The sequence below is a fragment of the Odontesthes bonariensis genome, chromosome 22, assembly GCF_027942865.1.
Source record: "Odontesthes bonariensis isolate fOdoBon6 chromosome 22, fOdoBon6.hap1, whole genome shotgun sequence".
Classification (NCBI taxonomy): Eukaryota; Metazoa; Chordata; class Actinopteri; order Atheriniformes; family Atherinopsidae; genus Odontesthes; species Odontesthes bonariensis.
In genome coordinates, this window is record NC_134527.1 from 19,036,456 (window position 1) to 19,180,409 (window position 143,954).

The window sequence follows — 143,954 nt, forward strand, 5'->3', positions numbered from 1 at the left end:
TAAAACCTCAGTGTAAATATACAAGAGACTCTATTTAAGTAAGAAATACCCTTTAAAAACTAAAGGTAAATTAAATAGAGGGAAATAGTGCCGTGATTAGAACTTAATTACTGTTCATTAATGTTTGAGAGGACATTATATTGTCAAGTTGGACTTAATTGTTATTGATTGGTATATTTTAACCTATTTAGTTGAAAATGGCATTTAGATCTGTAATTTTATATGATAACAACTTTAGTGGACATTGAGGAAGATGTGAGAGTTTATCCGTCCTGCAGCATGAGGAGAGGGAGGCGGCTCTGATTTGGCCCGGAGGAGGAGGAGGAGAAGGAGGAGGAAGAGTGGGAGGAACTTATAGAGTTGCAGCAGATTTCATTGAGAACTCGGAAGGCAGCAGGTTAACATCTATGAACTGAACCCTGTCGAAGACTCTCACTCTCCCCTCACTCTGTTGGATTTGCCCTTTTCATCAAAACTAAGGATTTTTATTTCGAGACAACATCTGGAGTATCAAACTGCGGATCTATGCGAACCCGACGCGGGAGTCAACCACATTTGTGAAGTTGAAGAGGAGGAATGTATCGTTTCTTAGTGAAACTAACATTTCTGATTCCAGCAATCGTCCTCTCACAAGGTAAACTTTCTTGAAAAAAACTGATTTGTTGCGGTCTGTGACCATTGAAATTAAGCCTTATAGGGAAGTTTGTGAGTAATAATTACTAGAATGAGGAAGGGATTAGAAAAAAATAATTACATATTTAAACGTAAAGAAAAACTTGACTAAGAGTTCGATCGTGGCAACGACCTCTTTAGAGAGCCACAAGCTGCTGTGCTGCACTGGCTGCAGACTTCCTATTATGTGATGATGTTGGTAAAGCCAAGTAACTTTTTTTTCACTTGCAGAAATTGGGTCATTATTTTGGCGCAACAGTTACTTGTCCATATCATACACTTACAAAAACTCTTAAGTGCTTCTAATTGGACCCCCCCTTTTTTTAAGCGTTTTTTTTTTTTTTTGCATTTATTCTTTTCAGTAAAAATTTAACCAAGCGGTCTGTTTTAAGTTGTTCTACGAGGTGGTTTTAAATAACATTGGAGATAATGGAAGTTGGTGCGTGTGTTGATGCAGGGGTACGCGAAGGGGGTGCAAAAGGGGAGGGAGGGCACCTTTTGTCTGCAAGTGTGGGAGAGTGTTGTGAGTGCCGGGTGGGGGGCGGAGGAGTCTCTGTTGCTCCCGTCTGCCGGTAAACAATGCCGGAGGAGAGTGTTTTATGGCTCGTGCTGGACTCTGATTTCTTTTGTTCCGCATCTGAGCCCCGCAGCTGCCGCGCTCTCCCTACGCAAAAGCGTGCGCTCCCAAAGCCACGCACCACGCGCTCTGGCCTCACCGGCGTCCACAACTGGTTCCACAGTATCCCCCGCGGACACTCGTGTAACAAATCAATTAAAAGATCAGAATGTGCAAGCATTAAGATGTATGGAAAATATCAACAGATGTATAATTTGAATTTCCCTCGGGGTTAATAAATTATCTATCAATAATTCCTCATAGATAATTTAAACACAGCCTTTTTGATAACCACGACACTTGGTTTAACTTAACTGATTTTACAAACACTTTGTGAACTGAGAGTCTATAATTAAATAAATGTTTTGATGTTTTCCCTGCACTCCACAGGTCTAAAATGTTCTCTACCCACTGAGTCATGCCTAAATGGAGGAAGATGTGAAGCCACCTCAAATGGAAATGGAGAATGCAAGTATGTAACAAAGCAAAAAGACTTCAATAGCAGCAACATGTGATGCACACGATGTTGCACTACACACCATATTAATGTGTTTGACAATATTTCCACATACTCAGGACAGTTTGAGCAGGTAGCTGGACCCAGCCAGATGTGTAAAAAGACTAGATTGGAAGATTCTCACTTTTTAATTCCAGATCTATGTGCGTAATATCAAATCAGTTGTAGGCAACTTTGGTCCCAGAAAGTGCTTTTTGGTTGGAAAGAAAAGGGGCCACATATTCCCCCTTTCATTCCTGCCTTTGAGCAGGCCCTGTGCCCAGCAACCGGGGGCCCTTAAGTTTCCTCTGGGCTGGTGTGCTCCTGTACCCCTCCAGGAGCCACATTGCTTTACTTTTCCATTCCCCAAAAAGAGAAAGACTTTTGAGAAGTGTGGAAATAAAAAGTGAGTGTAGATCCAGAATGTTGGAGAGGTGATGGAGGGGTAGCTGGACAAAAGCCCCCCCCCCCCCAACAGCAGCCCGTTAATGAATGCAGGACCCCCTCTCCAGCAAAGTGAGAGGACGCGTCCAGTCCTAAATCTTGTTGTTCTGCTCTTTCATGGGCGACAGCTGGGGCTCGCCTGCCGCCCGTCACCCATTGTCCCGCAGTCAGAATAATGCTGTGTGACTAATCTGAGTGGGGCTTCCCATCATGCCACAGCCACCGCAACACACACCAAAACCTTGCAATAACCCCCCCTCAAAAGGCTTGTCTCCTTCATTTTGAATGGATACCCCCACACCCACCCCCCAACTTTACTGCTTGTGATCTCCATTTGAAAGCCAGATGGCTGTGAAATGTAATTGGATTGGATGTCGAGAGTGTGAGATTAATTGGAATAAAGTGCAGAAATTTGAAGGCAAACAAGTGGGAGCAGACACATGGAGGCAGATTGTTTAAACTGTAGATTGATGTTAGCAGTTTGTGGATGAGGCTCCTTATATATCCACATACTCCTTTGAGCTGACCTTTATGTCAGCTTGCTGATCCAGCCTCGAATGTTCTTCTGTAAGAAGATGAAAAAGAAAGAAGGCCCCAGTTTTAGGGTTGTTGTCAGCTCTGAGGCCAAAACAGATGTGTTCTGAAGGCGGTGTACGTATGTTGTGTTTTCCAGTTTTGTCCAACTTCCAGTCATCTTTTTTGTGTCTCCATCTGTAACGAAACTCAGAGGTGGCCTGGTTTACCCTCAGGGCATGTGGTCACGGCAGGCGCTTCTCTGGTCTGTGTGGACATGGGGAGCTATTGAAGAGCCTGTGCTACTAGCCCAGGGCCACCTATTCTCAATCTGCACACTCCACACACACACACACACACACACACACACGCACACACACACACACAGACACACACACACACACACACACACACACAGACACACACACACACACACACACACATACACACACACACACACACACACACACACACACACACACACATATAGACATCCGCACGTGTGGACACACTGGCACTCAGAAACTCTCCTTCCACCCCCACAAAGCTTTTATTGTGGTCCCAATCTCTGCTCAGTCCAATTAAAAACAGACAGGATGAGGGCATCATTTCACCCACCCATAGTCTCTCTTCCTCCTTGCTTTCCTCTCATTAATCATTCATCCCCTCCAAGCCAAGCAGCTATCAGTCCTGGGGTGCACTGGGAAATTCAGGGGTCAGAGTGCAGCGTCTGTGGCAGGGAGGGGTTTTCAGCATTGGCCCAAATTGTCTTGTTGATGTCACAAATTATAATTTTTTTTTTGTGCCCACATTGTCACTGTGCTGATGACATGGTTGGAAAGTCCACCTGTTGGTAAAAAAAAGATTCTGTCACTGTGGTGACTGAGTGACAGCAGTGCTTCAGATCTCATACCCATCAACTTGAAAGTTGATGGGTATGAGACATCAAACAAAAACATTTAAAAAATGTTTAAACTCCACACAACTGTGGAAGCTACATGTGAGTCATGTTATGCATTGTGGTTTATACTGCTGCGTGTAGGCATACAGCAACACATTTGAGTGGTTAGATCCTCTTCTTGCACAGTTCCCACGGACACATGAGAAATGTCACATGTGGCATAGAGAATAAGGTTATGATTGGTGTAAACTGTGGTAATCAGATATCTTATGCATGGATTTACATAGATTTTGTTGATACACACTTAGTATCCTCGCAGTGGGGGTGTTTTCCTCACTTCCTTGTTGAAAATAACCTCCTTTACTTTACATAATTTGGACACTCATCATTCTTTAGAAAGGGTTAGGCTTGGTACTTTTTGAGCATTTATCTCTCCGATTTTGATTGGGCTCAGCTTTTGTTTACAGCTGCTCTTGACACATACGAAGCAACAAAATAGTTTTAAGTTTTAAAGATATTTTACAAAGTTGATGACAAAAAGACAGCTCTTGATGTCTCCATACTAAGTAAGACAACAAAAAGAAAGGTATTAGAAAGTCATAGTTTGATGCAAATAAGTGTGTGATTCAACAACAAATCAAGACTGTCAAAGGGGGCTGAGATAGACAATCTGTCAGGAGTAGTTGAACTCTTATCTTCCATGGCTGTATTTAGACACTGTCATATTTATGTATGTATTAAATAAATTCAATTTCCAGACATTTAATGTTGGAAACTGTTTTATTACAATTACAAGAAACAGTTTGGCTGAGTTATGTTAACTTTGTCCAAAAGTAGCAATGACTAGCTCAGCAAGAATTTCAAAAGTGTATTTGGTTTGTTTCATTAAAAAATTTATTCATATCACAACATCAACATTATATACCACTGTGTAGGACAGTATTCTGAGAATTTTGCAGTGACTTTTGAAATACTTAAAAGGATCAAAGGACAAATATTGAAAAAGTTTCAATCCTTCTTTCTTTGATGGAAAATAACATTTTTGTTTACTGGGTGAAAGACCCTTCTCTTTACTGTTGCAACTTGCGTCAGAGAAGTTTCGTTTTATAGGGGACATCGGATAATGTTCATCTGTACAAAAACAGTTTGCTGTAGTAGGTTACCAGACACACGGAAACAACAACGAGCATCTGTAATGGGGAAGCACTCGATCAGGACTCTGTGAAGTAAGAGGTTATCTGAAGGTCTAGAGCTTCCTGTTTCCCATGGAGCTGTAGCTGGTTTCTGATGTGGGCAGCATGAGAGCATGCGAGGAAGGGCACAGCTTCGTGTGAGTCAAACTTGGTTCCATTTGTGGAACAGTAATGAGGGCAACACGAGGTTGAAAGGTTGATGACCTCAAAAACGCCTTTGCGTGACTGATGCTGCTCTGCTGTAATAGACACTGTTTTGGTAAGTGCTAAATGTTAATTTTAAACCCAGGAAACATCTCAACTCTCTCTGTACATGTCTCAAGACGTGTAACAGAAATAGACTAGAAAGAGAAAATTGACCTATAGTCCGTGGTGGTTGGTGTGATGAAACCTCCGTGACCTTACACAGAGTGGTCTGGTATTATAAAATGTATTACTCAAAAAGTGATGGAACAGTCTCCTTCAAGGAATGTTGATCTTCATTTGTCCTCCTATAGGATTACCAGGCAGGTGTCTTTGGAAGTTCAGCTCCATGTGGGCTTAAGCAAATCAGGAACATGCAAGTGCATGACAGGGTTAAGTGTGTCTGCTGATATTGGGCTTAAAGCTACTCCCCTGGTTGGGTCCATTCTCGAGATGCCAGGGCTCCTCTGATCCAGGATCCTCCAACAAGGTTTCTGGGACACTGTGGAGAAATGTCCACTCCTCCTTACCCCACATTGAAGCAAATCAATGAGGCAGCTCTTGAAAAGGAATTGTAAAGAAAGTATTCAACACAGTCACATATTTCCTTCATTTACAGTTGGGGTGACCTCTGAGTGGAGTGATCTGGAGATCCTCAGAGTGGGGCAATCAAAGCTGTGCTGTCAGAGCGGAGCGATAAGAGGCTATTTTTCTCTAGTGGGTGCTGAAAGTTCACATTCAGGCAGTCAAAAGAGAATAAATGACATACTATATGTATAGGCGTATGGGCATGTGTCTTTATCTGTCTTTTGACTGCATTAATGGAAATGACTGTCATCAATTAGGATGGTTAGTTACCCCTTATTATTCCTTATTACAATTTACTAATGGGTATTTCAGCTAAAAAATACGAGAAAGACTTGGAACTAAATTCTATTTTGGCTACAGACTGAGGATGCAGGGGTGACTTGTTATGTGCCCACTTGACTGATTGTAATCAGAGTAATGAACTCTAGGTTGCGGGTATCTGATAACTGTCATAAGAGGTGCAGTGGCATGCAGGTGCTTTTATTTGTTTGACCGGGAGGCAGGATGTCTTCACAGAGTGAGTGAAAGAGTACAGTCACTTCATTGAGTCTGTCACCAGTATGTATATCACACTCGCATACGCTGTTGAATTTATGATCTGGGTGTTTGTTAACTGGTATTTTGTGGATGAAGTTGATCTTGCAGTTATAAGTCAGTCAGCTCCACAGTTCTTCTTACTCTGGCTGAACCCAGTTAATCAAACAGCTCTGCTTATTATAAACAATGAGACAGGAAATGGTTTAATAACTAAGAAATATCACCTATTTGAGATCCCTTCTTTCTTTCCTTTTTGAGGGTATGCTACTTGCAGAGGATTTCATTTTTATTTGTGTTAGGCAGTTTTAAAGTGCAGTCTGATGCAGGATTACCTTTAGAATATGCAGTCTACTGAAGTCAAAACAGTATTTTCCAACAGGCTTTGAAGAAATTGCTTGATTCTGTGCTTCTCAAATTCAAAAGCTTGTGAGAGATAACACACTTAAAACACATCACTTAATAATGCGTCCATGCACTTGTTATTTTAATTGTACATCCATTGACTCCCAATATTTTGCCGTGAATTCCCTGTATTTGAAGTACAGTGTCTTCCAAATCTGGTTAATTTCTCATTTTCTCGGGCTAAGCTACATTGTTCTATTCTTGCAAACAGATGTGGGCCCCGGGGGTCAGATGTTGGCTGATGATTAGACAGATCAAGGGAACATAAGCTAACCTAACAAAATGAGGAGGGCAGAAACAAATATAAAAAGAAAGAAAAAAAATTAGGAGAGAGAGCAGAGAAGAGAAGAGAAGAGAAAAGAGGATGCTGATACTTTATAAGCAGAATGAATGGAAATACTAAAGTATAAAACCTGTGCACATATGCATGGTTACTGTATGTCCCTCTCGATCTTTTCATGTAACTTTTTCCACAGCGGTGGCATTTCTAACGCACAGTTGGGCTGGTTTCGTGTTGGAGGATAAAGTCACCCCCAGAGTGACAGATGGTAGATCTGGCCCAGCAGGGAGAGAGAGAGGGGAGAGAAGGCAAAGAGGCCGTCCCACAGTCACAAAAGTGTTTAGGGTCAGAGGTCGGGGAAGCATCTGCTCCGGCCTAAGGGGACATTGCAGCGCCGGGAGAGACCTGTTGCCGTGGTGTGGGCTTTTCAGCGTGTGGGTGGATCTTTATCTCAGAGTGAACTGACTGCAGCACAAAAAGGATCTGTTACAATTAGTTAGTGTGGGGTGACACACAGCAGCGCGCACACACAGCATTAAAAACCATCTGTTTCATCATACTGATTTTGATGTCATAACAACAACTTGCTTTTGTGATTATTCAGCATGTTTTCATGGTGAAGCGAAATAGGAAGCAGGAAACTTCAAAGCCCTACAAATGCCTTTACAATCTTATGCCAATTGCAACTGTCTGGGATCCCTGTGGGGGCACACAGGATTGTTAAAACCCCCCGACTGGTCTCACCTAACTAAGTCAACAACAGAGTTTTCAGCAGTCTTATGTGACATAAGGGGAATGCTGTAAAAAGCAAACTGCTGGGAGCTGGAAAAAAAAAATCCTCACTGGAAAAAAACAAGCAGACAGAGCAGTGAAAACCTGAATGTGAGCTGAAGCAGAGATACTTAGAAAACCCGTTAGAAAGAGGATGTGTAAAATCAAAACAGGAACAGGTAGGGAAGAGGGGAATTAAGAATGAATGGTGTGGTTTGGGGGGGGGTTGGAGAGACAGAAGTTGCAACAGCTGACTTCCCATGGGTTCTTTATGTCCCTGGAGGAGAAGTTGGCTTTTCAGCACCCCCATCTGAGAAGGGGACAGAGAGGAGGGAGACGAGGGGGGCAGATGAGGGATGAGGGGAGAGGAGGAGGAGAAAGGAGGATGGGGGAGGAGGAGGAGCCCTGTCCAACAGCTGCCTTCATTAACATGCGCACCTGCTCCCTGTGGAGATACTAGGAGGCCAACAGATGCCCTTTCTTACACATAAACACTCACAGGCTCATGTGCACAACTGCACACTGTCACACGAGCCCTTATTCAAACATAAACACTTTTTTGCTGACTTTAAATGCTCCTTTACATGACAGATGGGACCTCATTATTATGTACAAGCTGCATATCAAATGATGTCTAAGAATTTTGTGAGAAATCAAAATCTCTTAGTTCCCCTAAACTAAGAGAAGAATTTTTAGCAAAACACTGTAAAAGCGTTGCCAGTTACTCATCTGTGTTCTGACCTGAACTTTATTTTTTTACCAGCTAGCTTGAGCTATGCGACTGTAGCAGTAACTTTCCTTTTCTGGATGGGAGGGAAACACTGGAGAGCTTAAGGCCTGAATGCACAGCTTCATATGGGACATCTATTGGCGGCACGGGCCCTTGATCTCCACAGCCATTTAGGATGAATGTAGACAGCATGGGGGTAAAAGGTAGATGGGAACAGGCTGTTACAACTAGGCTACTTTGTGGTGTCTGTTATACCCGCAGAATGTGTTTTCAAGGTTCTGAGAGAGTCTAATCCAGAGAGACACACTAGAACAACACACTGTCCCTGTCCCACTGCAGTGGGACTTTGCTGGGCGGGAAACTTTCAGTCCCCTTCCACTACCCCCATTCCCTCCCTCCTATTATTCCCCTTTTGTTTAGATAATTGTTCCCATGATTTAGACAAAAACAGGTCCCGGCTTTCTAATCATCATTGCTCCACCTCCTCACTGTCTTTTCCCAGGTGTCCCAGTGACTTTGTAGGCAACCGCTGCCAGTATCCCAACCCCTGCAGCTCTTCACCGTGCCGCAATGGTGGCGATTGCCGTCCCATTTCACATGGCAACACATTCGATTTCCGCTGCGTGTGCCGCCTTGGTTTCACTGACAGGCTGTGCCTGACCCCCACCAACCATGCGTGCATGAGCTCCCCCTGTCGCAACGGAGGAACGTGTGATCTCATTACTCTTGCAATCTTCCGCTGCCACTGCCCTCCAGGATGGTCAGGTATGTAAGAGCCTCAAGCTTTTTTGTCACGAGTAAACTTTTTCTCTGTTTTACCGATTTCACCATGGACCATCACGATTAACTCTTTTTATATGCGTGTTATTTTACAGGAAAAACGTGCCAGACTCCCAACCCATGTGCTTCCAATCCATGTGCAAACGGTGGCCAGTGTTCAGGGTTAGATTCCACCTACAAGTGCACCTGCCCACCCACCTTCAGCGGCCAAACCTGCAAGCAAGATGTAAATGAGTGTGCCCAGACTCCCTCTCCTTGTCGCAATGGTGGTGTATGCGTGAACGAGGTTGGCTTGTACCATTGTCGTTGTCCTCAAGAATTTACTGGCCAGCACTGTGAGACCCCTTACATGCCATGCAGCCCCTCACCGTGCCATAATGGAGGTACTTGTGTCCAGAAGGGAGATACCATCTACGACTGCAGCTGCCTTCCAGGTAACATATATAAAAGTGTATTTAGACATGATTTAGCAGAATGAGGATTGTTAACTTTTTTTAGAAGACTTGAAGTTGCATATGTTTTTTCTTTTTCTTTTTCTTTTTCTTTTCCTGTTTCATCAGTTGACCTCAAAAACAGTGTGTTATTGTAGTAAAATCTGATTGGGAGGAGTAATCTCTGGTTACCCCACTCCCCTCTCTGCCAGCATCCACTGGCAGGATGCAGTCACACAGACGTTTCCTCTTGATAATCACCAGTGAGCCCACAAAGCGCCAGAGATAGGCACGTACACATAGACGTATAGATACACACCCCATTCATTAGGTCACAGACCCTCAAAAATATCTTGTTTTTCACCTAAATACTACCAGTCTGTCTGCCATCTTTATTGTGTTGGTACGCAAAGCTGTTGCAGTGCTGCGGTTACTGTTGTTACAATCAAGACACCAGCTCTGGAGAAACTTTTCCCATTTAAACCGCACTGTACTTTTCTGTTTCTCAGTTTCTAAAAGGTTAAAAGAGTTTTAATTAATTGCTATTGAAGCATTCAGTTGCATGTGTTTTTGTCCGATTGTCTGCTTATGTTCAGTACAAACAATGTTATTTAGATATGCAGCTGAATGAGGGATATTGAGGGGCTGTGTGTTAAAGTTTAATCCATGCTGTGTGTCTCTTGTGGGTGTCTGCTGTGGAATGCCTTCAGATAACGAAGCTGCACGAGCACCTGCAGAGCCGCGGGTTGATTGTTAATCAGACTATCATGCCTGTAAAACACCCACTCAAGCCTTTGATGTCTGAGGAGGAGACAGGCTACACTGTCATCTACAGGGCATTAAAACAGTTTGCCACGAGGATAGAGAGAGGTTATCTTTTTATGTGAGGAGTGATAACATAAGGAAGGAAAGGACTGATTATTAACCGAATCCAAATATTGCCAAATCTCTGTCTTTATCTTTCTTACTCCACTCTTGTTCAAATCTTTTGTTCTGTCTCTGTTCATCAGGCTTCACAGGCCAGCATTGTGAGCATAACATCAATGACTGTCCAGGTCACAACTGTCAGAATGGTGGAGTGTGTGTGGATGGAGTGAACACCTACAATTGCCAGTGCCCACCTCATTATACCGGTGATTTTTTTACTTACATTTTTTTTCATACCTATCTTGACAGTTAAAATGGAAGAAGAAAAAAAAAAAAAAAGACACCAAACATGAACTAACTGCCCAAACAAAAATAGTGCTCTCACGCTCTTCCATACACACTTTTTCAGGTCAATACTGCACAGAAAATGTGGATGAATGTGAGCTGATGCCCAACGCATGTCAGAATGGAGGGACGTGCCACGACACACATGGCAGCTACCACTGCGTCTGTGTAAACGGGTGGACGGGTGACGACTGCAGCGAGAACATAGACGACTGCGCCAGTGCAGCTTGCTATCATGGCGCCACCTGCCATGATCGTGTGGCCTCATTTTTCTGCGAGTGTCCTCATGGACGCACAGGTATGACTGTCTGCAGCCCTGTCAGGCAACAGTACAGACAGGTCACAGTTTTAAAAGAAAGAGATTAAATGTGGTATGTTTGCACCTACAGGTTTGCTGTGCCACCTTGATGATGCCTGCATCAGCAACCCATGTCAAAAAGGCTCTAACTGTGACACCAACCCAGTCAATGGCAAGGCAATATGCACCTGTCCTCCAGGTTACACTGGAACAGCCTGCAACTTGGACATTGACGAGTGCTCGCTTGGTAAGTCACAAAGTCAGCTGTTTCCTCATGTCGGGCCTACCAATTAAATCTTTTACAGCTGTTCCACACAGATATTACCACAGATATCTAACAAATTATACCTTGTAACGTTTTAGGTGCCAACCCATGTGAACACGGTGGTCGCTGCCTCAACACAAAAGGCTCCTTCCAGTGCAAGTGCCTTCAGGGATATGAGGGTCCTCGTTGTGAGATGGATGTCAATGAATGCATGTCCAATCCCTGCCATAATGATGCCACCTGTCTAGACCAGATTGGAGGGTTCCATTGCATCTGTATGCCAGGTAACACTATTTGTTTATATTGCAGAAAAATATAAACAGGTTTAAGGGTTAAATGCATACATCTGTTTACATTTTCTTTTGTTTTTCACTGGTTGAGGTATAATTTATTATAAAATGCTCATGTACAAGTTCAAAATTCTATTTTAAAGTGAACTACATAAAATAAACAGCTTGCCCTAAATGAGCGACTCACTCTTTGTTTGAGCTCTACCAAACTAGCCACTTGGTAATATGCAAATACGAGACATGGTGAGGTCATCAAGTCCAGGAAGTACAGTTTGGACTACAAATGAAGCATTTTACATAGTTCTAGAGTAGCATTTTCTTCGGAGAGAATAACACCCTTTGTTATTGACTTTGCAATTTTGGAGACATTATGGGTAGATAGAAATGTTAATAGCAAAACAATTTAAGAGAGAGACCCAAAACGCACTGTTTTTCCTCTTAAAGTTCTGGGCGAGGTGGCAAGTAAGCAAATATGGCTGTTGTGTCTTTCATTTCAGGATATGAGGGTGTGTTCTGTCACATCAACACAGATGAGTGTGCCAGCCAACCTTGTCTTAACAATGGCAAGTGCATAGACAAGATCAACTCCTTCCACTGCGAGTGCCCCAAAGGTGAGAGAATATCTGGAAAACTGTAAAATAACTGTAAAAAAAAATCAGTTTGAGGATCATTTAACCTAATATAAACCCTTTTGGTTAGACAATTGGAGCAAAGAAGGCCCCATAAAAAAGTGGATCATTAACTAATCTGTCAATGAGTATAGCACACATGGTTCACAGATTGAATGTTAATGATTTACTTCGTCTTGAACATTTTATGGGTGAATGAAACAAAGTGAACCAGCCTGCAGTAACATTAGCATATTTGGCGGGCAAGATAGTTTGTGATGAAGCTTAGCGCCAAAATTGGGGGCTGGGATTGGTTTATAGCCGATAAGCTGGAGGCCATTGTGTTGAGATTTGAAAGGAAGATTTCACTGCACGGTAAAAGCTGAGAAGGAGGGGGGGGGTTGGAGGTAATGCTGTGGAATGGTTTTGTAAGGACTTTCAGCATCCAGCAGAACCACTTCAGATGCAAATTAGTTTGTCTGTTCTCAAGTTTCATATTATGCATAATGTAGATATGAATATTATCTTGAGCTGAATTATTTATGAAATTTTCACAAATGTAATCTGCATTTACAAAGATTTTTAATTCTCTGTTTTATAAAATGCATCTGCAGGATTTTCAGGAAGCCTTTGTCAGGTGGACATTGATGAGTGTGCTAGCACCCCCTGCAAGAATGGAGCTAAATGTACTGATGGACCCAACAAGTACACTTGTGAATGTGCTGAAGGTACACTCTATCGCAGTTTCTATAAACATCATATCTAATCTTTTCTGTTCCTCTCCTTATAAATGTGGCAGTTGTTAAATCTTTTCTCTGCCCTTCCAGGTTACACAGGGCAACACTGTGAGATTGACATCAATGAGTGCTACTCTGATCCCTGCCACTATGGCACATGTAAGGACGGGCTGGCCTCCTTCACGTGCTACTGCCGCCCTGGTTACACTGGCCGCTTGTGTGAGACTAACATCAATGAGTGTCTTAGCCAGCCCTGTAAGAACGGTGGCACTTGCCAGGACAGGGAAAACTCCTACATCTGCTCCTGCCCTAAAGGCACTGCAGGTGAGACTTCAGTTATCCCTAAACAGCTCGGATAATTCTTCCAGGGAAAATGTCTATATCTTTCTCATCTTTTCTCTCTTACATTGTAACCAACAGGCTTTAATTGTGAGGTGAACCTGGATGACTGTAAGAGTAAGCCCTGTGACTATGGAAGGTGCATCGACAAAATCAATGGCTACGAGTGTGCATGTGAACCGGGTTACACAGGTGAGCACTGGGTGGAGTTTACAGGTGCAGGGGGATGGTCCCCTGAGCTTAGGGAGGGGCAGGTAGGACAGGTGGCTAGCGGGTCCGCTTCTGTGAAACAATGGTGTCAGATTGCCTGTGTGGGATGTGGGGTGGGCGTGGGTGGGGCGGGCAGAGAGAGATAGGGACACAGCCCCCAAACCTGATACATGTACAAACACACACAAAGCACTAACTTTGTTTGCCTTTTGAAAGGGTTGTGACGTCAAGCTTGGGAAGACTCTGTAGGGTGATCCTTTAAAAGAAAAGAAGATTGACCTTTAAACACATATCCGATGTTTATAGGAGTGTGAATATGTTAGACCCCACTGATAATTTAAATGTTTCCACTCCATAACTTTGCAGGCACTCATCTACTTGTAATGTACTTGAACATAGAAAGGTTGACAAATTCCTATTTCTGTAAGGGGGCTCCTTTCATGGCCCAACAGATTCGGTTCTGACTAGTTGCTGCTCTCTGATTATTTTATAAAGGAGGCAGGGATGAAAGAACAAGCGTATTTGCAGGCTGCTGTGCATCCCTCCTCCTCTTCCTCCCACCACTTTTTGTGCTCTTGGGTTGAATGTGGAGGGAACAGCAGGACTGAAACACAGAGGGACAGAGGACTATTGTGACTGAAGATCAGGCAGTTGGACCCTCCTCTCCTGACTGATGAAGAGCATAGGGAGGGAGCTGGATAGGAGATCAGAGGGGGGTTTAATTGTTACTCGGCCGTGTGTGAAATGGGTCTAGCCTTCTGTCCCTGTAAACGGCCTTGGGTGAGGTCGTTTCTCTGCGGAAGGGGGGGTGTTGTGTGTGAATAGGGAGAGTAGCCACAGCCCTCCTCCTCCTTCTCTCCTGGTAGCACCTCCCTTCTCTCAGATCCAGCTGAAACCCTTCTTCTGCCTATTCAACAAGGCCCCATTGAATCAATGGTGGAGAGGTAAAAGGGCCTCTAGGGGCCATGAGGCCAAGCACACATTGGAGCTGCTACAGCTTCTGCTCATTGAAAGCTGCACAGAGCACCTCAGCTAGCAGATTATAAAGGCTTAAAGAATACCTCACCAGAGAGCAGCTGTTTGGCTTCTTTAATGGCCAGTGTAGATATTTATAAAGCAACAACTTTCAAAATGAATGTTTGCTACCCTCCTAAAATCCTCTTTTATTGTCTTGCAGGCGCAATGTGTAACATCAACATCGATGACTGTGCCATCAACCCGTGTCACAATGGGGGCACATGTATCGATGGCATCAATAGCTTCACTTGCCTCTGCCCAGAGGGCTACAATGACGCCACCTGTTTGTCACAAGTGGATGAGTGTAGCAGCAACCCCTGCATCCATGGCCGATGCCAAGACCTCATTAATGGGTGAGCACAGATCCAATTTTAAGATATGAGACAAGCAAAATCTACATCAAGGCTCACGAGCCTGTCTTTCAAATTTTTTCGTCTGAAGCTACAAATGTACCTGTGAGTCCGGCTGGAGCGGCCAAAACTGCGACATCAATAACAACGAATGCGAGTCCAACCCCTGCATGAATGGGGGAACCTGCAAAGACATGACCAGCGGATACCACTGCACATGCAGAGTTGGTTTTACTGGTCAGTTACAACCTCTCTTGTCACTTTCCTTTCATCGACACAAAAAGATTGCTCTTTTGGCTTGGATCTAACCCAAGTGTGTTTTCTAATTTTGTTGCTGTAGGACCTAACTGCCAAACTAACATCAATGAGTGTGCCTCCAACCCCTGCCTCAACCAGGGAACCTGCATCGATGATGTGGCTGGATACAAGTGCAACTGTTTGCTGCCTTACACTGGTATGACATGGAGTGGCTTAACTTTTACTCAGAGAATCAGACTACTTGTTGATGTAGTTTGGTGCTCCCTCAGCTGTGTGCACAATCTTAAAATGTAAATATAGTCTTTCAGTTTCCACACAGAAAGTTTCTCCTATCATATCCAATGTTGTCTGAGAAAACATCACCCAGAGGCTACTAACAGGGATGCCTGTTTTTTGCATCTGTGTGTGGAAAGATCTGCTCGTCTGTTTTGCATGGATAAAATACTATGTGTGTTTTGGAATAACATGCCACAGCAGCTAATAGAAGCTGCAGAGGTGGATACTACTCCAAGCCCTATTCACACTTCCGCCATGTCCTGTTTCCTGTCTATGATCGCACAATAGCAGGAAACAGGAAAGCCCTTCCTGTTTGGTTAAGTCGTCATGGAAATGGATAAGGAAGTGGAATGGAATTAGAAGTTTGTTACTTTAAAAATGAAGTATTTAGCAAAACAAATGCAGTGAAATATGAATGAAATACTATTAAAATTGATTTTGTGACTTGATATTGAAGTCTAAGGCTGAGGCAGCTACTGTATTTAGCTAAATAAGTGCTAACACTGATGTATGTTCTGTTACCAGGTGAAAACTGTGAGACCCTGCTGGCCCCCTGCAGCCCCCGACCCTGTAAGAATGGTGGAATATGTAAGGAGGCTGAAGACTACCAGAGTTTCTCCTGCATATGCCCTGAAGGATGGCAAGGTATGCATCAATGCATGGTTTCAATGCAAAGTGTGTTTCTATCCATTTTTTCTCTTCATTCTCTGGACTTTGTAAAAATATTTCTTCGATTGTCTTTCTTTCTTTATCAAAAGGCCAAACATGTGAGATTGATATCAATGAATGCGTGAAAAACCCATGCGGTAATGACGGCCTTTGCTTCAACACTATGGGGGGCTACCAGTGCAAGTGCAAGCCAGGTTACACTGGCCAGAAGTGTGAGACAGACATCGATGACTGCAAACCAAGTAAGCCACAGACCTAAAGCATCGTAGGTTCCCATCTATGGTTTAAAACATCACTGGTAAATAGTTATCTTACATCCTCTTTTTTGTGTTTCAGATCCATGCAGTAATGGAGGTCTTTGCCGCGATGGCATCGATAGTTTCACATGTACCTGTCTGCCTGGGTTTCGTGGTGTCAGGTGTGAGCAGGACATAAATGAGTGTGAGAGTAACCCTTGTAAGAATGGGGCCAACTGCACCGACTGTGTCAACAGCTACACCTGCACCTGCCCACCAGGCTTCAGTGGTATTAACTGTGAGATCAACACCAATGACTGCACTGACAGGTAGTGTACCCTGTCATTTAACTCAGTTACTATACAATCAACTCAAAAGTGAGCATAGTGATCTAAGGATTTGTTTTCCCTTGTATTTTTACAGCTCTTGCTTCAATGGTGGCACCTGTATGGACGGAATCAATGCCTTCACCTGCTTGTGTCTAACTGGATTCACTGGTAGCTATTGCCAGTATGATATAAATGAGTGTGACTCCAAGCCGTGCCTCAATGGGGGCACCTGTCTGGATGGTTACGGGACATACAAGTGTACCTGTCCTCATGGCTACACAGGAGTGAACTGTCAGGTAGGAGGTTTGTCTAATCATATAGCACACTGTGTTTAATGTCACATGAAGCCTCCATTTTAGCAATTCGTTAAGTATATTCTGTGTCTTTTTTTCACTTTAGAACCTTGTACGCTGGTGTGACTCCTCCCCCTGTAAAAACGGAGGTTCCTGCTGGCAGCAGGGGGCCTCTTATACCTGCCAGTGTCAGACTGGGTGGACAGGCCTGTACTGTGACATCCCAAGCGTGTCTTGTGAGGTCGCAGCCAAACAGCAAGGTACAATGTTTTACATCATGTGCAATAACTTTCATTTTAAGATATGTTCAATCTAAATCTGGTGTGTGATTGGCACATTGTAAAAGTCCATCGTTTGCTGTTGATTGCAGGTGTTGAAGTGACCCAGTTGTGCAGGAATTCAGGCCAGTGTCTGGATGCTGGAAACACACATTACTGCCGGTGTCAGGCCGGATACACAGGGAGTTACTGCCAGGAACAGGTGGACGAGTGCTCACCCAATCCTTGTCAGAATGGAGCAACCTGCACTGATTATCTAGGAGGTTACAGTTGTGAGGTAAGGTGAATTTGGTTCCAGAGGTTTCAATGATTATTTTTAATCATGCAAACACCCAAATACATATAGTATAGTTGTCTATCATGAGGGTGTTTATTTTTTCATTTGCCTTTTTTATTGGTTTTAGGCAACACTCATTCAGATAATCAAAATGTTATCATTTTAACAACAAAATGTGCTCATGCTTTTTTTCTTTATCAGTGTGTTCCTGGTTACCATGGTGTGAACTGCTCAAAAGAGATCAACGAATGTCAGTCTCAGCCCTGCCAGAATGGAGGCACCTGCATCGACCTCATCAACACTTACAAGTGCTCCTGTCCCAGAGGAACACAAGGTACGAATCTGCGTTTCAAATAAATGGCAAACAAATATAATATAATATAACAGAATACCAAAACAAATTAAATATACATGTCTAACTCAAAGTATATGTTTCCTATAGGCGTGCACTGTGAGATTAATTTGGATGACTGCAACCCCTCAAGCGACCCACTGACAAACGAGCCCAAGTGTTTCAACAATGGCAAGTGTGTGGACCGCATTGGAGGCTACCAATGTGTGTGCCCAGCAGGTTACGTGGGTGAACGCTGTGAAGGTGATGTCAACGAGTGTCTGTCAGACCCATGTGATCCCAGAGGGTCCTACAACTGCATCCAGCTCACCAACAGCTACCGCTGCGAATGCCGTACTGGATATACAGGTACAGATGTGCATCCAGCAGCACATAATAAACGTACAAACGACAGAAAGAGCACCTGCTTAATGCTTCTGATCTACAGGTCAGCGCTGTGATAAGGTGTTTGACGGCTGCAAAGGAAGACCCTGCAGAAATGGAGGAACATGTGCTGTTGCCAGTAACACACCTCATGGTTTCATCTGTAAATGTCCACCTGTGAGTGCAGCGACAACATCTCTTACCTCTTAAAAAGTTCATCTCATTGCCTTTTTACAATCGGTTACATTGATGATCATTAAATCTCTCATTTATATGTTTCTAGGGCTTCACTGGTTCTTCTTGCGAGTACGATTCCCGCTCCTGTGGAAGTCTGAATTGCAGGAATGGTGGCACATGTGTCTCAGGCCACCTAGGCCCACGCTGCCTGTGTCCTCCAGCCTTCACTGGACCTGAGTGTCAAACCCCAACTGACAGCCTCTGCATCTCCAACCCCTGCTACAATGGGGGTACTTGCCAGATCACTCCTGATGCTCCATTCTTCCAGTGCAGTTGCCCCAGCAACTTCAACGGCCTGCTTTGCCACATACTAGACTACTCCTTCGTTGGGGGTTTTGGCCGAGACATCACTCCACCTCCAGAAGTGGAGGTGAGCTGCGAGCTTCCTCAGTGTGATGAGTGGGCGGGGAACCACATCTGTGACTCGCTGTGCAACAACCATGCCTGCGGCTGGGATGGAGGAGACTGCTCACTTAATTTTGATGATCCCTGGCAAAACTGCTCAGCTGCTCTACAGTGCTGGCGTTACTTCAATGATGGGAAGTGTGATGGCCAATGTAACAGCCCAGGGTGTCTCTATGATGGCTTTGATTGCCAAGGACAGGAAGGACAGTGCAAGTAAGTCTGGGAAATGGAGACCTACACTTTTTTGGCATTTGTGTTTTTGTTTCAGAATAATAATAGTCTTCTCTTTTTTTTCAGTCCTCTATATGATCAGTATTGCAAAGACCACTATGCCGACGGTCACTGCGACCAAGGTTGCAACAATGCAGAGTGTGAATGGGATGGCCTGGATTGTGCCAACAACATGCCAGAGAAGCTTGCTGATGGACATTTGGTACTGGTGGTCCATATTCCCCCTGAGCTGCTTAAAAACCATTCTTCATCGTTCCTCAGGGATCTCAGCAGCGTTCTTCACACCAATGTGGTGTTCCGTCGTGATGCCAAAGGAGAGCCCATGATCTTTCCTTACTATGGCAACGAGCAAGATCTGGTTAAACATAATGTGCTGAAACGCTCTGCAGATGGCTGGCCCGAGTGGGCCTCCATGCCTGCCAATGTTTTCGGTCAGGTGAAGGAGAGTGTGTCCTCCGTGGTCAGCTCTCGGAAACGCAGAGAGCTGGATTCTGTGCAAGTTAAAGGGTAGGACATCAGCACGACAGTAACACTTTAAATCAACAAAATTATTTGTATTTTAGATTATAGAAAAGTGTACAATATTAATCTTTCTACCCATTTTTGCTCACAGGTCCATTGTGTACCTGGAGATTGACAACCGTCAGTGTTACCAGCAGTCAACTGAATGCTTCCAGAGTGCTACAGATGTGGCTGCATTCCTCGGAGCACTTGCCAGCAGTGGAAATCTCAATGTCCCCTATATTGAAGCTGTCACAAGTATGCCATCATATCCAGTGTTTTTGCTCCTTTGCGTATGTTATATACATCAAAAACTGTCCAGCTAAATGATATCCTAATTAAACATTTTCATTTTTTCTCCAGGCGTTAGACCTACTGATCCCCCTCAAGAGCTCTACCCTATGTATGTGGTCTTCCTTGGTTTGGCTGCATTGGGTTTCATCTGCCTAGGCGTTCTGGTGTCTCGTAAGCGGCGACGAGAGCATGGTCAGCTTTGGTTTCCTGAAGGATTCAAAGTATCAGAGCCCAGCAAAAAGAAACGCAGAGAGCCGTTGGGAGAGGATTCTGTTGGACTGAAGTAAGTAGACTTTAAAGGAAAATTTCAAGGCAGCTATACTTTTTAGAAATCGAATCCCTAACAGTGCTTATGTTCTCACTGTAGTAAAGGTGGTCTAATCTATATCCTCATCTTTTCAACAGACCTATGAAAAACTCTGACATCAATCTTATGGATGATAATCAAAATGAATGGGGTGATGATGATCCAGACTGTAGGCGTTTCAGGGTAAGATGAAGGTTTACTCTTTTCTTGCTGTAATAAATGAAAAATAAATCAGACTGTGTCAATCATGTGTGCCACAGATAGTGTAATTGATGATTTTTGTGTATTTCAGTTTGAGGAGCAGGCTATGTTGGATTTGAGCGATCATACTGACCAGAGGAAATGGACCCAGCAGCACCTAGATGCAGCTGACCTGCGGATTGCATCCATTGCTCCTACGCCTCCCCAGGGCGAGATAGAAAACGACTGCATGGATGTCAATGTCAGAGGACCAGGTGCGAACACAGACAGAGATGAGATCACTAAATAACTGACTTTCTTTCCAAAGTGATGTTATCATTCTGCATTCTGAAAACACAGATTGTGTGGGAATTCACCATCCTTCTCGGTTTTCCTTTTCAGATGGTTTCACCCCCCTGATGATCGCCTCCTGCAGCGGTGGGGGTCTGGAGACTGGTAACAGTGAAGAGGAAGAGGATCCATCAGCAGAAATAATCTCCGACTTCATTTACCAGGGCGCCAACCTCCATAACCAGACTGACCGCACGGGTGAGACTGCCCTCCACCTAGCTGCCCGCTATGCCCGCTCAGATGCCGCCAAGCGTCTCCTGGAGTCCAGCGCCGATGCCAACGTTCAAGACAACATGGGTCGCACTCCACTTCACGCTGCGGTGGCTGCAGATGCGCAGGGAGTGTTTCAGGTGCCTGCTCACTCTGAAGTCTCAAATCCGTTCAGGCTTTCATTTTCATTTCATTTTCAAAATCAGTTTACTAAAGTCTGTCTTTTCACAGATTTTGATCCGAAATCGTGCCACTGATCTTGACGCCCGAATGCATGATGGAACAACACCGCTGATCCTGGCTGCCCGATTAGCGGTTGAGGGCATGGTCGAAGAGCTTATCAACTGTCATGCTGATGCTAATGCCACTGATGATTCTGGTAGCTAACACTTTATCACTCAGCTATCTTCACACGTCCTAACAAATGCTTCATTTTGCTGGGAGTTATGATGATAAACCTTTTGAATCTGCCATCTCTCTGCAGGTAAATCTGCTCTCCACTGGGCTGCAGCTGTAAACAATGTGGAGGCTGCCATGGTGCTGCTGAAAAATGGCGCCAACAAAGACATGCAAGACAACAAGGTATGTAAAAGAATGACTGTGATGGAGCTATGTGAGAACTTTCATTGTATTTTTATTTAATCAACTTCTGATTGGTTTATTTTGTTGTTTGTTTTTAGGAGGAGACACCACTGTTCCTTGCAGCTCGTGAGGGCAGTTTCGAGACAGCAAAAGTTCTTTTGGAACACTTTGCCAACCGTGAGATCACTGACCATCTTGACCAGCTGCCCAGGGATATTGCCCAGGAACGTATGCACCATGATATTGTCCGTCTTCTGGATGAGTACAACATAGTTAGAAGTCCTGGTCTTCACAACACCCCCCTAAGCACCTCCACGCTCTCCCCTCCTCTTTGCTCTCCCAATGACTATCTTAGCAACCTCAAGCCAACGCACTCTGTCAAGAAAGTTCGAAAACTTAGCTCTGGTGGAAAAGGAGGGAAGGATGGGGGTAAAGATAATAGGATGAAGAAGAAAAAGTCCTTGGATGGGAAGAATAACTTGCTAGACACATCGGCTGTTCTCTCCCCAGTGGAATCCCTCGAGTCTCCCCACGGTTACCTGTCTGATGTGGCCTCTCCTCCCATGCCGTCACCCTTCCAGCAGTCCCCACCTATGTCTCTAAATCACCTGCAAGGCAATGGGGACTCCCATTCAGGCCAGATGAACATGGGTAAGGATATGAGCTGCATGGCTTTTGACCCTCACCCACCTCGTCTCTCCCACCTGCCTGTATCCAGCCCGAGCACTCAGGGCACAACATCCATAGGTGGCAGCAGAGGAGGTCAGTGTGACTGGGTCTCCAGGATGCATCCAGGTGTTAGCCAGCAAGGAAGCTTCCCCCAAGTGCCACCCATTACACACAACATGATGGGTGCCCTGCATGGCGTCAGTACTGCCACTTTGTCTCAGATAATGGGCTACCAGAATCTGCAGGCCAGCCACCTTGGCTCTTCTGCACACATGATGCAGCAGGCTCACTCAAGGCAGCTCCAGCACCAGAACTCCAACTCAACCACAGCCAGTCAAAGCCTCAACCAGAGCTTCCCTAACATTGAGCTGAACGGCTCCGACATGCAGCAAAATGGCGGATCAGGCCGTTCGTTGACCATCCACACTGTGATGCCACAGGAGACGCAGATGCTCGGCACTCAGTTTCTCACCCCGCCCTCTCAGCATAGCTATTCAGGCCCCATGGACAACACACCTAACCACCAGCTACAGGTGCCTGACCACCCCTTTCTAACCCCCTCCCCCGGCTCCCCTGACCAGTGGTCCAGCTCGTCCCCACATTCCAACGTGTCTGATTGGTCGGAGGGCATCTCCAGCCCGCCTACAAGTATCCACTCACAGATTAATCTAATCCCAGACCAGTTTAAGTAAAGACTGGATGGAAAATGGACCTTACCCTCAGCTGGAACAGATACTAAGTGCATACAAAGCTCTATCAGAAAGACAGTGACAAACTTCACCCAAGACTGAAGATGCTTCTTTTTTATCATCAGTTTTTATACTAATAAAAAGCAGTTGTAGCTATTTTGTATTTATTTATGTGCTTTTTTTTGACCTGAAAGATAAAGATGATTTTTATATTTATGCTTTTTTGGATTATTTTTCTTTTTTTTGGGGGGGGGGTTATGTATGAAAACATTAGAAACTGTTGATAAGGAGCGTATATCAGAAAGAAAGGCTCCTTGATGTGTACACTGGTTATTTATTTGTCTTGTGTTGACATATTCACTGGATTTATTTGAGTCTTTTTGGCGCATCAGTTTTCACCAATCTTATTTTGGGCTGATGCGTTGCTTTACGTTTGTACAGATCTTTTTTTAAAAAGACTTTTATAGGATATTTTAAATTTTCAGTATTAAGTAATTATATTTTAACCTCCTTTTTCTTTTTAAGTGACAGGTTTTGTTACTGAACTACATTTCACTAAGTCTTATCACTGAGTCTGCTTTAGACGTTGATTTAATATATTCATATCAAGTGTCACCTTTCTTAGTGTTGCTTGTTACACTGTCCTCTCTGACAAAATTATTAAACCGTAGCTGAGAGAGGGTAACAGAGATATCGGACTTTGGAAATTTTGGACCTTTAAGCACAGAACAAATTTCCCTTATTGGCTGAGAGATGCTATTTAGAGTGAGTAGAAAATCATCTAAATAAATCTGAGTCTATTTCTTTCTTGAATTGTGGTCTGGTGTGGTGCTGAGTGATTGATTTGTGACCATTTATGATGCAAGGATCGTCTCTTTGTTTCGTATTGTTTTACAAATCACTGATTATGGTTACTGTGTTTAACCTGTTGAGTGTTAAATTGCAGACCTGTTGTAGAATGTTGAAATGTTACATTTGCCACAGCTTTTAACAAGTGCCAGTGTAATCTTCGCTTTTCTTACGAAAAGCAATGTATTTGTGAGATTTCTTGTAAAAAACAAACAAAAAAAAAACAAGTGTCTGCAAGGAGGGAAAACATTATTGGTAAAAGAAATTAGGGCCTTCATGTGTTTGGTGACATCATCTGCGCTTTGAAAAGGAGTGGTTTAAGGTGTCAAAATGTCATGTTTTATAAACTAATACAGAAGTAAAGATGTTTTTAAGAAAAAAGTCATTTGATTTTCATGCACAGTTGTAGTTTGCAAAGAAATATTTCCTGATTAAAATGTTTTGTAAAGTTGTCATGATTCAATAAAAAACTATTGATAAGCTGAGTTTCTTTCTTGATTAGATTTTTTTCTCCTGAGCTGAAGGTGGTTGAACCTTCCTGCAAATATAATGCTCTTGTTGTGATGGCAAGTAGGGAAACATTACAGAGAGACAATAATTCATTTCAGCTGATATTTTCCCCAAGAGCAAAACGTGTTGATGCCATCGTCACTGTTTATGCTGTGGGACTGCCAGTGCTTCTGTCACAGGAAATTATGATGTGAGAATATTCAATTTCTACAGAGAACTTCAGCACACTAAATGGCTTTTTAACTCTCCCAGAATGTTTCATTCCATGTGGCTTCAGGTCAGCAAATCATCAAATGGTCTTGAATCTATTCAGAACCACTCTATTACAGTGAAATATTTTCTTTGCCCCTATTTCTGACAGACTTATATCTGTATAAACCTCATGCAGTGCATGGATTCTACACAATGTACTGCTTTACAGGAGGAAATAACAAGAGCTGCACTGAACTGAGTCAATCAATTAATCGCTTAGACATGCTATCGCTTAAGCTTTTATTTTTTATTTGATTTTGTATACAGTGAGAGATTACAATCACAATGACTGCCTAGTGAAAGGAGGCTTCTGGTGAAAGGTGCAGGGAGATTGTTATTGGCGTGCACAGTGCCTTTAGGGTCCTCAGCATGCCAACACAAGTATTATGTTGAAGATGTTGACCAACCTCCAGTAAGGAGTCTACCTCTTTACCTGAGGCAACATCATCATTCATATCTGTTGTCAGATTGTCAACATTAAAACTACAGGTGACAATGGACTGCAGGGAGTTCCTAACAAGACGGAACATTACAGCAACACCTCAACATCGATATCAAGCAAAACTCACACAAGCATAGTATTTGAGTACTTGAACAAACAGACGCTAGGGGGAAGTGCTGCTTGTGGTGGATCAGGAGAGCGTCCTGGCTTTATCATTGAATTGGACTTGATAGTTTAAAACTATTTGAAACACCCATCCTGTGTCCTCTAAATCTATCATGACCTATTAAAGTCAATCCAAAGTTTTTTGCGGGTCAGTGCAACTGCAGATAATGATTGATGATGCAGCAAGAAAAACACACGCGAAGGGTTGTGAGTAATCCGCAAATAGAACAATGTCGCCCCCTCTTGTTTAACTTTGTCAATTACAAGCCTTTGACTTTCAGAGGGCAGATGCCCATTTAATTTCTGTGTTTAGAGTAAATTGAATTGTTTTTCATTGGCTTTTGTGTTTCATTTTCCCCTTGTATATTGTGTATAAAGAAATTAAGTCAGAACACTGGAAATGATCTTCCAAAAAGCAGGGTCCACCTCAAACATCTATGCTATCACTATCATCAATAATTGTCACAAATATTGATAAGCCAGACATGTCAGAGGTGATATTTTTTCTGCAGAATGAACACTTGCTGCTTTTTATGATTTCAACACCTGTCGGTGATAAATTTTTTTAATGTAAAGATGTAATGGAGAATTTTCAGACAGATCCCAGACAGATAACATAGTCTATTGTAGCATTTTGCTGCCACTTGGGGGCAGTCTCAGAAATAAGCAGAATAATATGATGTAGTGGTGTTGTTGGTCCTAAGGTTTTGTTCTGCTACGGAAAGTAGCAGTAGTAGTCAAAGTAGACAAGGATCTGCCTTGTGTTGAAGTGAAACTAGTTGTTAAATTACTGACGGATGTCCAGTGCAGCTGCTGTCTGTACTTTTCACCCCTCCTTCTTAATTCTTTTTTTTTTTAATACTTCATCCTCTTTGTGATGAAATTGGTTGTTGTTTGTTCCAGACATAAAATACACAGACACTGCACTAGCGCAGGCAGCATTCACATGGACACAATATTTTAGTATTCCTGGATATCAGTACTGCAGTTGATAGAGTCTACCACAACATATTACCCCACACACTGGAAAACTGGGTGAGACTTTCTGCCACAGCGTTAAACTGATTTGAATCTTACTTAAAAGACAGAGACTACTTTGTGTCTATAGGTAATCACACATCTGATCGGACAAAAACTGCTTGTGGAGTTCCTCTGGGTTAAATTCTTGGCACTCTTTTATTCAAGATTCTCATGCTCCCACTGGCTCAGATTATGCAAATAAATAAGATAAGCTTCCACAATTTTGCGGACAACACACAAATCTACATTAGCAAATTGCACAGGGATTATAATCCTTTACAAACGCTTTGAACAAATAAACACCTGGATGATCCAGAATCTCTTTCAGATAGAAAAAGACAACAGGTCTTTAGCTAAGGACAAACAGTTAGAAATCTGTGTTTAAATTTAGTCTGTAATTTTGAAAACCACAATATAAGTAAGCCATTGTGTACTCAGACCTGAACTTTAACAGCAATATCAAGTCAACTATGAAGTCAGCCTATTTTCACCTGAAGAATATTTCAATGATTGAAGGACTGATATGTCCTATATGAGTGATTTAGAAAAAGCTGTTCCATGCATTGTTTTTAGTAGACTGGAGTACTGTAACAGTGTATTTACTGGTCTGTCAAACGATCAATAAGACAGCTGCAGCTGACTCTAAATGTTGCTGCACTGCAAAAGGCCAGCTATCAAAAACAAGAAAAAAAAGTACAAAAATTAGGTGTATTTTGCTTAAAAATAGCAAAATTATCTGCCAATGGAACAAGAAAATGTTGCTTGTCTAATCTAATCTCAATTAACCCACAAATACCTTAGAATTAGTGATTTTAACTAATAACAAGTACATTTTTTTTTTATTCTAATAAAATACACGTGGCCTATTTTGTCAAAATATTGTAAAATATTCTTGAGTTAAGTAAATGCTAGAGCCATTATCTTGACATAGTGGTATGCACTGGGCCTTATATTTCTTGAAACCAGCTTTGAAACTGTTGATATTCTAGCTTCAAGCATGTACTTACTCAAAACAGGTCATAACATCTCAGTAACAAGCTGTAATATCTTATTTAGATGATTAAGGACAGAAACACTTCAAACAAGTGAAACAGTCTAACATGAAAACTGCTTACTGAGAAGAACTATCTTATTGGACAAAAAAATAAGCATATATCCCTTTGATCTAAGATATTTCTTTTTTACTTAGATTTCACTTTTTGCAGTGTGCTGCTCGAGTCCTTAGTAAGTCCAGAAAGGTCACTCCAGTCCTCAGGTTTCTACAGTGGCTGTTTGTATATGCATCTTTTGATGGTTTTGAGCAGACTACATCTCAGATCTTCTGGTATGTTTCCAACCTTCAAGTCATCTTATTGGCCCGATGGGTCCATCTTATTGTAAGAACCCATACGCTATACCACATTGGGACCTTTGTTGTGTTTATCACAGCCTTGTTGCCAGTTGGACTAGTTTTACTACGGTGATATGGCAACAATGCATCTTTGTTCCCTAAGGGGACCAGAAACGGAGCTGGTTGTTGCAAAAGCAGTTCAACATCACGGAAAATCTCAAAATTACACATGATGCACAAATAATCACGTGTTAATTTTACATCACACATCAGGTGTTGACAGGGTGTGTCATTGTTCCCACACAGTTGTCTGCTTTGTGATGAGCTGTTAGGAGAAGCAACATTGATGAAGAAATAATTAGAATATCCAGATATGCCTGATGATACAACCTCTGAGAGAATTAGGTCTAATTTTGACTAGTTTTGTATAGAATTAAACTATGAGACATAATTCAACAGGTAGCCATAGTCTTTTATCCGCTGCCATAATGAAAACATTCCCCAGACATTCTCAGCTCGTAAGAAAATCACAATATGGAGCTGCAGACAATGGCAGTAGCTCGTGCTACTTACCTTGTTCTGTCAACTCCAAAGCTGCTGGCTCAAGGCTGCGGCATGATGGTCCATACAGACGGATGGCGTGTACAGATTCTGTATGCTAATTGTGGTCTACTTCCATGACAAGTTCAAGTGCACTAAACAAAGATGAAGTTTCAGCTGAAATTGCAAAATACAAAAGCATTACAAAATGTTTGACTCACTATATAGTGGACATTATACTGAACAAGTGGACAGTTTGAAATAAAGCACAGGTTTGAACAAGACTGCTTAATAATAACCTTTTCCTCTCACTTCTTCTGCTTTCTGTGCACCCTCAGTTTGTTGGAATTCATTTTTTTCACCAGAAATATACTGTCGTACTGTGTACATTAATATATGTGAGGGCCTTTTCTCTTCTTTCAGTAGACCTATCACATGGACGAACAGTTGATAGACAATTTCGAGTTGGAATTGAACAGCTTCATTGTTTTGTACAAAAAGATGCACATCATTCCTTATGATTACTCTCTGTTTTTCCCAGCTTGTTCTACTTTTGTGTACCATGTATTCTGTTTTTTCCACGTCATTGCCTGGGACAGGAACCTTAGAGTATGTGCAGTAGGAGCTTGGACCCATTTTAGTAAAGTTCAGCGTATACATGCAGTAATGACCCCAACCGCTTATGTAGGTGTATACGTCTGATTTAGAGAGCTTTGATTGTGTATCATTTCAGCCAGACTAACATGTTTACATGTATTTCAAAAATCTGGTTTTGGTCAGACTAGCAAAACTTTTTTTTTTCATGTAATGCAAACAGGCTCAGTGGAAGTGTTATCTAGTCTTTCATCTGAATTTATGAAGGGTGTGCATCTTGTAAAGAAACCTCTGTATTTGCTGTTTTCAAATGTTCTCTTTATAAAAGTCTAGGGTGATGATATGACTACCTCCTTGAAAGTGTTCTTCACTTGGCTTGATGTTGTGATGGAAAGGAACTTTATTGCATCTTAAGGATGTCTTGTTTCACTTGTCCAGAGATGTACTTTAATTGTATATAACGGGTGTAAAACAACTTCAAAATGCCAAATTATCTCCAGAACTTTTAACCACTTATTGGAAGAAGATATATGTAAATGTGAAAAAGGAATAGCTGATATGTTTTCATGAAACATCCTATGCATTAATTCAATTAGCTCTTGAAAAAGATTTCGAATGGGGTTTTAAATATCAAAGAGCTTCATGAGTAATCTCTGAGAGTCTTGACTTCAAGCTCAGATTCATTATATAACAGTAGTTTGACTTATTTTTATCTCTGTTAACAGCTAAATAATTAAAAATTGTGCAAGTATACATCTGTGTTGTCCATGGCCACATGTGTCTGAGTAAAAACACACAACAGCAGTTATCCGTAGATATCATTATACAAGATACTAGTGATAGTACCATTTCTTGTCATATCATATACCCAGTCATAAACATGGGTATAAAAGTTTGAAAACTCAGTCATTTGATTTAGCAATTAATTTGTCTACATAAGTTATGAAGACTTGCATGTTTGTTCTTAAGGTAAAACGGTCTGTACTAAACATAACTCCTGAGCCTGCGCTGTCACTCCTACAGACCAACAGCGCCCTCAGTAGGTGGACAGGTGTGTTGCAGCCGAGCTGAAGGTAACACCCGTCCCCATAGAGACAGGCTCCTACAACAGGGCTCCTCGGGCACCGTTACACCAGCTACACCTATGTCAGAGGAGATGACAGCTCCACTATGAGACACCCGGCTTTTGGACTTTTATAATTTCCTCGAAAACCGACTTCCGAATGGTTGGCAGTCAGGTTTTTTATTATTGGATTAACGACCATCAGCCGCCAGTCGCAGCGTTATCCTGACAGGCCAGAGATTTGTGTCGCTGGACAGGGAGGAGTCTCTGTTATTCCACCGTTAGCAGAAGCCAGGCCAGCATGTCGGCGTTTTAACAACACACACGTCCAAAAGCTGAAGCTGCCAGAGGACCCCAATGTGCTCTTAGAAGTGAGTCTTTGTTATATTTGCTGTCCTAAATTTTGAGATCTGTATGCGCGCAGTTTAGCTAGCTGACCCACCGTCAATACAGTGAACTGGTCGGTGCTAGGTTAACGTTAGGTCAGACATGACAAGCCTGGACTAGTTAGAAAAGAACAAATAACGACTGTCAGATTTGCTCATTTGTCCAGTCATAGCGGGTTAGTTATAAAGCTATATCGCTTTTGTTTAAGTCCTAAAGTGCAGCTACAAGCCAGCACACATCATCAGCTGATGATAATGAAAGTAAATGGTGTTTGTGTGGGATTTAAACGTGTATATATGGAGGTGACGTGTGAGTCATAATGACTGACAGCAGGGACACGCACGGTTCTAGCAGGTCAAACGAGGTGAATCCATGTGTTGTGTTTCTAATCATCACCAAAGCAAGGGAGCCAGGGCCTGCTTGTTTTGTTCTTAATATCGATGATGTAATGCTGTTTGCTTCCACTAGTAGTTATATCTTTGTGTATCTCTGTGCAGGATGGATGTGAGTGCTGGCAGGAACAGCACCTGGAGGGGAGCAGCAGCAGCAGCAGATGATGATGATGGAGGAGGAGGAGGAGGAGGAGGAGGAGGAGGAGGAGGAGGAAGCATGGAGGCTCAGGTTGTACCGCTCGAGCTCTATGATTCTGCACGAGCCAAAATAGACGCAAATCTCTGCTGGTTATTTGCCAAAGCCTATGGTATAGGTAAGGCTTTCTCAGGAGCTCTCCTTGCATGACTGAGACAGTTTTAGATACCTCTATAACATATAACAATCATTAGATGAACCAAAACTGATTTGTGCACATACATTTATGTTGCTTTTGAATTGGAAAAAAATGCCACACATTGCATCATACTCAGATGGACCAGATCAACTTGTAAGAGAAGAATTAGTTTGAGCAGACTACTGACAACAGCTGTTCAAGTAAAGGCCCGGATACAATTCTGTGTCTGCTCCACAGTGGTGATTGGACAGACCCCTAAAACACACGTCTACTTGTAACTTTTATGGGCCGCATCGTTTAAAATATGTGAAACGTTTGTTTGTGTTCTTTGTTGGTTCTTGGTCTCAGGTGTGATGGAGGCTATTGTGGCAAGGAAGAGTGTATCAAACCAAGAGTTTAAAAGGATGGATTAGTACCAGATAATGTTGTTGGAGGTCTAGCTTTTAGTTTCAAAGATCTGAAATGGAGCTGATCAAAGCAACACTTAATTATCATGCATCTCGGTTCTTTGCTGTTTTTGGCGGTGAGCTTTTGACGCCTGGTTTACATAATCTTTCATCTAATTAGCTTCAGTGTCATAGTGTCATCCACAGGGTTCTGTTTTGTTAGCTTTTTTTATAGGACTTTACGTACGTCTGTCTGCATTGGTTTAATACCCACATTCCTTAACTTTGCAGGGCAGCTGACATTGATGCAGACGGATACCGTAAACCACTCGCATCCTTATGCATCTTGCCTGAGGATCAGTTTAGTTAGTAGATGACTAACTTAGTCAACGACAGTTAATATTCGCTCATTAACGTTGTTTGTTGTTTTATTGCTGTGTGGAGTTCTGCTCCTCTCTCAAAAGATTGATGTTTTAAATCTTAAAAGTATATTACTTCAGCCACCTTGCGGCTATCTAGGTTTCAACTTTCTGGTTGGCTGGAGCCTTAATTTGTGGAGTCTCCATTCTTTGCTGGGTGCTCTAGATTCCACCCGCAGTCCAAATACATTCATGCTAGATTTGTTGGTGACTCTCGGTTGGCCCTAAGTGTGGGCGTACATGTATGTCTCTGTGTTATCTCAACGCTGACTTATCCACAGTGTACCCTGACACAATCACCAGTGTCACCACCTGGGACCCTTTAAAGGATGAGAAGAGTATAGCTGATGGATTAGATTGTCTTAAAAACAGAAAAGACCATGTTTAGCCTTTGTCTAAAAATACAAAAAGGGTGTATTGAAACTGAAATGAAAGTATCCTAACCCTCGCCATTAAATGCAAACTTACTTTTGGAGGAAAAGGATTTTCACACCATGACAACAGCACAGAACTCGAGGCCTTCAGACTTGTGAGAAAAAAATTTAGAGTGACATTGTGATTTACACATAGGTCAGTAGCCTTGCCAGCTTTGATGAGGTCTGTTTGCGGACATTTACAGTGATTGCTCCACATCGCCAGGCTGTAAGTAAATGTCTGGAAATGACTCCTTGAATGTGGGTTTTTGTGTCACTCAGTGGCTGCTCTCTAAGGGTTGTTAGCACGAGGTCATCAGTGCTGTTCATGCAGCTCTGCAAGTCTGTGTGTCTTTGTTATCAGCGTGACAATGAGGCATTTGGAAGGACATACTGAGGCAGACCTTTGGTTATGGAAGACTCATTGTTACCACATCCGTTTTATGAGTCAGATATACTGTGGCGGAAATGGTCCTCTCTGCTCCCTGCAGTGCTGTCTTCCACGTTGCATTGGATGACTAAGGAAATTGACATTAAGATGGGTGCAAAACCCTGAAATTCAAGGCTTGTGAATGAAGAATGCTGTGTGCTTTTTCCAACTATGTTAAATCACATTCACAGACGCGTCTTATTTTTCAAATCAAAGATCCAACTTTAGCAACCATAACAGCATAACATAGCATAAGCATTTTTTGTTTGTTTGAGGAATCTTGGTCTCTGTTTTGCAGGTTAAATCTTTGCCTCGCTGTTACTCAACGCTGTGTTGTTCAAGGCCAGAGATCAGCCGCCCATAATAAATACCAAACCATCACCTTGCCAAACGTCCTGCCTTTCTTAATCTGATCCACTCCTGCTTACCTTAGAGGGCCAGGGACACCAAAGAGCATTTTAATCAACAAACGCATTTCTAGCTCTCACTATACAACAATAGATGGTACCAGTGTCACAGTTGGTTCTTTGCGATTGTTATAAGCATCACTAGCTCTTACAACATCTATTAAGTACGCTTGATTAACTTAGTTTTTAAATACTAATACTAATACTCATGTAACACAATTCACTCCAGTTCTTGGATACTTACAGCATATTTGTCTTTTATGTACAAAACGGAGCTTGTTGCGAGGAGCTAACGTGCAGGCTCTGCATGCATAATACCCAACAAAAGGGGAAGAAGATTAACAACAAATTAAAAAAAAAAAGAAGGAAATATGCTGCTAGTTGTATGAAAATACTATCATGACATTTTGAAGAAAGAATAGTATCAAACCAACTAATATTTAACCCCCAAATCACCTATCTGTTATTAACCGCGATCATGTCTGCACATTCCTTTTCACCTGTATGAAAGCAGCCGGATGAAACTACGAGACGTATGTTTCCAAATTGTTTTCCACTGCTTGAAACAGTCGATTGATTGATTGACAGACTTTTATGTCTTTTAATGACGTGATTTTGCTGTGGACATGCGTATTTGCCATGTGCAGTGCAAAGACTAAGACGAAGATTTGTTCCTCTAATTCCAACAAGTGGATATTATTTTTTTTATACAGTTTATGTGAATTGATAGATAGATACTTATTGGGCTAATGCTATAAACTGAATTGTCATTTTTTCGGAATCATCTCTTATGAGGGAAATGGTATTACCGTGGCTCTCTAGCATTATAAGGAAACCTGCCATTACTGAATGTACCTGTTTGCAGCAGAAACACAGGATTTAGCCATGTCACTGTGGATTGGTCACATCGTGTCTGATACACATTCTGTTTATACCAGTCTTTTCTTATCAGAAGTGGTGCATCGTTAGTCAAGCCTGGTTATCTTTATGATGCCCCTAAAGTCATGTTGTGCTCTCAAATCTTATCAAACACTGACTCTGAGTTATCTTCATGAAATCGCATAGTATCAAAGTGCTAAAGCAGATTGAAAATTCAGGTTTAGCCATTAAATGCTTTGGTCAACAGAATGTGATATTGTAAGACAGATAACTGACTGGAGCTACTTCTGTATATCAGAAGTTATCCGCTCCGAGCAATGTGATAATGAATTGAGTCTCCGTCTTGAAAATCTAGCAAACGGCGGTAGCAATTTAAATACAAGGAACCGTGCTTAATTTGATTGAAATATGCACGCACACATACACACACACACACACACACACACACACACACACACCGTCACTGTGTATGACAGAAGAACCAAAACACTGTTAATAGATTAGACTTTAAACACACAAACACAGCAGTGCAGCAAAGTCTGTGTTCTCCTTGTCAGCAAAGTCTGTCACATGTTTAAGTGTTTAATGGGATTGGACCTGAGGGCTCGCTTCTTGTTCAACGCAGCCTGTTTGTTTAGACTCATGACATGTTTATGAATGGCCACTGGCGAGACACTGAAAGCTGTTCTCAGGGTTTTGCAGGAAACGAGAGAAAAAGCTTTATTTTTTAGGTACAAAATTTCTTTCCTTTTGTTTTCTCAACATTTTTTTTACGCAGTAATCGTATCATTTAATGCAAGAATGCAGCTGTGCCCTTTAAATCTAGCATAAGCACACTTTAGTTTGTGTTAGTGCATATTATCTATATGTGAAATTTCTGCAGAGCCATATTGAAAGCTTAAGATGGGTTAAACGTGAGCAACTGACACATTGGCCTCGGATTTTTCATTATTTATGCAGGGTGAGACGCTGAGGTGTTCCTATCAGCGTAAAGGCCGTGTGTTCTCAATACACAGTCTCAGGGAGGCTTTCTATTGTGCTGTCTTATTGGACGGAAGAGTTGCAGAGTCTGACAGCCAGATCTCTGCTGGTCAATGTGTCCTAGTGTCAAAAAGAATCAGAACAAAGACCACACACACACACACACACACACACACACACACACACACACACACATACCCCTTGTTAATTCCCCTCTCACACTCTCACACATTCTCACCAGGGGAAGCTTTAATGCTCGCTTCAGGTGGATAATAGATATCTAAGGAGTATTAGCAACTAGGATTAGAGAACAGTCCCTGCCTCCCCCCACGACTCCTGATGTCAAGAACCATAAACTGATCCAGTGAGCAGGAGATGGGACAGCATCCCAGCCCCCACCTCCAGCCACGCTGGCACTCCCCTTCACCATCTCCACAGCAACCAGAAAGGAGGAGGGAGTCTTCTCGGACAGCTAAGGCTATGGAAGCGTCAGGGCACAGAGAGTGATGAAAGAGGCAAGAGCCAAAAAAGATAGATGAAAACGGATCTGATGCCGTGCACCACGAGTATTTTCATACACGATCTGTATTCTTGCGAGCTCCACTGGCAGAGAGTGAGCCTGTAACTGTATGTAGACTGTGCCAAGCACACAGTCTGTTGTGAAAGGCACAGCTGAGGTCTTCACAGTGAGCTGCAGTTTCTACCAAAGAATGCTGTGTGTGTGTTTTCCTCCAATTGGTGCCTCATTGTCTGTTGATCTCTGTCAGCACAGCCTGTAATGTGAAGCAAAATGAGAAAATTGCTTGTGTTAACAGCGCTTTAAAGCTTTCAAAGCAGTTAGATATTGATTAGATAACACAGTAGTATACTGTAGTTATTTACATTCTCTTCTTAATCGTTTGATTTTAGTCTCCATTTCACTTTCTTGCCTCGTTGATTTTATTTATGATTTTTTGATGTTGTTGTTGTTGAGATGTGAAAAAGTGTGACTTGATAGACATGCAGTCAGTTCGGGTGTAACCTGTGTTATGAAATGAAATCTTTAAGACCTTCTGTTGCATTATGAAACTGTGTGTGATGAGCTGCAGTTTTAAGGCAAAACTGAACAAGAAAGCAGCCCATTACAACTTAACGGGTGTCTGTTTGTGCGACTGCCTTTAAGGCTTGCTTTGTTAAATTGGTCCTTTGACACGTTTCGCGTGATACTTTCTGCTGAGAGATAGATGAAAAGATTGATAACTTCCTCTTAATTTGAAGTTAGAGCCTGAGGTCAAAAGCTTAGCTTCGCATAAAGACAAAAAAAAAACAAGCTTTAACAATGTACCTGTGATATATCCTGTGACAAGAAAAGAAAAAATATCAAAGCAACTCTACATTATACAATGTAATGTACTGGAGGGCTTTCTTTGTCCTGATAGAGATCATAAAAGCCAATGAAAGTTACTATACCTTGCAAATACTCCAGTAATGATTAATTAGATAAGATCTATGTGTCATTAGACAACTTGAGAGATTCATGTTGACAGATTTTTCAAGCTTTGGATGGAGGCATTATAACTTTTTCCTTCTCCTTTTAGTCCCATTGCCAATCTAAGCCAACCACCTTCTGTCTCATGTTTCATATTTAATGGACAGATATGAGAGTCATATCGACCCCCTCATCTTACTCTCTGTAAGGAATAATATCTTAATGTTAAAATCTAATCAATCCTCACTGGTATGATTTACTTTGGGCCACTAGATTTATGCCGAGCTAAAATGATCTTCCTTTTAGTGCTAATTCTGTGGCATTACATCTACCTTACCAGCTGCAAACTCCGTCAGATAGTTTCCTGGTATCTTGTTTGTTTCTTCCACCTCCTGCTTAAATTTATACAGAACATGCTGGAAGCTCAATGTAGAGAGAGCTGCTGGCCTTAACTCTGGATTAACATGTCTGAGGCATTTAAAAATAGCTTGTTCATGTCTGTGTCCACGAGCAGGAAAACACCAACCTCGCAGGGACAACTCCATCAGCTTAAGTATAACTACTAAGTCGTGTTAGCTCATTGACTTAAAGCCGCCGTTCTACCTCTGACTTTGTCTCACTGCTGTGCTGCTACACTGGTGTACCCTTATAGCCTGCACAGTGGGAGCTCCTCTGTTATGTAACATGATGAGACGTTAGTGGTCACGTGCTTGCATAAGAATAGTCTGAGAGTGGATGCATGGCGTGATTTGTGAGTTTATACAAATGCAATGAGTAAAAAAAAGTCACCTGCTGATGCTCTATCTCTGATTCAGCAGACCGTAAACTGTTCATTAATGTGTGCGTGTCATCGTTAATTTTTCCAGATCAAATCCCTGCAGATCTGCGAGACCCATTCTACACGGACCAGTATGACCAGGAGCACATCAAGCCCCCCATCATTCGCCTGCTGTTGTCCGGAGAGCTCTACTGCCGTGTGTGCGGGCTCATCCTTCCCACCGAGCAGGCTGCTACACTCCAAAGCCACCAGTCTGTCATCCAAGCCCTCTCCAGGAAAGGCATCTATGTCCTGGAGACCAACGGCACACCTGTTTCTGATCTGGATCTCAGCTCGTTTCCCATCAAAATGGTCAGCAGTTCCTTATGTCTGGTTGGATACTAGCAATAACACAATTTTAAGACCAAGCAACTGTAGTATATATTGACAAATATGTTAGCCAGAGTGGTTAAGGTAGAGTGCCAGGTGGTACTGTTGTTTTTTTTTTTTTTTTACCTGCAGTTGTCAAGTGAGTATCAATCGATGTTTAGGAAGGAGTAGTTTACTCCCAACAAACTACACACATTCATACCTGAAAGATGCGGCTCAGTGTAATTTCAGAGCTCGCCATAAACAAAAGGCAATGACGGCAGTCTTGTTTTCCACACCCTTATTTATCTTTCATGGCTCAGACTCCGTGTGGCATAACTCTTTGCACTTCCAAGAAGCATAGCATATTAATCTTGCCTACACAGTCATAGCTTTCGCTCACAGTCCTTTGCTACCTTTAGAGTTCCCCGAGTGCTCGCAGAGTATTTTTTCTCTTATTCTGCCCCTTTGACTTGGAACACGCTCCAACGTGATCTAAAGCTGTCCAGTTTGATCCCATTAAGGAATTGTAAAAGTATTCCATGGAAAACAGAAAAGGAAACAGGTCTCTCTTTGAGATTTAAACTCAATGAGATTAGTCGTATAAATGCTTAGAATTTACATCCGATATTTTTAGATTCTGTGATAGCTGTAACAGCTGTAACTATTCGAAAACACTGTTGCTTTTTGTTTCCTGTACAGTGACTCTACCCACAAATAGGCATGTACTTTCAGCAAGGCTGTTTGGAGGGCCATTTGGAGTCTAATTGGCCAAAAGGCAAAAGTATAGATGTCTAAATTTATTTGAATTTTTGAGCAAGAAGAATATAGTGGAGTATTCAGCATCTAAAGAGCCTGGTAGTTCCCCCTGCAGTATAGGAAACCAAGTACAGAACAAAAAAGAATGAATATTGGATAGTCATTCAGAACAGGCATTTCAGCATGTCAACTTTATTTAAAATAACTGATTACATTGTCCCAAGAAGCCAAAATATTGAAATACTGCTTTAATGATTATTTATTAGTCGGGAAATGTTCATGTTGCCAAGGTGTAAAGGATATGCTTTCTGTAGAAGTGTAACCTACTGAACTGGCAACACACGCTTACCATCTGGTGATGAGCTCATTTGTTTTTTGCTTTCCAGAGCCAAATGTGAGCCTAGAGTGTCGGAATAAATAATGCACCAGTGGATGGGATGTTTTAGCAGGTTTTGGAGAGTGTAACTAAAATATTTATGAGGCAAAATGTGCAGCAGTTTTTATTTGATACGAACCCACTCTGCAGAGATGTTGATTGCATCGCGCGGGTGTGAAAGCACGGGATACCAGCTGGAAGAGTGTCGGTAAATGAGTGGGTTAATGCTCAAGTAGAGACTAAAGAGCTTTGTGACGATCATAACATGTACAGGTGTAATAGATATATACAAATATTAATGTTCTCATATTCAGCCGATTCGGCAAATGTAAAAAAAAAAGTTTAATTCAGGGCTGAAGTGTGTGTGTATCAAACTAGACACACACTAAACTTATATAGCTCACTTGTATAGGTAGAAAAAAGACACATACTGTAACTCTACAGATGACAAACATGAATGTCTCAAAAATTATGTCTCATCATAATATGGAGTGAGTCATTTTAACTTAATGCCTGTAAGATCCTTAAAGTGTTCACTGACACTCAAAATCTCTATCCTTCCAGAGTTCCCACATCCACCTCATTGATGCTCTGATGATGGGCTACGCAGTGGAGATGATGAGCATAGAGAAGGTGGTGTCCAGTGTAAAGCGCTTTTCAAACTTCAGTGCCTCTAAGGAGCTTCCTTATGACCTGGAAGATGCGATGATCTTCTGGATTAACAAGGTAATAGACACGCATTGGTGTCAGTTTTTTGGATTTGTGCACTCTTTGATCTGCACTGCTTTTCACTCCTTTTGTTGTTTTAGGTGAACATAAAGATGAGGGAGCTAACAGAAAAGGAGTGTAAAATGAAACAACACCTGTTAGAGTCACCCAGCCACCAGAAGGTAAAACATAAAGTCTTCCTGGCTCACACTCTTTTTGTATTTTGCTTGTCTCGTTATCTCGCTGTTTTAAAAAAGCTTGCTGTGTTGAATAGTGTCTTTGTCTGTTTCCCCTTTGGCTGTGATGTTAAAAGCATGTACAGTCATGTGAAAAAGAGAACACATTGTCTTTCAGCTCTAAGATTTTAGCAGCTTAGCCAGCAGCTAAAATCTCATCCTCAGTTGGTGCACTAACTGTCAGGTTGCTGGCTGTTGCTTGCATTGTAGTCCTTACATCGCCTTGTGATCAGAGATTTGTGGACCCCATATGTCCACGTCCAGCAGCTTCTTTAACTTTTGCCGAAGTTCATGCTCTGAAACTATAGTTCCCATAATTCAAATTCTTTGGTAAGTGTGTGATTGACTTACGGTAATTGAAAATACCTTACTGTCCTCATGGATAATTTTTCCTCGGCCATAGTGCTACGCTAGCTGTAGGACATTGTCTAAAGAAACAAAAAGAGTACACCAGGACATATAAGATGCAAAGAGAATATAAAAATAAGGTTCTAAAGCACACAAAAAAGTATAAAACACACTAAAAGTTAAAGGAAGGTTCTGGGGCTGTTTTCCCTTTTGTACTGCAGCCCTGAGATGTTCTAGGTATTAACTGGAAAAGCTGCATCTGACTGCACAAATGTTCAGGTCAATAAGACCAAAGCCTGTGCAGACCTTACCGTGCCATCCTGTAAATTTTTGTTAATAGTCCAGATACAGTACATCCTAATACATGTAGAATTGATATCAATGGTACACGGTCTCTATGTATATAGTGCTCTTTCAGTCTTGTCGACCAGTCAAAACTCTTTACACTACAGGATGCGTTCATGCATTCACACACACGTCCATGCAGCTCTTCTTCTTCTTCTCCAGTTGTAGCATTTTTCTCTATGACACATAATTGTTCTGCGATCAGATTCATGCATGAAAACTGCTTAGGTTGTGTTAAATTTAAAGTTCTTTGTAACACGTCTGTGTATTTGGATTTGATGGCATTCTGGCTCTTAGTATGAGCACAATTTTTGATATTTACAGACATCTCAGGCTTTTAATGTTCTGTTTGGCAACTTAAAACCGTCAGGACATTGTTGACTCACTTTTAGATGACAAGCTGTTTTAGTAAAAGTAAAAAAAAATTAGTTTTATTTATTAGGATATTTCTAAAATTGTCTTTGAAACTACCGTAAATGTATGACTAAATGTGTTTAGTCCAACCATTGTCCAGATCAGATCTCTCTCCTCTCTTGCAGGAGATAATCTGATTTCCTGTAGCTGTATACAACCCTTGACCTGTCTATTGCTCTTCCTTTGTTTGTATTCCCTATCCAAATCCTCCCCTTCGTGCTTCTTGGACAATAGTCTCCCTCCAAATGGTACTGGAAGCTTGTACCTGTAAGTCCAAATGCTTGCAATCTCCTGTGTATGTATGTGTGTGTGTCTGTGTGTTTCCGTTCTGTGTCAATGTGTGTGCCAGTTTCATTTTGGCCAGCACACTTACAGTAAGAGCTATAGCAAAAATAAAACTTTAAAAAGATTAAGAAGGAGAGCCCGACGTAAATTCAAACTATTTTTTTTATCAAGAATATTTTGACATATAAATGCAGCTGTCGGTATAGTGAAGCTGACACAGTGCCTTTTAGTGGCAAAAGAAGAAACATTTAGTGTATTAGGCTTGTTTCCATGCTTATTTCCTCTCATTTTGAAACCTTTAGCGATTTCTTTAACTGTCTCCTGCCTCTTCAAATCATCCACACAGAGGTGAAATGAACTACAAGGCACTTCAAACTCACATGTCAAATTCCGCATGTCCACTCATAGCTTGTCTCATTTCTTTATTAACTTTTTTCCCTCACCAGCCTGATTTATTGCATGCTCTGGCCCATTGCTTATTGGAGCCTGTGGAGTTCTCCCGTGTGGTAAAGTACTCATCATTGACCCTTTTCTTTATTTCATTCTCCCCTTTATTGTTTTTTTTTTTTTTTTTTGCTTTCATATCCACCAACCTCTTAACCCACTTTATTCTTAGATATACCTGAACACCACTGACATCCTCCCTAGTTTTTATGAATGAGGACACACACTGACGCGCCACAAGAAAAGCCAGATGCACAGGCACCACCTTTAAAACAAAAAGCTCCACCTGACCAGATCCGATACCAGACAGATAAAGGCCATGAAGCTGTAGAAAGCAGTTGCATGTATGTGCTCTGCAGTACGTCTGTTAAAGAGAGGCAGGGGATGATTTACAAAGTGAGAAATGTTGTTTGTGACTTGTGAGCATGTGGCTTGTTGCATTTGATCAGAGGATTTCGTGTACCCTGTTTAAACTTGAGACCTCTCTTGCTGTGCAGGTGCGTTACCGCAGAGATCACCTGTCTGGTCGAACGCTTCAGTACTTCCCAATGTTGGAAGACCTGTTGAAGGATGTGTGTGACGGTGCAGCTCTGCTTGCTGTGATCCACTTCTATTGCCCAGAAGTCATTAAACTGGAAGGTATGCTAACACAGGGCTTTTAGGGTTCTTACAGGAAATTGTTCAGGTCAGGTGAGGTCGTAGTGTACCGTTTAACCATTATTTCAATGAGCTTTAGCCTGACAATATTGAACAATGTTCACCTGCTTTTGGCAGATATCTGCCTGAAGGAGGTTCCTTCCATAACAGACAGCGTGTACAACGTCCAGATACTGAAAGAGTTTTCTAACGAGTACCTGGACAAATGCTTCCACCTGAAGCCTGAGGACCTGCTGTACGCTCCACCAGTATTAAAGGTGAGCCCAAAAACTAAAAGAACTTCCAATAACTTAGCTTGTCAAAATTATTTTAAAATGATTTCAAACTATCTTGAGTGTGAATAAAATAAAATAAATCTTGATTAGGAAGCTGATATTAGTTGATATCCAGCATATTACAGTTTATTTGAAACAACCGAGCTACTTTGCATTGCACATTCAAAGCACCACTATCCCGTAATTCTTCTGTAAAAGTTTCTCACTTAAATAAATGTTTTGTCATGGCTTTGTTTTTTTTGGCCCTGACTTTTTGTGTCTGCCTTGCAGAATAATGTCATGGTCTTCATTGCTGAACTTTTCTGGTGGTTTGAGAATGTGAAGCCAGACTTTGTGCAGCCAAGAGACCTTCAAGACGTCAAAGATGGTACAGCACATTTTCGGCTTTGATATATTTTAAAAAAACTTAAACTTTCAGTTTAGATTCAACAATTTCAAATTAAAACATGCAAAAAGTTTTGATGTCTTTTTAAGCCAGCGTTACTCCACATGTTTTCTTCCTTTTCTATGTTTGATATGCCCTTCTATAATTTTTGTAGTGAGACTGCTGCTGCAGGCTAAAAGTTCTCGGTCCTATGTACCCATCTCCAACGTCACCAAACGAAGTTTCATGTCCTCATCAAACTCAGCTGACATCTTGACCACATCTCCGAGCCCTGACCTGAGGTATCAAACTATAATTTAATTTTGAGAATTAGTTACAAGTGCTTATTTATTCACTTTTCTTTTTTCATTTAATTTGCTATTTGTCCTTTTGCGAGCTTAAAAGTTGTTTGTTATTTTTATTACCAGAGCCTTACTGCTAATCAAAACAGTTAATGCGGATCATCATATATGTGTCTGCACAAGCGCACATCTTTAGATTTTAAATTGACATTAGATTAGTGTAACTATAGATAAACAATGTTTTTTTAGGTTATTTTAGACGATCAATTAATATAGTTTAACTTAGCCTCTCTGTCTTTGTCTTCCAGCACCAAGCCAACTTCATCGAGCTCGTCTCACTCTTTACTCCCCCTGAGACAGAGACAACAGAAGGTGGCTGAGGAGGGCACTTTAGGTGACAAAATAGATATTTACTCAAATTCTGGTGCTGAGTTTGCTGCCCGAAGTAACAAATAATTCTAATATTTTTTACTTGCAAGGACGACAGCATCAGATTAGCTGCATTTATTCATTTTAAAGACGAAAGAGGCTGAGGAAAAGGGAAAGGAACTTATTTCTGAACACATATCAGGAGGAGTGTTTGAGAGGTGGCTCTGCTCCTGTGATCAAGTTAAATATTAAAAAGAAACAACAGAGGAAAGACTAAAAGCTTTGGGAACATTTTCATCTTCTATCTTAGTCTAACCGGACCTGACCTGTGTCCTTGTAGATTTCCTTTTTTGAATGTCCACCTCCAGCAAAAAAATCCTACACTAAAACTGGAATCCTTTAAATGGTACATTTATCCGTTTATTAATCGGTCAAATTAGTTCCTTTGTAAAATTATGGTTCTTGAAATCCGTCAGTACAAATTTTGCATATTTATGCTGAATATTTTCTTTGCACAGATTTGAGAAATAGGTCAAACTCTGTGACACCAACAGATGGGCAGCATCAGAGCTCCATATTGGCGAGGCCAGAGAGGAGGGCAAGGTGAGCCCAGGATTACAACCTTCCTGTACTGTCAGAAAAGTACTCAGTTTGACGTAGTTGCTTTGTAGTTCCTCACAGCTTGCTCATGTAACTCATATTCGTCTTCCTGTCCCATTACTTCATTTAGGCCTTTATCCCAGCCAGCGCCTTATGCCCTGCATTTTGCCACCGAAGAGGATTTAGACAGCATCAGCCTCGCTCGCTCCATTAGCAAAGACAGCTTAGCTTCTAACATCATGAGCATTACCCCTAAACACATGCTGGGTTCAGGTCTGCCTCAGCACAGACTCAGCGGTCAAAGCTTGCTTAGTCACATGCGCATCGAAGATGAAGAAGAAGAGATAGAGGAAGAAGAACTGGTCGCTGTTATTCACCCTTCTGCATTTTCTCGACATCGAATTAATAGTGACATGGAGCAGGACGACCTGGAAGTACAGAGTGCAACTTCATCCTCTAGGGTTTCAAGCACATGCTGTACTCCCCTTCATGACAATGGTCCCTTCAGTCTGGACCGGCAGGCAGACAGCTACTATCTGGAGCCTTTGATGCCTGCCGTTTCTAAGCCAGCCAAAGAGAAGAGCATCAGTCTGAACAAGCAGGAGGAAAGTGGCGAGAGTCGCTGCAGAGCAACAGCAGCTGCTAAGAAAGCAACTGCTGATATCCCAAGTACCTCCCAGAGGAAATCCTTTATGGTTGAGTCAAAGAGAAGTAGCAGTACACCCACACCTGCGGTAGAATCAGCATCTAGCTCTCTCAGGCCACTCACAGAGGGGTCAACAGGCATCTCTCAATCTGGGAAAAAAGAGTCCCAAGGTTTTTTCCTTCATTTGGCAGGGGATTTAGACCCCAGCAGTCCATCCCCCACTATGCTGGAGGCAGGACATGACTCAGACTCTGACATTGCAGACCTTGAAGAAGAGGAGGATGAGGAGGAGGATCAGTTGGAACTGACTAAAGAAGTGAGGACAGGGAGGGGAAAGTTTTTGCTGGAGGAGGACATGACTGAACCTGGAGAAGGAGAAGGTGAATCCGCCAAACTTAGAGAGGACTTGAAGGTGAGTGAGCGGGAGGATAAGGAAGATGTCAGCGGACGCTCCAGCCCTAGCCCTAGTACCGTATCATGGGCGAGCAGCTGTAGTGCTTCAGGCAGCGCAAGTGTCAAGATGACCAGCTTCGCAGAGAGAAAGCTTCTTAAACTTAGCCTCCGCGATGGATACTCGAGTACCAGCAGCTCCCAAAAGACCACACCAGATGGCTCTGAGATTGCCCCCCCCTGGCTAGGGAAAGAGCCATGCACTGTTTCGGGGAAGAACGTGATGGTTAGTCCTTCAATTGTGCCTTCAGAGCTGCTTCAACTTCACATGCGGCTGGAAGAGCAAAGGCGTGCGATCGAGTATCAAAAAAAGAAGATGGAGACCTTATCAGCCAGGCAGAGACTAAAGCTAGGGAAAGCTGCATTCTTGAACATTGTTAAGAAGGGTGGAGGGAAGAGTGACACTCTTCCTTTACCCCTGAAACACTCCCAGGAATCCTCCGGACTGGCTGCTGACAGGAGAAAAGCAAAGAACAAGTCCTGCCAGGATGATTCCTGTCTGGATGCTCTGAAAGGGCCTCGAGTGGAAGGGCTGATGAACAGAGACAACAAATGGAACACTCTGTCCCAGGACAATAACTCTGAACCTGATGTAAATGACTGCTCCCGCTCTATAGATCTACTCAACGAAGCTATTAGTTCTATTCAGCAGCAGATGATGCAGCTCTCCTTACAGCAAAACCTGCTAATGAAACAGAATGTGGTCTCACCTCCAGAACCTGTTCAAACCGGACCAAGCACAACCCCCAACACAACACAAACAGTGAAGAAATCCTCCATGGTGGAGTCAAAGAGAAGTACCAGTTCGCCCACGCCTGCGGTAGAGTCAGCATCGAGCTCTCTCAGGCCACTCACAGAAGGGTCAACAGGCCTCTCGCATCTCTCAATGTCCAGTAGTCCAGACTCCAAATCTTTTGCAGTTCACTTTGTAGATATCAGTGGCAGCAGTTCTGTTCCTGCTCGCCGCCCTCCGAAGCTTAGCTCCAGCCAACGCAGCAAAGCTTCAGAACGGAAACAGAAAATGGAAAACAGCATGGCAGCTTCTGTCAAGTCAAGCATCCCATCGGAAGATCGCACTTCTTCTCCAAGGGAAGGTGCTGACGAAGAACAGGGGACAGGAAGTGCTGTTGAGTGCTCCAAAATTGAGAGAAGCATTCAGAGAAATGCCCCCTTCAGAGTCCATGAAGGCATGGGAGAAGGTGGGGAATTCAAATCACAGGAGCCACTGGTTATTTCTGAGACATCTGCATCAGAATCTGCAGCACAAGATGCCGAACAACAGGAGAAAAAAGCTGGTGGGGATGAGAGTACCAGGGCCAGGGGTCAGCTGATTGAGGTTGACTTGTCAGAGTTTAATAATCCACTGGAGGAGGGTAGTGCAGACATTGCAGACTGCGCAGCAGAGGGCGAGCAGAAGAACGCGTTGGGCTTCTTCTTTAAGGTAAAGTTATTATGTTTGCATTTTTTTAATCTTTTTGTGTAAATTGCGACGTGACACATCACGGTTATCTTTTATCTTCCAGGATGATGAGAAGGCAGAAGATGAGATGGCGAAACGTCGTGCAGCCTTCCTCCAGAAACGGCTGCGCAAAGCTGAAGAAGCTAGATTACGTAAGCTGCAGCAAGAAGCAGAGAGCGAGCTCAAACGTGACGAAGCTCGGTATGTTTCCACACCAACTTGCACACAAATAACAGTAAAGAAGGGGTATAAAAGGGAAAGTATTAACTCATTCTGTTTGTTCAAGACGTAAGGCGGAGGAGGAGCGTGTTCGTAAAGAGGAAGAGAAGGCGCGCCGAGAGCTAATTAAACAGGAATACCTGCGGAGGAAGCAGGAAGCCCTGATGGAAGAGCAGGGTATGGCGAAGCCTCGAACAAGGACTAAACCCCGCAAGAATAGGCCTAAATCACTGCACCGTGAAGAGTACAACAGCCTCTCTAAAGGATCCACCACACGTAAAAACATCAGTTTTCTTTCTAACCGTCGGTTTAGAATCATGCGTTTGTCTTCATTCCTCGTGTTCAATGTGTTGTGCATCTGTTGTCATCCTCTAAGTGTGTTCAATGTGTTGTGCATCTGTTGTCATCCTCTAAGTGTGTGCACATGTGTTGTGCAGGTAATTCTCTGAAGGTGTCCATGTTAATCAAAGCCCAGAGCTCAGCAGCAGGCTGCAGGGGAGGTGAACTTTCTAGCTTGCTTTGCATGATGTAGTATCAAGCATGCACAGCCATTGAAAATAATCTAAATAACAGACAACCATGGATTAATTACAGCAGTAGGAGGATCAGTCAGGTTTTTTTTAGCAGCTGTTTCCTTTTGTCCATTTATCATTTTGTTTGTGCTTTATATGCAAAGTCAAACAAGTAGTAACTGGAAATTTAGTGTAACTTGATGTCATCAATTAAGATCATTGCTTTTAATGACAATACAATAGATTGTGTGTTACTAAGTAACTGGTACCAAATCAAACTGTCTTGTTTTTTTAGCTGATCTGAGCTACAGTTATCGAGGATCTACTCTCTCCTTGGCGACTGAGGCAGACAGTGTCATCTCTGAGGGGGCAGAGTCAATCAGGTGAGAATTTCGGATTGGACATGCATAGATGAGAAGATACAGCTTGTGCATTCTCTTATCCTCGTTATCGGATTGACTTATTATCGTTTCCTCTAGGGCTGCCTCTGTGTGCTCTATTGAGTCATATCCTATGCTGAGCAGAGCATCCAGCAGGAACATGGAGCGAGACTGGGAGAACGGCTCCATAGCCTCTTCCATCACTTCAACTGAGTACAATGGTGAGTGGATGGGGGCTTTTATAGAAGAGACCATTATATCAGGATAGAAGTAGTGAGGGGATTATCACAGGGTAAAGGTGATCTCCCAGATGAACTTTGTAAGCATAAATCTGTCAACAAATAAATGCACTACTACCACGTAGAAATGACCTAATTGCTATCTTGCTCTATGATCTGCTGGATCCATAAAAATGTATAAGAAACAATTTGTGGTTTTGCAAGGGAGCTCGTTTTAAACCTGTTATTTGGTTGAGTCAAAAACGTCCTGGACTTCACCACTAACTTGCAGGGATAAGTCATAATGCGCCAGGCCGTGCTTTCAGGCCTAATTTTTTCTTACTTTAGACATGTGACAGCGGTATCGGTCCTCTCACCTAAATTGGCAGAAAAATAAATACGTTTACATATCCTACTCTAATCTTTTAAAAATGACACGCTCAGATTTCTCTTTTGTTCACCCTTTGTTAAAAAGGTCCTAAACTCTTCAAGGAGCCAAGTTCCAAATCCAACAAACCAATCATCATCAATGCCATCGCCCACTGCTGCCTGGCTGGGAAGGTTAATGAAATCCAAAAGAATGTTGTTCTTGAGGTAAGTTGTGATTTTTCGTTTAGTATATTTGTAGATATTTTACTTATAGAGCTGTGAGGGAACATTGTGTCTACCAAGGTGAACCAGGGTTTGTTTTTATGTATTTCTCTCAAGCTTAAAGAGACTGTTGTTTCTGTTTCCCAGGAGTTGGAAAAATGTGAGTCCAACCACCTGATCATCCTCTTCCGGGATGGTGGGTGCCAGTTCCGCGCCATTTACTCTTTTTCTCCGGACACTGAGGAGATCATCAAGTTCAGTGGCACGGGGCCACGAATCATCGGCCACAAGATGATCGACAAGCTCTACAAATACAGCTCGGACCGCAAGCAGTTCAACGTCATCCCCGCTAAGAGCGTGTCTGTGAGCGTGGACGCGCTGACCATCCACAATCACCTCTGGCAGGTCAAGAGACCAGGGAGTGCACGGAGGAAGTGAACAAGAGGGACATTGTAAGAGTTTCTGTTCTGTTAGCTACTGTTGGGCAGGACCCAAAAATCTTAGAGAAGGCTGACATGTTAGATGGTCTGTGGCAGTGCGAGTATACAGTATGGAACGCATACCAACTCGTTGTACTCTGTCCTTTTTATTTTGTTAGCTTTTTATTCTGCATGTCACACTTTAGTATTTGAATTTGTTTGTGTCTTACATCAGTCAAACACTACCGAGTCTTATGTAGCAGTGAAGAGGTTCAAATACGGCTGAACATACTACTGATACCGAGTGCACCTACAGGCAGGCAGTGACCAACAAGATGAAGTTGTTTAATGTTTGCTCAGTCAGCTTGGCACAAAAAGAGAAAAAAGAAAAAACCTTCCCTCTGTGATTATACCAGGCTGCACATACAAAGACTACTTCTGCTGCTGGTGCGTGCTTTTATGAAGACGGAGCTTCGAAGAGACATTTTTTTAATGTGCGTGTGGAACGGATGTTAATATGTGGTAATGTCCAATCTTGTTTTCTATTCAGTATGTTTGGGGATACGTTTGGTTCTTTGTTTTAGGGGAGAGCTGAAAGCACTGCTGGTGCATATGGGCCTGATTGAGTTTTCTTTCTCTATCATACTTTGAAACTTCTGTCATTCAACTGTGCTGTTTTTTAATTTATTATTATTGCGTCTAGTTCTTTGCTGCTGTTACGGTGGAAAACAAATAATGTTTTTACGGTAAAAGAAATTGTACTTGTATTTCTTGGACTACATTATACCATAGCAGTCATACCTGTTGTATTAACTACACACTTGTCTGAGATCCCTGACTGGCTCATACTGCTGAACTGAAACAACTGAGCAATGCCACTGAGCTGTACCGCTGCTCTCAAACTGCTCACCGGATTCTGGTGAGCTGTAAACTTTTATTGTAGCCCCTGTGGCTCAGCACTAGTATCTGCTGGTGCAGACTGATTTTCAGTGGCTTGTTTAATGTTTCGGGAAACTGCACAATACTTGATATTTGTTTGCTGCATTTTGTACATTTTTGAGTAGTATTTTTTTGTACGTGAACGTACAAGTTATGTTTACTAAAAAAAAGCTGGCACTATTTTGAGGTTTATTCTGTTACAGAGATATTATGTCTTATTTCACTGTTATATTTTATGTTTATTTATTTTAAAGAGATAATAAAATGCAACTAGGTACCTTTTCTTGCTAAAGTTGCTGACGCTTGCGTGTGTTCACTATCAGTTTCCTGCTGCTTAGTCTGCTGAGTAACTCTGGCTTATGCCTGGTGCTTTACACATTGAAAAAAAATACAAATAAAAAAAAAACAATATAAAGAACTAATGTAAAACATTTGAAATAGAGTAAAAATAACTATTCAGTCACAAAGATCATAGAATAGAAATATTTCCATTCACATGAAATTCTAAATTAGTATCAATCTCAGGTTTTAGAAAATGACAATAATGCTCCAGTGTGTGGATTTAATTCTTGAAAAGGCAGAATCTAGTTGCAGAATAAATGAGCGGGCTGCATTCGAGTAGTCACCGTAACTACCGAAAATAAACTGATATTTGTGCTCGGTGGTGAAGAAGTTGGCCAACAAACTTTAGGGTTTCAGAATTGCTCTGCAATAAAGGCAGAAAGACAGAAGTGCTACGATCAGTCATCAAGAATATTTAGATTCATTCACATCCAGATCACTAAATGCCAAATATTGCAAATTGCATAAAAAATTGTTTGCAACATTATGTTATGAGACTTCCAGCAGCACAAAGACAGTCGGGGGTTCATAGATATACTGAGTAGCTGACAGTACATCACTTTCGACTGGTTCTATAGAGTCACTTTTAATTTGCTTGGAGAGCACCATTAATTCACCAAAATCTTGAACTGTAATTCTCTAACTCTAATTGTAAATAATAATTGTAATAAACTATATATATATATTTATTTATTTATATATAAACTATTATACCCCAGAGAGACATTTTCGTTGAAATATTGTTGTGGGCGTCAGAACTAACACTTACAGAACATAAGTAAAAACTTGATAAATTTAATTTTCAGATTAAATCATTAACGATAAGAGGCTACTGCAGTGCTTTCGTGGGGATTAAAACAAGAGTTTTAGGAGCTGAAAATAAACAGTCAGGTAACACCATAACTTCTCATTTTCACACTTTATTGTAAATAATGTGTGACGTATTAACCCCTTAGCTGTAGAGGTGTTTTCAGATTTATTTTTGACTAAGCCAATTTTTTCGGCCTAGGTACAAATTTTATGCTAAGCAAAGAACACCTAAACTGGAGCTATAGTGTACAAATAACAAAGGTGCTAATAGTACCAATATGATCTAAATCTCTGCAAATTACAAAAATGTTGGGTGAATCCTTTAATGAATTTCTCGGGTTAAAGACGTAGCTGTGCAAGCAAAACGATTCCACAACTCGAAACAGTTTTAGAGTATTTTATTGCACTTTATGTGCACTAACTAAAGTACAAATATATAGTCAACGTTTAAATATATACAGACCACCCAAAACAACCACTATTGACAAATAAGCAAAATTTTCACTGAGCAGGGCTGAAAGTGAACTAACACTCTCTTTGTGATACAATAGTGAATATTTAGCACAGCTTGTCCAGTGGAACAAATAACGCTTGTGGTGCTAAAACCTAAAACTAGACAAGTGAAATACAGCAAACATATAAATAACCACCAATGTTTACATATAACTTACTAACTTAACCTCAACAACACCGGAAACTACTTCTATGCTATAGCTACAAAAAAAAGATTCTTTAAGAGTTTAATGCATGTGTTTCATTTAAGTCACTTAGTGTTCAAAGTTATGTTTGGTAAACAGGCAAGTGTGTGAACCTTGGAATTTTAGATGTGCACTTGGTTTTTAATTGAATCTCAGCAGGTTTTAAAGAAAAACCTTCAGAAACTTGATTTCAGAGATGTTTGGCAAATCAGATGAAGTCTAACCAAGGGCAGCCCTGCCGGGGTAACGCCCCCCCGACTGAAACCCCTTCAGTAAGCAATTTCATTTATCAACAAGCTTGTCCCCGACAGCTCATCTGAAAGAACTACAAATAAATCAAACCACTATTCTATATACAGTGTTAATGTCAAGAGGATGAAAATGTCACAGATGACATCAGTTGCCATCAGACAAGCAGTAGGCACTCTCATAATACATTTGCAGACTGCCACACTGGAACTCTGTAGCCCAAATCGTCCTTTTCCTGACTGAAACCTGAATGGATGCAATCAGACCCCGCATTAAGACGGGTTGATTAAGGAGAAGTGCATTTGTGAAGGCCAGTATGGTATCAGAGCTGGGTGTCCTCTCTGGTATCTATGCTGGACTCCCGTCCTTCTTTCAGGCTGCTGCTGTGGACAGGAGGCTCCTCAGGGACGTGAGCCAGAGGGTCAGAACGAATCAAGTATCTGAAAGAGAACAAATATGTGTCGAAAATCAGACCATTCCTTTAATGGTTTAATGCTCCTTCTTCGGATTGTTTTTATCAGCCCAAAACACTGCTTATCATTTTAAAACCTAATAAAAACCTGCAGTTATACTTACACTATGTCATTGAGTTCCAGCCGGGTATCAGGAGAAGGGTTAATGAGGACATAGGACAGAGTGTTCTGGTGATCATTCTGCTCATCTGAAACCGAAACATCAATGCAATCATCATAAGTGCGGTCTTACGATTAAACTGTAACTAAAATGAGATGAAAACATTACCTTGTAGGTAGCCCAGATTGACTCTGTTCATGACGTCACTGGCTGTCAGGTTTGTCAGGTCATCTGCAATCAGACAAGAAACAGACACTTTCAAGTGCAAATAAACATTAAAGTTATGGAAAAGGAAACCAGCGAGCATGGCTTTTATTCATAGAAATGTCCATTCTTACCATATCCTGAGGTGGGAAGGCCCAGATGCCTCATGCGGTTGCGAACCAGCTCGGACAGTTCTTCCCTCTCAGAGCGCCTGTAAAGGCTGAGGCGCTGCTGAGCGATGCGCTGGGCGTGGTCTTTGCTGGAGTCCCGGTTTACCCCCTGCCACTTCACGCTTTTTCTACTCAGACGGCGTGCCCACTGCATGCTCTTCTTCCTCAGCTGTGGGTGATCTGACTGTTCATTGTTGCGAGACTCATCTCCCTTGTCCTTTGTGTCCTCGCAGTCATCAACACTTACTGACACCTGTGACTAAATGGGAGGCGTGAACTTGTCGTTTGATGAGTTGGATGTAATTGCATGTGTTTATCTCTGTCTTATCAGGATGGAATTTCAGAAAAAAAACCACAATCTTACACTACTTTGCACATTTCTTTTCTTGATCTTACCTCAGACGTTGGAAAAATGTGGGACTCTGTGCGATAAATCCCAATAGGAATTTCAGCACTAGATGAGCAGAGCTTCTGGAACAATCGCCCATAGGTACCGATCCACAGATCTTCCTCTGTAACTTTCATCTGCGATGAGGGGTTAAGGGGTGCATTGTTACAGTTGCTTGGTATATTCAAACATGGAGCTGATACAGTTAATGTTTTCAAGAAATCATTCTCTTCCATCCGACTCACAGCACAGAGATATCCTGATCCCGGAGTGGTGTCCAGTCCCAGCAGCAGCCTTGCAATAAGAATCATGTAGTCCTTTACGAAAGACTGAGACAGAACCACATAAAAATAACTTCCTAAGCTTGACTCTAACAGCTACTCATATGGTAAACGGTAAAACACTCGAACAGGGTTTCAGTAATTGAACACAAGAGGGCACTCGTGCTTTATTATAGCAATGCTGCTCTGTTTCTTCAGAGGCATCTCTTTCTCTGCTGTTGTGAAGCACATTCTTTCACCTGATACTGAGGAGAGTTTTCTGAGGTTATGTGTTTTGCTGTAGGTGTGTACTAACCTGGTAGAGGAGGGTGTCCAGCATGCTGATACTGAACACTCTGCCTGCAGCAAAGGGTAGGCGGAACATGAAGGCCAAGTTGGAGCCTTTGTCACGCTCTTTCTGTGGGGTACGGCACAGCAACAGTGAAGAGTCTGTCACTTACTGACTAACTGTTTAAAAATTCAAATTAGAATAACTTTTCTTGAAATTACAAATCACTAGTAGCCTGAAGGTTTTGTCTAACCTTCTCCAGCTTGGAGAGAGCCAGTGAATAGCAGTCCTTTGCTCTGAATTGCATGAACCTCATGTTGGATGGATGAGTAAGCTCTGTGATAATGCTAAGGCTGGGAAACAACCTGTATATCATAAAAACAAAAAGCCAGCATTTGAGAAGCAACACTGCAACTTAAAACCTTCAATAATCTCTGAAATAACTCTGCTGTCCAAACACAGCATTTGATAAAAAAAAAGAGATTAATTACCTGAACATTGTTTGTACATTGACAATAGTTTTGGCATCGGCCATGTAGTCCTCCTCTGCACTCATTGTGCTCTCTTTGTCCACAACAACTAAATTATCAGCATAGATAATTCCACACTGGAGCAGATTGTCCAAACTGAAAAACACACATCAACAGACCAACAATCAGCATAACAACAGCAGTCACCAATTTGCCAGGGACTCACTGAACATCTTATCAAATAAGATAAAGTACAAACTCATTATCAATATATTTCAATGAGATAATAGATGCAACACATGCAAGCTGAAGTTTATCCGACAGTCTTACTTGTCTATGGTCCCCACCATGTAGTACACCATTGGGAAACAGCAAATGGCCTCCAGGAAGTGATTATCAGGCCTGCAGTAACATATGTGATATCGTGTTAGCACTATTTTGTTTCCTATTGTTATTTTAACAAAAAGATACAAGACCAGAGGCGCACCTTGTCAAGAGGCAAGGCAGGCAACTGCTTGGAGCCCCGAGCCACTAGGGGGCCCCCGAGAGCTGAGGTGCATTCAATCAAAGATTGTCTAGTTACTTTATAAACTGTCTCAAACAGTGGCGAATGTTCGTGGTGAACATGTTTTCTTTGAACAGTTAAATTTAAATGATTTAGCCAAAGATTGTCTAGTTAACATGCCATTCTATAATTCCATAATTGCATTGTTGACTTCGTCAAACTCACGTCAAGTTCCACTGTAGGCTATGTTCGCGGAGAACTAGCCCCTCAGAGTGTTTGCGATTGTTGGCAACGTTCGCCGGAAATTCAAGGCTAGTGGAAAATAAAAACCATACTTATGAAATCGATATCATCAACAGCTTTACTTGTGACAAAGAATCTTTAAATGAACACAATTATTATTGGATGGCCAGCTACACCCGGTAGATAAATAGCAACAGGCGAATATCAAGTGCCAACGTAGACAACGTAGTCTTTTTTAGTTATTTATTTATTCTTTACATGTATCTTTTAAAAATAAAAATGTTTTTCATGTTTGGAACATGTTTGGAATAAAAAGAGGTTTTATTTCATACATTTTTCGTTGGTGTCAGATGTTTTGGTGACGAACACTGGTCGTCCCTAGGATTTTTTTGCTTGGGGCCCCCACAGACTCTAGAATCGCCACTGCATAAGACACAATATCAACAACTGTTTCCCCCTGTAGACGTCCAGACATTTTTTTTTAGGTGTGTTCCTTTTTCCTTGGAAGGAACTACCAGACTGCTGATTAGACCACTGCTAATGCCTCTGCCTTCTCCCTGGATTTGTTCAACGTTGCAGTCTAAGTATGGCCTGTTTTACTTGTATTGAGAGCTCCTTTGACCACACATTGTGGGTTGACATCAACAGATTCAAAGTACAAGTGTCATACACCTACCCAAGAAAACAGCTTTTGAGAATATTACATTTGAGCAGCTCAAAAAAATGCAAGATTTTAAAGTAATGTGAAATAGAAAGTACAGCTTCCTTCAATCATAAGGCTTTATGTGAGTACATGTTAAAAATATCATCTTGTCCTAACAGTTCTTAAAATGACCTTAATGCAACCACAGATGAACATTTCATGACATTTTACAATGAATCATTATTTATCCAACAAAAATGAAGCAGCATGTGGATAAACTCAGTCTACCCTTACTGCCTTCATAGGAATTAGGAGGTTAACTAGAAGCCAGGCGCTGCTAATCAAATGCACTGGATTAATGATCATCAGCAACTGTGGCCACATCTTTAAAAGCAGAAGTTTTATCAGTTTAAAGGTCTGGGGCATTTAAGTGTGTCTTAACACAATGCCAAGGTGGAAAGACATTAGCATTGATCTTAGATAAACAATTGTTGCTGCCTATCAATCTGGGAAGGGTTATAAGGCCATTTCAATTTGAAGTCCACCAGTCCAAGTAGAAAAAAAAGAGAAAGCTGCTGATCTTCCCAGGAGTGGAGGTCCCAGCAGTTCCACCCGACCCCATTTCTTACACAACGGAACTCAGTTAGCCTGTTAAATGTTAAAGTTCACGACAATTCAATTAGAAAAAGACTGAACAAGAATCTTCTGAAGGGTTACTAGAAGAAAACCTCTTCTCTCTAAAAAGAAAATGGTGGCACAGATTAGTTGAGCAAAGAAAAAAACAATACTTCTGGAATGATGTCCCTTCGAGAGAACAGACCAAAGTGGTGACGTTTGATCATGACGCACAGAGCCAAGTTTGTCAAAAACAAAAAAAACAATGCATCAGCAAAAACATCTGATACCAACTATTAAGCACAGCGGTGGAAGGGTGATGATTTGGGCACCTGGGCACCTTCGTCTGTATACTAGAGTGCTCTAGAGTGAAATGCGAGATTTATGTGTTGAAGGCTAAGGTTTGGCCGAAATTGGCCCTCGAAGCAGGACAATGTTCCAAAGTACTGGATAAAATCTACAACAGACTGACTGAAAAAGAAAAGAATCAAGGTGTTGATGTCCAGAGCTCAAGCTGATTGAAATGTTGTGGCAGAACCTTAAGAGAAATGTGTGTAAACAAATGCTGGCAAACCCCAATGAATTGAAGCAAAACTGTAAAGAAGAGTGGGCCAAAATTTCTCCACAATGATAAGATCATACAGAAAACAATTGCTTCAAGTTGTTGCTGCTAAAGGTGGTTCAAGCTACTGAATCATGGGGTGGACCTATTTTTTCCACACACTGCTTCTGCGATTTGGCTTAGTATTTGTTTATAAAAAAAAATAACATGGTATAATTTGTTATGTAGTTCTACCAATTTTTTTAGGAACCGTAACTGGTATAGACCGATTCGTTTTGAGAAATTCTTTTTTTTCTTATGTACTTCCTTTTTCATAATGGCTGTACAAATCAAAAAGATCATCATCTATCTGTAAGTTGAATATGTGGAAGTGTGCAAGTATGACATGTCGCAGGCTCACCCACCCATCAGCTGCATACAACAAATCACATTCTAAAACCTATTCCAGTCAAACCAATATAAGCATTTAACCTAACTCAGACTAAATACACTAACCATTTTATGGCTGCTTAAGGGATCGGTGTAGTTCTGATGTGATGTTGTGCCTCAGAGAGCCCTGGGGAGTCTCTGTCATAGTTTTATCTCACTGGTTAAAATGCCTTTAGTATGAGGGATGAGTCCATCTGGTGCTGAACACACTCAGATATTTAGTGGCTTTATTACTGCCTGTTCCTCAGCAGCATCCTTGACAGAATGGTACTTTCTGCATCTGCCCAGTCCTGCTGACTAGAGACCCAAGGCTGTTGTAAGTGCTTGAATTGCGTATCCGCATGCGTGGGTGTTTGTATTTGTGTGTGCGACAGCGATAGGAAGGAAAGACAGAGAGCAGCATGTTGGGAGAGTTTAATATTATGTGTGTTTCTATGACGGTCCTAACAGCTAACATGTGGGGGCTGAAAAGGGACACATCAGGGCTGGTGATGAAAGCTTGCAAAGAAATAATTTTCTCCCCTTGTAGCAATATATATCATTCAAGTTCAAGGCAAAGGAAGTTACCATGGTGACCGTCAGGAGGTACAGAGAGCAAAGTTTTTATTTTCTTTGTCACTAAAACAGAGTAACTGTGAGCAACTGTGACAATCTAACATCAGGACTAACAATGGAGTCCCGCCTCCACAGCCTTGCCCTAAGGGCTTGACTGACGTAAGCTTTTAACATACATGTTGTTTCCCAGCGGCACACGGTGAAAGACGAACTGAAAGGAAAACAGTGGAACAATTATGTCCATATGTTTGTGTGTTAAGATGAACTCACGGGTTATCCAGCAGCAAGACAATGGGGTTGAGCTCTTTCCTGGGTCTGTAATAAGCTCTGAGAGGCACAATGAAATTATAAAGACCATTCCCTGCGGTCTCAGCTGACACAATAATGAGCTTGTTTTTAAAACCATAAGCCTTAGCATCTTCAAAACTGTTATGCCTGCATCCCTGCAAAAGAAGCAAAGAACAGAGAAGTATTTTAAGTGGGCTTTTATGAATTGAAGGACAGACACAGTAGAGAGGGAATGATTGAGGCAGTACATGTAATTGAGTGACTAAGTTGAAGGAAAAGCGACTGCCCACCTGGTCCAGTCGTAGGCAGCAAAATGGAGCTTTTTCAGCCAACAGATGGCACAAGGTGGGCGAGCTCCCAATGTACGGAGAGTTAGGAGGATAACCTTTCACATACCTGAAAACAAATCCAGAAAGCCTGAATGATAGATTTCATAAAATCATACAGTATGTTCATTTTTCTTTTTTCTTTTTTTGTTGTTGTATTTTCTCCTGGTTGGAGGGTAAGAGAAACATTAATTGATAATGCTCATAGTATGACAGAAAATAACGAGATTACCAGATGATGAAGAGACAGTCATGGCTGGATACACTTTGGGTTTTGCATGATAACAGATGTTATGGGTTCAGTTAGGCTACAAATATTTCTCAACCATAAAAAAAAAAACAATAGCCTAAAACACAATGAAATAAAACAAACAAATAAATGCTAAGATACTATACATATTAAAATGTGGCCAGTGCAAGATAGGGTGGAAGAACCTCATTAACAGTACATTCCAATTCCTAAAAAGTTGCTATAAAATGTAGCATACATTAAAAATGTACATTTTGCATAGATAATTAAAATTCTCTCTGAACATCTTTACCTCTGATCTGTTATTGACCTGTTGCCTAATAGACTAATCAGTTGCAAAATGTTCCTCCAGCTATTTCTTTTCAGTATCACTTACTTTCCGGCCTTTTGTTGCCCCATGACCATTTTTCTTTGAGACGTAGCTACCATCAAATTCAAGATGGGCTAATAATTTTCATCAAACAGTGAAATGTCTAACTTTCAGCATTTGATATGTTTTCTATGTTTTATAGTGAATAAAATGTTGGTTTATGAGATTTGCTAATTATTGTAAGATATATTTGTTTATATTTTATACAACAGCCCAAGTTTTTTGCAACTAGGATTGTAAATTCCTATCCTCAAGATATTGCCTGCATAAAAAAGCAAAAATAAAAGTTGAAAAATATCAAAATATCATTTCAAACTATCTCTTGATTGTACTGGTCTCTTTCTGATAAGGATTAAGATTTGGGTATCAAAGAAAAATTGAATCCTTACTCAGTAGACGATGTCCCCTTTTCATCTGTGAAGACAGAGTCGTCCTCTGATTGGTCACTTAGGAGGTCACATGGCAGGATTGAGGTGGAGTCAGCTATTTCTTGAACTGGAGCAATGCTTGGTCGCCGAATGCCTGTTCCATTTACTGTAGGAGGGACCAATTTACCACCCGAGATGTCTGGTGGACTTGTATTCTGAAGATCTATGGCTACCGTACCTGTAAACACATTCTGTCAGACTCAAACCACAGATACGGAACCTGGATCCAACCAGCTTGGTCAAAACATGCTGGACCTGTTTCGTTCAGCATGATAAATTCAGTCTTTCTCACCCATGCTCGCAATGATGCTGTGCACAGGAAGCTGTGATGGTCCATTGTAGATCCCCCCTGCAGGACGGCCCTTCCTCTCTTCCTGGTTGAAGATGAAGGCTGAGTTTTCCTCCTTGGTGATATTGATATAGTAGCAGGTGTCTGTGGCAGCCATGATGTGGCGTGGACCAGGGTTTAGCAGGATGCTCTTGTTGTCCTCCCTCTTTATGCCAATGAGACACACGCCATACCTGGAGATGACATACCTGTTGTAATTATGAAGCCATCTATAAAAAGGATGGGATATATAGGGCAGCAAATGAACAGTTAGTTCTTGAAGCTAATGTTTTAGAAGAAGGTAACATGACAAACCACAAAGATCTAAATGGAGTGCAATCAGCAGAGGTAGTGTGATTCCCTGGGATATATTTGAAACCTTGGTTTCTGGGATCAATGTGGATATTAGTTTCTATAAAAAAATTTTTATATCTGGATCACAAAGAACCAAGAAAAATTACCCTTTTTATGCTTCACTTGTGGAAGTGGGATTAATCTCCTTGTTTAACTCTTGACAATTCAGTAAAAAAGGGAAATGACAAAACTTCTAACTGTCCTTTAACAAGTGAGCGGAGTTGTTTCGACATGCAAAAATGTAGAGATATTTTCAGATGTTTTGGTTTTGCCATTATTCAAGCGAACGAGACCAAATACCTCTTCTGGACTTGTTCAAGATTATACCAGCTCAAACAGATCAATAAACCATTGCAAAATCTGCAAAGACCTCTGCAAATGATTGAGTACATTTTCAACTTGTCAGCATCTGAGGAAGATGCTTCAGCTTACATGTCAACTCACTTCTTGTGAGCATGAAAGGAGGCGTACGTAAAGCTTTTGCCATTATACTCTCCAAAGAACTTGCTGTCACACAATCGGATGTGGTAGACCTCGTTGCCAGAGCAACATCCATACATCCTCTGCCACTGCTCCGGAGACTGCAGTCCTTCTCTGCATTCATTCAGAGAAAATACAAATAGATCAGTAAACCAAATACCTTTTAAATCTAATTTATATGCTGATGTACATTCCAGCTGTCGTGACACTAAACAGTGAAACTCATCTTTCAACACCAGTAAAATCTATTCATGATCATCACTTGCAAGTAGAAATCTCTCCATCTCAAATTCTACATCCCTCCAGACCTTCAGGGTCACATTGGGTCTCTTGGTGAAAGCAGACAGATTGATCCGTCTGTGTCAATCAGTCAGCTTGGCTCTAATATGCTCTCATGTGCACTCAAAGACACCCACACGCTCAAAGACTACAAGGACTTTTCATACAGTATATTAAGACAGACATATGGGCTGTGTAACATATTCATATACAGTACACCTTCGTGACAAATGTGAGCAATTTTTTTTTTAAAAAAGGGTGAAAAAAGGAGCAAAGTTTCCTTTCCTGAAAAGCCGTCAAGAATACAGTAAGTGGTGAAGTCTATTGATTCTTTCATTCAGTCACTCGCATCAATTAAAATTAAAAAGATCTGTTTACATGCTGTGAAAAATCATTTCCCACCAGAGAGTCATTAAAAATAAACTCTTTTGCTTGCCGCCTGTTCTCCCATTTGGTGTACTCTTTTTACATCCTTCTGAGATCCTCAGTACTTTTGTCTGTACTTTCTATTTATACATCAGCAGACATGAACATGTGGACAAATTTGAACTGTATACACAGTCACACTGAGGAGAAATCAAATAGCAGAACATTACAGAACATGACAGACCGTCCACGGGAGGTGTGCACAAGGAGCGTGACCAAGGTGGAAGTGGCAGGGCACACACAATTGAGAGCCAACATGGCGTACTTGAACTCCTCCTCACACACAACATGATCTGAAAATGAACAAGATGTAATAGTTACAGAATGTAACAGAAGTGGTATGACCCAGTGCAGTAACCCCTAAATGTCAACTTATTCTAAACTATGTCACCTCTACACAATTGTGATATTTCTAAGCCGGCAATAAGACCATTTCCTCTTGAGAATACTTTAGGAAGGTTGTGTTGAAGATCCTGGCCCCACAAAAACTAAATGCAACATAACAGAATACATCTGTGATCGCCAACCAACACACAAGTGTGAAAACCTGGGTAGTCCTGTAATTTCCACTCAGCGTAGGGTCATTAACATGGTTATAAAATTACCTGTGAACAAAAGAACATTCCACTTCCATGTTTGAGAATTTTCAGATAGTTTTACAAGTTTTGTACGTTGTATCAGCATATTTGAATGTGTGTAATTGAAAATACATGTACAGAAGATTAATTCTTCTACAAGCAGAAAACTGTCCTGTCTCTTACATGCTTGATTGAATACCCTATAGAAATGCCCAGTTTGACTCACCAACCATCTAAATGGTTTATAGACATCTTGGCTAAATTTGGGGTAAATTTGGTTCAAAAGCTAATTTCTTAATAGATGTCTTTATCTAACTGAAGTTGTTGATTAAGGGACAAACATTCCCATTTAGTCCAGATTTCACAAAGATTGGCAGTAAACAAAATCCTATCTGCTTGGAAACTGAAGACCTTCCCCTTACATACACTTCTCAAAACTAATTAAGCTAAACAGCCCCATTATACCCATTATACAGCCCCACTGCAGTCATACCACTGATTCTTCTGTACTCGTAGCCTACCTGTTTTCACACATGCAAATATGGTGACAGAAATTACGAAATATATGTCCATGCTACAAAACTTAGATCCCTATCTCAGCCCCACAAGGATTGAATACATATGGATTGAGTCTTTTATGAGTAAAATATATAAGGAAAATGTATTTTCTGGCTGAGAGGTCCGTGAGTATTGATCCTGTTTTGTATGCAGCATAGTGTGAAGCAGTATGTTAGTGTGAAGCTAGCTAGAACTACAAGGTTAATGCAGGGTTAGTGAAGTCTATCATCTCTTTTTCATATCTAACAAAGTTCAAATATCCACTTAACACCTGTTGATCTTCCTTAATAACAGATTCTGTCTCATATCTTCAGTCCTTACAAAGGTTACGATGAGTTACGTGTGGGAACCATCTCTACATAACCGGTGGCCTTTTGCAGCACTTAAATACAGTTGCTGTTGGTTGCTTGGCAAAGACATCAAATAAAACACTTAACTTCCTGTTTGAGTGACCGAATTCTCAGTCACGTAAAAAAAAAAATTTTTTAAAGACAAAAAAGATTTAACCTGAAAACCTTAGTGCCAGTGGAACATAGGTTTATATGTAAAATATAAGGCTTTCGTTTCATAAATGTTTCTGGCAGCCAGAAGAATGTAAGTCCAGCATTTGGTTTGTTTTTGTTCTCTTTCCATTTAACACTGGGCTCTTTAGCAAATAAACATTAAAATATCTGGACTAGTATGTGGAATATCTGGACTAGTCTCAATTTTTTGTCTCTTTCTTATCATAACAAAACAAAACAAGAAACTACACCATGCAAACAGTAGGAGTGAAACAGAAGTAATGTTACAGTTTGGAAAGCTAAGACTCTTGGGCCCAGAGTCAATAGACGCTTTAAGTGCTGCAAAACTTGTTTTTTTGGTCATTTGCTACAGTCTGTATTTATTAATGTGTAGTGGCCAGGGAGGCCGTGGCTCAGTGGTTAGAGTCGTTTGTCCAATAATCAGAAGGTTGGTGGTTTGGTGGTTCAATTCCCACTCTCACCACTCAAAAGATTGGTGAAACTGACAACTGGAGGGGTATCAGTCACAACCGAGGTGCCCTTTAGGCCGAGGTACCCAGGCGCTGTGAATGGCTGCCCACCGCTCCAGGTTGGCATCTGTCTCCTTTTTTTTTTTTTTTTTTTTAATATACAATATGTTACAGTTACACTTTATACACCACCCATTTTACAGTGTAGACAATAAATGCTATTTCCTTGTTTCAATCTTGCATGACATGTGCACGCCGTGAATTAGAAAGCGCCGATATCATTACATCCACATTGCTTCGTTATCTCAAGCCCCGCAAAAAACTCCCCAAGCTTTAATGTATATCTACTTCTTGGTCTGACCACTCCCGAAATAAGCCCAATTTAAAAAAAAACAACAACAAAAAAAACCCCCAAAAAACCCCAAAGAACCCCAAATAAAACGTTCAATACCAAAACATGACAAAATGAAGGCGTGAGAATACATTTCACCCCCCAAACCACCACCTGTTATTACCAAAATGCTGCAGTTTAAAGTAGGCGCTGTTCACAGATGATAACACACTTCATACCAAATTTTGCACAACTACTTTCTGTTTCTGAGCTTAGTTATAAATACCAAGTGTGTATTTTTTTTAATTTATTTATTTTTAATTTTTTTCCCTCTTTCCTTCCTTCCCTTCTCTTTCTCTTCTCTTCTTCTTCCCCTCCTTCTTCCCTATCTCTCTTTCTTTTCCTTTCTCCCTTTCCTTATAGTGACATACATTCAAGTGCATCAGAAAACAGACATTTTGCTGTTCAATCACTAAAAGATGCCAAAAGTCTGTCCAAACTTGACTTGTGTTGGATGTTGAACAATACACGTCAAACATGTAGACTCAGCATTGGACTGATTTTCCGAAGCATGTATGCAAATCTGATGGACACAATCGTCCCTCAACGTTTCCCAGAGAGAAAAGGCCAAAACTGGAAAACAAACAAAAAAAAAAAAAGAGAAAACAACATCTGGTCGGGGGTCAACGGTTCACCTGCACCTCAAACAAACAAAAAAACAAGACATCTGCCTCAAAATACATTCAGAAGTAGCATTTACCTAAATCAGAGAAGTATGAGGATTTAGTGTATACCAACTACAAAAATGTCTTATACCGTATACAGATAGTATTCTGCACAGAGTTGGGTCCCTGCACATGCTTTTAGTTTTCCTCTGCAGCTCTCAAAGAGTGCAAACATTTGAGGCCAAATTTAGTAGAATAAGTCTGGCGACATTCTAGAAAACTCAATCGATCCAGAAGGAGCAGTAAGCTCACATCTTATCTGGTGTCGCCTGTGTGTGCTCGGAGTCCAGCTGCTTGTCCTGGTTCAGAACTATTTGTTTTAAAAATACAATATTCAATTTTAAAAATACAAACATACTTTTACAAGTGGAATGAATATGTTTGAAGCTGCGTGAAAAAGTCAAGGAACAGCAGTGTTTGGGTTAATTATGAGATTATGCTGTCGTCAAATGAGGTACAAAATATCACCAGACTTATCATTTAACTCATTTCTGTTGTGGTAAATTACTCTAAATGACTTTTTGCTGTCAATGTCCATGGATTCATTTCCGCTGATCCCTCATAGATACACATCCATCGTGTTGAGGATCATGTGACGACAGAGAGGGCAGATCTGTTGGTATATAGGCTGCCTCATAAGGATGTCTATACAGTCTCTACACAGTCAGAGGTGGCATCTGTCTCTATGATTGTGTGACCCCGTGCATGAGTGTGTCAACAGGTGCCAACCTGGATGGGTTAAAAGTGGAGGACCAATTTCGTGTGTATGCATGACAATAAATCTGATCTCTTAATCTCTAGTGGTAGGTAGCAATGGTGCTTGTTTATGTATAGGAATTTCTCTTTAAAAACGCAACACTCTATTCCCTTTGTGAAGAGAGTATTTGAGAGTATTATAAATATATTTCCATAATTTACCTGAGCTGATGCCTATCTTTTCCAGGACACTCTTGAAAAAGAGATTTTAGATCTCACAGGATTTATTTCCTGGTGAAATAAAGATGACATAAATCAAATAAATGACTCATGCATGCCTGTTTACCAAGCTCTGCACTCTCGATTCACTGCTGATTATCTACGACTGGGAAAAAAAAAAGCCTCTTTTCATCAAATTTTGCACTTGACTTGGTTGCTGTGGTTGTTAATGTGCCGAGGAGGCAGGAGATGTTGTGCAACACCAGCAGGAAGACAGCATCTGAAGGAAGAGATTCTCCATTTATGTAAGTTTATTTGTAATTCCAGAAGAAGATATCAGAACAATTGGAAAGCCTAATTATTCTGAAAGGACATCTAGGAGGATATCTAAGGCGACTGTGTTCTCAGACTAGAAGGAGTCATGAAACACCTACCGCACCAAAACTCTTTGCAGCAACTCTTTATGTTTTGTTCTTCATTTTCAGTTTGTCTGTTTTAATGGAAGTGCTATAATGTCTGTGGATAGGAATGTTATCCAGATTTTTTTTTTAAATTATCCTCAAATTGTGAGGAATAATGTTACCAAATGGTCACTAGGCTGTGAGGCACTAGAAGATTTATATGAATAAGCTTTCATCATCTGGAATAACAGTGGTTTACAGATATACAGATAGTTTACAGGGGTGGAGAGTAGGTTGTGGTGACAGCTAGCTTTTAATGAGTTCAAAAGGTTTTCTTTACTAAAGCTATTTGGCTGCATGTTAGGCTGTTGTTCTGACTGGTCCTAAAGTGTTAAGAAAGCATGACACATTTGAATGCAGTTAAACTGAAGACTCTAGAGTATAAAAGTCTTGACATTCATGGAAGAGTTAATTTATCAAAGTAGACCTGACAAGACATGTTGTTCATATAAAGAAAAATGTCTCAAATATTTAAACTGAACAGGTAACCAGGTTTATGCTTGGATGCTTGCTGTAACAACAAGAAACAAGCTGCACCTGAGTCACTGGCAAAGTACTGGCTCCTGATTATCAACAGGTCTGCTTCTTTGTGATTATACGCTGATTTGCATTGCTCCTTAATCACCATAGACACGAGAAATGGCAGACACTGAGAATAATTCTGAGATCATTTATTAGCACGAGCGTCCCCTTCCACATAGAGAAAGTCATGTGTCAATGATTAAATGAGAATATTATTATCTTAAGGGAAACATGTAAGAATGGGATATGGTAATCATTTTCCTCATTTAACAGCCAGTAAGAAAACAAGCATTTCACTGACAGTTAAACAAATCTCACCTGCAAATTTAACATGGAACTTGTTCTCAGGCTTCAGTATCTGGACATAAAGAGGGCAATTTGGAGCAAAGTCCTTTACTGCCCAAGCTCTCAAGATGGTCTGGTGGTCCTGAGAAAAAGCAGTAGAACATCAACAGCAAATGTTAAATGTCAAATGTTAGCACTCTGAGGTCATTAAATTGATGTAAAGTGCTTTATAAATAAAATATATTATTATTATTATTATTATTATTATTATTATTATTATTATTATTATTATTATTATTATTATTAAATATCCATCCTACAGACAGTATTAATGGGGAACTCATAAAGGCTGAAATCATTCATAAATGAAAAATGTTCATAAATAGTTGCCATACTGCAGCCATTCGATCCACCTCGTTACGACTGCTCAGAATAAAACAAGCCTCTGCATCATCCATTCTGTGGGACAAACAACAAGACATAGCCACAATAGACAGAAATCAAAACATCTGGAAAAACACCCTGACACAGAAGAATCTTGAAAGAACATTTGAACAGAAAGAAGAAAATAATTATGTCCTTTGATTTAATACTGATATTAATGTTGCCTACATGTAAACAGACACACAGATAACCTGAATTGTGCTATAAATCAAATGTGCTGGGAATGTGGAACTGTTTTTGTATATGATTAACACAGCCAGAGGAGAGTAGCGTGGGAGGATTTGAAATGCTGCCAGATGCAGCATGTAATCGAGCCACACACCCAGTTCTTTAATTCTAATTGCTCTATCAGAACTCTGAAAATGTAAACAATGAAGTTACATAACCTATTTTCATCAAAGTATCTATTTTGAGGTAAGATATGCAATACATGGTGCAACTGTTGCAATCTCTTTTAAACCACATTGTTTGAAATTAGTTGTCCTCAAAAAATGAACTCACTCCTGAGAAGCTCCTACAAAGCTACATAACATATTATTCAGCTTTTTTTTACAAGGGCTGAAGTACCACCATAGAGAGCGGGTGATCTAAAAAAGCAGTGGCTTCATTGCTTAAGCTTGGCTGTAACTCTTGCAAAGTACATCCAAGTCTTTCAAAGCATTGTCACAATCCTGCGTGTTTGTCAAACTGCATTCAACGTTAATAAAAGCTGCTTTTTAAATGAACTGCAATGGATTCACTGATGTCATTTAGGCTTCCGAAAGGAAGCTGGCTTGACGTGAAGATTGAAAGCAGGTTTGATTCCCTTAATCAGTGTTAATACTTACTTATAGTCTCATTCATAAAACTTTCATGAGTCAGAATCACCAGACAAATGTAAGACAGATCACACTGGCCTTCCTCAGAGGAGCAGTCAACTTATCAGTTAAGTCTCAAAAGAAACCGGTATAGCTTGAATGAATAATTACAATACTGAGTATGCGACTACACAATAGCTCCTACAAGCACATTTACTAAAAATGGACAATAGCGCAATAGGAATGAAAGAATATCTGGGTGATGACAAGGGGATATATGAAAAAAATATATCTATTTTTTGGTGCTTGAGCACATACATTTGGGTATCTTTAATGACAACCATATGAGAACCTCTGATATAATATAACGTTGTTACTTTGCTTGGTGGCACAGGTCTGAAAATATATAATTAAGTGATCTGTTGATTATTTTAAATGTCACCAGATGTCACCTTTTAAGCATCGAACAAGTTTGGCACACAAACAGCTCAGTCGTAAGCTGCGCAATGCAGTCTAATTAGACCATCCCATACTGCACTATGAAGCCGTAAGCTACCAGAGTGTGGTACCGCTAACTGGCCCTCAAGTTCACAGCTGGGGAATTGGATTTTCTGACAAATAAAGACTGCATGGTTAGCAAATAATACTTCTCAGATGTCTCAATCATAAATTGTAAGTGATAATAACTATACAGAAATAATTTAAAACTTAAATTGTTCATTATATCTATATAATAACAAAAACAATATGTCATTGCAGCTTGTCTCAGGTCGATACAGTGCTATTAAAAGATTACAAGTGCAGTTTCATGGCGTCATACAGTTATATGTCAGAACGATGTCAATTACAACATGTTCTCAACCAAAAACAGCACATCGTGCCGTCCGTTACTTTAGATTCAGCGCGTACGTACCATGCCAGCATTTGTTAATGCGACACATAACAGTGAATAAATGGTTCAGATTTATGAAGTGCTGCTGCATTCAAGTAGTGTCCAAAATGCATCAGCATCAGCATCTCTCTAGCCCTACCCACTTTGAGTCATCTATACAGTGAACACTATATAGGAAGTGAGTGGGTGAGTAAACAACTGGATGATGAGCACACAAGAGAATGAGCAGCTGGGTCTCACTCAGCTATCTTCTGATCACTCAGATGAACAAAGAGTTCTGACTGCTTTTTGGAGGGGGTTCTTAAAGATTCAGGATAATGTGTGTTTTGAACATTAATCATGTAAACCTTTCTCAGTAGAAACCCAATATTAAAAATGTTGAATCTGTACACAGATAAATAAACACACCATACCCATCCTTTCTAATAACGCCACAGACAGTAATCCAGCCAAATACAAACATCTCCTATCCCTTCTGTCGACAAAATTGTAACAAAGATATCAGGATTGGACGATGATTTGTTTCACATTTAATGACACCAATTACAACAGTTACTTTAATGAGTGCAATTTACCAAAAATCACAATTGTCAATCTATCTGTGGCTCTTGGGAATCACTTGGAATCACCTATTCATTAAGCTACATTGCTTAGATCTACCTAGTGGATATATGATATGCATTTAATTGGATATATCTTTACAGAGAGGATTGCCCCCTTTGGTTAATCAGTGTATGAATTAAAAACGAGAGCATCATCATACTGTAACTGTGAAAAGCTGACCCCCTCAAAGCCCAGTGCTTTACGGATCTGTAACTTACTTGGCTCTCAGCAGATCCTGGTCTTTGAGGACAGACCCTTGCAGATAGATGACTCTTTGAGACCACAGAGGAATCTGCAGCACCCGTCGCACCTGGAGGTCCATTTCACTCGGGCACAGGATCACCACATAATAATCCTTGACGTTTATTTAAGAATCGGATTAGTGTGTAGTGTACAGGGCATGAAGAAAATGTACATGGGTATTTTTTGGTACCTGCAGCCTGGGATGTGCATAGAATTCATTGAGAAAATCCATGAGCAGATCTATTTTGAGTGAGCTGACACACAGCACGACGTGTTTCTCTGTCTGAGCTCTGTGGCGGCTGTAGTTCCCTCCAGACTTTTGTCTTTCCATCCACAAGTAGATCAGCTCCTCAAACTGACACACAAGCTGAGTTAAACTACTCACAAAGGAAAATATTGAAGGTAAATAAAGACTGTTTCAACATTTTCCTACCTGAAGAGGAAGCACTACTAGAGCCACACAGATCATGATTACCACCAACAGCTGAGACGGCCATATGCGGGGAGTCACATCTCCAAAGCCCACAGTGGAAAAGGTGACGATGCAGAAATAGAAGGAATTGAAGAGGGAGAGGTTTTTGCCTGCTCGCTCTAGATGCTGAATTCCACATGTGCTGCGTTGAACAAATGAGATGATAAAAACATTCACACCACATGATATTTGTTATTACACTGAACTTACAGGCTGCATGCAAAACAAGACATTATCAGGATAAAGTAAATAAATCCACAATTAATACAATTTAAAAAAAAAAACTGAGTTTAAAGACCCAATCTTTTTTAGTTTTGGGCCATGCTAAAATAATTTATTTGACTCTCTTTAATGACATCTATTAACTTTACTGCTCTTTTGATATTATCTAATTCTCCACCCCAAAGTTTAGTGTTCATTTCCGTTTACACAGCATACACCTTAAAAGTAACACAAGTCTGTTATTTACTAACAACTTCCTAGAAGTTGCTTGAAAATTTCCTATCATAGAAATGCAAACCCAGTGATTTAATTGACAAAGCAGAGTCATCACATTTTATTCATGTCCAAGTGCCCTGCAGTGAACTGACTAACAATCCAAAATGTATGATAGTTTCCCAACTGAAGTGCACCAACTGATCAGTCTATTTTCCCTCAAATTACTTCTTATTAGATACACACATTCTCTGCATCCAGTCTTTTCATTTAAATATACTCACAGATAAGTAAATAGCCCTACGTCCCATACTGTAAAATCATTGAAAAAGCAGCCTCACCCAGTGAAAACGAGGCAGAGCAGAGTGCAGATGAGAATGAGGACCTGGTTGAACATGGCCGAGTTGGTTCTCTGAATCGCTCTGTGGACATCATTCTATACCGTAATCAACAACATACTTCAATATCTGAGGCTGAGAAATCAAGAAAATTCCCTCTCCAATAATCAAACTTGCGCCTACTTCTTTTACAAATGAGTCTCTGAAGCCCGCTTATGCAAATTACAACATGTAGTAATGAACATCAAGATACAGTGCTAGCAGAACTGCAAATAATTTCCCAGTGCGAGCCTTCTTAGGTGCAAACATATGAGCAGAACCGAAGCAGGAGAAAGCTGTGTATTGACAAATTAATGCCTGTGAGCATAAAGGCCTATACAAACTGTGATAGTGATGGTGATTATCTTACCTAAGTAGAGTTATTAAACCGATGATTGAAAACTTTAACAGACACAATTAAGTTTATGACTTCCACTCACAATCATGTTCTCCAAAGCACATTTAGCCAGCCAGCAGTTGAGAAACACAGGAATGAAGATGTTTCTTATTGAGGGCCAGAAGATCTGAGGAGAAAGCAAGAGGGAAATATGCATTGTAGTTTAAATATTCCTTTTTTTGGAAAGTAATTACTTATTTCAGTATCTTATATTTCAACACAGAGAATGAGAGGAACAATGTGCAGTTTCGAGCCATTTCAAATTTGAGTATGGCAATTTTCTGTGTCCTTGAAGCTCAGTCTGACTTTTATTTATTTGTATGGCTGCTGTCCTTAAAGTGTAGCATTGCACACATACAGTATGAGAATTATTACAACTATAGAGCAAAAGTAGCAGCACAGCATTCTATTAGTTTGTGAGCTCATGCTCACATCAAATACTAATCAGTAACAGCTATAAAAACCACTTGCCTAGAGCCAAAACAGCTCCACAAGCCCTATCAAGGTGTGTTATATTAGATAGATAGATAGATAGATAGATAGATAGATAGATAGATAGATAGATAGATAGATAGATAGATAGATAGATAGATAGATAGATAGATAGATAGATAGATAGATAGATAGATAGATAGATAAACGACTTTATTAATCTCTTTGGGAGGTTCCCTCAGGGAAATTGGAATCTCCATCTCAGTCACGTTCAGCACTTTTATATATTGAAATTTACAGAAGAGACAAAAGTGGAAAACACCCAACACCAGCACCCGTATAAAGATAATAATGATAATAATATAACAAAATAGTAGTTTACTAGTAGAAGCAATGAAAATAGTAATAATAATAATAATAATGATAATAATGATGGTAATAAATAATAATACGTATATAAATTTAAGTATAAAGTAAAATTATGAAAATAAGATTATTGCACACCACAGCGATTATTGCACGTTTTGCACTGTTGGCATGAGGGACAAAGGAGTTTCTCAGCCTGTTGGTCCTGCACAGAAACAGCTTCTCGCTGAACAGGCTTCTCTGGGCTGCTGATGACAGTGTGCAGAGGGTGGCTGGGATTGTCCAGTATAGCCAGGAGTTTGTGCATTGTTCTCCTCTCTGCCACTGTCGCCAGAGGGTCCAGCTTCGTGCCAACCTGATCAGCTTCTCCAGCCTGGAGAAGTCTCCCTTTGAGGGGCTCCCTCCCCAGCACACCACAGCGTAGGACAGGACGCTGGCGACCACAGACTGGTAAAAAATCCCAGAGAGCTTCTTGCAGATGCTGAAAGATCTCAACCTGCTCAGGAAGTACATCCTGCTCTAGGCCTTCTTGTACAGCTGCCTCGTGTTGCTCGTCCAGTCCAGCCTGTTGTCTAACCACAGCCCAAGATATTTACAGGTTTTTCCATGTTGTTTTCCTCCAGCTTCTGCTCCACTTTCTGCCTGTAGCAGTCCTTTGCCTCCTTCAGGCAGCGTTTCACCTCCCTCTGTCCTGCTTTCATCTCCTCCTTGTCCTTGGTCCTGAAGGCCTTCTTCTTCCGGTTGAGGACAGCCTTGACTCTCTGTGTTACCCATGTTTTTTTATTTGGGTAGCACCGAACAGTCTTGGTGGGGGCGAACACATCTGCACAGAAGTTGAGATGGTCTGTGAAACCGAGTCATCCTCTATGTCCTCACCATGTGTGCCCAGCAGTTCATCCCAGTCTGTGGTGTCGTAGCAGTCTCTCAGGGCCTCTTCTGCTTGTGGTGTCCATCTTCTGATGGAGCGTGTGGAGAAAGCCTGCCTTTGGACCAGTGGGGTGTATTGGGGCTGTATGTACACCAGGTTCTGGTCTGACTTGTCCAGTGGGGACAGGGCAGTGACTCTGTATGCCTCCTTCAAGTTGGCAGGAGTCATACGGAGTCACTGCCCTGCCCTCACTCAGGAACTAGATGTAAGATGTAAGTCCAATAAGTGGGTGAACTTGGGGCAGCTGTGGATCAGAATTGTTTTTTCCAGCAGACCCCACAGGTAACTGACCAGATTAAGATCTAGGGAATTTGGAGCTCAAGTCAACACTTTGAGGTTTTCTGATGCTCCTCAAAACATTCAAACAGTTTGTTGTGTTGCATTATCCTGCTGAAGGAGGCCTCTATCATCAGGGAATAGATTTGCCGTGATGGGGTGTGCAATGCTTCCTGCTACACACCTTTCTTAAAAACTCATCAGACCTTCACTGCGCCATGGCCCAAGTCTGACAGTCATGTTTGTGGTCTATGCAGCTCTATAGACAGCAAGTGTAATGCACTGTGTGTTCTGACACCTTTCAATCATCAGCTTAGGCTACAGTAGATCTGCATTTAGATCAAACCAAATGCTCAAGCCATAGCTCTCTGTGTATATCCTACGATTTTGGAGATGCACTGTCTTGGTCATCTACTGTAGCAAAAACAATATGGTCTTTGGCTGACCTCAAGGACTTACTTTTCACTTGCTACCTGACATATCACAAACCTTCATAGGTGCCACTGAATCAAAATGACCAAAAATATTCACTTTGGCTTTAGGTCAAAGACTCATGTACTTTTGCTTAGCATTTCTCTGTAAATGCTGCTGTATAAAAACCAACTTGATGATTTTCAGGATGTAAAATGTTGATCGGGTTTAACATTCCAGTTTAAAGTGTTTTAGATATTATCTGAAGTTAAAAAGAGGTACAGCTGAAACTGATGTGCTGTCATATGTTTGTAGTATTCCATGTTTTTAGTCATAAACTGAACAAATGCTTTCATTGAAATATGTACGGGTTAACAAATAATCCTTAACAGGGCAAAACTGTGTGCAACACCTCTCCTTCCAAACCTCAAACTGTTGAGAAACTATTACCGCATTTCAAACCTTTGTGTGCACTTTGCTCTCTTTGTCTTTAGTCTGACTTTCAACGACTTCTAATATAAAGTACCTTCCTTGAACACTGACATTGGATACATACAGTACTTACAAAGCAATTATAGTTTATTTGTATGTGGGGCATATGTTTATGTGGCTTTACCATCCATGTGTTGGAATAAAGACTCCACAAAGTGACAGTCAGACATGTCAGACAAGTAGTCAACATATTACTGTAGTAACAGCAGCAGCTCTCACAAACCAACTATATTCCAGACAGCAAAGAGAATTAATATCAAAAAGTGAAAGTTTTACCGTAATGATAAAGGGAACAGTGTTGATCATCTCCAGAAGAAAAGACACTTGAAATATCTGCTCCCAAATGTTCCCCTAAAAGTAAAAACATGGCCAGGATTTTTTCAGACATATCTGTAAGCTGACAATAGTTAGTGAGTCACTTCATACATTCATTTATTTAATTGTAATCTGTCATCTTCCCCAACCACTTACTCCTTCACCTCAACCAGATCCTGTAATTACCATCCATCTTTAATGTAACTGTGACAAATGACTGGTGCTAATTACACCACTTAGGAGCTGTCAGTCTCACACACTGTAAGCGATTAGTTGTACATAATACATTTATAATGCTGGAAGGTGGAGTCTACCCCCCACCCTGTTCCTTTTGTATGTGTGTCTTACCTTATAGCTTAGATACATCAATAGCATAGTCTCCAGGAAACTGATGATGGCCACAATTACCTACAGGAAACAACAAACACAACTCATAAACAAATTAGTTATAACAGCTTTGGTATGTTAGAAACAATCTTCTGAGCATGAAACCAGCTGTTTCCATATCTGTCAGAGGCTCAAACAGCTATGCTTCACATTGATTAATCAAATAGTTGATGAACACTGTCATGTAAAACATACATTAAAGTTTATGTTTTTAAATGATTATGACTTATCTACTCTTCTTAATTATGGTGTAACTCACTTGAATGGCCCAGACTGGAACCTTCCTATCCACCCAGAAGATCAACTCCCTGACAGAAAGAGAGCACACAACAAAAACATCTGCATACATTTAACAATAAATACCATTTGTGTATCTATAAAATCAGTGAATGAGTCAAGATAAGCACATGATCAAGCTTCTGGGTACTTCTTTACATTAATAACGACAACAAGCTGCATCTGATAAAGAAAATGCTGACGCCAGATGAACTAATAAGGTGGGTGACAGAAATACCAGACGAAGCGAAGAGCTGAAAGAGCCCCCGTTAACAGATATTGCACCTTCTGCTGCTTACCAGTTAATTTCTCTGTCCTGCACTGATCCACTCCACTGGCAGTCGACACTGCAGAGAAATGAACGTTTATGAGTACATCCAACAAAGGTTGCAAGAAACCTTAATGTCATAACATAACTGATGCCCAGATGTCATCTGCTGGCTATGTTGTCTGTCTTTCTGTCATGTCACTTTGAATTCTACATTATTTGAAAAATCAAGATTTAATCAAAATAATTATACCCCCCAGCTCTTGGTACAAGCCAATATTATCTCACTTCAACTATGCAGTGTTCTTCCAGCAGGTCTGCCAGTATGCACAGTGAAAGCCCTACAGATGGTCCAGGAGGCGGTTGCACATCTGGTGTTTGATGTTTGGCTACCCATGGATGCCAGAATCCAATTCAAGTCGCTAATGCTTGCCTACAGAGTGACTGTTGCGTCTGCAATCAGTTGTCTGAACTCAGTCATACAGGCTTATGCTCCTTCTCGACCACTCTGTTAATTTCTGGGACGTTTTCTGGTACTGCCATCCCTACACACAAGGCAAACTAAAATCTGCACTGTTCTCATTTGTGGTTCAATGATGGTAGACTAAGTTATCAATTGCTATTAGAGCAGGGGCATCCCTCTCTAACCTCAAGAATCACTTGAAGACTTGCCTCTTCAGACACATCACACACAACCTGTCACTTGGACACATTTGAATTGGAATATAGCACTTAATCTACAGACCAGCTTTTTTTTTCTTTTAATTACAATGAGGCTTGAATGTCGTTTCCTCACTTGTAAACCGAACAGAAGCATATGAAAGAATCAAACCAAAACAATAACATCACAAAAGATCAGAATCTGCTGAACTAATCTCTTCGGGCATCTCATCCCACAACTTTGGTTCCCTCAGAGCAAAAGTTCTTTCGCCGCCGGTTTTCAGCCTTGTTTCAGGAATAACTAAGAGTCCTCTGCTAGAGGATCTCAGAGTGCGTATGGACTTGCATAGGTCTGGGAGGTCATTTATGTAACTGAGCGAAAGGCTTTCAAGAACTTTCACAGTCAACAATAAAATCTTTCAATCAATGTCAGTGCAGAAAGGCTAGACCAGAACGGTCATATTATCGGCTTCTTGTTAGGAGCATGGCAGCTGAGTTCTGTACAATTTGAAGTCAATTTATTGATTTATTATTGAGACTGGTAAAAAGGCTGTTGCAGTGTGGGCGAGGGAAAATGAGGCTTGCTTCATGGTATTTGGATCATTGAAAGATTGATTTGATTGTAATGTCAAAATATTTTTAAGCTGAAAAAGGCACGAGTGATCAGGTTTATAGACATGGTACACAAAACTGCGATCAAACCACACAACTTCCCCTTTGTGTTGAGTATATTTTCAACCTGTATGATTCTATTTTAACTTTTCTATTCCCTATATTGTACTGCTGTATATTGTCTATTGTTTTCATGCATGTCTTGATTTCTGTTTTATTCCCCTTGTGTTTTATAAGACTATCTTTTGATTTGTAAAGCATTTTGGGTCACACTTGTGCAAAGTGCTATGTAAATTAAATAAAGTTCAAATCTAAAGTTATAGTTTATTGTACAGGATTTGAATAGTTTTTAAAATCTTTGTATTGTCTTTTCATTTACATTTTATAGTGTCACAACTTTCCAGTAACGGAGTTGTACTAAGTGACTCCACACTACCTCATATGCAGACCGAAACTAAAAGCGAGTGAAAAACTAGGCTGTTAACCACTCTAAAGAGTTAATTAGCTTCTGAAATGCTCACATAGAGCTACATGCTACTGACATAAAGGGCACTGAAGGAGACTGCTGTTTCTATATGTGGCCAGCGAGCTCTGATAACACATTATTCTGGTATGCATCTATGGAAGAGTCCTTCCACCATTAAAAGACCAGAACTGTCCTGCAGTAGAATGTACTTTTGTCAGTTCAGTTTTATTGTCTCTTACAACTTCATAAGTATTCTATAGCCACACTTCTTCTGTTGTCATCTGTTTGTTCTACAATGTGTTAGTAGATGTTTGTGTGACAATATCCACGTTTCTCTGTGTAAACAGACCATTTGTTGTTGCCATTTTGAGTGTTTTGTGGCATGGCGGTGTGGCTGCTGCTGGTGCCCTGGCCAGGGTTGTCTGTCATTACTCTGATGATGTACAGCAGGCAGGTGAGCAGCTTCAGGCAGAAGTTGAACACGCGAATCCTGAGGCCTGATGACAAGAGAAAGGAAAGGAAAGATGACAAAAAATGGCAAGGAAAGCAGCTTTATTGTATAATTTATGTGCTTGGATGGATGTCTAGTTTCAATAGAATGATCCTGTTTTTTCAATTTTTTTTCCGAGCTTCATTAGGAACAACTTTCTGACTTTGCTTTTGTGGTGATTCACTCACTTGATCTTTGGTTTTTGATGAAGAAAAGCTTCAGACGTTCCTTGAAGGTGTTTTCATTCACATAAAACTCTACCTGCACCCTAACGGGAAAAGAGAGGAGAGCAACAGTCACAGATAAATCAGCAGCATCAGCAGATCAAGCCACGGAGCTGTTTTTCAAGATGGAGATGTTAATAAAGCAGGAATATTCATGTTGCTGTTTTTCTAATCATCTGCCTGGGGGAGAGTGAGGTAATTATCTGTCTCTTATTTTGTTCCCATTTACAAGGCAGGGTTACTGTAGGCCACGCAGCTTTAACCAAAGTCATAAAAGATTATTTATAACAGTATGAGAGACAATTTTACCTGAGAGAGGATGGTGGGTTGTTTTTTGTTTTTTTAGCAAGAAATGGTAATAAGTCTGTTATCAAATGTTAACCTGACTAACTGATATTCTTATATACTGAAATTTAGTTTTTGCACTCCAGAGACACCTTCTTTACATAAACTTGAAAACACCAACTGAACAAGTTTAATGCCAAGCATGAGGGGAGGAAAATCAAAACCACATTAGAAGTTAATCCTACTTCTTTAAAAGAGCGCACTGAATGACTGTCGTTATGGTAAGCCTTCGTATTTACGCCTCCTAATTTCACTTCCTTTAAAATGTTCCCTATTGTTATTGACACGCTTATCCATGTAACATTATCCCACATTTTTGAAAAGTGCAGAGACTTGTCAAGCCAGGCTTTGGCTGCTGCTTTTTTTTTTCTTTTTTCTTAAAAGATCATCATGGAAGATCAAGAGCAGTGTGGGCTGTTGGGTGGATAGAATATGGCTGTAGACTGCAACAGCTTTCCCAGGACTACATGATGGTGAAATTACACCCAAGAGGTAGCCTGATAAACCAGCCTAAATGGATTGGATGTCTAATTTAGTCTGGCACCGATCAATGGATACAACGGAACATTGTTGATGAGCACAACCCGTTGTCTTTCAAACCGCGTCTGTGCCTATAGGCCAACGCTCTGACCAATCAGCGCAACTGACTGTGACGTAGTAAGCGCGACAGAAAGCTTTGGTGGGAGGGGACTCTTCCAAAACTGATGCCAAGCACAGATTCTATAATAGGACAGATACGCCACTCACGGTGCATTTCCGGTTTCCAACGAGGCGATTTTGGTTGCAGTTCCACCCTCTTTCCACGTGGGGCGCCCAATTTTGGAGACCAGAATGAATGGAGTCCTATGGAGCTATACGCCCTTTCGTGCCCTTATCTCAAGATATAATTTTTTCTCTAGTAATTCGAATGTTGTTTTCGAAAGAGGGTGTTTAGAAAATACCCATGGCTGAGTTTTAGATTTTTAGAGCCACTCATTTGCTTAAAAAAAGGATTTGAAGTGTATATGACGTCATACATAGCTGGTCGACCAGCTGTCATTAGCACAATGCTAGCGCGTTGTGGACAACAAGAAGCCAACCAGTAAGAAATCAAAGGGATATATGTACTCGTTCAGTAGATTTTTTACTTGAAACCCATGTTGAGCTCTCAGAAACTACATTCAAATCTGAGCGCTCTTGAGGAGACTTAGGTGACACTGACCATTTGTAGCATCTAGCTCCATTGGGCCCCATTCATTCTGGTCTCCACCGACGCTCCCAGTGGAATTCTGGTGGAACTGCAGCCAAAAAGCCGGTACAATGGGGCTTAATACAGAGTGGCAAGGCTGTTCGTTATAATGGCTGTGTGCCAAGGCTGAATCAAACGAGCACTGTTCCATTGCCGCCGCCATCTTTCTTGTTGTGCTTTCGCTTGTCTATGTTCGCTTCCACTGCCCAACGTCGCACTGCTCTGTCGTCACTCCCTCAAAACCCCGCACCAGAACCCTCTGGCCCGCCCGCGTTGATTCAAAACACATCTCTGCGTTGTGATTGGTTTAGTTGCCATCTGCCAGATTCAGGGCAGTATTTTCAAAATGACAAGTGGATCGAGGCCAGACCCAACCGCAGGCAAAACATTTTGCCGTCCAGCAGTTGGCGCTGGTTTTCCAGGCTACCCAAGAGGATGAAATTGAGTAAAACTGGGTAAACTGACAGAGAACGTCTCTGCAATGAGATCTGAAAACAACTGTAACATCTGGCCAGCTGCGGGGCAGAGATGAGTTCTTGATGTAGAAACACTTAAACTGAGAGATGGCTGTCAAATAATGAGAGTCTTATACAGACTGCTCTCTGTCTGTCTGTCTCTCGGGGTGTGTCACCCCTCTACCCACTCAAGTACCCGTGCTCATAATGGTGCATTTAATGACCCTTAATCAGCTCCCGTTGAGTACACAATTACAAGTTGAAGAGATCTGACATTAGTCACACTTCAGTGACTTATTGAAGTTCCAGGGAATCAGATGCACAGCAAATGAGATCTTTTTTAACGACTAACTGCAGCTGAGCAGGTTTTGTAAATACAATCATGTTACAGCCCTGAAACAGATCCGTTTACCTGAAGGGGGTTCATCAGAAACACAAAAAAGTTAAAACCAGGGCATAATCTATTAGATTAGAGGATTAAATCCTTGCTTTTTAGCAATTTAAAGATATCCAAAAATATCTAATTTCAAGGTATGATCAGATGTAAACCAACTACAACCCAGATGAAGAACTTAAAAATAGATTAACTGCAGATCAGGCACATTTTGAAACATTTTTAGCTGTAGCAAATTTCCTATACTTTCTATTTGGAATTTTTTTCTCACCAACCTTAATCATATCAAGAGCTGAAAAAAAAAACATGATTTGACAAAGACAATATAATGAATCCATGATACCAATTCTCAGCTGAACTGGTTCTTTACGTCAGAGTAGGTGTGTTCAGGAATGAGATGAATAAATCATAGTTTCTATTAATAAATATACAGGAAGGGAGCTCTGTGCATCTCAGCCGTTTTTTGGACACGCTTGTTTAACTGGTCAGACAGAGAGCACATTGCTTTCTTATTTCTTTGCTCACCCGCAAAGCAATAATTACAATTAACAACATTATCGCCTCACTGTGTGGTGCCCCCACATCCAAATCAACGCTCCCAGTTCACCTCCACTGAAATTAGGACATCGTGCAGACCACAGAGCAAAAAAACTGCTTCACTTGGCCCTACCTCTGCCCGGCGTCACTGCCAAGAAGGTCCGACCTCCAAGTGCCCACAGATGGACTGACCCAGGTGTGGATGATGCTCTCCGGATCCATTGTGCAGGACACTTGTAGCCGTGTTGTGTACCGAGTCTTAATTTCCTACAGTATAGGATTTGTTGGCCAACGCTACTCCTTGCAGCGCTACGATAACACAGCATTAACTGTGCTTGTCAAAGGATGATTGTTTTTGAGCTTTACTGGAAAAAAAGCCACACTGATTAAAATAAGCTACAAAATAAGACACGTACTGTGTTGGATTAATCATTTATTGTGAGGAATTGGAATATTTTTAGAACTGTATACAATCGCTCTCTCTTTTTTTCTCTGGTCCGCGGGCTTGTTGCCACAGCAACGTTACCATGATAGGAATAACCCTAACTGATGCTGCTGCAGCATGGTCCTCTCTGGCAGCTCTGACAAAGCTGTAAACATTCACAGTAACCTACAGAGTGTTTAGGAGAAAAAACTCCTTGTCAATTTCTAACAGCATTTGTGTCACGTCAGTATCATAAATGATTCAAATGGTCTTTATAACTTATAACTTATAACCAACAGAGCCCAGAGGTATGTCCTGTCTGTCTTTTTGTCTTGCTCTTCTAATAAGAGGAAGCAGCACAGGGTTTAGTTGTGTGTGTGTGTAGGGGGGGGTTGCGGGGCTCTCCGATGATGGGGACGTTTTGGCATCAAATGACAGACGACAGCAATAGAACCAGAGATGCTTAAAAGCAGAAAAAAATCTAAATGAAAACAGGATTTCCCCTCTCTCTTCTGTATCTCCCACCTTTTCTTAAATATGAATGTGAAAAGTCGGAAACACTAATTGATGAATGACCTCCTCCATTAGTCAGTGCTTTTGAAAATACCGGAACAGGCCACTCCACTTGAACCCCTTTCGCCCACACAGGTACAGCCACTTAATGTGGCTCTTTGAGGTACATTCGAGCACTTTACACCATACTGTGACATTCGCCTGCAAAATATGTGACATTTTTCTCTTCAGTTTTCTGCAGATATAAGTCGCTATATTTAGCACATAAATACTTCACTTAGAAACAGGATAATGAGGGCATTTAAAATGGAAAAAAGCAAAAAAAAAAGTCAAACTGTAGACAGAAGGCATTAATGTATAAGGCACTCCGTTTAAAGCTGTTATTTTGCTGGTGCTCAGGGAACATCAGAGTGATGGATGACCCTGTTAAGATGTGACGACTCACATTTGCAAATTCAGAAACAGCAGGTTTACACAGACCTAGAGGATGACCATAGCAAATAAAACCTGTAGCATCATTCACCTTCAGCAACACTATCGACTGGGAACAGGAGGCAGGTTCATTGGCAAGGGCAGAAGAGCAAAACATTAATAACTGTCAAAATAGGAGCTGCAAATGCAGGTTTTTTTATCGAGGAGAAAACAGTGATTGTTGCAAGGACAGCTGGGGAAAAGGTCATCTTTTACTAAAAGCTTTGGCACAGCTTGTTTTTCCCTCATAAAATGAAATAAATATGACAAACATCACTGCAGTCTGAAAGGCTGGATGCAGCTGTACACGTATTTAATATTGCATTTGATCATCACAATTCACCAGGAGAACCCCAGACACTGAACTGGATGTCAGTGTTCTTCAAAACATGTGTGGTCACAGAAAAATTTGACGTACTTTTCCAATTTTTTTCGTCTTGTTTTTGAGACTTTGCTTTGGAGAAGCTCGGTATATGTGGCATCTGTCTTATAAAAACAGATGTGCAGCCAGGTAGAGAACGGAGGAGAGAAATGGATGAGAAAAGTTGGATAACAGAAATACTGATGACTGAATCTAGCTATTTGTGCTGATTGTGAATTAGGACAAAAAGTTATTTAAGCTTCAGATACCAAAAATGCACAAATACAAAGCATATTTCTGAGTTTTACCAGTTAACCACACAACTCCAGAAACTGCTCTTGTTTTCAGCACCATGGATAGCTCCCAAACTCTGTGCTGTTTCAGGCTTTTTTTTTTTTTTTATGTCAAAGCACAAACAATACTTAAACCGGAGAACTCTTCAAACTGCACTTGTTTATGTCCCGACTGCAGGGGGTAGACGAGGTAAAAACGTCATGCACAATCACTCTCATGTAACTGTACAACCACAAAGTGCTGCAGAGGTATATCAAGTGGCTTTGAATGCCAATTAGGGGCATGTGTTGGCTGTTGGAAAAAAAAGAGGTCTCACAATCAGCACAACAGAATTGCAATGAGAAAAAAAATGCATCTGGGATCAAGGTAAAATAATGAAATGCATAAGGAAGCCGTAAGATAAATAAAAAATCTCCACACATTACTGTGTCCCTCTCGTTTTGTTATATTTTGATAATTTTTTGTAAACTTTTAAAGTGATCTATTTCCAGGCTTTCTTTTTGTGAAATTTTTTTTTCACTAATTTCAATCAAGTTTTTTGTACCCGAACACTTTTAGAGGAATACATTTTTACTCTTGAATCTTGAAACATAAAAACGCACCTAACACAAGGGATGTATCTACACATCATCGACATCTTAGCAAAGAACCGACTTTAAACAGCAACTTTAAGCACTTTGTTATTAGCAACCTGTCACGGATGCAGGATTCATTCCAACTTCTTCGCACTACTTTTCAGTGAACTACTGTTCAAAGTTCACTGTCAAAAAAGCAATTTTTCAGGAAAGGAAACACCAAGAAAAGGCTAAGGTATGCCAAATGACACAAGAAGTGGACTAAAACTAAGTGACTACAGGTCTTATGGAGGGATGAATCCTCCCACAAGCGTTTGGAATGTCCTTCAAGAAGTCTAGAGAAATATTTCTGAAGAGTACTTAAAAAAATGAGAAGAAAGTTTGTCCAAGAGGGTTCAGGCTGTGTTGAAGAATAAAGGTGCTCATACCAAATTTTGACAAACTCGTGTTTTTGCCTTGACTGCTGTATTCCATTTATATTTGCACATTGTTCAATAAACTGATACACCCAGGGGCGCAGATGGGATTTTTGAACTGGGGGGACCAAGCTGTCAACAAATGATTTCAAGTCAATAAGTTATTTTTGAGTAATTTGGGCATTAACTGGCGCTCAAGTAGTTACTTTTGTAATACCCTATGGGCCAATAGTTTGCACTAAAAAGTCAATGTAGAATTTTTTGAAATCATGGATAAACAACAATGAACATTGTTAAACAAAGGCCTACCCGATTAACACCAGCCTCAGAACTGGTGCTCAGAAATGGAAACCATAACATATTTTTATAAATAAAAATAAGTATGCATACTGTTAATGAAACTCACATTCTAAATGACATTAGTGGTACTATTATTATTGTTATTGGTCTTTTGTTTCTTCATTGTCTTTCTTTTTTTCTTGAACTGAAATCATCCGCTCTGTCACTGACACATGTGCAGCAACCCATTCCTCTTTAGAACCCTGGGGAGTGACAGTCATCCCATCGGTGGATCGGGGTCACTATGAATCTGGGGGGGGTCAAGTCCCCCCCATCCCCAGTGCCATCTGCGCCCATGGTTACACCTATTTTCTTTCACTGGTAGTATATAAAGAAACGAGGAGTAGCTCAAGACTTTTGCACAGTATTGCAACTTGCTGCTTAATACAAACAACGTTAAAAAATTAGCAACAGCAGCAGTTACTTTTTATAAAACAAGAGGAGTGTAATAATAATTAAATAATATTCAGATTTGTTACATCAGTTTATTGACAAGTCTCAGAAAATAAGGATCAAATTCCAAACATAATTTATTTTTTAATTTTACCAAGACTACATAGTCAAAAGGGCTATTCAAGCCAGATTTTAATGTTGATTTTAATGTTGATTGTTGTTGATATTGATGTTGTTGTTTGATTTGATTTGATTTGATATTCATTTTATATTCAGATATTCAATTATAAGCATTTCATTGCGTGGAACAGTGAAACTTTTTGGCCTTATTGTTTACAATTGTCCCTAAAAATTCACACAAAATAGTTGCAGACTCCTAACCCTTTCACTTTGGAAACACATTCAATCTGCAGCTGAATTACTAGCCTTTGACATTTACGACTGCAGTATTTTGTCAGATTCTAATTGTGAAGAGCACTTCACTTCTAACCATCGGTCAAATTAACTTATGATCTGATGTCTCTGACTGTAACTAACAGCAGCTCTTACTCTTCTATATGCGAGTTAGATTCGGTTCATATGCACGCTGCTGCCTACCTGTCGTCATTCTGGTTCTGGTCCCCGAGCAGCAGGTCTCTGAAGCGGAAGCGGGGCGGCAGAGGAGGCACCTCGCTCTCCAGCTCCTCCATCTTCAGAGTTGAGATGTCTAAGACAACCCCACTGCTGCTGCTATTGGTCTGCAAAGGTGCTGGAGAGGAGCTGGGGGATAAAAGTAAAGAAGCAGAAGGGAAATGAAGGGTACAAAGAAAGGACTGTGCAAAAGTGATGGGAGCTGGAAGGACAGGAGAGCGTGAAAGCAGCACAAGCAAGGAGAGGGGGCAAGGAAAGAAAACATGGGATGGAAAGGTATAATTTGGTGAGCTTTTACTGAAATGGAAGAAAATATAGTCAAAAATCATTACCTTGTGATGAACTGTAAGAAGTAACCAGCAGACATTCATCCCAAACTGTATGCATACTGAGTACTTCATTACCCTGCATCAGATGCAGTCATAAAACACAGCAAATGTGACTAAAAGCTTCACATGAGATCATTCAAGCATATGTGAAGTTTTCTAGTCGAGTCTCTACTTCTCAAAGTGTAGACGTTTGAAGAGTGAACGGCTTTCTTAAAAGTCCATGAGTTCACAACTTGATTGCCGTTCACGACAACTTCACTATTTCATTCATATTACCTTCTTTTTGGGAAGATTTCAAGGCTACAGTGCTCTGCACACCTACAATTCCTTTTGGTGTAAGAAGGCTACAGTGGTAGTGGAAAGTACATTTGATTAAAGTACATTCTTCTTCCCATTGCTCACTGATCACCTCTGAGTCACCAGTGCAAAACTCTGAAAGGAGCACAACCCATCCAAATGCACACCTTTTACATTTAATGTCGTATTTCTAAATTACTTTACTGTATTTAAGCAGAGGACACGACTTATTATTAGCCACTCAGCTTGAAGCACAATAGCGCTATATAATGATTATCATACTTTGATGACTTCAATTGATCTTTGTTCAAACCAAAGAATTTATCACTACCACATGAACGTTTTTGTGAATGCCTGTAGATGTTCAGGTGTTGAGCCTGACTGACATACAGAGCAGAAATACAGTAAATCCGGCTGTTACCTTTGATTCTAGGAGAAGAGAATGTGAAGTGATGCCAGTCATTTGAAGGAATGAGGGAAATTATAAACCACTGATTAAAGCGAATATACTGATTTATGCTTCAACAGCATGGAAGAGTCTTAATATCAATCAAATCCAGAGCTGCAGAAAAAACATGTTAAAATTACAACCGCTCTTGAATTAGCATATCAAGTGAAGTCTTTGTGGTTTGGTGTGAAGGCAGGTGCAGTTTTTATTAAACACAGGTTATATCATCCCCAAAGCAGACTGAAGAAAAAGCCAAACATATCTAATATCCCCTATTACTGTCTGTTTGATATAATTCTGTTTGTCAGAGTTATTGCATATTTGATGATGGGTATATTTCCATTGAGGTTTTGTGAAATCCATCAGTCTAAACAAACTTAACCTAACCTAACACAGGAGCAAAGAGCAGCATTCAGATCTCATGAAACACAGTGGAGCCTATGACTTATTTAGATATCAAGGTGAGGAGAGCACAGCTTGTTTGTAGAGTGAGAAATGTGTTTTAAGCTCGTGTGGCTGTGTATTCACTTTACATTTTAGTCATTTTCTTAACATTTTATGCTCAAAAGTAGCCCAAATGTAACAGAGAAGGACAAACAGGGGCACATTACATTGAGTATTAATAATGCAATCATATTTACAGTAGCTATTCTCTGTAATCTAATGTAAGTTGAGACAGCAAATGGGTAAACAGCTGAACACACAACAGTGGTGACAGGAAAAGATGACAGTGTATGGATGGAAAATAATATGCTAAATCTGCATTTTTAATGTTCTGCACAATAAAAAAAAAATCTAAATCTAAAAGATACGTCACTTCTAAGAGTGTTCAATAAACAGAACCCTCATCTAGAAATAATGTAACTATTACAAGGCTAAGAAACATAAAGAGTACAAACCAAAAGAATGTATGATACAAAAACTTCTGTCTCTGTGTCTTTTTATTTTTTTTTTTACCTTGGCTTGTGGTTGTTCACTGTCCCATCGTCGTTGACAAATGACTGATTCACGTAGCACTCGCTGCACATTTTGGCCGGAGATCCGGCGCTTCCGTCGGACTGGAGAGCTGCGGTGGTCGGCGTTGAGTCCCCCTTGACGAAGTCGTCTTCCTGGGTTAATTGCATCGGAGGGCGATCTGCCAGACAGGAGTGGACTCCCGAAGACAAAGACGCGCTCTTGTAGAAAGAGAAAGTGATTCCTCTCTGTGCCTGTGTGTCTCACCTATACAGGTGCATTGAGGTGACTTTATTTTTTTTTTTTTCTGCCCACGCAAACAGAGGCAGCGAGCAAAGTGCCAGCCGCCCAATGAAGTCAAATGGACAAACTGAGGAGATGCAGGTGGGATTATTTGGTTGGCAGCAGGAACTCGAGCTGAGGGGGGGGGGGGGGGGGATATTGTAGGAGATGCAGAGAACAGGTCTGCAAGTAGTGAACACAACTGTTGAATGATCACCCAACTCTTGATGAAGAGCAAGAGAGATGAGCTCCATCTGTTGGAGGCTCCGAGCCTTTTCAGGTCTACAGAATGAGAAATTAAATTGAAGCATTAAACACGTATTTCTCTTTAGGATAAACACTCTGATTTCAAGTTAAAATATCATGGTTCACTTCAAGAGCATGACTAAACTGTAATATATGGCTTCATGCTCTTTCTTGTCTCTTACATACAGTATAAGATTATCTTTATGTATTTACTTTTAAGTCGCCCAAATGACTGTGGGCCTGTTGGACTCGTAGCATTAAAAATGCATGCAAAGCACTTAACTTAGTGACAAGCATTATAGAGACACTTGATTAACACATAAATTGCATTTTCAGTCAAGACATGGAAGGGAGGGGTTGGAACTGAGCACAAGACATTTATCAATAAAGCCTTTAAAATTATGGACGAGGATACAAATCACAACACAGATATTACACAGATACACTGGACTGATGATGATGGGTTGATTCATCATTCAAGTAAAATCCCCGTCTCCTTCTACAATGTGCCCCCTGTTGTTCAATCTCAGATTGAACCTCAGAACGTCAGAACCTTCTATACAAAGGTATCGCAGGTGGTGTACTGTTCACCAAAAAAATGCAGGGAAGCTAAAGAGACCTGGAGCTTCACCAGTATTAACAAGATAACAGGGTAATGCTCAGGTTTACATCTCCATATAATAACAAAGGGGAAGATTGCAGCAGACCCCGAAAATGATAAACAGCTGAAGGACACACTCGATTTAAAGTATTTTCGCTGCATGAGAAGGCTCTCTGTTCCTGTGCTTTAATTTCATCTGTTTTTCGTAAATGAATAAATAGAGTGAAAAGACTGGATGTTTTAGTTTCATTATCTGATGACGCAAACTGGAGCGGGCACAGAGACGACGTGGGTGAGGTGACACAACTCACTGGGGTGATGGTGACATGAGGTTGTTGAAGAGTTTCAAGCTCACGATGGACATTAAGGACTGAGTCAGCACTCACTGGGGAAAAGCCTCGTCTCTAATGGAGGAAAGAAATGGTAAGTCTGTGATATTGCACCTGGATAGATGTGTTAAATCAACATGCCTGTTCCAGATTTAAGTTGGGCAGTAAAGTCCAGCCAGATGCTTGGGAGGACTATAAACAATTAGCACATGATAAAAGGCTAGATAGCCATGAACATCCCAATTCAAAATCATCAGAATGTGCCACAATGCTCACAGATAAAGCCGTTTATTCCACATTCATTCAAATCTACAAACATGAGTGTGGTCACAGTGAAGAGTCTTTACCATCACCATTATGAGGGAAGGCTTCAGCCCGCATGTGCAGAAGTTTACATGAACTTTGTTGCTTAACTCAGTTTGAAGTCAGACCTCTCCCCTGTGTCATCGCTCTCTCCATCTGGTGTCTGCAGTCTCTGTGCTGCCTGAACTCGACCCCTCCACTGCACATCAGAGTGAAAACTGGAGCATAGATTTGGAAACCAAAAGGAAATCTAAAACAGCAACATGTCACCATGCTTTCTGCTTAGTGTTTTTTATTGTTTTTTTCTCCATCATTATTATGTACCTTTAATTTGTTCTTTCATGTTGATGTAGTCTTTTTTTAATTTATATGATAAAGACCCAAACACGAAGCAAACATTGACTCATTTATTGTGAGCAAAGGTGAAAAACAGCAGTAAAAAAATCTATTTATTTTGTATTTTTAGTACAATTATGGTATATTTGTAATTAATATTAGTATTTCAACCTTGTGCTTTTTTTTTTAATATCCCATGTACTAATTATTTTTCAGAGAAAGACTTCAAACTGAATCTGCAGTAAGCCCCTCAAACACTTTGTTAAGGAGGAATTTGTGTTCCCAAACCTTTTTGGCTTTGACCCATCATAAAAGAGCTGCCATTGTCACATACCAGTAATCCAAAAAAGTGTCACCTATACTTCTCAGACTTCAAGAGTGATTCAAAGGCCACAAAGTGTTTTTCTACCACAGGAAAATACAACGTATTATTTTACAGGTAATCCAGTCATGGATTTATTGTGAAATAATAAATAAGCTAGAAAAGAATTCAATGAAAGTTCAGCAGCAGCATCAGCCTCAGAAAGTTGTTTCTAGAGGAAAACATCTACTGAAAACTTAGATGAAGTGTTAAAGGCAAGAAACCATCATCAGTGCACCATATTCTTATTATATTACCTTGAAGAAACCGGTAACCAGTATTACGATTAGACGAACATGGGATTACTTATTTCAAGAAGAAGTACTTCAAAACAGTACTGTCGTGCAGTATTTGACTAAAATTAGTAACTTTATACAATTTCTCATCAGGTGATGAGGGTAAAGTGGCACTTTCCTGAATCATGACATTAAAAAAATAATCAAATAATTCATAGAAAATTTATCTGTTGCGTTAAAAATATTCAAGCGGGGGTTTCTGGAATTTCCAAAAATGAAATTTGGGGGTCGGATATCTTTCCTTTTCTCTTCCCACGTGCAAAACATTCAAGGCAAAAGACATGTTTATTTCTTAAAAATTCAATTTAATAAAACAAAATACAAAAATGATCTGATCAATGTGATATCCGGAGAACAGTGTTTCATTGACGAGGATGCATGTTTGTTTGGTTTGTGTACATTTCCAATTTAGACAGAATTGGTGTAAGTGATGATGATCTTCTGGAAGTAGTATTTGACATCTTTAAACCTCTATTATCATTGTCTAACTAATGGGTAAACACATGGAAACCGAACACATTTTCATACGTTTTGTTGTCAATGTGTAGGTCGGGATTTTCAGAACAAATCAGTTTGGAAAGCTCATTTATTTTTGCACCAGTGCTGCCATGATAGTGAGGAGACTTCTCCTGTTTAAATGTGTTGGTAAAAAAGAACATTTGCAGATTTGCATGGAAACAAGTTATATGTGTTACAGTCTTTGCTTAAACATGTTAGAAAGCTGAGGAATATGTCATACCAAATTGAGGGGGAGTGTTTGTGATTGTGATTGTGTACATATGGCGAACAAAAGCGACCCCACCCTTAACACTGGAACAAAACAAAGTATAACCCCAACCCGATTATATAACTCAGGAATTCACCCGTTACTGAAGCAACAACTAGCCCCGGGACCTGTGCCGAACTTTATCCCGATCATTCTGCTCCTTCGGTGCCGACTGCGGCCACAGCTGACACATAGTAAGGTCCTTCTCTCAGATAAGTCTTCAGGCGGATGTAATGTTGACTGCCCAGAATTTCTATTGCCGTAGATGAACCCACAAGTGACCCAACGAGTTCGAACTTGGCATCTTTAACCTCCTTTGTCTGACCGGTTGAACGATCCAAAATGAACTCCATGAATCCGGGATTGCTTATCATCAGCTTCTGACCCCATGGCTGAGTGGCAATGGCCTGGAAAACACAAGCACACACACACACACACACACACACAATTATCACCGAAGTGAAGTTCATGACATTTTTTTTTTTTTTTTTTTAAATGCTTAAAAATAAACTAAAATAAAAGAACCGTTTCTTCTCAGATACAGTTCTTCATTTACAGGTTATGAACGAGTCAGTGCTTACAGTGAATATCCGCAGAGCCCCACAATGCAACTCTGGAAAAGGCTGAGTGCTGATGTTGCAAATCATATCCATTGGCTGGTTAGACAAAAGGTGGAACCAGGACTCTGTCAGGGCCAAAAGGTCTTCTGTTTGATGCTCTGGCTGCAATAAGAGTGGAAACTCATGAACTGATTATACATTTGTTGATGGAATAAAACTGAATCTCTGTTAGCGGTTATACTTTTAGTCAACATAAATACCTGTAGTGTGAGAAGTTGGGATATGGCATCCAAGCTGCGAACTCTGAGCGCAGTAGCTCCAGAACCGGCATGCTGGCTCATTCTCAACAACACAGACTTGAATTTTTCTCCTAAACATGGAAAATAATTTGCAAAGATCCCACAACATCAGTAACAACTCCAACAAATCTAAAGGAAACGCTCCAGTTGCACCTTTGACTTAGCCAGTAACACATCCTACAGATGTAGAGATTACAGCTTTAGAGAACAGAGCAGCTTGACACCCACAACAAAGCAAACAATGAGCCACATATGCATTTCTGCATTCCTTTTTTAAATATCTCACTTTTGACTCTACACCATATGTCATAGAAAAAGCTCCATGCGTAGTAAAACAAATCTTTGGGGGTTTTTTTCTTTGTGAAAAAAGAGATAATCTGTCTTATAAGACAAGTTGTTTCCACCAGTATTTTTACTGATTGCTGGAAGCAGGATCAGCAGATACCATTCAACAAAGACACCAAACTCACCTGTTTTCTGCAGGACCTGCTTCCCTTCAACGGTAGATCCAAGTAATCCCAAAGTGTCCAGGGCCACCCCGATCATCGCAGGGTCCGGATCTAAAGCCAGTTCAAACACCTTGTTCTGGAAGGCCGGATAGGATTCACAAACCTGCTGTGGGCTGTCCATAACGGCCAGGTTCCCAAAGAACTTCACTAAACCTATAAGAGTCATATTTACATCATTAGGGGACTAATCAAAGTTAGTTCTTGTTTTTTCTTTGAAGTGAATCAAGTTTCCAACACTGACATCCCTTTGTATTGTGATGAGTGTTTACAGGAGACAAACTTTTAAAAAGACAACTTCAAGTTCATTTTTTTTTTAGGTCAGCTGAAGTCAGTTTACCCAGACTACACACACATAAATATATATTGTAATGTACCGCCAGTAATGAATCATGCATTTAGGTTTTGGTTTATGGTCAAGTTCGGGGCAGTTTTCAAAGAGACTCACCAGGAAGATAAAGTGAGGAGAGTGGGTCTGTCTCTGCACCTCTGATCATGTTGGAGATCTTATCCATGATACCTTGCTGGGCCAAATACTGTCGGCCATGCTGACTGCGGGCCAGAGTGGTCACCATCTCTGTGGCTGTGGCTCTGATGGGGAAAAAGGCAAAAATGAACAGGTTGACAGATGAGTAAAACTGACACTGTGAGAGTGTGACAAAGAACCAGATGGGAGATGAACTTCATTTAAATTCAGCTATAACATTATGTGTTTTCACGCATTTTACTGATTGAAAGAAAATAAATAAATAAATAAAAAATAAAAATGTGACTACCTGATCAAGACATCATCGCCTGTCAGTTCACTGAGCAGCTGAGAAATGAGGCCACTGTTGGCACAGTAACCGAGAGAAATGGGAGAAACAGATGAAATTTCCACCACCAGCTGCAAGCAGAAAGAAGAACGTAGAACAATTTCAATATCATAAAAGCTTAAATTTCTTATTAAAAAAATGCTAAAAGAAACAAAACAGAAAAAAAAAGTCCTATCAGACTTGCTGGTTCACATGGAAATGCATACGTTATAATGACTATCCTAAACATAAGATACTAAATCTGCTCTATGAGAGAGTCCCGGCCAAGATGGCAGCATGAGACACATCATAAACAAATTCAAATGTGGCAAAAAAAGTTCTTCTCCTCAAATTACAAAAAGCATGCAAAACAGCAACAGGGTTCTTTCAGGGCAGTCAGTAAAACACCCTGAAAAGCATGGGGAGAGGGACAGGTCGGCAAGCTGATGTTATTATCAACTTATCATTAACTAGGAAGAGTGTCACTGAGCTCAAAAGATCTCTTTTTCACAGTGTGATACTTTATCTACTTTATCTTATCTATTTAGCCGTGATAAAGTAGTTAGTGTACGTAACAAAGTTTCTACAATAAACAGCAACATGTGCATTTTAACGTACCTCATATATTCTGTATCGTATAATGTCACTTGTCGTCATCACATCTTTCATGACTTTCAGCAAATCACTGTTGAATAATTTGTCTAATCCGGGCTTGGAGTGACTCAGTTTACACAGGGACTGAATCGCCTAAAGGGAAAGAAAGAAGTTACGGCACACACTGTCGATTCAGTGAAATGTCAATAATGTCCTTTCCGTGTGACCGCCGTCACCTGTTTTGCCACAGCCATCTTCTCCTCTCTGATACTGTGGATCACCGCTCGCAGGAGGTCATGGTTGTTGAGAATTTCAGTGACAGCGTCCGGGTGCTCCACCACTCTGCCAATCTGACAGAAGAAAACAGGAATACTCCATATGGTTGACATTGTATGGGGGCTTTCTGCTCTGCGTCTGTGTACAAGATGCATACCTGCGTCAAAGCCAGGATCTTAACTGTTTCATTAGGATGGGTCAACCCCCCCTGCAGCTCCGCTCTGTAGTTCTGGACAAGATTCACAGGGCTAAGGGCCGTTAGGATGCGCTCAAGGATCTCCACGCACAGCTCAACCTGCTTCCTGTGAACACAGTTCTAATTAGTTACTCCAAACCTGTGAAGTATTTATTTTACAGCTGCAATGAACAATTTTTATTCAATTCTAAGTTAAACAGCTGTTATTGGTCAAGTTCACATCATATATTTCTGCATCTAAATATCACTCTTTTGACTTGACTGAGACCATGATGGGTCAAAACATTGTCAATTAATAAATAATCTGGGACTTCATTCATTGAATTTTGTTTCTTTATCCCTGCACTTTAATCTACATGATGTAACTAACTCCTCTTCTTTCTTCGCTGTGATGTAAAGAAAGACATAACCATCAAATATTTTCATTAAATAGGAGGACCTTCTGGTTGTTATCATTTTGGTTAAAAAAATAAATAAATAAAACAAAAATCACAAAAGTAATACGCCAGTTGTGTGTGTCCAACAGACTGAACTTGGAGCTTAACAATCAAAACTGTAATTTCAGCATGATGACGTCCATGGGTGGCCTTGAGGTGCCAACATACAAAACACAGCACAAAAGAAATCAAGAAAAACCTTTACAAACCTTTACACCATAGACCCCAACATTTGAGAAAACATGAGATTTCAGAGGACATAAACAAAACTGACAAGAAATGTAGTTGCTGCCTTGACATATTGAGTGAAATAGTGTTCCAAATGACTGTCATCATCATTTAATTACATATTGAAAATGTTCTGAAGAACACAGGTAGACTGTATATAAAAATGTTTCTCTATGGGAGCACAGTACACATTGGACAGAAAGCGTGTCATCTATTTTTGCTTCTTCCATCCAGAGTCTTCCATGTTGCCACTGGGCATTAGTAATGCTGCTACCCATCAACATTCATATACCTCAAGTTAATGTGCACCTTGATTCTATGCTCTGTAGCATTCTTAACCATGACTTACATTACAGGAATGTTTTCTGTAATTCATTTATTGAAGCTTACGCTGGCTTTATGCACCAAATCCTATTAATTTATACAATTTTGCACGGTGCACAAATTGAGAGAACTTTGAATAAAGTGGGCAACATTTTCTGCTCTCTTACAAATATAGACAGCCTAAATAGTTTGTATTACTACAATGACACACGAGTTCGTTTTAAATCCAACAATATGGATAGCATGGCTAAACAAAGGAAATGTGTCCACTATTGTACTGGACAGTACTCTGTTATTGCAGTCAGTTAGCTTGCTAGCTGCTTGCCAAAGTTGACAGCAGTTCAAGTTGCTAATTATTGCCGATATAACTAATACACCCTGACTGACTCAGCAGTTCACATGCAGCAGTATAACAGTGCAGATGTACTGAGTCGAACAAACCTGTCATTAGAGTTGAGCAAAGAGAAAATCACACCCAAACGCTGCCCGCTAATTGAATCTCTCAAAGCGCTGACTGGGATCGATAACAGAGCTGTTTTTAAACTCTGCAGCTCCTCAATTGGGTCTTCAACTCCGGAGATTTCCTCCAGTAAACTCTGAATGGAGGCAGCCATGACTGTCAATGTTTGGAAACAAGGGACAAACGTATCCGCGTATTTCTGTCTCTTCGTCACGTAATTCACATGGTGGATATCCAACATTATAGTGCGTTACTGCCACCTGCTGGGCCATATGGGAAGCTCCACCCTGTGTCACGTCCTGAATAACTTGAATACAGGTCACATGCACTGACAACAAAAATTACTGACAGGAAACATCTTGTGTCTGGTCGTTGAACTTTTAATCATTTCCTTATTGAACGATTCTGGATGTTTCAACAATTGCAACTTTATAAGTTTCTATTCGGATTTTTATATACAGATTGATCAGACTATTCAGTGTTCTTTAGGCTTAGCTTTTATATATGTCATTAATGTTGAATGAATGATACAGGACACACTCCTTCTAATGAGGACCTGACCTGGCGATTGGGTGCAGAGTTACATGCTCCTAGAGTTCCATGAAAGTGGAAACCCTATCCGTCATGTTATTGTTGTACAGCCGACTGCAGTGTCAGGTTCTCTCATCACTTGCGGCGACTAAACAGATGAACAACAAGGCGTTGGAAGCAGCCGTCATGCAGGTACAGAGCTGATTCTTTGCTGCTTATGATTTCTTATTAAAGTTCAAGTACTTTCAAGTGCTTCTGTGGTATTTCACACTCTCTCCTTCTTTGTAACACTGCAGTGGTCTCTGTGCAAGCTGCGTACCCACCAGTGGTGTTTCCTCCTCTTCAACGTGCTGCTCTTCCATGCCTTGTTGTTTGGGGCAGATTTTGTCGAGGAGTACCTCCTGCAGCCCACGCCAGGGGTTTACACTGACGGCATGGTTGTTGGTGTGAGGGAGAAAGCGAGGAAACTAGACTTGACCAAAGTCAGGGAGAACGTGTCCCTGGCCTACCCTATCCCCAACGCTGATACCTGCAAAAACTCTGACCTCTTTCTCCTCACACTGGTCTTTAGCTCTCCAGCTAATATTGCCCAAAGAGATGCAGTCAGGAGGACATGGGCTAACCAAACACTAATCCAAGGCTTTCCAGTGAAGATACTGTTCTTCTTAGGATCAACTCAGAATTCTGCTGCACAAGAAGCCACCTTGAGGGAGTTTGAACATTATGGGGACATGGTCCAGGGTCATGCTGCAGAAGAGTCATCACTCCATGGCCCAACTGAGAGGACAGTGCTGGCTCTGCGCTGGGTGATCACCTTCTGTCCTCTGGCGCGCTTTGTTCTGCTTACCAACGAGTCTGTGTTTGTCAACCTCCCTGCCCTTGGAAGCTATCTGCTCGGGCTACACAGGCACCCCGAAGACCTGTATCTGGGTAGGGTGATCCAGAGAGACTCCCCTGACAGGGAGCCCAACAGTCCTGGCTACCTGCCCCCAGCTCTCTACCCTGACAAGTACCTGCCTGAATACTGTGAGGGAACTGCATATGTGTTGTCCCAGGACGTGGTACGGAAAGTATATGTGGCATCAGCAGGAATTCGTGCACCTGTACCAGTTGATGTTTTTATGGGTCTCTGTGCTCAAAGGGCCGGTGTGGCACCTACCCACAGTGCCAGGTTCTCAGGAGAGAAACATGTCTACTACAATGCCTGCTGCTACCGCTACCTATTCAGCTCAGCAGGAATGGGGAGCCATGAGTTGGAAAAAGTGTGGACAGACCTGGGACAGAAAGGTGGAAGATGCTCCCTGTTAAAGACCTACTATGGGCTGGTGACGTGCAAGGTTCACACATACCTGGGTAAATTGTCCTTCCTCAACACATAGGGTGAAACTTAAGTGTTTGGTTAATACAAATGTGGTAGAGAGAAAAATAAGTAATAAGCTGATGTTGTCCCTCTGGATATGTTGTTAAACCTTAAGCAATAAAATCCATCCATCCATTATCTAAAACAATACAATACATCCTCTCTGCCATAAATTAATCCTTTATAGGTTTTCAGTATGTTCAGTTTTATGTTAGCATGGTCAAAAAGGTGATCATTTCACTTCATGGTTAATATTTTGAGTCCCTTATCTACTGCATGTAACTGGGCTGGACCTCAAGGCTTAGAATCACACAAAATATCTAATTTCGCTGAAACCCCCCTCCCCTAAAACTCACACAAGTTGTTTATCAATGTGTGTATAAAGCTTGCTGTGAAGATTTTATCCTGCCCTCGCTGCACCTGCAAAATAACAAGCGGGGGAGTCAGGGAGCTGGAAGTGAGGCACAGTGTGTTTGTGCCCACACGGTCCTGAGGGGTGCTCTAATCAGTCACAGCTAACTGGCAACACTAGATGGTTGCTGTCAAAAAAAGGTAGAACAAAAATTGCAGTAATGTATAAATTCTGTCATCAAAGTCCTTCTTTGTTAAGATTTAATGGAGGACATCCCACTCCAATCTGATACATTTGTCAGAATCATATGACAACTGACATATAACATGTTTGTGCTTTGTTAATTAACTGTGTGATATGATCTCCTGATTTTAGGGATATTTTAATTTATTGGCCTATAAATATTATCGCCATAAAACAGTTCAGCTCAAATCTAACTGGTGTTCTTTCGGGAAATATTATCATTCACGTTCATTCCATGAAAAGATCACTGAATACATAAAGGAACATGGACACAGACTTGTTAAAGTCAAAACCATGCCAAGCAATGCAGATGTGTGTTCTGGTCTCTTTGTGTTTTTTTTTTTGTTTGTTTGTTTTCTGTAAATTTACGTGTGCTGTAAAGGCTTCTTTCCTTCTTGCTCTCTCCTCTTAGTTCATTTAAGATATAAAAACATCCTTCCAGATGTTTTCCTGAGATCAATCCCAGGCCACAGGTGGGTGGATGGAATTAAAATAACTAGAAAATTGTTTGATAATGAATTTGTTTTTGTCTTGTTCGTGTCACTTAATTTACTCTTTGTGTTTATTTTGTTGTTGTTATTGTAATAAGGTGAAATTTTGTCTCGTTAGTCCATTTGAATCTCTTTGTGATACTTTTGTGTATTTTTTTGGTCCCATTTTAGTTATGCTGTGTGTCATTTAATCAACTTTCATTAAAATAAAAATTTGAGTCACCTCAATTGGCTGTCGAGGACTGTCTGTCCCCTGATGGTCACCTGTAGCCTGATTAACATAGACTTTCAAATCTCTTCGAGATTCTGGTCTGACCAAGACCATAACGAATACGATTCGAAATGGCCTGGTCAACCCGCCTCCCTCGAGTTGCTACTGGTTGTGGCCAGAAAAGGCTGTGCCTAAGCTTAAGCCAATCACACCACTCTTTCCTCTGACGTGTGATTTAGCTACCAGCGGGGCTAACTGGTAGATTAAACTCTTACCAAAGCCAGTAGGGAGCAAGGCGAAAACGTCTTTCCTGTCAAGAAATGATTCAAGGGCTGTTCTTTGCTCGATTTTTAACGAGAATCTCCCGTCGAACACTTTCATTACAGCATCTACAGCAGTGTCAAAAGCTTGACGCTGCTCCATGTTGATATTGAATGAAGCGCTTCCGTGTACAATCCATGGCTTGAGTGGCAGTTCAACCACGTCACTACCTTGAACACGCCTCTACCCTGGGCCGTTGGCGCTGCTCAAAGTTGATTGCTTCCCGACAAAGTGGGTGGAGTTCCCATTTTTTCGGGAACTCGAATCCACCTTAATGAGCAGTTTGCCTGAGTAAAGGCTGATTCATACTCGGCGCAAACGCACAACTGTTCTGGCTCGAGAACCATTAATGACGTCATCGAAAGCGCCAGCCCCTTCACAGTTCCTTCAGCTCATAAGCGCAGTTTGCGCCGAGAATGCGTCACATTTGCAGTTCTCTCCAGACCAGCGAGCGTCACTGTTGAGGAAACAAGCTGAAAAGCATACGAAGAAAGCATACACAATGCCACCTGTGGTGTCACGTCAGCAGAGGCTGGCACATCTGATGCGGAATGAATTTACTCTGGGTGTAGAACTGTATGTGTATCTCAGAGCTAAGCGGCTGCGGCAAAAACAGAAGAGAAGGTGGAATGTTTGTCCTTTGCAACAAGACGAACTTTGTCAAACGTTGTCCCAGTGTAACTTCATAGACGTGTCGTACAGATGTTTGTAGAGGCGCATCCTCTCGGTCACCACGGTCTCTGCAGTGTTCATTTTTTCTTTTTCTTGGTCAGCTGTTTCCGGTTGAGCGCGCGTGAAGTCAGAAAAAAAGTTGTGTGCGCGCCCTTGCGCCGCGCAAGGATTTTCTAGCTTGCGAAGGGGGGCGTGGCGGAATTTTGGGACACGTGACCGTTTGCGCCATTTGCGACCAGCTAGTATGAGCGAGGTCGCGCCGAGTAAGAATCAGCCTTAAGTGTAGCAGAGCCGAAGGTGTTGCGTCACTGCGAGGGCGGAGCCTGGGTAGGTCACCTGACCTGTGTCTTGCAAACTTGCTCAGTAATCCGTTCCTGACAATGTGGACATCTAGTGGTCAGTATGAGGAATTGCAGCATACAGCCAGAGTAACCAAATCAAAGTGTCATTTTTGTTTATTCTGTGAGACAAACTAGCAGCTTTAAGGCTCTAGCATGGTTGCCGCGTCTGCTCGCGCGAGCGGTGTTGATGACGTCACAAGTTCGTGCCCGCCATAGGACCCTATATAGTGGCGCAAGTCGTTGCGCGCCAGTAGTTGCAATTTTCTCCGTCACAGAGGTGGCGCTGCTACGTGAAGGTTACCGCTACTCTACAACCACGAAAGTGGAGAAGAAAACAATGCCGCTGTTAAGAGCAGGAACACTGTAATTAATGATACTGCTGCAGTATTCGGATCATTTTAATTTTTTAATTCAGTTAATAGAGGTGAAGGTCTGAAGCCTCCGGCATCAACAGAGTCTCTGCCCTCTTCTTTGCCTTCAGGTATCTGTCCCGTAGCTTCTTCCACACATTCTTACAGAACTCTCCCTCTTTCCCAAAAGTTCTGCCCATCTCTGTGCACCAGTTTTGGGAGTTTACGTGCTCCCTGTGCTGTTTCACTGCAGTTTCTGTACAAACGCACCTCCTGACTGAGCCTGGTCTCACATTGGTCCATCCGGTTCGTTGTGCTCGGCGCCGCCAAGTTACAAAAATCGACTGGTGCACGACACCGCGCTGCGCCGTCTGTTCAAGGGAAGCGCCAGGCCTGATACGTCATTTTGACGTCACGGTGCGACACCGCCGTGACAGACGCGGCAACCATGCTACCGCCTTTACACTTTCAGAAAATATTTTATTGAATCTGAAAGCATCAGAATATTCCCCCAAAAATTTTAGGATGTTGTTGTCCAAATGTCTCTCTTTAAATTCCACAATCCCGCCACCATGAGCTGACCAAACAAAATGTGTGGGTGTTCTACAACCTTCCTCCTGTCTCTACTCCTGCCAGTGGTTCACACTGCAGCACTGGATTCTACCTTGGCAAAGTTCCACTGTGTCTGCAATACTTTCCCTGGCTGTCTGTCTCTCTGCATTAGTCAAAGCAGGGGCGTCGCATCCGTGGGGGATGGGGGTGTCGAAACACCCCCACTTTTACAGCAAGGTGATTTCATCCCCCCCACATTTTCCAAAGGTAAACCCGTTTGGCCACCCTCGTAGTGCACCAAAATACAAAAAAAGGAGCGCACCTCAGCTCCCTTATGCTGCACGAAAAGGCATTGGTCAAACTGAACGGACATTCACCCAATCACAGACTGTTGTCCGTGACACGACCCGGGAAATTTGATATTACGTCAGACGAACAGTCGGAGCTAGTGATGGGAAGCTCAGCTCTTTTGACTCGGCTCCCAAAGAAGGGCCTCTGGAACCTGATTGGACACCTCAGGTGTCACTCCAGTTGATTGACAGGCAAGTCTCGTTGAAAGATGAGTGAGAAATGCGGCGTCTTTGAAATGAGTGGCAGGGTTAGAGAGTGTCCTGTTGTACTGTCAGAGTGAACCTACTTTCCTGGAATACATCATTTTGAGTTAAGTTTTAATGTGATTTCCAAATGAGTCATTGTTTTTAAAGACTGCACATTTAGAGAAGAGATTTTGTTGCGAATTGTTAGACTAAACGAGTAGGCTAAAGTTATGAAAGGCTAATGTCACGTTAGCATGAAGCCATGTAGCACTTTAAAGTGGTACCTTGAGTTAAGAGTGTCCCGACATATGAGTTTTTTTAAGAGCCGTTATTCCGTCTATTTTTATTTCATGGAACGGATTAATGGCATTTCCATTCATCTCATTGTTGAATATTGATTGGACTACAAGCTATTTGACTTATGAACTCTGTCACGGAACCAATTAAACTCGTAACTCAACATACCACTGTGTTGGGATCAGAGCATGTGAACGGAGCGGAGCGGAAGAAAATGGTCAGAGCGCAGAGCGGTTTTCAATTCAAATGCCGGAGCGAGGATTTCGCTCCGCTCCAGTTCGCTCCGATATGCGCTCACAACGTCAATTAAAAATGTTGGTGTCATGTACTGATAATGACGTCAGCACGTCGTTCCGTTATTCCCCGGTGGTTGGTTGTAAGGTGCTCTTCCATACAAGGCAACAGGAAGTAAAGCAACAGACGCCGATCTCTCCGTGTGTGTCTGATTTAATTCTATAGCACTAAGTCAAAGTGTAACATTGGCGACGAGGATAACAATCAACTTCGGTTAGTTAAATCTGAAGTGAGTTAGTCCGTGTCTACGAGATGGAGGACAAATCTTCACTGCCGAAGTTTGATTGCAATAAAGAACCTGCTACGCTAGGTCCTCGCTGGACTAGGTGGCTAACGGCGTTTGAACTGTTCGCTGATGGGAAAGAATTGATTTTGGGAGCAAATGCTAACGACAACACCAAGATCCGGAGAAGGGCACTTCTCCTGCATCAAGCTGGGACGGATGTACAGGATATTTTTTCCACTTTGGACGACACCGGAGGTACGTCGGAATATGACAAGGCTGTGAAGGCGCTAAATGACTATTTTGTACCGAAGGTGAACAATGCATTCGCGCGCCAAACCAACTGTCACAGAACGCTGGGGAGACAGTGCAGCAGTTCGTTACCTGTTTGAGACGGACTGCAAAAGACTGTGCGTTTGAAGGTAACTTATCTAACCAGCTCAGAGACACTGTGCTCAGTAGATGCTCGTCGGAGTATGTGAGGAGGAAACTGCTTGAGGAGGGCTCGACATTGACTCTTGACAAAGCTCTGGAGATCGCGGCGCAGTGTGAGCGGGTGGAGAAACAGATGGCGGCAATGCGGGTGAACGACACAGACATCAAAGGCGCTGAGGTGGTGAACCAGATCTCCAAGGGGAGAGGAGCCAGGGGCACACACCGAAAGCGCGAGGGAGAAGAAAAAGGCAAAGTGTGCTTCAGGTGCGGACATGGCGACCACTTCGCGAAAGACCAGAAATGCCCAGCTCGCGGACAAACCTGCAGAAAGTGCAACGGCAAGGACCACTACGCCAAGATGTGCAAGTCTAAAGGTAGTAGGGGGTCAGTGAAATATGTAGACGAGAGTGTAGGAAAGCAGGAAAGTGATTTTGCGTTTGTAGTGCGTGACAGCAGTAACACCGATAGCCTGACATTTAATGTGGGTGGGGTAAACCTGGTAATGTTGTTCGATTCAGGGGCCACGACCAACATAGTTGATGAAAATACATGGGAAGGGTTGAAGAAAAACAAAATTAAATGCAAGTCAGCCAAATCCGACAGGAAATTGTACACGTATTCATCATAACAGCCACTACTGGTAAAGGGAGTGTTCACATGCGAAGTGAAGATAGGCAAAAGAACAGCACAAGCAGAGTTCACAGTGATCGCAGGTCAGGGGGTACCGCTACTTGGCAGGGAGACAGCTACACAGCTAGGCGTGCTAAGGGTGGGTGTAGATGTCGCAGCAGTCACCGATGTTAAGGCAGAAGTGAGGGGAAAATACCCAAAGTTATTCACCGGGGTGGGTAAACTTAACACTGGTAAAATTAGGCTGCAAATCAACGGCAAAGTGGAGCCCGTAGCACAGCCGCTGAGACGGATACCATTCCACCTGCGGGAGGCAGTCGATAGGAAGATCGAGGAGCTGCTTGGAATGGACATAATCGAGAAGGTGGAGGGTCAAACGCCATGGATGAACCCTGTTGTGGTGGTGCCGAAGGCAAAGGACACTGACATTCGCTTATGCCTGGACATGAGGATGGCAAACAGGGCAATCATCCGGGGCAGATACCCGATCCCGACAGTTGATGAACTGCTGCATGACATGAACGGGTCGGCTGTGTTCAGCAAGCTCGACTTGAGGTGGGGCTATCATCAACTAGAGCTCACTGAAGAGTCGAGGGCGATAACAACATTCGCAGTACACAGCGGAACGTACCGCTACAAGAGACTCATATTCGGGGTCTCGTCGGCGAGTGAGCAGTACCAGCATGAGGTGGCAACGGCGCTGGCCGGCATCGAAGGAGTGGCCAACATCTCAGACGACTTCATCGTTCATGCACCAGACCGTGACACACACCACCAGCGACTACTTGCAGTGCTGGAGAGGCTGGCGAAGTGCGGCTTGACCCTGAATGGTGAGAAGTGTCAGTTCGAGATGGACAAGTTGGTGTTCATGGGCATCCTACTGACTGAGAAGGGAATAGGGCCCACCAGTGAGAGAGTGAGAGTGCTGATGGAGGCGCGTGAGCCAGAGAATGCATCAGAGGTCCGCAGCTTTCTGGGCTTGGCTGGGTACAGCAGCCGGTTCATACCCCAGTTCGCGACCGTCTCAGAACCGCTGCGGAGGCTAACAAAGAAAGAGGTACCGTTCATCTTTGGGCCAGAGCAAAAGGCAGCGTTTGAAACACTCAAGCAGAAGCTGGCAGAGGCGGGCACGCTGGCATACTTTGACAAAGAAGCCCCCACCAAAGTGATAGCAGACGCAGGGCCGGTGGGCATAGGAGCAGTCTTGATTCAGCAGCAACAGGGCGTGATGGTGCCCATATGTTATGTGAGCAGGAGCCTGACAGACTGTGAAACAAGGTACTCACAAACGGAGCGAGAGGCCCTAGCGCTGGTGTGGGCATGCAAACGCCTACATCCGTACATATACGGGAAGAGGTTCGACCTAGTGACTGACCATAAAGCCCTAGAAGTGATTTACAGCCCAAAGTCAAAGCCATGCGCTCGGATTAAGCGTTGGGTGCTCCGCCTACAGCCTTACGACTTTCAGGTGGTGCACATCGCAGGGAAGCTCAACATCGCAGATCCTCTGTCACGTTTGCTGGGGAAGAGCACAAAGAGCACGACACACCATCATGGAGCAGAGGACTACGTGCGCTTCGTGGCGGTACAATCAACACCCAGCGCACTGACCACAAAAGAGGTGGAGAGAGCATCCGCAGAGGACGAAGAACTGGCTGAGGTGAGAAAAGCGATAAAGACAGGCCATTTTGAAAAGTGCGCAGCTTATGGGCGCATCTCGAATGAACTGTGTACCATCGGGCAGCTAGTGCTGAGGGGGACACGGATCATCCTTCCACAGGCACTGCGCAACAGAGCTTTAGCCTTAGGTCATGAAGGACACTTAGGCATGGTGGGGACAAAACAGCATTTGAGGGGGAAAGTGTGGTGGCCGGGGATGTATGGGGCAACAGAAAAATATGTCAAAGCATGCCACGGATCCCAACTGGTGGCCCGCCCCGACGTACCCGAGCCGTTGCGACCCACTGCTCTCCCTGATGGGCCTTGGCAGGACATTGCCACAGATTTATTAGGTCCCCTACCAACCGGACATTTGATCCTGGTAGTCGTAGACTACTATAGCCGGTACTACGAGTACGAGATCATGCGCTCCACCACGGCAGAGAAAGTGATTGACAGTTTGGAGAACATCTTCAGCCGCCATGGTCTGCCTGTCTCTATCAGGTCTGACTGTGGGCCACAGTTCCTGTCATCACAATTCCAGGACTACTGCCAGGAGAACGGCATACAACACATCAAGACGACACCAAAATGGGCACAGGCGAATGGGGAAGTCGAAAGACAGAACGCATCAATAATGAAGAGGATCCGAATCGCGCACGCAGAGGGACTGGACTGGCAGAAGGAGCTGCGGAGGTACGTCACCATCTACAGGTCCATCAAGCACTCCACCACGGGCAGGAGCCCTGCTGAGCTCCTGTTCAACCGGAAGCTCAGGGGAAAGCTGCCAGACATCAGCACTCCGAGAAGCGACATCGAGGCACGAGACACCGATGCGGAGCACAAGGGCAAGTACACGAAGTATGCAGATCAACGGCGCGGAGCCAAACCATCATCTGTGCAGGTGGGAGATGAGGTCCTTTTGAAACAGGACAAGGTTGACAAATTCACCACAACATATAGTCACACACCACACACTGTAGTTAGCAAGAATGGTAACAGTGTTGTAGTTGAGTCACCCACTGGAGCTCAGTACTCCAGAAATACCACACATGTTAAGGTGTAAAAACCAGCAGAGCAGACACCATCACCTGGCGAGAGTACACCGACAATGAGAGACACTGAGACTCGTGCGGAACATGCAATGAGGGCCACACCTGAAACACAGGGGTCTTCTACAGGCCGAGCTCTGACCGCACTGACGGAGCGGCCTCGCCGAGAAACAAAACCACCGCAGAGGTTCACCGACTTCAGTATGAAGTGATGAATGTGTTTTCAAAAAGAAAAAAAAAGGTGTTTATGTTCAATGGAAGTGAATTCAACATGCTGTTCAACTATGCATGTGTTAATGGTTAAATGTGTTTAGCCAAAGAAGTCAAATACACATGTGTTAATGGTTAAATGTGTTTAGCCAAAGAAGTCAAATACACAATATTTGAAGCAGAAAGGATTCTATGATTTAAAAAAATAAAAGAAAGAAAAAAGAAAGAGGTTTATCCTGAAAATGTTTGTGGTAAATGATAATACATGAGATTGATACAGTCATGGTAACCTGAAACAGAATGTTATTATGATGAGATTTATGCTGATATCGATATGTGATATTTTAATGGTGTTAAAAGTGTTAATTAGTTACTAATGCAATGGGTAAAGTTTTAATCCAAGAAAGGAGGGGATGTCATGTACTGATAATGACGTCAGCACGTCGTTCCGTTATTCCCCGGTGGTTGGTTGTAAGGTGCTCTTCCATACAAGGCAACAGGAAGTAAAGTAACAGAAGCCGATCTCTCCGTGTGTGTCTGATTTTATTCTATAGCACTAAGTCAAAGTGTAACAGTTGGGTTATAACATTTGTTAAATAACATTTATTTGATTTAAGTGTGATTTTTGACATGTTTTTGAATTGAAAAACAGTTGCAGGCAAACAGTTTTTAATCCTTAAAAAATATGTATTGCACAAGCCGCAGCCACTGGCCCGGTCTCTTTGAGTCACGTGTGCCCGCGAGGGAGAAGATGGAGTTCGTGAAGTATTTTGAAAAGAAAGGCGATAGGCCTAGGTCGTATAAATGCAAAATTCAAGTAAAAAAGGAAGATGTTGAGGAAGAGTGTGAATGTCATTCAGTTTTGGATGGAAAACTCCAAGCTATATCCCCGTCTGGTGAAAGTAGCTTGCGTCGTCTTCAGCATCCCCAGTGGCTCTGCAAGCGTAGAGAGGGTGTTTTCTGCAGCCGGGTTGGTGTCCAGAAGTCACCGCACAAGCCTGAAGCTTGAAATATTGTCCAGACTTGTTCTACGGAAGGTGAACGCAAAAGAACTGTCCAGATGATGCCTGAGACAGAACAACATTTTTTTTGCACACTGCGCCACCCTTACGCATCTGCCCAAAAGTCAGATCTTTCTTCTTTAATCGCGTAATCTAAAAAGGCCTACGTTCACTTGTGAGTACAAGAAGTTTTTTTATTTTATGTTTTTGCATCAAGAAGTTGCATTGAAAGTTGCACTATGAACACTTTAAAGTTTTTGCTTTGATTGATTTTTTTTTATCTTCAACTTTACATTTTTCAAGACTTGAAAATAAAACAGTTTAAAATAAACAGTTTCTCTGGTTGTCGGTATTTGCTCAATGGAATAGACTTTATTTAAATTAACGTTTGACTTAAAATCTAGGCCAATATGCTGTAGTCTGTGCCTATAATCTGTTATAGTCTATGTTTCAACTTTACCACGGAATCGCCGAGACGAGGATTGCATATTGTGTGATAAAAAGTGGGATAAAATGTCATAAAACATACACTAACTATACTTAACAATACAGAGTGGGTTTACATAAAGTGATCGTTGTGGTAAGAGCCTGTTTTTGAAAATGGATCGCATACATGTATTATACGTGATCTCATTTGCAATGGGATGCGATTGCGAAGCGACCTTTTTTAATGTAGTCTAGTAAAATAAATTAATAATTAAAAAGTAAGATCTAAAAGTATAACTTTAGCCAAGGTACTTCACCTGACTAACCTACATGATCTGGTTTAATTTTATAGCAGCTAGGCTTGGAGTTGGTTTTAAAGTAAGTTAAAGCACAAGAATGGAGACAAATAGTTTAAGATTAACACAATATTGAGGTTTAACCAGGCTGTCTTATTTTGTGTAGGGACAGGTAACAATGAAAAGACTTCTTTGTAAAGAAGCACAAGTCAGACCCAGATCAGGCCCAGACAGACGCCAGCCATGAAACCAGCAGCCCTGGCAGCTCCCAACCAGGCAAGTCAGTGTGGGCAGACACAAGGAGCCAGGCTACCACCACCAGGTCAGAGTATTCAAAGGCAGCTAAATGCATCTCCAGTTTATAGAAGTGGAGCCTCACTTTGCCCAGATTGTTAATGTAAAGAGGGGGATGCGTATGTCCTGCTGGTGAATATTGTCATCACAATAGTGAGTGGGTGTGTGAGATGTGTGATGCATGCATCATTTTTGTTGTTTTTCTGTAGACATCAGTAGTGACTGGCCAGACCTGTGGACTGTCAAACAAAAAGAAGAAAAAATGATATTCAATATTTGCAGTGATATTTATATACTAACAAAGTATGCTAGAATAGTGTTCAGCTATTGAAAAGTAAATAGTTTGTTTCAATGTTACGACAGTGCACTTTTGAGTTTATCTGATTGGTTTTGATCTTTGGAAGGGAATGGTTTTTGGTGAAATATGAACAAGGATGCATTGTCTCTGCACCTGATCAAGTCATAATAATTTTGTATTAGTGAGACCCCCCCCTCAAGCCACACATCGGAACTTAATGGGAAAAAAAAAAATAGTGATCAGAATCTTACTCTTTTGGCGATCTAGGGTGTGAGCCCACCCTAGATCGCCAAAAGAGGGCAATTCCGTAGCCTACAGTAAATCCACGGTGATAACTCTGTGATAGTGATTAAATGTTACATTTTGTGATAAAAAATGTGTAAATTATGATACCGTATCTCTATTGTGAGGCTTGACCTTTTTATATACAGTCTTTGGACTTGATGTGGTGCTCATGTGCCACCCCTGGAACACCCCCACATTTAAAATCTGCTCCACCCCTGCAGGGATACATCTAAAAGTTGCAGTATGCCAGCCCTAGAGGCCTGGAGTTGAAGATCTCTGATGTATATATATATTGAATAAAACTTTCACCAAATGTAGACATTTTTAAATCCAGGTTAAAAACATTTCTTTTCTCATGTGTCTATGCATGAAATCTTCACAATATCTTTTAATTTATCTGGACTGTTGCTTGTTTTTAAATTCATTTAAATTATTTTATGTTTCTCTTTATATTCTTTTGTGTATTTTTAATGCTTCTTAAACTCCCTGCTGCAATGTTTTTATTTTATGTGAAGCACTTTGAATTGTTTTGTACATGAAATGTGCTATACAAATAAATTTGATTTGATATTATATACTCTAATTGTGCACATCTGCACGGCACTGTTTTCCATTACGGCTGTTTTTGCATGTGTGTTTCAAACAGTAAAAGTAGAATATATAGGTTAATATAAAACTACAAGATGCTAACATCACCTTTCACTTTGGTCGAATGTCCTCTTCTTCCTCTTCACTCAGTCAGAAGTGTTGCATGACAGTGACCTATTAAGGTGGTGACGTGCCTCGAGGTAATGATGGCAAAACGAGGCTTCATGAACCAATGAGGCTTTCCAGCCCAAAGGTTCATTACCCGAAGCCTCATTGAAACTGTCTCTCTAGTGACACCTGCTGTGCAAAAGGAATATATGACAGACTAAATTAACCCTGAGTTAGAGCATCCTGCAATATAAAATAAACAATTGTTGTCACTGTGTCTCAATGAAAATAAATGTGTAAAAACTGCATATATGGAAGTATTATTGAATGATATGGTGTTGATCACTCAAATGAAATATATCAATGATGTACACTGACTACAGTGCTTACGGAACTGGGAGTATGAAAATGTTTATGGAACTGGGAGTGGGAAAGTGCTTATGGGACCGGGAGTCAGGAATAAACTGCAACAGAGCAGTATGGGCAACAAGACAAATATAAGTTATTGGTTTTTATTTTAAAAAATAAGCACTTTTTTTACAGTATTTGGGTTCAAACTATTCCTTTTTTTTGACAATATCTCGCCAGCTTTCGAAAATACCCTTTCACATGGCACTGAGGATGCCGGAGTGCATAAAAATGTCAGTGCCAGCTGATACAAATGTGGAAACTGGTGCTTTTGTTTGCTCCAATATATGAGTGGATCCTCATGTCTCTCCAAATTAATCTCAGCTAAATAGCGGTCTACTTCAATTGTTGCATCTGCTGTCGCGTTTGAGCTTTACCTGCTCTGTACAACAGTGCTATCCAGCAGATGCCAAAGGTCACCTATAGTAAAAGGGGGAAAAAACTATTAATAATTGAGATTACATAATATTACTGTTTATTATATATTAGGATATTATATATCCTACTAGGTCCTATATATATCCTATATAACTATTCTAACACTATTCTAACCTAATTACGATATATTCTAATGCAGTATAATAATAATAGATGATATAATGACTGATATAATAACTGAACTTAAAGGGATAGTTCGCCTCTTTTGACATGAAGCTGTATGACATCCCATATTAGCAATATCATTTATGAACATTGACTTACCCCCCGCTGCGTCCTGTGAGCGGAGTTCCAGCTGAGTTTTGGCGTCCACGAAGGTAGTCCGGCTAGTTGGCTGGGGCTAGAAAAATAAAGCGTTTTGCTTCTCAAAACAATATGCGTTCAAAAGAGTAATACATTTGCATCACAAAATCGTTGTGCATGAAAAAGTCAGACCTCACAATCGCTTGGCGCTATTTTTGCCTCCCTTGATATCAATGCGTCCAATGTAAACCGTGCAGACCGAAGAGCAGACCGAGAACTCCCCTGCTTCCGAGCAGTAAACACCGTAACAGGTGCGGCTATCGCTAGGTGGCTTGACGCATTGATATCAAGGGAGGCAAAAATAGCGCCAAGCGATGTGAGGTCTGACTTTTTCATGCACAACGATTTTGTGATGCAAATGTATTACTCTTTTGAACGCATATTGTTTTGAGAAGCAAGACGCTTTATTTTTGTAGCCCCAGCCAACTAGCCGGACTACCTTCGTCAGCGCCAAAACGAGGCTGGAACTCGGCTCACAGGACGCAGCGGGGGGTAAGTCAATGTTCATAAATGATATTGCTAATATGGGATGTCATACAGCTTCATGTCAAAAGAGGCAAACTATCCCTTTAACCACTAACTCTGATACAACCAACGCACACTCTACCTCTCACCAATACCAAACGGCAACTCAAAACCCTCGAAGTGCCGCGAGGTTCAAACCCTTTTTATGCGGTAGTGACGCTCAAAATGAATCAGTGACGTGTACACTGAATCCGAGGCCTCGTTTGTCATCAGTCACATGATTTTTACGGAAACGATACAAGCCTCGAACCATGCTCGACACACGCTCCAAGGCCTCGCTTCAAACGCCACATCACTACCTCGAGGTACTGATCTAAAACCAGGGGAAAAACATTTCAGACAATGAAGTCATAACATGAAAAATATAGTTTGCTACTTAAGTAAATGTCTTCTTAAATAATGATAAATAGCTTACCACATGATTTCAGTATGTGCACATCATATGTTCCCCAGTCAGATCCAGGCTCCTCTGCGTTTTTGACTGGCCTGTTGACTCGCTCATGTGTTATCTGAAAGTCAGTCAATTTTGTGGAGTCATCCCTAATCTGTTGAAGTCGCTTCTCTACATCTGCAAGGGTTCTCCGTCTTATGGTGGAGCTGGAGACTGGCACAGTTTTTCTGTTCATCTAAAAGAAATTTTTCAGAAACAAGAAATAAAGTGTATCCAGTGAGGTGTGGAAAAGAGAACACTCTTTTCTTTCCAATGATAGAAATACAGTTCAAATTCAAAAATACTTTATTGCAACAAAAGGGAAATTTAATGAAGAATTAGAATCAGAATCATCCAACTTGCAGGGTTGCCAACTCTCACGCATCTGCCGTGACACTCACTCTTTCAGACTTAGTGTCACGCTCTCACACTTAACAAAGAAATCTCACGCTAGATCATTTTTTCTTTCTGTGTTGATTCTTTTCACTCTTGTTCTATAATTTCCGAATGCTTAAACTCATGATTGGACCACAGCAGAATGTTTAATCCCTCTCTGATCGTTGATTCGCTGGAAACGGCTTGTCATTACGTCAGTCTGCCAAGGCGAAATCTGATTGGTAACGCAGCGCTGTCTCACTACAGCAATGTAGTGTTATTCGATTCAAGTGAGCGCGGCCAGTTCAGTCTGAGGGGAAGGACAGAATTTGCTACTTCACTAAGAAGCCGCGAAATCAGTAAGATAACACAAGAAATAGGCTTTCACTTGATGGTACCCTCTCTTCCATTATGTGCATAATAATTAACGACCTAGAGCCGTGCTACAAGTATGAGCCCCCAGCTCAGATAGTGAAAGACGCAAAGTCTGCCACAACCCGCTATAACAGTTCTTTACGATGTGATGATTAGATATGAGCACACTGATATCTTCTGGGTTTTTTGTCTGTCTGTCTGTCTGTGTGTGTGTGTGAGTGCCTTGCCTGGTAGCCTTTTGGAGGGGACTGTACTGTATGAGTTGGAAATTGAAGAGAGACACTTTGGATATGGACATTAAAGGCAAAAAAAAGAGACCAAGAAAAGGCAAACAAAAAAATGGATCAGCAACCCTAATGAATGGTTATTTTTTGATGGTTAAAAATCTACATATACCATCTCACCTTTGCCTTGAAATTTGTTGAACCAGCCTAGACTAGTTTCTCTCTGTTAAACAACATTGTCTTTTGAAGGGCAGCTGAGGATGTAGGCTATGAATGAGATCTGGATTTAGGATTTGCCATGTCTAACTAGTCCCCCTAAAATAGACTAGAATGGAAGAAATTGCATTTAAGAAATGCTAAATTTTCTAGAGGAAGGCCCCACACTCTGCACTATTGCATATTCATAAAATGTATACATGTATCTACATCATATCTACACAGATATATATATATATCAGTACTGTGGAACAACTTCTGAGATGCTTGTCGCGAACCGACCCGCTGAAATCTCACTCCAAGGTTTTTGGAAAAGTTGGCAACCCTGAACTTGTCAGAGTCAGACTTGAATAAAATATAAGTACACAAACTGGAGAAGAAATATTATTAAAAAAAATATTGTATCATGATATAGTGACCAAAACTACCAGGGTTAACTCAAATCTACATTACCTACCGGTAATATGCTACGTGAGCTAGCTAAGCAGGCTCGCTATGCTATGAGCTATATGCTATAGCTCATGTGGTATATTACAAAGTTAAAAGTTAGATCATAGAGACAGATTCACCCGCTTTCCATCTGCATAAACAAGCACATATTAACAGTTTTAAGAGTTTACTTACAGTGTAGGAGGTTAACGTTCTGACGAAGGAGACGTTTCGCTGTCCAACTTCCAACTTCGAATGATCGGACTTTTCATATCGGGGATTGGTTGCGTAAAGCACGTGATGCGGCCATTTCCTTTCTGTAACGCAAATACGTCACTTAACGTTCGTTGACCCTGATCAAAGGTGTAAAAAAAAAAAAAAAAAAAAAAAAAAAAAAAGTCATAACATTGTGTGACGTGCGAAAACAGTGACGTCACAATGATTCCCTGAAAACACAAAGGCGTGACGTCACAGTCGTTGAAGTTTATAAAATTTAGGACCTGAAAGCAAGGCATGTCAGGATACATTTACTGAGGAGGCTTCTGTCGAGTCAGAGCACACCGGAGAAGAGAAGATGGAGCAGCTGATGGAAACAGAGCGCAATGCTGAGATTATAATAAAAAATTATGGACATGTCCTCTTAGACAAGCTGATCAACATTAAAATCGATATGAGACTAGGGAAACTGAACGACACAGCTGAACTGAATCTTCTTCAAAAGCAGCTGAAAACAGAAAAGGAGAAAATCCAGATTCTCACTGAAGAACTGGCCCAGAAAAATGAAAAAATTAAACATTTGATGACTGATAAAGAAAATCTTCAGGACCAAGTGAAGGAAGCCCAAAAAGAAATTCAGGGTAAAGACGAGCTGATAACCAAACAGAGCAAGGAGTTGAACAATTTAAGACAAGCAGACCAAGATCAGATGCCCCAGACTTCTACTGATGCCTCAACAGGTAAACCTCAGACCAGAAGTTGGTGGCAGTTCAGTACCAAATGCATGTCTAAAGTAGGTGAATATGCCGTTGTCACCGGCATTTCATATTTGATAGCAAAACAGTTTTTTTAGCTGGCTGCCAGACAATTTCCATGGACATGGAGAATTAATATTGTAAAGACATTAGATTTTGTAAACTCCAAAGACAGGACTGTCGCTTTGGATAAAAGCGTCTGCATAAACATAAGCATAAACATAAAGATAGTCAGGCACAAGAGTGGAGGACGCAGGGGTTGATGTATCCAAAAGCTTTTATTTGAGGAGCAGAAGTTCTCAAGTCTCTCCAGAGAGAAACAAAACAAGTCATTCATTATATATATATATATATATATATATATATATATATATATATATATATATATATATATACACACACACACACTTCTCCCAAAATGAGAGAAGTATATCTATGAAAATTTATCAAAATCACTCCACTATAAGGAGGAACAAACAAAAGGACTATCAAAATTTAACTTTATCTAAATATCACTCCAACTGGGAGGGAAAACAAGAATGCTATGAAAAACTTAAACTTGTACTTTAGCACGACTATTTCATCAAATTTAAAAAAAACAAAAAAATCTCTCTTGGCGAGGATACAACAACAAGGTAATCTTGGAACTTGGCTAGAAACAGGCTTGGAAAAGGCGAGAATGATGCACGTGAGACCAACTGATACAACACAGTGGCACAAGACAAGGGGAGACGCAGACTCTTATGCACACAGGGATAATAGGGAACAGGTGGAATCATTCACACGACAATCAGACGGGAACACGAGAGGAAGAGCAAGTGACCTGAAACGAGAGGGAGAGTTCATATTTCAAAATAATACAGGAAATGACGAGACAAGACAAAAAATCCACTCGACCTCACCGCGGTGTGACAAAGATAAACATAAATATAAGACCGAACGATGACCACATAATGAATAATCCATTGATGTAATTCTTGTTATTTTCTTTCATCAAAGGGAACCAGTTGAAAATACAAATTGAATGTAATATCAATGTGTATTAAACTGGATATTACATTCAACTTTCATTTTAACTGGCATTTCAAACATGATTAATCTTTCCTCCACTTCAGGCAAAATTTAGATGGAAAAGATATGAAAATTAAATAAAATTTGATTTATAAATTAAAAAGCTCAATGACTGGACATTAGTTTTTTACAAAAATGTTGTGCTTTAGACATTTTGTGTTTGTATCTATGCTTGAAATGTTTACTGTAAGAATGTATGTGAAGCATTATTCATTTATTCATCAGTTCAAATTAAATTCTGCAATAGAAATAAATAAATGAAGCGACTCTTATGTTATTTTTCCTGCCGTATTGTTATTATTAAATGCAAATAGACTGTTATGTCAGACTGAAAAGCTTTCGTGTTGCATTGTGTGCATGGTGGCTGTACAGCACACAGAAAAGCTGAGTCTGTCAGGTGTTATGTCAGACCTATTGGCTGACAACAGTATGTGTTATTGCTTTTCCAGGCTCTTGATTTATTCTTAACTGTCCAGTCGGGAGTACTTAGGGAACAGCAGAGCAGCCGTACACGCAACGACACAGAACAACATGCATGTTCTTTGGTTGAGAAAGTGGAGACAAAGTACATCAATGCAAAGGTGCTGTGTGAATGAATCACTTTATAAAGTGTTTACTTGAACTTCTGTTAAAAATGTTAAAGTTTGAGTTTTTTGGGGAGTGTTTTTATGGCTAAAATTTGTTCTCCTGGGGTCCTGTTCGGAGCAGCTGAGCTCCCGATCAGAATTCCTCCGATATTCTCCAAACTGAGAGTGATCCGACTGCTTTCTACTGTAGGTAGGAACACTGACTACTTAGGAGTACTTCACACAACCATACTGAAAAAAATCCCTTTAAAAAGAGAAGCTACACTTGAAGTTTGTGTTCCATTTGATTTAATAGTTATACAGTGCATTGGTAATTAAGATACTTTACGAGAATAAGTCATTTATTTGCTTTTTTATAGTTGTTAGTTTACTTTTACATCTTTAGACAGTAACAGTAGGTGTTTAAAGTGTTGAAAGCGAAAAAAGCTTTGCAATTTAGCTGTGTCATGTCATGTCATGTCATGTCATGTCACTAAATACTGAACTGGGTGAATGAGTGCAGCTGGGGACAATGAATACAGGTGACGTGAGTGAAAAGCAATGGCAAAAACTAAACATGGACTTAAAAACTAAGACATGACTACGCATGATAAAAACACAAAACCAAAAACATGGGGAAAACCCCATGAACGTGACAGTAACAAGTAACGAGATTTTAAGAAATAACAGATTTCTTCACCCAGTCACTGCCGAGCTGTCTCCTTGGATTTGCACGTTTTAAACTCAAGCAAAGTGCATCCACTCAGTCCAAAAACCCAGCGTGCAAGGATCTGAATGGAGGCGGTGCATCAGGGTCAGTGTCCAATTAAGAAGATAATTGGTTACAATAAGCTGCCCAGTCCCCCAGGCATCAGTGATTTATTAATGAATCATCATTGCCTTCTCAGTAGAATGGAGGTTCCTCTCATTAAGAAGGTGATTTTTGGTTCAAATATGTTTCTGTGGCCAAACAACTTCATTTTGATTTTGTTTGTCTAGACAAAATTATTCCAAAGAGGCTGAAAGTTCAATCTTAAATCAGAAATCAGATTTGTTGGTCATGCATATATGCATACACACGAAATTTGTGGAGCATGGCTCTGACATGCTCACTGTGTTTTAGATACAGTGAAGACCGGTATGTGCTTCTTGTATGAGCCGATTTTCGTACATGTGTGTATCAATGGCGTAGCCACTTAAGGCCCTTAGCATAAACTACTGGCTTAAAAAACTGCAGAGTTTTTGTAGGATTTTCCAAGAGAAAAATGGAAACAAGGTCAGCAGAGCGGGAAAAACCATCAGCCCCCCTCAAACCACATGTAGACCTCAGTGCATGCACGCACTCACATCCTCACATATGCACTCATAAGACAGCCTGTAGAGATTGTTAATGTGAGGTTGAGGGGTCTGTGCACTGCATGTGGGTGGTGTACTCTCATGAATAGCTCTTCTCAGAGAGAAGCATCTTTAAAGAGAAATCAAAGAAGACTGTTTTATTTAGTGTTTACATGGGAGAAAGAAATTTGGGACTCCACTGATTTGAGAGGGTGGTCAATGAGAGTTAAAGTCACAACTGATGAAAGAAATAGTTGTCTTTTAAATTTGTATGCATATATGTGTGATTCATGAGAACATACGGTGTGCGTTTTTATTAATCAGTTTAAATTTCTGATGGATTGTTGTAAAGTTTGTGTTCAGAACTGAGGTTCTGTATTCATGTGGGCCCCCAGCCCACATTCATTTACGTAAAAGCTGTAACCTCAAGGATAAAGCCTCTTTTTGACGACATCTGTGGTTTCTGCTCCTTTCCCTTTTTGTAAACTCCATAATCTATCCTTTGATGTTTTAGTAACTTTGCCAAGTCAAAAGCTTGTGCCTCTGTTGCAGCTGCCTTCGACTTCATGTGTTTTAATTATGGATTCTATAGGTTTTGCTTAACTTTACTCCATCTGGAGTAAATTATGTGTATTAAACATGAAAAACTTATATTTCTGTTTGACCAACTCGACCAGTGTGCATAATTACAGCTGAAGACTTTCACTGTTTAAAACATCTCCTTCTTGCATCTTACACATAAAGTCAAGACAAGACGTAGCTGAGGAAGAATATGTGTGTAGCCAGACATCTTTATCGTTTATTTAATTTATCGTTGCAAAAATTAGTTTTGCATAACTTAAGGTGATGATGCAAAAGAACACTTCCCTTGTCCTTAGTGTTGACTTCCTGTTGATATTTTTGATTTTTGGACTGAGATTCCCCAATTGTTTCCACCTGCTCTTAATTATGGATTAACTATTTAGCTATGGATTAACCCTTGTATTTCTGCTACTTATTGTCAAGTTATCTGTATTACTTGGCTATTCAACATGCCTGTTCCCTGTTTCTCCTCAGTCCCCTGTTTGTTCCACCAGTCTGCAAAAGCTGCTTAGTCCTAGGGTGAGCTCTAGGGTGTCAACTCCTTTTTGTTCTTAGCTTTTTATTCATTCTATTTCATCTCATAATTGTTCCTATTCAAATGAATGAAGACTTTTCAATATCAATACGAAACAAACTGAAATGAGATCTGTATTTACTTCATTACTAAAGAAAAACAACGTTTTTAACATGTTTGCTATTGTTTAAAGAAAAATAGAGCATTTTTTTTCCAACTCCTTCTTTTCCTCTTACACCTCCAAGGCATTGGCGTGTGATTGGCTTATTTTCCTACAGTCATACTTGCGGTCTGTCAATTGAAAAAGAGTACATAATTGCTACTGGTACTGCTGGCTGTAATGGGTTGGGCCTGTCAAAGTACTGAAGAACTGACTGATTTATCAAAGAGTTCCTCACTCATTCCTGTCAGAAGCAGTGCTGGGTGGAGAGTCTGGAGAGTCAGTCTGTAATGGAGCATATCAGATCATATGTTATTAGAGGCTTGTACTGCATCTGTTGACTGGTTCTGGCTTCTTCCCCTCTACTTTGTCTTAAAATCTCACTGCTAAATGAAGAGGACATCTGCTAACACTCAAGTGCTCCAACTGTTCTTCAGATTCACGAGAGTTTGTTTTACTTCCCATCAGTATTGCTATAAATTCTAATGCTATACATAATTAGGAGCTGTTAAATGTATTTGTAGTTTTTTTGTTGGGGGTGGCACATGATACACTTCAGTGGTCAGTAATGCTGTATAAAAAGGTTCCTGGTTCAAACCAGCTGATTGGCTGCGGCTTTTCTAAGTGGACTTTGCACGTTCTCACTGTGCCTGTGTGGATTTTCTGCAGGTACTGTATTCCAAATTTGCTGTCCATGACAGCATGAGTGTATCTGTCTCTCTGTGTAACCCTGTGATGGACTGTCCAGGGTGAATGTCTCCTCTAACCCAGTTTCTGCTGGGATAGGCTCCAACTTCTTGTTACCTTGGCAGCAAGTACTCTCCCTGGGGTCCTTATTAAAATATATATTTAACTGTTTATATAATGTTTACAGAACCACAAACCCAAACCTTTAAAATCACATCAAAGTCAAACCATAAAAATAAATGACAGTGAACTTGAATATGATTATTTTGGCCTCAATAAGCTCTAAAAACACTATGGTGGAATTTACAGCGAGCAGTTCTCGGGGCTGTGAGGATTAAGGGCACTGAGTAGCTCCTTAACAAACAACATATATTCAAGTGCATTTTCTCTGGTTGTTTTCAGCAAATTGGAATGGTGAAATAATGTAACTGCCAGCCGGCAGGTGGTAGACAAGTTCAAATCAGATGATAATTCCTCCATCGCATAGATGCTTGATGAACTGTTGGTACATTTTTCTTTGTTTTATTTAGCTTTTTGTTGGCTAATGCAAAGAGCTGCTGTGTATATGATTGACATTTTGTCACCAGAGATAGCTTTTTTTATTCATGTTACAGGGATGTGGAGACACACACGCCCACAAATATTTATAAAAGATGAATAAATTAAAAGGAGGACTTCCTTGAATTGTTACAGCAACTGTGAAAGTGTTCCACATACTAACGCCTTATCTGTTTGCAGATTTAAGAATAGTGTCGAAAGATATATGTTACATATATATATACATATATATATATATATATATATATATATTTCATATTTATATACTGCATTTTTTGTAATTCTGTCACGAACAACAGTAATCAATAACAGAGTATAATGTAGCAAAAACTCAAAGGAAACAAACTACAAAACATGAATCTAAACAGATGAAAAAACTGGAACAACAGGTGGAGGATTATGCTGATCTGGCCTTGAACAAAGCAACCATAACAGAATATATACTGAGGGTACTAACGATAAATGAACAGCAGATGTGACAGCAATCAGCAGAAAATTACCAGGTGGGACAATTCAGGGGTAAAACTAACAGAAGTAACAAACAAACTATACATATATAGTATGGCCAGAACACACCAAGGGCATAGTACTACAGCTTGTCATAGGACTCACATCAAGTGTTGCCACTGGTATCAATGGAAAGTGTTTTGCGATGCGCCCCACATCTGACGGCACAGATCATAGACTGTGGTGAAGTTCCTAATCATTGTGGTCAGTTTTTAATTGATAATTTGTCATTACGTTTTTGATGAGATTTAATGACAGGGATGTGGGTTGTGTAGATGGGCTAGATAAGGATGTACTTGCATATTACCTTATTTTAACTGAAGGAGTTCTGGTCTTACATGTAACATTTCTATTGCACTGGATTTTGACTGAGGTAACATAATGACACATTTTCTTACCATGCTCTTGTTGTAGTGTGTTGAAATGTTAAAGAGGGTCAAAGAATCATATGTGGTCATGCTGGACAGGAAAGGGTGAGTATGTGTTTTACAAGAGGCTTGACTTGTAATAATACTCATTATGAAATAAGGGTTTTCAATAAAACCAACACGTGTCATTACAGCTTCTCTCTGAGAAGCTTACATTAACTGATGGATTATCAGCATCCCGAATCTTTGACAGGGCTAAAGAAAGCCTTACACAAGCACGTAAGCAGAGTAGAATTTTTATATCAAACCTAACAATTGTGGTTATGGTTAAGGTTTAGACATCCAATGCTACAGTGGCCACAGATAATACAGCTTTTTGTGTAAGGAGCTAAATGCGTCATACAAATTTCTCTTTGATTGTTTTTAGGCCTTCAGCAGTTCCTGTGGATGTTGCTGCCACAACATGTTATAAATCACTGATAGTGTGAGAGCATGGTCGCCACTTAAAAGAACAACAACAACAAAAAACGCCATATATGCAGCCTATTGTGTTGTGTTTGTTGCGTGTTTGATTGTCGATTTAAAAGGAAGTGCAGGGGAAACAAAAAACAAAGAAAAAATGAGCGAAATGCAGCAGTGAAAAGAAAAGTTTGATATTCTATGGAGTGCACTTGTCTTACTTTCTGAGAAAGGATCCCAACATTCTCTCAGAAACTGTTTTAGACAACATTTAATTATTATTTTGACTTCTTTATACATTGAATATTAACAAGTAACATGTTAACATATCAATAGCCTCATATCAAATGCTGTCTAAACAAAGTCTTCACCAGAAAACAAAACACAGGTTATCCAAAAACGGTCAACTATTCGTTTAGAGAGAAACTTCACCCCTAAATTATACTGAGTTTCCAAGTTTCAAAAACCCTCTAAAACCCAAATACAATTTTTTTTTTCAACTCAGTACAGGTGAGAAACATCGTTTTTGTTGTCTTCCTCATATTCTGACTTGGGTAGATAAGTTTATACTGTAAGTTAGGGCACCATTATTGTTTACGTATGTCCACTCACACTGCAAAAAGCTTGAACCCTGTGTGGATTTTCTTGAATATGTGGGTCATGATTTCTGGCCAGAAATGATGCCGAACAGTTTTCCTTTGTATTTTCTTTTCACTTCTTTGAGCACCACATGCACCGCAGGTGTATACAACTGACAATATCTCCAAAACTCTGCAACTTACACCAAAAAAATCTAGACTGATAAGCAGCACTACGGGCTAAAGAATATGCATATTCAGTGAGAAGATGTTTAAGAGCAACTATGAGAATCTTAGATACGGTCATTTTAGATGATCCAGAAGATGATGATTTAGAAGGTCTTTTCCGCTTGGCTGCTCTCCTGTTATCTAAAATCCCACTGATAAGCTGTAGGGCTGTTGTTGTCATAAACTACTCTTCTGATATATGTTATTAGATTGCACCGTCAGTTGATACTCCACTAAATGCCAGTGGATTGAAGATATATCTTAAGTGTGTGTAATGCTGGCTTTAGTTGCCTTACAGCTTGAGCCATTTGCATGGAGAGAGGTGAGTCTCCTGTTAAAGTCAGCAAAGCAACATTCTCTATTTACACTGGACCCATTATCCTCCTTCAGAGAGTGATCTTAATCTGACCTGAATAGGGTTTTGTTACTGAGAGGTCTTTCAAACAGTCACACATGAGACACTCTGCAGTAAGTTGCTTTTTACGAGAGGGCTCCAGGCAGAGGTTTCCTTGTAACATTTGCAGCTTCTGCTGGTCGGACTGTTGGGTTTTACTGGTGTCTTTTATCTGTACATTATATCGTGGCAGCTCTTATAATACTTTTTATTGCTTGAAACTTGAAATTTATTCTTAGATTTGTAATTTTCTTTTACTGAGAATCCTGTCAGCTTCATTTTATTTGAAGGGACTTCCAGTCAATCTTGGGAATAAAAATATGTCTGCGTTGAAACAGACACTGCTATTGTCTCTTATTGAGACAGAGAAGCAGCTATTCTGTAATGATAGTTCTGACTTGGTGTGCTCAGCTATGTGACCTCTATTGTGGTACCAAATTATTTTGTCTGTTGGATCAGGTGCCAGTCTGGTTTGGGGATCATTGCATCTTGCAAACCCTCTTATTTAGCATTTTTCTTTTTTTTAATTTTGAAAGATGCTCTTTCTCTTTCACTGCTGTCTGTCTCACGGTTTTCATGTGTCTGCATCACATCCACACACTCACACATGCAATGATGTGTGTGAAACAGTTGCAGATAACATCCACCAGAGCAACACTGGCAAAATGAGCAGGTTCTGCTTCCTGTGGCTGCAAAGACAGGATTGGATGCTGTTGCCTGGTTCGCTCGCTCAGCTGTTATGCGAGGAATGTTGGGTGTGTATCTCTGTTTTGTCAGGTCAGAGGGTCATCATCTCTGTATCTCAACCAATGGTTTTAATGTCTTAAACTGGTACTACACAGATTTTACATAGGAGCATGAGTTTTGTTGTGATAAAATCACAAATTCTGCAATGTCATTAGGATTTACAAGTTGCATAGTGGAAAATGTAGGATTCACTGCTGGGGGAACTTGCCCGGGACCGAAAGTCAACTTTCAATAATGAAATGGAGGATCATAACTTTAAGTCTGGTCATGATTTTTCAGCCTTGATCTACAGGAACAATTAATAGCATATTTGTCCAGCCACAATTGGTTGGAGCAGACTGACCAACTCAAAAGGTATGTGTCTGTTGTCTGCTGTCCGTGTTGAAGGCCTGCATCATTCCACAGAAACCTAAGCAAAATGACCTTATAAAACCCTTGCTCTCTGTATTCTTAGGACGTTTCAAGTCCCTTTTGTTGAGTTTTTAATGTTTGAAGCACCGACTGCAGCTTGCTGCTATACTTTGAATCTCAGATTTGAAAGTCCAAAAACATCTTTCTATTTAGGAGGAATATTACGCCTCTTTAGTGGAAATGAATGACCAGATTGAATATCAATAATCTTGTATTTATGTGTCATTTATGTGTCATGTATTTAATGATGATAATGTTGGCAGAATTCAGATGAAAAGAGGAAAGAGAAACAAAATGCATAGAATAAGATTATCTTGCTTTGTGTAGCTGCCGTGTTGATTTAAAATTGTATTCCTTCATCAGTGTTCTCTGTCATTTTGTGTATTACAGTGCGAGCTGTCAGCTTTTAGCATGCAGTCTGTCACAGTTCTTCACTGTGCTGTTGCAACTTGTGGCTTTTTTCCTTACATGAACTTTTCAGGCCTTCATTTTTAATACTGCACCCTACAAACCAGCATTCAGTAAGTATGTTTATGTGACACTTGCGAAAAACAAACTGTTAGTCCAAGTAATTATAATAGTGCATGGTGGTGTGACCAAAATGGTACAATTCGAAGTTCTCAAAGCCAGAACAACACACCTAGATAATGCCATTGGTGATTGAAACACCCTTGCTCAAATGGGCCTAAGCGCTATACACGCTCCAAAGTTCCATCTTTTTGCATCTTTTTCTGAAAATGGTAAACTGTAAAAAATATCTCATATATTCAAAAAACCCTTGTTCAGAACCACTCATTTTTTTCTGTTTCTTTTGTCAGACAGCGAAAAAGCATCAGAAATTATGACTGACAATCAGCCTGTTGAGACTATTTAAACTCCTGTTTGCCTAAACTATTTCTAGAGTGATTTTATAACTGCAGGGTCATCTGACTAAAATCATCCCACAAGTAGCTTAAAGTTACTTGTTAAAGTTATGCGTTCCTTCTTGAAATTCGCACATGCCAAACAGAGGGGTCTCAGCCCTGCATCGGATCGAGTTATGACAGTACCGTTGGCTTGACTAGCGAGTTCCACGATGACTGTTTGATGTGTGAAAGCACACGCGAGGTGGGATCATTTCGCAGCTGTTGCTCCCTCCCTAGCTCAGAGGTATATCAGTATCCTTTCATATATATTATAGAGAATCTTTTTGTTTTTAGCATGCAGTCCATAAAAATTTTACACAAGTATTGTGTTGTTTGATTCCAATCAAGCACTTGGGCCCATGATCAAATACTTGGAGAACTGTAAAAATTCCCGTTATTCTCAACTGTGCCAGGTGTTAACAATAAATCTATTATTGTTTGTATTTATTTATTTTTTTCTGAAAGCAGTCACTTTCTTACCTCCAGTTGGCCGGCTTCCAGTTAACCTAAAATATCCAATTTTTTTAACAATTTTAACATGATTCAATTCAGTTCTATTCAGTTTACTTATACATCACTAATTCACAACAAAAAGTCATCTTAAGGTACTTTAAAGAGACTTTGACTTTATATATTTTTTTCAGCTTTGATATAAAAGTGAAGTCAAACCATTTTGTTACAGGGTGTGTGTTTAAGAGCTGTGTTGTGTCTTATGTGGGAAGGTTACAATTTTATTTTGATGTACTGCATGTTTGCAGTTTATGCTGTACATACAGTGTGGATGCTTCAAACACACCCACACACATTCCTTCTAACCCTGTGACAGCCTCAGTGTAGTTTCTTAACCAGTAGGAAGAGCACCGCCCTTTAAGAATGAAGTTCTAGGTTTTATGAACATGCTGCATACTGTTTCAGCTCATCCCATGGATCAATTCTATAGCCGACTGTTGGGATTGTGCTATCATTGATCATCTTAGGCATCCTTTTCCCCAATGATCTTGATCTACCAAAACATTTTGGTTGTAAATGTTTTACAAGCAAACAAAAAAACCCATTAGTTTAACTTCATATAGCTTTGCTAAAGTACTAGACCTTTGATACACACAAGAAACAAAGTGAGAAAGAAGGGCGTGTCCAGGATTTATTGGACATTATTGTTGTTGGCTATCAAACCTTCAAGGTTTATAATCTCAATTAACTGCAGATCCGACTCATCTTCAAAATCATTGTTGTTGAGTAAAGTATTTTGTCATTCTTGTAGATTCTGGGGTAACATAATTTCACACAACTGCAAATGACTGGCACTTGTAGATATCGCCATGAACTGTATGTCTTTGGTCTTTCATGTTCAGGTTTGAATTTCTTTCATTCACTTGGTTTCTGATGTCCTGTTTACCATTGATAGAGGTTTTATTACGATCAATGCTTTTGTTGTACCCCTGCGTCTAATTACTTTTTGCCTTTTTTACATCTTCTATAATTCAACTTACTTTACTTCTTGTTTTTTTAATAAAGCTTGCCTCCTTTGCTTGTTTTAGTTAATTCTCTGCTGGCCTCATCACGCCAGGCATTTGTTTACTGATGCTTCTCACCAGTTGTCAAATTGTCATTTGTTCACCTGTTCCTGTGTCTCATCTGTCTTGTTTCAAATTTTCTTTCAATGGATTATTTTTTCATTTTCTGCAACAGCAGTGCATTTAGATATTGCTCCTGCACCGTAGCTTGATAAAGTTTGAATACACCTTTCACCTGCAAAGTAGAGGGTATATATGAGTTATGTGGTCGGGTTTTCAGTATGATGCTGCCTTTTAGTTTTTGGAATTTTGTTTGACAGCTTTGTTTTTTTTCTTTTCATGAGTAAATGAGTGAAACAAACCCAGCTTCTGTATTAACGCTGCACGTAAACAATAAACAGCCCAGAACCAAAATCTCACACCAGCTTATTTTGGTATCATTGTTGATATTATTTAATGACTGAAATTAAAACATTTCTAAATAGTTCTAAATCTATTCTATTAATGAAGTACTGTGCAGATGATACCACTGCTGGGTACATGGTTTCTGAGTACACATGCTTTTTAGATGTGCATGTGATCCTACGCATACTACCTTTTTGGTTAACTGTGCTAGTCCTTCCTATACATCGGCATGTAATCCGTCTTCGGTACATTTGTCAGTATATTGTTCTTTGAATGGAAGTTGGTCCTGGTGCATGCATATTCGGAATGCAGGATGCCCACAGTTGGCCTCAGAAGAACCCGCTGGAACCTTGCATACAGTTTGCTGCTGTTGTCAACAAACTGTATGAGCACTTGCAAACATGCATGTTCTCCAAGTGAGGAGAACCCAGTCCAAAACAGAGTAAGCACTTGATTCAGTGTGGTGGCCATGTTTTTTTCATCACGTAGAAAATATGAGAACTCGATGCAGACTATCACTAATCATGAAGGAAGGAGCCTCAGAGGTGCTTTCCATATTTATGTATTGGAACGTAAACAAGATGAGAGAGTCAACAGGCCAAGCTAGAGGATAGAGGAAGGAGTTAAAAGGCTCGCCTTTCATCTCTGGTTAAATGAAGCCTTTTGATGGAACTTTTCAGTGAAACGAGTCACAGTGAGGCCTTAGTGAGCTCCCTTCATAAAGCAGGGCCCTGGCTCTACACAGACCTGCTGTTCTAGTGGGAGCCAAACATCAGGAATTCTCAAAAGTCCATCTGTCTCTTTCTGCCCTGTTTGGATTTCTGCAGGAAGTTCAGTTAGCGAATATAGGTGTGACTGTGCAATGATATTAATGAGTTTTGTAGAAAGGCCCCATTCAAAATAGGCTTTGAAAAAAAGGGGGAAAGAAAAAACAGAGCCCCACTGGGATTTCACTTGAGCTTAAATCCTGCTAGCCTCTGAGAGAAGGAAAGTGGAGTCAAAATGTAGAAACTGCACACTTATCTTCTATTCCAGTTGCAGAATGAAAGTCCCAGTGCCAGTTTTTTTTACAGCTGAAATAACATTTTCTCCCATAACCGGAAGCAAAAACCACAAATATAAAAGAGAAGTGATCGTAAACCGAGAGCAAAAGATATAGGAAATAGACACAGACAAATAGAAGTGCCCAGAGGCATTTTTACAGACTCCAACTTTAGACAAGCCTGTCATTAAGGTTTGGTTTACTGGGACAAGTGTGGTGGTTTAAAGCCAGGAGGCTTCATATGAGACAAGGCTGCATAAGACTGAATCCTTGTTGGGAAATGACAGCGGCTTCAGCCTGGTTGTTGCCACTAAAAATACACAGCTGGGGATGGCTAAGGATTGGGTTTGGGAACGTATATATAAAGTTAATTATTGTATATGCTCAAAGAAAAGTATGGTAGGCTGTAGCTAGCTACTAATTTTCCCTCTGTCTCTTGACTATTAGACTTTCAGTAACAAGCCCTCTCTGTGTAAAGGGGGATTATGGGATTGGATTTGTTTAGTCAGTTCGTGTTGCAGAAACAGTGCCAGTTTTTCCTTGCTGTTTCTAAGGTTATATGTATACTGTTTCCTGGTTTCTGTTTATGATATAATGTGTACGTATGTTCTCTTGGATATTTAAAATCCAGAGCTCTCAGCCAATGGACTAATTCTGCAGCATGCATTGTACACATACAACCACCAGAGGTAGCATTGTTCCTCTCTAAATGCTTTCAAGCATCACACAAATATTTCTTCAACTGAGGCTAAATTCAAAAAATGAAAGCAGATTTGATAGATTTATTTGAATGTAATATATCTCTCTATTTCTGCCTTTGAGAAGGAGTCACAATCACCTCTCAGGGCCTTCGTTTACCTGGATCCAGGCATAATAGATCCAGGGTATGTGTTGAGCTCAAATTGAAAAGGGCAGGAAAGGAGGATTGAGACAGTAAAGACAAAATTAGAAAGGCTGAAAGAAAGCAGTAGTATAGAATAAAGAAATTTACAGTAATTAGAGAGGCAGTGGGTGAGAGATTAGAGGGACAAGAATAACAATGCAAGAAGGTGGCCTGATAAGACAGTCATGAAACAATTACAAAGAGCACACGAGAGGACAACACTTTACCATTCTCCTCCTCCTCTAGATCTAACGGCAAGTACTCATGAATCCAGCTTTTGTGATGCAACAGTTTGTTGACCCTTGGAGGGGCCCCTGACCAAAAGAGAGTCTTTACTTTAACACGCAAAGTGCTCTAAGCATTTCACAGTCTCCAGAGCTCTGAGAGGACCAGCGTTTGTTAACTGCCACTGGAAATGGTACTGGAATGGCTTGTCTCTCTCCTCAGTACCCTCCCACAGAAATAACAGAGGCGCATAGAGACTGTATTCAGTGTAAGTAAGAGTCACTCCAGCTTTAGTTGCTCACATGTGGTAGAGTCAAAATTAACATAGCTCCGTATACAGTGGAAGTCCAGTTCAGTACAAAGCGAGTTATGAGCACTGTGAGATTGTTTGTTTGGAAGAAAACCACACCGCCTGTCATTAGTGAGGACACTTTTCTAAGTTCCATCTTTAACTGTAGATGGTGTATTATCACCACATAGAGAATCACAGTGAGAGTTTATATCGTGTCAGGGAATATTCCTCAGGTCAAATGAGCTTGCAAAAGATCACGACAATAAATTCCCCTTCTAGGGAAAATGCCAAATGCTTTGATTCTCATTTAACTTTTTCTTTCAATATTGATTCATAAACTCTTTAATGAACTAGTGGCACAGAAAGACACCAGCAAGATAGCAGCTGTGGCATGTTGATACACAATGCTGCTTAAAAAGTACTTTTACCTTTCCTATGTAGAGTGATGGGAAAAATTTGGACACCCTTGGTCAAAAGTCCCATACCGAAAGTTATTGATCCCTGCCAAAAACTCATCTTTGTTCCTCAAAATTGTGCATTTTGAAAAGAACCTAAATGGTTTGGTATGACATAACAACTTTTATGAATATGCTAACATGGCAGATGACAATAGCCTGCCCTGCCCCGTCTCTTTTGACTCTGATATGCTATGCAATGGTTATTTCTAGTGCTGGGATAATTTAATTCAACAACTTATTAGCTCAGGCTGCACGGTGGTGTGGTGGTTAGCACCGTCAACTCACAGCAAGAAAGTCCAGGTTCAACTCCTGGCTGGGGCCTTTCTGTGTGGCGTTTGCATGTTCTCTCCATGTATGCGTGTGTTCTCTCCGGGTACTCTGGCTTCCTCCCACTGTCCAAAAACATGCATGTTGGATTAATTGGTGTCTCTAAAAAAAATTGTCCCTGTGAGTGTGTGTGGTTGTTTGTCTCATTTGTCTCGGTGTGGCCCTGTGATGGACTGGCAACCTGTCCAGGGTGTACCCCGCCTCTCCAGCCCCCCTGTGACCTGACCAATGGATTAAGCGGGTATAGAAAATGGATGGATGGAACTTATTAGCTCTTAATATGCCACTATTGTTAACAAAACCTTGCTCTCAGATCTCAGACATATAGATTGCATTGATTAGAAAACTAACAACGATCAGAAACGTAAACATGTATGCATGCATTTATTTGTGTTTATTTTTAATCTCCAGTACATAGCTGGCCAAAAGCTAATAAAAAGTTAGATCGTGGCTGATACTGAACTTATATTGTATCACATTTTAAAGTGTGAATAGGTGTTAGGGAGACACATTGCAAAGTGCAGAAGAAGAAAAACATGGACGCTTGTTTTGAGGAGAGCCACTAGCCACACAACCACAATGCTTTGTTGAAAGCTCACAAGAATTGAAAGAGGAATCAAATGCGTAGAAAGGTTTGGACTCGGATCCTCTTCAAGTTGCAGTTAACCCAAACTGCAGCATGAAGATAACAATGTGTGTGTCTGCAGTCCGCATTGGTTCGCACAAGCAAATAATATGAATTAAAGTATATCCAGATTTAATATGCGTTTTACTCTCCATAATTAAAAAAAAAACACCAGGCTGTATTGAAGACTTGAAACCAGTGATTATGACCATAAATTCTTTAGGAAAATGCTTTCTGAGGCAAAAAATTAACTAAGAAATTGGGGATTTTTTTGCAACCAATGCATTCCGCTGGATCTTCTGTTCTTTAGTGTTATGGATATTCCAAAAGCATTTTTTGTAAATCAATTACTGTCTTTCTCACAGTAGCTACTGGTTCAACCCACAACTAAATGTAGCACACGTCACAAGAGATGTACAACATACCCTTAGAAATGCTTAATGTGACATTTAACTTCTATAAAAATCTTCTTTCAGCATTTTCAGCAACATAATTGTACTACTGAACCCCAAAGAGTTTAGCTCTCGGATAACTTTTAACAAGACAGCCTTTACTCAGACCATAATTACCTTGTTAGAGCTATGGCGTTTTCAAAACACAACTGCCAGTTCCTGGAATTATAAAATAATTATGCCCACAAAACAAGAAAAGGCTATAAGAACAGCAAAGTGTTTTCAGAGTCCTAGATGTATACTGTGATTGAGAAATGTCTAGAACAGTTGAGGTCAAGTTGAAGTCTGGAGGAATGTGAAGGTCTTCCTGAGAGAACTACGGGACTGTGGAAGGGAAATCAAATAATTTCAATGCAAAAGACTTTTAGGACGTTTTAGCAGGACAAGTAGTGGTAGTACACTGTTCCACACTGCAACTGAGCAAAAAATGTATTATCAAGAAAATGAGTTACACATGGAGGTGAATTGATGATGCTGCTGGATAACAATTCTAAAAACACACCAAAAAAAATCACAGTGAAATACCCCAAGAACTGCAAACTGAAGGACCGAAGACATCAGTGCGCACAAGATACTCCAGCAACATCACAGATCCTGAAAAATCCCCAAAAAAGGACTGAAAGACAACAAAAACATTTAGAAAATGTCATATTTCCCTAAGTTAAGGTAATAAGTACTGACCATAGCGGATTTGATCCTTTTTCTCTTGCGTCTATCTTAAATACAAACCTCGTCGCACATAATATTGGTTTTTAACTCTGTAAAATTACATCCTCTCTAGCGACTATGAATATCTGTACAAAAATCTACTCCACCCAATGTTTTTTCTTCCAAAATGTCAACCTGAATTAAAAAGGAGTTGTTTCAGGCAGGAGGAAGACTAGTCTTATCGGTTCTGCTGAAATTTTAACATCCAAAAAGTGACTCATTTAAGGATGTGTCTGGTGTAATGGTAATTTGTTCATGTGTACTGTAACATGATGGCAATGTTATCACAATTCATACAACACAAATTTTGTATTTCAAATCAATTTGAATACATAAGAAATACTCCTAACAACATAAATTAAAGGCATTTTATACATAACATGTGGGAGAACTTAAAAATTGGTGGGCTAATAAGACTTCTGGGATCTAAAAATGAGACCATATCCCAAAGCAGTAAAGCTTTCATTGCCCATTAAAAGACCAAAAGGAAAAGAGTAAAAGGAAAAAAGTAACTAACAAGATCAGGATGCTATGTTTCAAGGCACATAAAAAAATGAGCCTCACCCAATATGAAAAGCAGCATTAATCTTATCATGTGTTACTGGATGAGAGAGTGGAAACCAGCAAACAAAAGTTAGTGATGATATGCAACAGACTCTTTTTTGAATCAGATAAAGGCAGTCATGCATGATGTGCTGTAATTATTTCCTAAATCATCTGATAATGTACTTTTTTATGTACCATGATGTACCATAATGTACCATTTAGATGAGAAGTACTTTGCCATTCTAGATTACAATGCTTAAATTATAGTCTGAGTAAAGCAGGATTAAATGTGTTCTAAATGTGTTACATCACAGAAAAATGTGCAGTGAACCATTTAGCCAGACAGTCCAAACAAAACAATTGCCATACAGAATTTTTTTTCATAATAAAAAGAAAGTTTGCAGTGTTCTCTGGTCCACGAAACTGTGAGCGTATTGACCTGACGCTGATTGAAAGACCTCAGACCAGCTCAAACGAACTGCACGCAGGAGAAAAAATGATTTTAATCAAACGTTTAGATGTCAAATCACAATCGCACATAGCAGATATTTGATATTTCAGTCACTTCCCAACTATGGACTACGATGTAAACATTGTTGAATTGTGCAGCTTACTTTCACATGACGGCCATGACCTGCTCACTATTTAATTTTGAAATCAGCTCAATGTGAGCACACCAATAGGGGAGGAAGAGACTAAATCTAGCTGTCACGGCAGTGTATCCCTTATGTATCAGTATATTTATTAATAAAAGCTGTCTGTAGTAAATGTTCGCAAAATTATGAGGTGAAAAGCCGAGGTGGGTGCTCTGCACAAAATCAGTGACCAGTAATTCCTCTAACTTTGTTTCTCAGAGTAGGTATACGACCCTCTAGCCTCTGTTGGCCATCCATCAAATTAATCCCTGATTTGCTATAAATTCAGTAAGTATGTGAACAGAAATTACATAGCAACTGTCATAGAAGATTGTTAACTTGGCAGCTCAAAACACCCAGCCTAAAAGGGATTCTTGAAGCTGCTTTAGCTACTCCAACATTTGCGATGCTGCATTTCAACTCTGCTCCTCTCAAACTTAATCCAGTTCTTCATTTTATTATTCGTCTCCAATTTGATTAGGCAGCTTCAGTTCTGCAAATTCTGACATTACGGAAAGATACACTTTCACAATGGAGGCAGAAAAGTTAGCTAGTTAACCGCCCGATGCACGGCTAAATAGTGTGACTATTTTAAGGATTAGGGTTATTTTAAGTCTATTAACATTAAAGCATTACTGAGGCAGGGTTGGCTTTTGCTTACCATGAAAACTCCCCTGCTTTATGGAGATATAACTTCAAACCAGCCCTAAAAAAAGATGTTGATGAAAAACTGTTTTGATAGTCCAACTCCATAATTTCCACACAAACCTGAAAATTTGCTATACTCTGATTTCAAGTAAAACAAATCATTGAATAATATATGAAGTATACAGATGATGATTTCAATAAAAAGCTGCAGAGATGTACTAATTTCACAAATTTGCACTTTCTCTCACTTTATTATCATATATTTATTTTTTTAAACAGTTTTTTCATTCTTTAACCCAAAAAGAGCATTTAAAAGATTTGTTAGAGGGCATATCAAACTGGGCTTCCACTCATTCCCATATGTTTACATCCTAATGGTCTAATTCTCTCGTATCATTATCACTGGTATCCTCATACTTAGACAGCCTTCTATACAATTTCATTTCAGGAATGAGAAGTTATGGTTTTGAAATAATAAAAAGGGAACATTCAAGCTATTTCAATACTTTGTGTATGGTTCAGCTGTATTTTTGTCCCTCTGGCAAATGTAGTTTCCTGGTGCCATGAGAGAAAAAGTGAGAATTGTTTCTTTGTGGCCCTGATATGGGCTGAAGGTGAAAACACAAATTTCTGCACCATTTGCTCCTGATTTCTTACAGACAATACTACTAATATAGCCAACTACCTAATAAGAAGCAGAAGAAGTCTGAAAAATCGTCAAGATCGTCAGTGTGTGATGTTACCTCAAACACCCCAATTTGAGTTGAATTTGAGTACGCTATTTAGAATGACTCTTTTCTCCTGACCTGAATGTTGCTTTCAACTTACTCAAGGACATTATGGTACGTTCAAATTCTAGCGTGCATAATATCAACACAAAAAAGTCATCAAGAAGCTTATTCCGCTATTCTTGATGTGCTGTCCTCAAAACACATCAATTTTCACCTTGCACCTTCTCCTGCCTCCTTTGAGCTCTAGCTAGATGTCACACTGCAACATGTATAGCTTTGAGAACACATCTCCAGTGAAGAATTTCCTGCGATTAAGTTCTTTTGCAGAGAAAGTTGGGACCGAATCCGTACATTCCCAAGAAGGTCTTCGGTGTCCATTTGTGAGAACTGCTAAGGACTCAAACTCCAGAGCCTCTGTAGCAATATGTAGCAAATTACCCAGTGATTCACACCTAGAGTAACAAGAAAAGTCCAGAGATCATTACTTCCCCGTGGAATATAGTGTTATAGTGTTAAGCTTTATTGCAACTCAACAGTTTGCTGGTAGACATCAGCTGGTTACTGATTTCAAGGTATACCTACCACTATTTCAAAAGGCCATGTCCTCAAAACCAATAAAACATTTTGTCATACCCCCTTGTAGTAAGAGCTATTTTTTTTTATTTGTTACAGGCAGAAAGTGCTGGAATCCCACAAGCCGTATACAGCATTGAGTAAAACTCAGTTACCAAACTTTTCCCTGTCGAAAAAGATAAAGCCAGCTGTTTGACAAATTCAAGGTAATGCTATCTTGAAATTAATATTCGCAATGAGCTGTGAGAGCTTGTCCAGAATTGGTGAAATGAATAGCCTACAGTAGGCTTGTTATTGGGGTACATAACGTAGCTTATTCATTGGCTAACAATTGGTAGTTACCCCCCCTAATGTTACAGTACTTCAACTTACAGTAATATAGAGCCAAAGGTTAGATTCATTTCAGAAAGATATACATAGTTATTTATTTATTATTTTTTTCTTTTTTTTTAAATTTATTCTTTACAGAAAACGTCTGTAAAGAACACATTTTACAGCTGTAATTGCAATACCACAAAGGCATCTAGGCATTTAGCTTAAGGTTATCATACCATCAGAAACTCATTCTTATTCACTGGCAGTCTGAACCAAAGTGGTTGCCTAACTGACTAGCCAACAGGCTGATTCTGCTACTCTAAGGGCACGGCTGCTTGCGTGGCTGGAAAAATGATGTAAACCGGAGAACACATAATTCCACAACTAGGGCCACCGAGACGACATAACTCAACAATCAGAATATGAACATGGAAGAAGAAAGCAGCTAAGGACAGTGTTCAGTTCATAGATTAGAAACGAAATGGATTAAGGGGTGAGCAGCAGTGGGTGCTCATTTGTCCAGAAAGAAATAAGCACAAAGGCTGATGGAAACATTTTATTCCCATCGTCCTCCAGCCCTTCTTTCATAGTGTATGATAGTTTAACGGCAGCATGAAAGGCTTCTATGTTTCATACATAAATATACTGCAGGTACACACAGGAAACCTAAGTATTATCATTACTAGAGTTTATTTTGGCTAGGGAGGAAATGGTAATGTATGCTGGGTGTAACAATCTGTTAGAGTAATAGGCAGTCTGGCACTTAAAGGAGAGTCCCTGTGTTAGCCTGGTCGGAGAGGTGGCAGCGCATTCATTGATGCGGTGCTAGAAATATCTGATTTATCAAAGCTTTATTGAAATTTTCATATTATTTTTTACCCTTGATACACTGTGTGTTAAATAGCTCTTTGTGCATGTAAAATATGCACAAAGTCACAAGTCCCAGAGTTGCTCACCAGATGCAGTTGTTCTCTCCCACAGAAAATATGTGCGTGTTTTTCTTCTATTACTTGTGTACATCACTGTGTAAATTGATTGTCTAAAGAAACACTTGCCCCCATTTGGAGGTCTATGCAGAATAGACATGGGAGTTTCCCAAACAAAGTGGGTGCTTTTCAGTCGGCGGGCGTTCTTCAATTGCATGACGTGATTGGCTAAATAGGCTTGAAGCTTACATGTGCTGTCTTAACCACCAAAATAAAAATCATAATTTTATTGTCTTTGTAGTTTTGCAAAGAGTCTATCAGTGGTTTCCCGGGGGAGCCATTTACTGTGCAGCAAAGTTATGATAAAGAGTCAATCTAGCCAATCACGTCATAAGATTGATGAATGCCTACCGACTGAAAGACTCCCACTTTGATTTGGAAACTTCCCCTTCTGTTCTGTTCTGCAGTAAACCCTTACTCATTGCCCCTCACTGTCATTTTTTACCAATCAAAGCAGACTGAGCCTTTTGGGGAAAGTGCTTTAAAGACACAGAAGCTAAAACAGCAATTTGAAGTCAACTGTGGAGCAGCAATGTAAAATACTTGTTTTTGGATAATCAAATCATGTAAGCCTGTTCTATTAGACCCCGATCTGAAATGATTAAGAATATAATATGCACAATATGGGCTCTTTAACTTATTAACTGAATAATGCTGACCTGAGAATATACAAGGCCTTCATAAGGTTCTGCAAATGTTTGTTGTCTTTGCAACGTCAGGCTTTCACAAAATAATAGACTACCACATAAAGTTAAACCACCCGCTCTGAAAGCACACCCACTGCAGGGCACAAAAATGTCAACTGAGCTCTTCTTTTCCCCATCCTTTTCTGTCATGTGACTTGGATGGGAAACACCTCTTTTCCTCAACTGAACATGTACTGCACAGTCATTATTAAGGATTGTTTCATTTAACAGGAGATATGTTTATGGGAAGGGTTGGCTTCCTTAATATTTTTCAGATCGTATGAAAGATGGTTTGGTTTCAAAATTATGGGAGACAAATGTGAAAGACATAGAGGGCAAGGTTCCTCTCACCAAAATGTCAAATCTAAAGGGTAGACCTGAAAATCAGTGTGGTTTTTATCCCAGCTATTATGGGGCGTGTGGCTTGGCTTGAAAAAAAAGATTCAATTTATCAACCACACTCTGTAATAATGTTTAATAATAGAGTTGTGAATGGTCTTTTTTAAAGCAGAGGAAAATGTAAGAACTATAAAATGATGTAGAAATTGTTACACATTGGTCAAAACATTTTTTTTTTTAAATACTGTCATTGTGCTTAACATGTTTGAGTGTAAAAGCAACATAAGACAGTGGAAGAGAAGAGTATGTTCTCAGAGCTGAGCTGATTCTTGTTTGCCTGCTTCTGAATAAAACATGCTCTTCTTTATTTGCTCTGTTTGAAATAAGACAGCTCTGCAAAAAATAAACTCCTGATTCAAAGATTTAGGCTCTAAAGTACAGGAATGAACCCATCCCAAGGAACACAGAATGACAAGAATTTCTCAGTGGCTATTTCTGCTCTTTTACATCATATAAGCCTTCTTATTGCTTGCCAGAGGAAATGAAATGTTTATTGTATAACCCTGAGGGCTTTTGCAGAGAGAGTTTTGGTGGACTTAAAGAAAGGATAAATGTCCCTCTCCTCCCCTCCAAACTTAGCTTCCCCGTGTGTCCTATGAGAGGCAGGAGTTATAGGGTCACAGAAATAGTAAAGGAGGATCAACAGGTGAATGAAAGAGCAGCAAAGAGGTGGCAAAGGAGTTGAATTTGGCAGCACAGTTGGGGCACTGCCAGTCTCCTGCATGGGCATTGGGCAGAGGCTGTGTTCTGCTGGACGTGATGAAACTGACCAAGTCTATCCCTTGAACAAGCTAATACACACACCTGGGATGAATCTAAAGCATGTAAAAGCCACAGGACCTCCCTGCTGGAAGGCTTTAGGTGAATGAATGATGAGTTCTAAATATGTTCAATGGTTTTTTAATGGGAGCAAATTAGTGAGGTCTACCTTTGGGCTTTTTTTTTTTTTACTGCAGGAAACCTACTTTCTTTCCCTTCTAAATGGCAGAAGTGAAAAAAATAAACAGCAAAAACAAAAAAACAAATATAGTCTTCTTATCAGCAAATCTTGAGATGTGCCCAATATCTCATTAATGGAAAGCCCAGTGCTTGGGGCTAAGAGAGCCACAGTAAGCCACATTGTGCTGTGTAAGGAAAGGCTCAAAGTTAGGGTCTCTTTAATAAAAAAGTAGCCTTTATTTTGGCCATGCTGATGGTGACAGCCTGTGTCACAGTCCTGAGGTGGAAGTTATCTTACGGGTGTGGACAGGACACAGGGTCATGTGGCTTATTACTTGTGTCTATAGGAAAATTCTCCAATTTCCTGCAGTAACTGCAGCCACAATGAGTTAGATAATATCCCACAATCAGAACCATCTGAAAGTGATCAAGCAAGGCCACAGCCACTGGCCTTGCTTTACAGGTCAGTATAAAGGTAGACACATAGGCAAAATTTGGTTTTGTTTTGTTTTGTTTTGTTTTTTGTATAATGCAGCTGCACAAAGACACACACTGCTGATGGTAATATCGTGTGCACACAAGCAACATTATAAATGTCTCAGATCCTTGTGCTCAATCCTTGTAAATGATAAGAGCTCAAGAGTTCTGCTGATGATAATATAATCAATATAATTTTCATGTCTTTGTTTTTTTTCTGTGCATTCACCTGGAAATATTGAATCCGCTTGAGGGTGAGCGACCTAATCATCAGAACTCAAGTCCACATCCTTGAGGGTGGAAACTGAAGGTCCAACATTTATGATACCTTTGAAAATGATCTATCAACATCGATCAAACAAGAATTTACCTCCAAAGCATGTTCATATGCAGGATAAGAGTTTAAAGATGCATGCACAATGCCACTTGACCGTTTCATCTGTTGTGGAAATTGTTATGGTTCTCTATCATTAATGCATGGTGTTTGACTGGGAACCCTGCAGCCTGTTGGTCTCATTGTAGAGACTCAATGTGTCCACAAGTTATGTGATTTTAATAAAAAAAAAATAAAAAAAAAACATCAGTTAGTTGTTTGTAAAGAGTTTTGGATCTTTCAAGAATATAATTTCCTTTAGTTTCATAAAACACCTGTGTGCAACAGCATTGTGTCATCCTCACACAGATTTTTTTTAACATGGAAAAGGTTATGATTTTTTTACACGTGCAAATCTTATTTTGACAACTTCTCCGCAGTGAAAACAATGCATGCCTTTTGTGATATTTGGCACACCTTAGGGAAGCAGGGATTTTAGTTTGGGAACAGCTGATTGAGGGGAGAATAAGCATTCCTAAATCATTCAGTTTTAGAATGAAGACAAAGTGCAAGGTTAGGAGTATTTGGTTAGTCAGTGAGAAATGAATGAAAGTTAGTCTAATATTCTCTAAAGTGATGGAAATACAATCGTTGCATCAATGGAGAGGAAAGTGGGAGTGAAGGTAGAGAAGGGAGTAGTGGGGGAGTAGCAGTTAAGTAAAAGACCATCTGTTCGGAGGAATCTAGGGTTTGTGAGAGTGACACTACCTGACCACCTTTTAATTATGTCAGCCGTATGTTGATAGAAGAGTTACAGATACTTTTTTTTAGATTTGGTATTGCTCAACTCGATTATTCTATTCTGTTTTTTTAATAATACTCAGTAACATCTTTTTTTTTAGTTTATTTTATGCTAATGTTGCACTAAAACAATCAGTCTTAGATTTTAATTCTTCCCATTGGACATTTGTGAGAAAGTAGACCGAGACAAGCCACTGGGTGGTAGAGTGAGCCATCTCTGTGATACAGAAACACTGAGCCTGGTGTAGGACCTGGATCCATGGGGGAAGTGGATACAGCATCATAATGACCAAGCCAAATATTTGTCTAGTCCATATTCTGAGAGCATAATGAAGTCCTTTTACAGAAGGCATCACTGGAATCTGGACACTGATTTTATGCCAGCGAGAGCAGGTTTCACTGGGCCCTGCTGTTTCTACTTAGGCTACGCTGGTCTCTGGTGGCCCAATCCAAATTCAATACAGAGCCTTGTGTTCAGAATAAGAATGAATTATGGCTCTGTTTGACAGATGATAAGCACAGAATCGGAAATTGAAGCTGGATTTAATCAGGAGACGAGTTGCACACTAAGGTGGGATTCCATTATACAGTGAATTGCATAAGAACTTGCCTAGAATTTCAAATAAGGACTTCTCCTACTGTACATGCACAGTTTATCTTGTTTAAAGAGGGGGAGAGTTCTAAGGGAGGAATTTCACAGCAACCAACCTGGCCAATTTCTCAGACTCATATATATATATATATATATATATATATATATATACATACAGTATACTTTCTATGCTTATACTCATACAGGTGTGGACTATCCTCATAGAGTGTCTGAGCCAATCATCTCTTTTCTGACAGTAGTTGGCAGAGAAATAGACCAGGAACGAGAAGACACAATAAGACCAGACTGCTCCACTTTCACATATCTAAAGATATTTCTTTTTCAGGTTAAAAGGTGCCATTTCTTTCAACTGGGTGTTTCCACAAAGTGTAATATAAATTTGAAATTACAGGAGTGGGAAGAGGTTATAAATGGATTTTTTTAAAACTTTTCAAAAAAAAAAAATTTTTAAACACTCCTCGAACTTACCTATTCCCAAGAGAAAAAATAAATGCAACTCACCCCACAGTATCTCAGGTTATACCATATTTTATGTGCATTATATACATTTTTAACAGAGTCATGTTTCTGTGGAACTACTGGCTGATTACTTGTTTTTTTTACCTTGTCCTGGCATCATGGCAAACAGAATAGCAATCCAAGTACTGTGTTGTGCCAAACACGTTTGCTTTGCCAGGGGAAGGTGGCTGATGACTGACAAGTAAACCTGAAAGATGATCATACGGTGCTGACGGAAAATGCTTTAACTTTTTCCACCTTTTGTTTCAGCTTCATCTTACGATAAATTTGACTACGTTTTTTTCCCTCATTAATATACATACCGCTCGTCATGATAAAGCCCAAGCAGGTTTTTAAAATGTTTTGTATAACTAAAAGACTGAAATATCTTCTCTGAAGAGGTATTGTTCAGAATTTCGATTTGAAACTCAGTCAAAGTACCTTTGGCAGAAATGGAAGCTTCAAGTCCTTTTAGGCAGAATCCTAACAGTGTGGTCATTTCTCCTGTTCATTTTAGAAGAAAAGTTAAAGCGAAATCAGGCTGAATAGGGGGAGGCAGTGCACAGTCATTCTGTCCTTTCACCGGGTCATTGTCTTATTGAATTGTTAATCTTCACTCTAGCCTGAGATCCTAAGCTCTCTCTTTTACATCCTAACTTTACTTCCTGTTCTTTTATAGAAAGACATCCCCATGGATTTTGCCTCGTGGTCTAAGAGTTGTTTAGGCGCAATTTAGTAAATTCCAAGTGGACAAATGTAACTATTACTGAGGAATGGCCTCAGGAATCACTCTACCATAAAGACCTGATTGGTAGAATGCTGCATTGATGGTTCTCTAAGTCTCTCCCATCTCCACAGAGGAACTCAGGATTGTAAACAGAAAACTTTTTTACACAACGTTAGTCTAATAGCATAATTGCCAAAGTAATTTTTTGGCCAAATTGTGATATCTGCCTAACTTTACTGTCCTACCACTGCTGCATCACCCTGGCTTATTGCCTATGTCCTCAGCCTATCAGAACACATTTTAGGGTCCAAAATCACTATCTGCCTTAGTCATCTCTTTGACTTGGACATTTTTGACGCTACATAGAAAGATTTTCCAAAAACATTAAAAAATGACTAAGGCAATTATGCTATTAGGCTAACGACAAGCAACAAAAATGACCAGGGCAAAGTGCAGACAATTTGGTTCGGCTTTTTTTGGCAGTTGCTGTTCATACGTGTGTCTCACAGTAGGACACTTATTGCTGGAGATGCGCTCTCAAGCTGGACATACAAGGGGTGGAGGCATGTAATGTGCAGGTGGCAGGATGTCAGAAAGATAGAAATTAGGCTGGGGAAATTTCTTCACATCAAAGTGAACATAGCAGATGAGGTTCCTTGTTGTGTTAATATCAATACCGCAAGTGGAAAGTGGCATAGTAGTAGTAGCAGAAAGAAAAATAAAGCAGCACACACACGCTACCTCACACACAGGCAGTAAAGGCTACCAAATCTTTGCTGCTATATTCACATGTTGTCACATTGTGTCAGAGATTTTACCATTGGGCTGGGTGGAAAATCACTGCAAGAAGTCCACAGTGAATGATGTTTGCCTGGGTTTGACACTGCACTTTTTTTAAGACCTTAAGAACATTTTAGGACTTCAGTGCATGACTGAAAATGACTTAAATCTGGTACAAAAAGGGTCTAAAAAACTTTCATCTTAACTGTATGTGCACAGTGTGTTAACAAAACTGCCAAAATGATGGAATAAAAAAGATTTTTTCTCATTTAAATGTTTGACTTGTACAGTTCTGCTTTCTGTTCAAATGTAGTGGGTGCTGTCATATGATGTCATCTTTATCTCTTGAGAGAAAAATAGAGTTATTCGTCAACTCTGTAAAACAATGTCAGACTTCTGTGATAAAGAAAAATATGTAATCCTCCCTCTTTTCAGATGCCCCCCACCAACATACAAGTAGGACTGTGTGAAATACATTGTGTTACCTTAAATGCTCATCATCGTAGCACCATACATCAATATATCAATCTGCAGCACAGTCAAAAAATTGCAAACACTGCAGTAATCACTCTAAAAATAACACAAAGTGGCAACACTGAACTCCATATTTCACACTTCAACAAGTGCAGATCTGTGTGGTGTTGACAGTCCAGGCTTGCCTGGTCTGTGAGGCCTGCCCCCAAAAGAGCTTGTCTCCCCCAGCAGGTTATTCTGGTGTTATTATGAGAACTCAACATGCTCATTATGGTTGTGGCTCTGTTTTCAGGGTGGCTGTATTCTCTGGTGTGCCAGCACTGGAAATGCTTGTGGTAAAGGAATGGCAGGGCGAGAGAAAGAGAAAGAATGAAAGTCGTATATCGAGGAGAGAAAAGAAAGCAGGGGGAGCAGGGGAAAGGGCTTCGCAGAAAAAAGGGAAAAAGGGAAAGAGATGATGACACAATAAAGAGGGAAGACAAAGAAAAATGGAAATACAGATGGGCCAAATTATGACTGAGAGTGACAGGAGTTTGGTCGATCCCTTTCCAACCCACAGAGCATCATCACACCATCCCACGCAGGATGGAGACTGAACCAGGAACACAAATAAGTGGACAGAACCACCTGTACAGGAAAAACACAAACCACAGAGACGGTCCACATGGACGCACATGCACGTGCACATTCACACTCTCACATACTCACGCATTCCTTGCATCAACAGTCTTTTTGTGCTGAGTAGAGCTGAGAGAGACAGCACTGTCTGGTTCAGCGCCGCCACCTCCATAACCTCTGCCACTACCCACCATGAAAACACACCTACACAGAGATGACTGTATTTACAACTTATTTATTTGTTGGGTGACATGATGTTATTCAACATCCAGCATGCTCGGAAAACTGACTGTTTACGGTATTAGCATCCCTTCAAAGGGGTTTTAAATATTCAGAATTGCACAGTCAATGTCACACTTGTTATAAATTGCGTGTACTTTTCATATGTAATTTGGAATATCACTGGAAACAATTATAGACATGCTACTTATGTAAAACAGCAGCGACATTTGGACAAATATAAACCATGAGAAACGTGTCAACACCCAGCCAAGCCCAACTCCCAATTTTCTTAGTTTGTAGTCCGCAAAACACTGTATTGGTTTTTTTTATTTGTATGTACAGTTCATAGCTCACTGTAAACACTGATGTCTAAACAGGCTGTGTTGCTGTTACTCTTGCCGTTCATCAAAGAACTGTCTTGTGTCCTTTCTAGGCCCAGGCTGCAATTTGGGATCAAGGCGTGGTCCAGCACCCGTTGGGCTGTGTCCGCCCTGCGTACCAGTAATGACCCCTTCCCTATGGGGAGCGTTTGATCTGGGCTGCCTGTGTGCTTCAGCTAGACCTATTTCTGGAGCGTGGGGGGGATAAAGAGAGCTTTCAGACTTGGTGCCAATGACCATAATTAAGCAGCTTTAAGGGGTGGCAGTGAGCGTGCTAGCAAGCACAAAGTTTGTAATTTGGAAGAAGGGGGCAGAGTAGCTGTGGCTCATTGGAAGTGCATGGGAGGGTCGGGTGGCACCCAGCACTGAAACACAAGGCACAGGGACTGTAAAGAACATGTTAATGACTTACGTCCATTATCACCCATCCCTGAGGCTGGCTGACCAACGGCCAAAGGTTGGAATGAGTGAAGATGACCGTGGCTCAAACACGCAGTCAGCCCCACCCTAACAGAGTGTCATTTAAGCACTAAAGGCCTCTGGCCAG

At 40.7% G+C, this 143,954-nt stretch overlaps 5 protein-coding genes across 12 annotated transcripts; 3 read left to right on the top strand and 2 right to left on the bottom strand.

Annotated features, from left to right (window-relative positions):
- The first annotated feature begins 368 nt into the window (after window positions 1–368).
- Window positions 369–24,179, top strand: notch1a (notch receptor 1a). 2 transcript variants are annotated; one of them, XM_075456635.1, is made up of 34 exons: window positions 369–634; window positions 1,679–1,760; window positions 8,829–9,091; window positions 9,202–9,540; window positions 10,548–10,670; window positions 10,814–11,047; window positions 11,139–11,294; window positions 11,411–11,596; window positions 12,100–12,213; window positions 12,825–12,938; window positions 13,038–13,271; window positions 13,368–13,478; window positions 14,674–14,866; window positions 14,955–15,100; window positions 15,204–15,317; window positions 15,923–16,042; window positions 16,156–16,308; window positions 16,403–16,631; window positions 16,726–16,927; window positions 17,031–17,184; window positions 17,295–17,479; window positions 17,681–17,813; window positions 17,922–18,179; window positions 18,259–18,371; window positions 18,478–19,049; window positions 19,134–19,574; window positions 19,681–19,826; window positions 19,932–20,145; window positions 20,268–20,352; window positions 20,462–20,624; window positions 20,752–21,050; window positions 21,142–21,289; window positions 21,395–21,492; window positions 21,591–24,179. In XM_075456635.1, the coding sequence occupies exons 1-34, from the start codon at window positions 577–579 to the stop codon at window positions 22,851–22,853; spliced, it is 7,443 nt and encodes a 2,480-aa protein (XP_075312750.1). In that variant the 5' UTR covers window positions 369–576; the 3' UTR covers window positions 22,854–24,179. The 2 variants fall into 2 exon arrangements, with proteins under 2 accessions (XP_075312750.1, XP_075312751.1); XM_075456636.1 differs by lacking the exon at window positions 15,204–15,317.
- A 5,409-nt stretch (window positions 24,180–29,588) lies between these two features.
- Window positions 29,589–49,823, top strand: camsap1a (calmodulin regulated spectrin-associated protein 1a). Of its 4 annotated transcripts, XM_075455664.1 has the most exons (20): window positions 29,589–29,986; window positions 30,500–30,708; window positions 36,979–37,241; window positions 38,938–39,099; window positions 39,183–39,263; window positions 40,659–40,691; window positions 41,651–41,792; window positions 41,928–42,067; window positions 42,356–42,452; window positions 42,625–42,751; window positions 43,060–43,145; window positions 43,639–43,723; window positions 43,851–46,257; window positions 46,340–46,476; window positions 46,562–46,770; window positions 46,932–46,994; window positions 47,302–47,389; window positions 47,486–47,607; window positions 48,080–48,198; window positions 48,343–49,823. In XM_075455664.1, exons 2-20 carry the CDS (start codon window positions 30,501–30,503, stop codon window positions 48,631–48,633), a joined length of 4,860 nt encoding a protein of 1,619 aa, XP_075311779.1. In that variant the 5' UTR covers window positions 29,589–29,986; window position 30,500; the 3' UTR covers window positions 48,634–49,823. The 4 variants fall into 4 exon arrangements, with proteins under 4 accessions (XP_075311779.1, XP_075311781.1, XP_075311782.1 ...); XM_075455666.1 differs by lacking the exon at window positions 40,659–40,691; XM_075455667.1 differs by lacking the exon at window positions 46,932–46,994 and having other exon boundaries at window positions 29,590–29,986.
- A 1,015-nt stretch (window positions 49,824–50,838) lies between these two features.
- kcnt1a (potassium sodium-activated channel subfamily T member 1a) lies at window positions 50,839–87,510 on the bottom strand. 4 transcript variants are annotated; one of them, XM_075455818.1, is made up of 31 exons: window positions 87,105–87,510; window positions 85,041–85,202; window positions 77,663–77,742; window positions 77,334–77,481; window positions 75,278–75,325; window positions 74,962–75,010; window positions 74,664–74,723; window positions 74,277–74,351; window positions 71,139–71,222; window positions 70,663–70,757; window positions 69,848–70,028; window positions 69,605–69,769; window positions 69,390–69,526; window positions 66,831–66,894; window positions 66,469–66,577; window positions 61,272–61,380; window positions 60,347–60,496; window positions 59,513–59,742; window positions 59,182–59,398; window positions 58,137–58,242; window positions 57,829–58,001; window positions 54,337–54,408; window positions 54,028–54,162; window positions 53,790–53,901; window positions 53,564–53,665; window positions 53,233–53,316; window positions 52,996–53,124; window positions 52,564–52,858; window positions 52,394–52,456; window positions 52,229–52,313; window positions 50,839–52,092 (listed from the first exon to the last, which is right to left on the bottom strand). In XM_075455818.1, exons 1-31 carry the CDS (start codon window positions 87,269–87,271, stop codon window positions 51,975–51,977), a joined length of 3,804 nt encoding a protein of 1,267 aa, XP_075311933.1. In that variant the 5' UTR covers window positions 87,272–87,510; the 3' UTR covers window positions 50,839–51,974. The 4 variants fall into 4 exon arrangements, with proteins under 4 accessions (XP_075311933.1, XP_075311932.1, XP_075311935.1 ...); XM_075455817.1 differs by having other exon boundaries at window positions 59,513–59,757; XM_075455820.1 differs by lacking the exons at window positions 85,041–85,202; window positions 87,105–87,510 and adding an exon at window positions 80,791–81,253.
- A 2,629-nt stretch (window positions 87,511–90,139) lies between these two features.
- Window positions 90,140–95,494, bottom strand: psmd5 (proteasome 26S subunit, non-ATPase 5). Its single transcript, XM_075455319.1, has 10 exons — window positions 95,277–95,494; window positions 93,808–93,952; window positions 93,611–93,724; window positions 93,399–93,527; window positions 92,763–92,872; window positions 92,435–92,577; window positions 91,951–92,142; window positions 91,442–91,551; window positions 91,203–91,343; window positions 90,140–91,028 (listed from the first exon to the last, which is right to left on the bottom strand). Exons 1-10 carry the CDS (start codon window positions 95,447–95,449, stop codon window positions 90,771–90,773), a joined length of 1,515 nt encoding a protein of 504 aa, XP_075311434.1. The 5' UTR covers window positions 95,450–95,494; the 3' UTR covers window positions 90,140–90,770.
- Window positions 95,495–95,919: 425 nt separating this feature from the next.
- b3galt9 (beta-1,3-galactosyltransferase 9) lies at window positions 95,920–98,431 on the top strand. Its single transcript, XM_075456557.1, has 2 exons — window positions 95,920–96,018; window positions 96,123–98,431. The coding sequence occupies exons 1-2, from the start codon at window positions 95,920–95,922 to the stop codon at window positions 97,203–97,205; spliced, it is 1,182 nt and encodes a 393-aa protein (XP_075312672.1). The 3' UTR covers window positions 97,206–98,431.
- The last annotated feature ends 45,523 nt before the right edge of the window (window positions 98,432–143,954 follow it).

Bases quoted from the DNA above. Each gene is read 5' to 3' on its own strand.
- kcnt1a (XM_075455817.1), bottom strand. From the start codon at position 87,271: ATGCAATTAACCCAGGAAGACGACTTCGTCAAGGGGGACTCAACGCCG. The intron at 77,743-85,040 runs GTAGGCAGCAGC...TTTTCCCGTTAG, and splicing joins CAGAACCAGAATGACGACAG to GGTGCAGGTAGAGTTTTATG. The intron at 59,399-59,512 runs GTGAGAAAGACT...ATGTGTTTACAG, and splicing joins CAGCATCATTGCGAGCATGG to GTACGGTAGCCATAGATCTT.
- camsap1a (XM_075455664.1), top strand. From the start codon at position 30,501: ATGGATGTGAGTGCTGGCAGGAACAGCACCTGGAGGGGAGCAGCAGCA. The intron at 42,752-43,059 runs GTATCAAACTAT...TTTGTCTTCCAG, and splicing joins TCTCCGAGCCCTGACCTGAG to CACCAAGCCAACTTCATCGA. The intron at 43,724-43,850 runs GTGAGCCCAGGA...TACTTCATTTAG, and splicing joins AGGCCAGAGAGGAGGGCAAG to GCCTTTATCCCAGCCAGCGC.
- b3galt9 (XM_075456557.1), top strand. From the start codon at position 95,920: ATGTTATTGTTGTACAGCCGACTGCAGTGTCAGGTTCTCTCATCACTT. The intron at 96,019-96,122 runs GTACAGAGCTGA...GTAACACTGCAG, and splicing joins TGGAAGCAGCCGTCATGCAG to TGGTCTCTGTGCAAGCTGCG.
- psmd5 (XM_075455319.1), bottom strand. From the start codon at position 95,449: ATGGCTGCCTCCATTCAGAGTTTACTGGAGGAAATCTCCGGAGTTGAA. The intron at 93,725-93,807 runs GTATGCATCTTG...TTCTTCTGTCAG, and splicing joins AGATCCTGGCTTTGACGCAG to ATTGGCAGAGTGGTGGAGCA. The intron at 92,143-92,434 runs GTGAGTCTCTTT...TGACTCTTATAG, and splicing joins CTCCTCACTTTATCTTCCTG to GTTTAGTGAAGTTCTTTGGG.
- notch1a (XM_075456635.1), top strand. From the start codon at position 577: ATGTATCGTTTCTTAGTGAAACTAACATTTCTGATTCCAGCAATCGTC. The intron at 10,671-10,813 runs GTGATTTTTTTA...ACACTTTTTCAG, and splicing joins GTGCCCACCTCATTATACCG to GTCAATACTGCACAGAAAAT. The intron at 17,814-17,921 runs GTACGAATCTGC...TGTTTCCTATAG, and splicing joins CTGTCCCAGAGGAACACAAG to GCGTGCACTGTGAGATTAAT.